General features: G+C 31.2%; 13 protein-coding genes and 2 non-coding genes across 24 annotated transcripts; 3 read left to right on the top strand and 12 right to left on the bottom strand.

Moving 5' to 3' along the window:
• Nucleotides 1-19,229: 19,229 nt before the first annotated feature.
• LOC137814980 (ACD11 homolog protein-like) lies at nucleotides 19,230-25,894 on the bottom strand. The gene is made up of 2 exons (XM_068617969.1): nucleotides 25,198-25,894; nucleotides 19,230-19,971 (listed from the first exon to the last, which is right to left on the bottom strand). Exons 1-2 carry the CDS (start codon nucleotides 25,746-25,748, stop codon nucleotides 19,890-19,892), a joined length of 633 nt encoding a protein of 210 aa, XP_068474070.1. The 5' UTR covers nucleotides 25,749-25,894; the 3' UTR covers nucleotides 19,230-19,889.
• LOC137814979 (expansin-A6-like) lies at nucleotides 19,379-20,745 on the top strand. Its single transcript, XM_068617967.1, has 3 exons — nucleotides 19,379-19,526; nucleotides 19,620-19,938; nucleotides 20,215-20,745. Exons 1-3 carry the CDS (start codon nucleotides 19,379-19,381, stop codon nucleotides 20,522-20,524), a joined length of 777 nt encoding a protein of 258 aa, XP_068474068.1. The 3' UTR covers nucleotides 20,525-20,745.
• Nucleotides 25,895-28,096: 2,202 nt separating the features above from the next.
• Nucleotides 28,097-34,595, bottom strand: LOC137814976 (protein INVOLVED IN DE NOVO 2-like). Of its 8 annotated transcripts, none has more exons than XM_068617962.1 (10): nucleotides 34,151-34,386; nucleotides 33,851-33,959; nucleotides 33,453-33,540; nucleotides 32,174-33,136; nucleotides 31,779-31,960; nucleotides 30,880-30,969; nucleotides 30,498-30,785; nucleotides 29,913-30,125; nucleotides 28,615-28,853; nucleotides 28,097-28,398 (listed from the first exon to the last, which is right to left on the bottom strand). In XM_068617962.1, exons 4-9 carry the CDS (start codon nucleotides 33,087-33,089, stop codon nucleotides 28,617-28,619), a joined length of 1,926 nt encoding a protein of 641 aa, XP_068474063.1. In that variant the 5' UTR covers nucleotides 33,090-33,136; nucleotides 33,453-33,540; nucleotides 33,851-33,959; nucleotides 34,151-34,386; the 3' UTR covers nucleotides 28,097-28,398; nucleotides 28,615-28,616. The 8 variants fall into 8 exon arrangements, with proteins under 8 accessions (XP_068474063.1, XP_068474061.1, XP_068474062.1 ...); XM_068617960.1 differs by having other exon boundaries at nucleotides 28,097-28,376; nucleotides 34,151-34,383; XM_068617961.1 differs by having other exon boundaries at nucleotides 33,851-34,018; nucleotides 34,151-34,375.
• A 62-nt stretch (nucleotides 34,596-34,657) lies between these two features.
• TRNAF-GAA (transfer RNA phenylalanine (anticodon GAA)) lies at nucleotides 34,658-34,730 on the bottom strand. Its single transcript has one exon. It is a non-coding gene; the product is annotated as a tRNA-Phe (tRNA).
• An 84-nt stretch (nucleotides 34,731-34,814) lies between these two features.
• On the bottom strand, nucleotides 34,815-34,886 carry TRNAK-UUU (transfer RNA lysine (anticodon UUU)). Its single transcript has one exon. It is a non-coding gene; the product is annotated as a tRNA-Lys (tRNA).
• Nucleotides 34,887-36,513: 1,627 nt separating this feature from the next.
• LOC137814977 (receptor-like cytoplasmic kinase 176) lies at nucleotides 36,514-40,520 on the bottom strand. Its single transcript, XM_068617963.1, has 6 exons — nucleotides 39,849-40,520; nucleotides 38,590-38,912; nucleotides 38,063-38,198; nucleotides 37,835-37,977; nucleotides 37,621-37,744; nucleotides 36,514-37,143 (listed from the first exon to the last, which is right to left on the bottom strand). The coding sequence occupies exons 1-6, from the start codon at nucleotides 39,904-39,906 to the stop codon at nucleotides 36,755-36,757; spliced, it is 1,173 nt and encodes a 390-aa protein (XP_068474064.1). The 5' UTR covers nucleotides 39,907-40,520; the 3' UTR covers nucleotides 36,514-36,754.
• Nucleotides 40,521-44,306: 3,786 nt separating this feature from the next.
• Nucleotides 44,307-51,530, bottom strand: LOC137814978 (pyridoxal kinase). Of its 3 annotated transcripts, none has more exons than XM_068617965.1 (14): nucleotides 51,397-51,530; nucleotides 51,188-51,290; nucleotides 50,973-51,075; nucleotides 50,535-50,628; nucleotides 50,270-50,374; nucleotides 49,684-49,767; nucleotides 49,140-49,213; nucleotides 48,804-48,868; nucleotides 48,025-48,088; nucleotides 46,868-46,933; nucleotides 46,103-46,159; nucleotides 45,439-45,483; nucleotides 44,830-44,883; nucleotides 44,307-44,588 (listed from the first exon to the last, which is right to left on the bottom strand). In XM_068617965.1, the coding sequence occupies exons 2-14, from the start codon at nucleotides 51,256-51,258 to the stop codon at nucleotides 44,448-44,450; spliced, it is 1,023 nt and encodes a 340-aa protein (XP_068474066.1). In that variant the 5' UTR covers nucleotides 51,259-51,290; nucleotides 51,397-51,530; the 3' UTR covers nucleotides 44,307-44,447. The 3 variants fall into 3 exon arrangements, with proteins under 3 accessions (XP_068474066.1, XP_068474067.1, XP_068474065.1); XM_068617966.1 differs by having other exon boundaries at nucleotides 51,188-51,296; nucleotides 51,397-51,498; XM_068617964.1 differs by lacking the exon at nucleotides 51,397-51,530 and having other exon boundaries at nucleotides 51,188-51,390.
• A 6,187-nt stretch (nucleotides 51,531-57,717) lies between these two features.
• Nucleotides 57,718-61,164, top strand: LOC137814975 (uncharacterized protein At1g66480-like). The gene is made up of 2 exons (XM_068617954.1): nucleotides 57,718-58,655; nucleotides 60,822-61,164. The coding sequence occupies exons 1-2, from the start codon at nucleotides 58,095-58,097 to the stop codon at nucleotides 60,915-60,917; spliced, it is 657 nt and encodes a 218-aa protein (XP_068474055.1). The 5' UTR covers nucleotides 57,718-58,094; the 3' UTR covers nucleotides 60,918-61,164.
• Nucleotides 61,165-61,509: 345 nt separating this feature from the next.
• LOC137814974 (inositol 1,3,4-trisphosphate 5/6-kinase 4) lies at nucleotides 61,510-65,573 on the bottom strand. The gene is made up of 2 exons (XM_068617953.1): nucleotides 65,329-65,573; nucleotides 61,510-63,200 (listed from the first exon to the last, which is right to left on the bottom strand). The coding sequence occupies exon 2, from the start codon at nucleotides 63,180-63,182 to the stop codon at nucleotides 61,740-61,742; it is 1,443 nt and encodes a 480-aa protein (XP_068474054.1). The 5' UTR covers nucleotides 63,183-63,200; nucleotides 65,329-65,573; the 3' UTR covers nucleotides 61,510-61,739.
• A 624-nt stretch (nucleotides 65,574-66,197) lies between these two features.
• LOC137814973 (uncharacterized) lies at nucleotides 66,198-66,652 on the bottom strand. Its single transcript, XM_068617952.1, has one exon. The coding sequence runs from the start codon at nucleotides 66,588-66,590 to the stop codon at nucleotides 66,360-66,362; it is 231 nt and encodes a 76-aa protein (XP_068474053.1). The 5' UTR covers nucleotides 66,591-66,652; the 3' UTR covers nucleotides 66,198-66,359.
• Nucleotides 66,653-72,011: 5,359 nt separating this feature from the next.
• On the bottom strand, nucleotides 72,012-88,260 carry LOC137814972 (protease Do-like 7). The gene is made up of 25 exons (XM_068617951.1): nucleotides 88,080-88,260; nucleotides 87,625-87,952; nucleotides 87,476-87,546; nucleotides 86,732-86,866; nucleotides 86,226-86,284; nucleotides 86,097-86,133; nucleotides 85,540-85,665; nucleotides 85,327-85,416; nucleotides 83,752-83,817; nucleotides 83,597-83,653; nucleotides 83,453-83,518; nucleotides 82,424-82,531; nucleotides 81,730-81,810; nucleotides 81,267-81,316; nucleotides 80,746-80,911; nucleotides 78,493-79,002; nucleotides 77,095-77,277; nucleotides 76,896-77,001; nucleotides 76,304-76,474; nucleotides 76,146-76,225; nucleotides 74,693-74,920; nucleotides 74,282-74,497; nucleotides 73,979-74,136; nucleotides 72,947-73,058; nucleotides 72,012-72,520 (listed from the first exon to the last, which is right to left on the bottom strand). The coding sequence occupies exons 2-25, from the start codon at nucleotides 87,908-87,910 to the stop codon at nucleotides 72,344-72,346; spliced, it is 3,339 nt and encodes a 1,112-aa protein (XP_068474052.1). The 5' UTR covers nucleotides 87,911-87,952; nucleotides 88,080-88,260; the 3' UTR covers nucleotides 72,012-72,343.
• Nucleotides 88,261-89,769: 1,509 nt separating this feature from the next.
• On the bottom strand, nucleotides 89,770-93,828 carry LOC137814971 (U-box domain-containing protein 4). The gene is made up of 2 exons (XM_068617950.1): nucleotides 93,338-93,828; nucleotides 89,770-90,920 (listed from the first exon to the last, which is right to left on the bottom strand). Exons 1-2 carry the CDS (start codon nucleotides 93,646-93,648, stop codon nucleotides 90,068-90,070), a joined length of 1,164 nt encoding a protein of 387 aa, XP_068474051.1. The 5' UTR covers nucleotides 93,649-93,828; the 3' UTR covers nucleotides 89,770-90,067.
• A 9,200-nt stretch (nucleotides 93,829-103,028) lies between these two features.
• LOC137816254 (putative transcription factor bHLH086) lies at nucleotides 103,029-105,200 on the bottom strand. Its single transcript, XM_068619331.1, has 5 exons — nucleotides 104,525-105,200; nucleotides 103,986-104,087; nucleotides 103,808-103,873; nucleotides 103,662-103,727; nucleotides 103,029-103,529 (listed from the first exon to the last, which is right to left on the bottom strand). Exons 1-5 carry the CDS (start codon nucleotides 105,161-105,163, stop codon nucleotides 103,413-103,415), a joined length of 990 nt encoding a protein of 329 aa, XP_068475432.1. The 5' UTR covers nucleotides 105,164-105,200; the 3' UTR covers nucleotides 103,029-103,412.
• A 4,087-nt stretch (nucleotides 105,201-109,287) lies between these two features.
• Nucleotides 109,288-111,242, bottom strand: LOC137816252 (double-stranded RNA-binding protein 4-like). Its single transcript, XM_068619330.1, has 5 exons — nucleotides 110,977-111,242; nucleotides 110,433-110,646; nucleotides 110,144-110,335; nucleotides 109,866-110,065; nucleotides 109,288-109,479 (listed from the first exon to the last, which is right to left on the bottom strand). The coding sequence occupies exons 1-5, from the start codon at nucleotides 111,166-111,168 to the stop codon at nucleotides 109,423-109,425; spliced, it is 855 nt and encodes a 284-aa protein (XP_068475431.1). The 5' UTR covers nucleotides 111,169-111,242; the 3' UTR covers nucleotides 109,288-109,422.
• A 2,996-nt stretch (nucleotides 111,243-114,238) lies between these two features.
• Nucleotides 114,239-116,058, top strand: LOC137814970 (pentatricopeptide repeat-containing protein At1g77360, mitochondrial-like). The gene has a single exon (XM_068617949.1). It carries the CDS (start codon nucleotides 114,314-114,316, stop codon nucleotides 115,781-115,783), a length of 1,470 nt encoding a protein of 489 aa, XP_068474050.1. The 5' UTR covers nucleotides 114,239-114,313; the 3' UTR covers nucleotides 115,784-116,058.
• The last annotated feature ends 5,076 nt before the right edge of the window (nucleotides 116,059-121,134 follow it).

The following is a 121,134-nucleotide window of genomic DNA, read 5'->3' as shown; positions in this document are numbered from 1 at the left end:
TAGTTATACAACCATCTACAACTCTATTGTTTCAAAATTGACTCTTTATTTCTTCATTTGAAAAAAAATACCAAGTTTCGTAACTTTCATAAATTGGAAAAGTCCTTAATAGAACACTACTTTGTACACATCTAACTAACTAACTAAATACTATATGTGGTTATTTTATAAAAAATTTGTATAGTATTTATTCGATCATATAATCCTTGTAAGACCGACTCTTTTTTATTTTTTTTATAATTATGGTGTACTTTTTTCTAATTGCTTGAATAATGGGAAGTATAAGTATATTTTAAGGAATATAATAAATGGGTAATATATCATTACTGTATTTTTTTATTTATTTTTTAATATATTTATATTATTTTAAGTAAACTTTTACTTACATAAGTCTTGTTAGTAAATTCATATAAACTTTAATTAAATTAGTTATAAAATATTCTAATTAATGATCTAAATGTTATTAGCGTGTAATTGAGATATATTAGAAACTTATAGATTTATTTTTAACATGTTTTTAATAATATGAAATGTTTTCATGTATGTATATTAATCACTTTATATTAAAGGAGGTATAGGTGATGATGAGTTTTTTGGAAAAGAAAAAATAGATATCATTGGTTGAGATCTTGTTATACCATACTATACATTATTTTTAGGTGAAAAGAGTATATTGACCCTTAAATCACTATATTTATTTTATTTTATTTTATTTAAATTTAAATTATTTTTTACAAATTGAGAATATGTGTTATTTTTTATTCTTGGTCTTGAAATCGTGAGTCTTCATCAAGTTTTGGGTCTCGGTCACTTGTATGCTCTTAGTTAAGATGGAAGAAGATATCTATAAAAGGTTCTTCAGCGTTTAAGGTAATACTTAGAAATCGAAGCATTAAATGTGGTAGGAGAACTTACTTTTCACCAGGTGACGTTCACCCATTTATAGAAATGAGACGATAACACTGATCATATTGAGTCTGAATTATCACGACTTTGTTAATTTCGTTTTAATCATGACAGATTAGTGTATTAATTGATTTTTATCACTATTTAGACTTAGTCATTTTAGGTCCTAAAGTAGTCTCAACCTAAACATGGCTAATATAGGTCATCTTGACCATGTGTCTCAACCTGAACATGGCTAATATAGGTCATCTCGACCATATGTCTCAACCATATATAGCACATTAATCTCCCTAGCTCAATAGGCATCCGCCTTGAGAACCTAAGTGTTTGGAGATGTTCTCAGAATTATATATGTGTGTGTATATATATGTATATATATATATATATCAATCTAATATAGGTCATCTCGGTCATACGTCTCAGTCATATACAACATATTAGTCTTTAGGTTCAATAGGCCTCAGTCTTGAGAGTCTAAATGAAAATATCTCCAAACACTTAAGTTAACCTATCGAACATGAGAGGCTAATGTGTTGTACATGGTCGAAATGACCTATATTAGTCATGTTCACGCAAAGACTATGTTGGGGATCCAAAACGACTATTAAATCTGAATAGTGATTAAAAACCAATTATGCATAAATCAGTTCGTACTATGAGGTTTTAAACAAGATGAACCTAAAAAATTGTGATAATGCATACCCAATATGAAAAATGTTCTCACCTCTCTTCTATAGATGGGTGAATGTCACTTGGTGCTGAAAGATATTTCTTACTCCAATTTATGAGCACGAACTTGAACATTGAAAAATATTTTGTAAGTTCATCCTCTCATGCCAACCGAGACCATACAAGTGACTGAGACTAGACATTATCAAAATTTAAGATTCAAAAATAAAAAATAAATGAGAAGACACATTTCTAATGATAAAAAAACTTACAATTAGTATAATAACGTAAAATTGGTATGAGAAATACTTTAGAATTATGAAACTAAAATCACAAATAAATTATAATTTATCCTAAATTTTGTATGAGTCTTTTTAAAGGAGTTTCTCCAATATAACTTTTTGAAAAGAAAAAATCGAAAAAACTACCTTTTATAAATTAAAATTAGTTTATGTTTAAACTAAAAATGAAAAGTTTGAAGAAATTATATACAAAATCTTCTATAAACGAATTCATATGTAAAATAATTTTAACTTATGAAAAAAATCGATTTCACTTCTTATTTATTCTTTTCTCTTTTATAAGGTCTTTATAAAGAAATTTCAAACTTCAAATATCACTATACATAAGGGTTGTAACAACATTTTTTTCTAAAATATTTTTACTATTATATACTTTACTTTTTTTATAAAAAAAATAAAATAAATCAATAATATTGTTTCGCTAAAAATACTAAACATAACCTTAGTTAAAAATATTTTTTGTTGTGATAATACAACCTTTTTTTATATATATAAATGCATACCAACATATTCTTTTTTTACGTGTAAACTTCCAGTTTTTTTTTTTATAAAAGTTTTCACGTTAGACATCACTATGCAACTTGATATCTCAGCTAAGTTGACACCTCAAGTAACAACAATCATCTGCCATCACATGAAAAAAGTATTATTAAAAAAAAAAAAAAGAAAGAAAATACAAAAATATGGGGGGACTAGACCAAAACCCACATGTTAACAAAAACGATACATAGGTAGACTATACCTATTCATAAAGAATTCTAAGAACAGACTAGATGGAAGTCTATTATACCAATGAAATGATTCTCTATGAATGAACCCTAAATTAGCCAACTTATTCGCACTTGCATTTCCCTCACGAAAAATATGAGTAACCCTAAACCTGATTGTCCTACAGAAATTAAGACAAGTATTTCATCGATTACGAAGCATCTATGGAACATTAGTCATAGCAGTAAACGCAGCACAAACCAAGACAGAATCACATTCAAGCCAACCATTAGTAAGTCTCATCTTTTGAGCTTCCTCCATAGCATGTATAACTCCATAAAACTCAGCAACCAAAGCAATTTGAACTTCAAGAAACCTTGAAAAAGCACCAATAAATTCTCCCATACTCCCACGAAAAATACCTCCACAAGTAGCAAGACCGGGATATCCCTTAGCAGCCCCATCAGTGTTAATTTTAACCCAGCCTGGTGAAGGAAATTCTCATCTAACAGGAAGAGGACGAAGAACTTTCCCACTACGAGTCTTAATACCAAAAAACTTAATCACGTTGAAATCCAACATATCATTCTTCATTGAAACTTTAGACGAATTTCCCACTAGACAAGTTAAATCTTTAATTACCGAAATAGCCTTAGAAACCTCAATCTTATCCTGAAATCTAGCATAATTCCTCATATGCCATATCATCCATATAGAAAAGGTTGTCACAGCAAGCTTAATCAATTTAACTAAAGGACTCTCATCACTCTTAATAAAAGAAAGAAGATCATCCTTATTAGAGAAATGAGAAGTAAGAAAAACTTGTCGAACCCAACTCCAAATATGTAATGCATTAGAACATTCAAAAAATAGATGTTGAATAGATTCTTCATGCTTTTCACAAAGCGTACACATAGAACATATATGCAAACCCTTATTCTTAATATGCAGATTTGTAGGAAGTCGCCCATGGAAATTTTTCCAGAGTACTAGAGTTTTGGAAGGCGGAATAGATGAAGACCAAATGAACTTACCCCAACCACATGGAATTCCTGGTTCCAAGAAAAAATTTCTAGCCGATTTAAGAGTGAAACGACCAGACTCATCTAGAATCCAATTAGGAATATCTTGTTCCTCTCTAACCATGATATGATTAAAAAAATACGGCATCTGCTGTAAAAATAAGGGAATATTCCAATCATAACCTGACCAAAATTGAGAGACTGTATCCGGAATGCTAGCCCCATCAGATAACCCTGCAATATTTGCTAAAGAAGTAGTAGAACACCATTTATCATTTCAGAAATTAATAAAAGAACCTGTACCAACAGTCCAAGAAGTATAATCAAGTATGATAGAATAAAATTGTTTAATTCCAAGCCAAAGAGAGGAGGATCTATAAACCATTCTAAACTCGTATTTTGATTTAAGAACTCTGGCTTTCAAGAGTAAAGACTAAGGTTTGTTGCTGTAAGCAAAGTTCCAAGCAAGCTTAAGAAGATATGCATTATTTTCATGATGAAGATTAATAATATTCAGGCCTCCATCCTCAAGAGGTGAACAAATTTTCGCCCAATTAACAGTAGCGATACCTTTTTTCATAATATCACCAGTCCAAATAAAATTTTGGCACCACTACTCAACTTGCTTAATAAGTGAAACAGGCCATTTATACATATTAAAACTATAAGCTAGAAATCCAGTAATCACTGTATTGACCAGTTGGATCTGACCCATCATGCTAAGAGATTTACCTTTCCAAGATGCTAGCTTCAATTTGACTTTATCAGCCAAAGGTTGAAAAAATCGACTCTTTGGAGCACCAACAAAGATAGACACCCCTAAATAATTGAAAGGCAAATAACCATGACTACAAGAAAAAATATTTTGAATTTTGGTGACAAATCTTGGAGAATTATCCATGGTGAAGAAACTACTTTTAGAGTTATTAATATATTGACCAGAAAAATCACCATATGTTTTAAGAAAAGTACTCAAATTTCGAAGAGACTTAATATCCCCCCTACAAAAAACAAAAATGTCATCAGCATACAAAATATGAGAGGGAGTGAGATAACCTTTCGGACTAGCCATATTTAAAATCTTCTTATCATTCACAAGCTTAGAGATACCTCTACTAAGAACTTCCTCTGCAAGACAAAAAAGTAAAGGAGACAATGGATCACCTTGTCTTACACCTCGACTGCAGGGAAAGAAACCCACCAAGCTACCACTTATTCTGATAGAAAGCATAGCTGAACGGAGAATTGTACTAATCCAACTGACAAACGATGGGTGAAAACCAAAGCGTTTCAAAACTAATAATAAGAACTTCCAACTCAGAGTGTCAAAAGCTTTATGAATATCAACTTTGTAAGCCACATTACCTCCTCTAACCTTTTTAGAAAGCATGTTAATAGCTTCAGAAGCAATACCAATGCAATCCTGAATCTGTCTACCCTGCACAAACTCATATTGATTAGGAGAAATGATTCTAGCAGCCACAAGAGCAAGTCTATCCGCCAATATCTTGGAAATAATTTTAAATTTGAAATTAGCAACAACAATTGGCCTGTAATCTTTAATGGAATCAACACCCTGAATCTTAGGAATAAGAGATACCACATTACTGTTCATTCCAGGGAGAACCCAATTTTGTTTAAAGAACTGTTGAACAGCATTACAAACATCTGTCCCAATAATTTCCCAGCAAGAATGATAGAAAACACCACCAAAACCATCAAGACCAGGAGCACTATTATCGTTAAGATTAAAAACAACATTCTTGATTTCAGAAAAATCAGGACATTTAATCAACATCATATTCTCCTCAGTGGAAACCATTGCAGGAACATAAGTACCAATAAAATCTTCCATATTATCAGCATCCAGAACATTAGAAATAGACTCAACATAAAGATTTTTATAAAAGTCCAAAATATGATCCTCAATGATTTTAGGATTCTCCGTAACCTCATTATCAATCCGTAGACGATGAATCCCACTAGAATTATTTCTCCTTTTGACCACAACATGGAAAAAAGCGGTATTTCGATCTCCATCTTTGAACCATAACATCTTAACCCTTTCTTTCCAAAACAAATATTAAAAATGAAGAGCATGATCAAGCTCCTCCTTAGCAATCTTTTCTTGACAGAGAAGTTCATCACTATCAGACAAACTAGCAGTCTCTAAGTTTTTTTGAATACCAAGGAGGATACCCTGCTTAAGAAGAACTGCATTGTGAACATTACCAAAAAAATTTTTATTCCAGTCTCGGAGCTCAAGTTTCAAGCTTTTTAACTTATGTTGCAAGATAAACATAGGACAACCAACAACCTTATTAGCCCAAGAATCATGAATAAGCTTCATACACGAAGTGTCCTGAAGCCACATAGAAAAGAAACGAAAATTGCTAACCTTCCGCAAAGAATTACTAGCAAGACTAGCAAGAATAGGGGAATGATCAGAACAATTTTTAACAAGAACCTGATAAGTACAAGAATCTCATTCATCCAGACACACTCCATTACATAAAGCCCTATCCAGTCTTCTGTGAATTCTAGGCAACCCTCTCCTTCCGTTACACCAAGTATAACAAGATCCAGTAAAAGGCATACAAGAAAGATCATTAGTATTAATCCAGTCCAGGAATTCATTACAAGAAACCTGATTAGGAACCACCCCTCTTTACAGTCATTCGCCGAGAGCACAACATTAAAATCTCCCAGAATACACCAAGGCCCTGTGAAGAAACTAAGATCCCTCCACAAAAATCGTCTAGACAAGTATGTGTTAACACCATAAACACCTGCAAAGCTAAAACATTTATCCTACAGAAGACAAGTTACAAAGATAAATTGATCATTAACCAAGAAATTTTGGACAAGATCAGGAACCGACAAACACCAAAGCTTAGCAACTTTATTAACAATAGGAGACGTAGCCACCAAATGCATATTAATAGATTTGAAAAGGACGTCAAAAGTATTAGTGTACCGCATCATGGGTTCAGCAAGAAAAACCAGGAGAGGTTTATGTAGGTTAAGTAGACTAAGCAACATCTCCACAGTTTTGTGGTTTCCCAATCCTCTAGCATTCCAAAAAAATGAAGAGACCTTCATTGCGACGTTGTAGAGAGAACTGCCTTAGCAGTTTTCCTGGATTTACCAGTCCCCTTAGGTGGTCTCCCTGGTTTTCTTTTAGTGCGAACTGTTTCTTCCTCATTATCACTACCATCCTCCTCCATCTCATTAGAGTGAGCCCAAAATTTTGAAACAACCTGATTTTCAATATGATCAGAATTAATTCCAACAATGGTAGGCAGAATAGTTGACGCTCCAATATGAGAATCACCTCCCACATATGTAGTTTCCAAACCATCAAGAGAGGAAAAGTGATTTTGAAGAACCAACGATATTGCTTTAACATCCCCAATATATTTAGCCTTCCGAGGGGAGGTATGAGGCGACTGAGATGGTACAGTCACAATAGTAGAGACCTCCACATTAGGATTAGTATCTGCATGTGATTTAGCCCTCCGAGGAGAGGTAGTACGCAACGGAGATGGTACAATCACAGGAGTATAGGCCTCCACCTGATGATCATCAATAAGAGTCGTTGAATGTGACTCTGAGTCCTTAGCTTGAATAACAACAAGTGAATCCAAAGTGGGAGTGGACAACCCCTGCTTGGGTAAGGACCTATCATGATCTGAAGCATCCTCAAGAGGAGGCATATCTACAAAATCATCCTCCCTTCCATCTGTTTTATCAGCAAGGTGACCCAAGGGTGACCCTACATTAACCCCACCAGTAGCATCAACTTTCAAATTATCCATGGGACCTTCTAAGAGCTTCGTCTGCAGATCTTTTTTTCGATATTCTTTACGTTGGGTTGGAATCGTGGTCCTCCCTTGTTCCTGTTCATCAGAAGGTGTCTTCTGAGAAGGTTTATGTTGAGGCCCAGGAACACGACCCTGGTCATGGATCACCCGACACTGAGCAAGCTCGTGCCCAATCATCTTACAATGAGAACAAAATTGAGAGAGCCATTCATATTCCACACCAGCTACAAAAGCAAAGTAACCAAGAGGTGATCAAGAAGAGGGGACAACAGATCAATATCCACCAGCACTCTAGCAAACATATTCTTTATACATCTAAGTAATATCAATTTGTATAGACTATCACTACATCCCTACACTAAAAGATGAGAAAAACAAAAACTTATTTCTTATTTCTCAGTAGGATTTAAACTACTTGCCTATATTACAACTCTAATAAGTTCAATTTAATTTTTATCTTGTTCCCCCCCGTAAGAAATGTAATCTAATAGTACAAATAGACAAATTATTTTTAAGGTTAGAAAAAAATTAAATAAACTAAAATATTAGAGATAACGAATGATAATAAAATAAAGAATAAAATTTTATAATCTATTTATACAATTTTTTATTCTTGATATACGTGACAAGATATAAGCAAACAATTTCTAATAAAAGATTTCACATAAATAAATAATATGAATGAAATAGAAACAGAAATTAATTACTTAAAAAATATTTAAATAAACCACAAGTTAAGGTGGCGTTTACAAATAAGGTGAGAATTATTAAAATAATTTTATCTAACAAATAACTTGATATTGTTTAAAATAAATTATGAAGTAGTTAAATAAACTTATAAATTATAAGAAAAAACATATAAAACGCCACCATAATATAACAGTGACAAGGATAGATTTAAGTTTATGTTATTTAAGGAACATAGACACCTCCAAATCATTTGCATTATTTTTCTTATCCGTTTATCGACTTAATTAAGGGACAATACGTCAGAAGCGTATACACCAAATGATACAAGACAAGAAAAGTATTCGGTAATAATAAATCTGTCACGTGCAATATTTTTTAAGGTAACATCATCAACCAGAGATAATTGGGTTGGGTTCGTTAATTTTCAACGTTTGGGTATTAATATTCTCAAAGTGTGTTCACGTCAAATTCAAATTAATCAATTTTTTATTCATTTTATTTTTTATTTACAAAGTAGATTAAATCAACCTGAATAATTAATCAAATTTATTTCAAAACAAATGTACAAAGTTTCATTTTGAAAAAAACATTCACATATTATTTGGTTTAAAAATGACTCATCAGTACAACAAAATTATTAAATAAAAAATAATTTTAGAAATCAATAATAACTAATTACTATATTAATTAAATTAAATATTATTTTTTAAAAATTATATTAATATTTTTTTAATTTATAAGTTAGTTTTTAAATTAATATTTAATTAATTATTAATATTTTAACTACTAATTAGTTTAATTATAAATGATAATTAAAATCTTAATAGCTAATAATTAATTAAATATTAATTTAAAAATTACTTTAGATATCAATAACTTTTTTTTCATAACATAATATATAATTTAGTTAGTCACTAATTATTTTTTATCTGTTGAATTGTATTAATAATTTTTTAGTAGTAATAATAATGATAATAGTAATTAATAAAAGAAGAATCGCATTATTAATTTGTTCATACTACTCATTGAATTTGTAAATTACAAATTTAATACATAATTCTAATTATTAAAATTAATTTATTTAATTTAGTTAGATCTGATTAAACGAAAGCTAAGTCAATTTTATCTGGTTTAAATTTTTTAAATAATATAAATCCAGAAACACTTAATTTTAATCTTGAGAGACCTTTGATCTTTTTATTCTTTTTAATTGATGGACATATTTGAGTTATATTCTAAGTCTTCTTCTGAAAAGGTCTGAAGAATAAAATTTTGAATAATAACGCGTTGAATGCATGTGGTGATTCCAGATTCCAGATCGCACAGCAAACCCCTTGAAATTAACAAACAGAACCCAAAATAAAATATCTACCATAGGTAGAGATCACTCTTACGTTTCCTTCTCTTCATATTAAATTAACACCTAAATACTCTATATCAAACTATATATATATATATATACATATATATATATATATATATATTTATACACACATTAAACAGGGTCAATTTCAGTTGCTGGCTACCTTCTGAGGTCTTTCGTTGCCAATTTGAGCTTGACTGGACTCTACAATTCAATGTTAAAGCAAGAATGAATATGTATTTGTCAAACGGTTTCAGATAAATCAAATTTTTAATAAGTAAAATCTATGACAAATTGAATCATTAAGATGATATTTTATCGTATATAAATGAGTCTAAATTTTAATTTTATAAGATTGAATTAGGTTTAAAGTTAAATTCTTAATATGGTATCAGAGTCATTTTAAATTTATCATAATTAAGTGAACTTATCATACCACCTATTATTGAAACCACCGTACACACTATATATTTCCACTTCTTAATAACATAATCCAATCATTATTATTCAGCTACCACTTAATTTTCAAGGCTTTTCATACCGTATTGCCAAACAGTAAATGTCCTTCTTTCAATAATTAATAGAATTATAAGTATGAATTTGTGTTAAGGAAACAAAGTAGATGAAGCAAACTAAGGAGTTTCAAGATGATAAATAATGGCATTAACAAAAACCAATGGGACAAACTCAATCCAACCTTAAATTCAGTAACTAACCTCTTTATCAACATTTATTGGTGAGATGATTGCGAGTTACTTAACAATGGCTTTGAGGGTGTTCTTGTTTGAATAAAATATAGTTGGTGAAGGAGTTGGGTTCCTTGCACAACAAAAATGGAAGTTGGCTATGTTACTTTTTCCTAAAGTGGTAGCTGGAAGGTGAAGAAAGGAATATGGTGAAATTGAAACCTTTGTGAAGAAAGTTAATTAATTTGGTGGGTTGTAATTACGAGATGGCAGAGAATAATCCCAGTATAAATAAAGAAATATATAATAAGTTATCATATTAGATGCTACGATCAAGATTAGGATAGTATGTACAAAAAGTTTTGTCTGGGAAGCTTTTTTTATTTTTGGGCTTTGAAGCAAAGAACAAAAATGCAAACTACACATAGGGAAGCCATGTGACAAACTTGTTAGAGTTAGATTTATGACTTTGTACCCAATAATTGGGAGTCTACATTGCATTCTGATTTTTTTAATCTATCAGGAATAAAACTACGCGTTTCCACAACATGTAAGAAGGAACTACAAAGATGGGTTCTTAGATTAGAAAGGCATGAAAAGCTTGCACGTTGGAAAAGTGAAGTTGTGTGTGATGAGAGAATGGGAAGCAGTTTTTTGAAGTTTGAAATGGGTGTGATTTGATATAGCATAGCATATTTTGAGCATGTGATTACTTGTGAATACAGCATGTCTCCGTTTGCTACGCCAGCTATTTGTCCCCTCGATGCATAAAATCAAAACACTAACTGCTTAACGTCATTCACAAGTTTCTCTACGTATACTGATAGAAAAAACGGACTGGAATCAACACACATAGTTACGAATCAACTGCAAAAAATAGATAATACAGAATTTAACGTGATTTGATCGTCAACTATAACCTATATTCATATAAATAACTAGTAGATTTTCTTGTACATCAATTATAACTACAATAATTTCTTTAAATAAAAATTATAAAAAATACAATGATTAAGCCCATTTACTGAACATATGTTTAGTCAGTCTTTCAATAGTCTCATCCAATAGGTATTTGGTTGGTATATAAAAATGATAATGTGGAATGTGTAAAGTGAAAAACCATTCTTCAGACTTGCGTTGCTAAATTTGACTTCCAAACAGAAGAGTTACTTGAAAAATACTCATGCTTGTAATTGAATTTGGATCACTAACCGCACATCTATGCTTAAGCTTTAAATGAAAATCTGCATGCCTCACTGTATCTTCTTTCTATGATTGCATTTATCTTTTCCATTCCAACTCATCAAATCACTGGGAAAAAGTAGCAGAACATTTTATTTAACATTGTACCAGGCCTTTGTTCACTTAATAAAATATCTGTTGTCTACATAGGAAAACAAAAAATGGTTCTGTCATTTCAATGTTCAGTTCGGTCGTTACTATTAAAATGGGATGTTAACTTTCTTGTTGAATCGGTAATCTACCATGAAGAAAACAAAAAGAAGAGAAATGTGTTGAACTGAAATGTAAAAAAAAAACAAAACAAAAAACAGTGATTTAAGACTAGAAGTTTAAAAAGAAAAGCACCGAATGATTCACAAATATTACTCCGTAATTTTGTATCTATTATTTATATGCTATTTTTAAAAGTTTAAAAATCATATTAATTAATATTTATAATTATATCTTTATTTTCGTTTAATTTTTTCATTGATTTAATACAAAAGGAAAAAGATAAAATAAAAAGAATCATACTTTTTTAATTAGGCTCAAGAATTTTTGTATTACATTTTTTTATTTCTATGAAGGAATATAAAAAGACAATGTAAGGGAATGGATATAATGAAATTATTGAAAACAATAATATACAAACCACACTGGCACTAACTTTTTTTTCTTTCAGTATAGGCCTTTATTATATTAAAAAATATTTTTAACCTTTTAAAAGAATTATTTTATTGATTAATTGATTTATTTATTTATTTACTAAACTTATTTTATACACCATTTAGCTAATAACCTTTTACTTCAATTACAATATATTAATTCAATACTTTTCTTAAATTGATCCAATTTTAATAACAGTGCATATAAAACTAAAATTAATTTATAATAGTATTATTTACTAAAATTAATTAATGTGATATTTTTTATTGTATTAAAATATTAGTCAAATGTTTAAATTATTAAATTATTTTTTTATGTAAAAAAATAGAAAGAATAAATATAAAAAAATTGAGAAATATAAAATCCATAAAGGTGACAGAAATATGAAGTAGGTGAGAAGAATAATTATTATTTGTTGAGGGAAAAGAAGGATTGGTTGACTATGATCACGTATTGGTTCCTAACTGGGCATCACCAGCTTTTTCTGCATGTGCAATCAATTTATGATATTATAAATGATGTTTTCCAAAAATGATACATTAAATTATCACATTAATGAAATTATAGAAGCTTTATAATTTGCTGTCCTCGTACTAGCTATGCCTCTTTAATTAATTGAATTCATTTTGAAAAAAAAAACATTAATTTTCCTATATTATTAAAATAGGTTAATTTTGAATTCTAATATTATTCAATTAAAAATAATAAGTATTAAAATTTTCCTTTTCCTTTTTTCTATTTTTTAATAAGTAATAAATATTGAAATAATGATTTTATCCATCTTTTTAAGAACTTATGAGGTTCAGACACTCCTCTTAAATGGTGTGTCTGTATCGAACACATGTATCGACGAAGTGTTTAATTCAAAAAATATTTAATGAATTTCTGACGATTCTAACACAATTTTAATAAAGAAAAATACATTAATTTTCTATAAATTTAAACTTATTATATAAATATTTATTATGATTATAAAAATAAAAGTAAATCATTTTGAATCAGTCATTAAAAATATTTTTCTGCTAAAAAACTGAAACATACTTAAATACAATCTTTATTGTCAATTTATATATTTCATAATTATATAATATATAAATTCATATATCGTGTCTTATATTTTAAAAATCATATGTATTTCCATATTCGTATCAACATCACTATCAATTTAGATAGTTCAAAACAACAATAATAAAGATTTATGGTGAAAACATAATTCTTAATAAAAATATTTTAATATTATCCGTATTTAAAAAAAGAGAAAAAAAATAACGAAGCTTAAAAGAAATTAATTTTTTATTAAAAAAATATCAACAATAGTAAATTCTTTTATGATAAAGAAAAAAGATATATTCAGAACGAAACATAGATGATGATGATTTAAATTTTTAATAAACAAAAAAACTATATTAGTTAATTTTAAACTTATATATGTATTTAAGAAAAACATTGCGAATCTCAGGGCCCACCTTATCCCTTTTTGTGTCAATCCATAAAGAGGTTTAGAGAAGAAGGTTCAACAATAATATGAGGTTTAAATAACAACTTATGGGTGCGAATAGATGGCTTGTTCAACAATCTCATGGTTGCTCTTTTGGGCCTCTAATCAATCCAATTCAAACTTTTCTGAATCTATTGTTTTCTTTTTTCTTTTTCTTATTTTTGTGAATAAAAATCTTTTAGACAGAGATTGTCGCATATAAAACTCTAGCTTTATTTTATTTTTATTAATATAAATTTTTTATGTCGTAATAAATTTTACTTAGACTTGTTTTATTAGTAGTTAGAATACATCAAATTTACAATTTCTTATTTTTTATTCAAATATTTTGGATTGTAGGATTATTTTATATAACAAAATATTTCACGAAAGGCTTAAAAGTAATAAGTTGATTGAAATAGGATGAGTATGGTTGGACAAGCGACTAAAATTTCAATGAAGGAGAAAATTAGAATTTATTCAAACGAAATATTATAATTTGAACCATATTAAATTTTCATAATAAATTACCCATAATAAGCGTGTTATATTAATATTAAAATGAATTAAGAATCACTAATGCTTTAACCACCAGTGGTTGTTGAGTAATGTGATCGATTAACATGTCATGCTTAAATTGCTAATGATATACCTTCAAAATAAATAAGTACGAGTTCTAGCGTTCAACATTCCGTAGCTTCAAAGATTTGTTCGTCAACAAATAATAATTTAAAATTGGTAATGACCATATTAGTATAATAATCATAGTCACTAATCCCTTTTCAGTTCAAAGGTGGATTAATTAGTCTTGCAAATTTACCATTATATCTTCTACAAACATACAGTAACTTAGGATAAGTTTTTGTTTTGTTATTTGTCGCAATCAACGAGAATGATGCTGAGGTACTTACTAGATCTCACAACCAGCTGTTTTTTTTTAAGAAATAAAGTTTAATCATTTGAAGGTTCTGCCATCCCATCTCCAAATCAAATCAATATTCTATTTAAAACAATACTAAGAAAAGGAAGGACAGATTCATTCAGATACGAAAGACCCCACAGGACCAACTATTATTTTTCATCAACTTAGAGAACATCACTAATAAATTTTGATAATTAATTTATTAAATAGACTTGATGATGGATATTTGAATGTCTTGAAATTTTATAGTTTTTAGAAAATTGTGAAGTTCAACTTAAAAAAGTTAAAAATTGTTTTTTCAAGTTATCTTGAAAAAGTAACAAAGAGTAATTATACATTATCTATTTATAATGAAGCATTTCTCTCTTTCATATAAAACAAACTTGTGAGAAAGAGAAATGTAAACAAGAGAAAAGAATAACATAGAGAGTAGATGAGAGAAAGATATCTATCACAGTGTGAGATTAGAATATATATAGGAAGATGCTAGAGAGACTTTGTATTTCATCCTTATTGGATGAAATTAGGTATTATCCTCGTAGAGTGAGACAAACAAATGTTATAATTTTACTTTCATAATGAAGACATTTTCTGAAATAGGTCTCGTGAGTTTTACTTCTCAAGTTCATGAGGTTTTCCATGCTAAAAATTATCGGTGTCATTATTCTATTTTGCTCTATTTGTTTTGTCCGCTTATTGCTTCCATGAGTGCTCATTTTGTATCTACACAAAAAAAAAAGAATTAATTTTGATTTTCCAACATATATTTGAGATTAGTGACCATCATGGTAGAAAAATAAATTATCAATTTAAGGATGTCACTATCATAATTAGTTTAGGTTTTGTTAGGTCTGAAATAAGAAAAAAATATTGGAAATCTATTTGGTTTTACACAGTGGAAGTTGAGATATTAAGGATTATCGGTTAAACAATTGATTTCTTCTCTTTAGTCGTGTTTCACTTTGTCCTTTTTTTTCCTAACTCTCAAGCTTTGGCTCTAGATCGGGTTATAACAATGACGTACTTTTGTTTTAATTGTTATGCTTATTTACATTACATTATAATGAGTCCTTTTACTGTTAAACCTAACTTAAAGTATGTATGCTATAATTAATCCTCATATTACCTAATTATCAAGGTGTATTAACTAATCATGATATCTTACGTGATTAAGTTAGTACTAACTATTAACACGTCCTAAATTATTTAATCATTAACGTCCTCGATCATTCTACCCTTAGATGTATAGAGAATAACTAACAACTTATGTTTTTATTTTTACTAGAACCTCTTCAAGTAAGTATTTCAACTTAGGAGACATGTCATGGTAAAGATTGAAATGTTCTAATATTGTTTTTAAAGATTAACCAACTTTTCAATAACAACATATATGAACAAGTAGGGTATACTAAATCATATTAAACATTATTGCCAATCTTCTAAAGTGCAAATGTGATGCACTCCTTATCATTGTTTATGATGATACTTCTTTTTATAGCATTTTTATAATAACTAGTTAACTTATAAATTTGATTCCAAAAAGATATATATATGCTTCTATTTTTATTTACTTTCTTCCATTTTTTTTTCTCTTGTGATGTCTAAACACATAAGACATGATTGAAGTATATTCTGAGTGTGGAACAGATCATTGCTCTTTTAAGAAGTTTCATTCCCATGTCTTCAATTTCAAGCTCATTCAGATCATTAAACCTTCCTCCATGCATCTTCGATTTCCATAAATATACGCATGACTCCAATCTACTTTCATATCAAAATAAATAAATTCAAATCGAATAAGACCATGCTTGCTTCTGTACCCTGTTCCTAATTTACTTCAAATCATAGCTTTGGTAACTTTCTTGTACAGTCGACAGAATGTGTTTCAATCATTGTTCCTTTGCACCAGTTTGGTGTACCCTCCAACCGTAATACCTACTATCCATACAAAACTTCCCATCAAAGAAAACGTACACAAAAAATATATGAAAGAATCTTTAAAATAATTTTACTTTTAGATGCAATGTAGAAAATTTAATTCTTACTTAATCTTTTGTTATGGCATGTGATTAATTTTTTACCAATCAAATGTTTATAAATATCTTAAAAATAATTATTTAGGAAAAAACAACGTAAAATTTTTTGACAATGTATTCAAAGTTAAAGATAATAAATACTAAACACTAAAAAATTATTAAATAAAAAAATAATAATTTATTACACTAGTTAAGCTAGATATTATTTTAAAAGTTAAAATATTATTGATATTTAAAGAAGTTTCTATTATTAAGAAAATTAGTTAGATATTAATTTATAATTTTTTTTATTAATAATATAAACTACTTTAAATATCAATAAATTTTTAAGTTTATAAAATAATATCTAACTTAATTAATATAGTTATTAATTATCTTTTATCTCTGATCTTAATTTTTTATTTAATGATTTTCTTATAGTAAAATAAATAAAATATAGTAAAAAAATATTTAAAATAAATACAATACATAAAAGTAAATATGTAAAAGAAAACAATTGAACATAAATTATTAGAATAAATTATTTAAAACATTGTAATGACATGGTGATTGTGTTCATAGTAGCTTAAGATTTAAAAAAAAATCTAATTATCTATAATTTTTAATAATATAGTTTTGATTTTGGATCTCCAATCTCAATAATGATATTCATTTCTCAAAATCTCCAATCTTTAGCACACCTTGAGTTATAAACATCTAAACTCAAACCGTTTTAATTTACATATTAATTTAAAGTGACCATAGTTGAGGTCATAACTTTTACTGGGAAGAATTATCAAGTACTGAAATAATGTCCATGATTCTGAGGTAGGTAGTGCCTTAATTAGTATCATCTCTTTGTTCATCATATCACAAATTTTGTTGATTTGGTTCAAAATATGATTGTTAAATCTAATATATATGCATGCCTTAATCAAGTCATTCGAGTGTTACTTATGGAGTAGTATGTGATATGCCAAGTCACTCAAGTGTTACTCATGGAGTAGTTATGATATACATAGTTAGTTTATAAGTTTTTCAATTTTATTCTAATATATAATTCAAAAATAAATTTATTTGAATTTTAAATATAAATTAACTTCAAATTTTTAAAAACTATTAATTTAAATTCTTAGAAAATTAAATAAATACAATATATAATAGTTCATTCTTAATTTTAGAGTTTCAAATAAAACACAATAAATGGGTATCTATTTATTAATATAACTTATACATTTCAAGTAGTCTTTTATCTTTTATATGTGCTTCCAATTATTATATAATTAATTATTTTTAATTTTGTAGCACGTTTAAATAAAAATAACTTAGTTTTTTTTTATCCATAATAGATTTAATATATAGATTTGGAACATTTAAGGGATACAACTTTTATAAAAAAAGAGTTAGTTACGTGTTGTAGCTTCCAAAAATAATTTAGTATTTTAAAATTAATTATTTAAAAAAAATTGTGTTATAAAAGAATGGTGTGTCCAAGACATGAATGATTCATATTTTGTCCTGTAACATAGTAGAACAAAAATAATAATAATTATCTTATCTAATGTCTAAGTTTTTCACGCACGGAAAAATATGTCTAATAAAAAATGTTGCACAGTCTTACTATATGTAAAATGATATATATGAATCACTTTTACCTATAAATTTTTTTATTAACACTTTTTATATTCCTTTTATATTCACCTATTATACGTTTATGATTTTTTTATTTCTTTTGCATTAGGTGTAAAATTAATTAAAATTATTTTTTATATTCGTATCCGTATCTTATTTGAAAAGTTAGATTTTCCTATACATACTTATTATGTTTATTGAATATGAATATTCCGATCAAAATTACGTAAAGTGCATGATTATTTGACATCATTAATTATGGATCATCCTAAAATAGAACTAACAAATAACTTATGTTAATATTTATCGTAAACTTTTATATAAATATACATAGGTCATATTAAATTTGATAGGAATTTCAATATAAGTTCTGTAAAAAAAAAAAACCAATTACAATTCTCAATTATAATTAAATTAACAATTTCTTTAAATGAGACATTCGGTAACTGAAAACATATTTTTAAATAGTTGATTACTAACTATAAATCAGTAGTCTAACAATCTTCCCTTTTTGTTTTATTTTATTTTATTTTATTTTTTAATAATGTATGACATGTTTGTATAAATTTAGAAATTTAGTTTTTATTATAAAACACACATCTGAATATAAATATACGATTTAAATGCATATAAGCACATATAACATATCTGATAATTCAAAATCAATTCTATGTGGCAGCTTAAAACAATATATACTGCACTATTCACTGCAAATGTAAAACTGCGTGTGGTTTCCAAATTCTGAACACAGAAATGGTTGCTTCATAGCACAACTTCCAAATGAAGCAAAGGGATTTTATGTCAGCCTTCTGCTCATTCAAATTCCTTTCTCTCATTCATTGTAACACCAACCCTTCCACGCTTTTTCTTGCATCATATGAATGCAACTTAATATATTAACAATCACCATGAAACATGCATAAAAAACAACATAGTATTATCATCTTGTAAACACATTCTCCTTTTCTTTCACCTATTGACATCATTGCTTTTATATTAGATTTCACGTCCATTAAATATACGTATACTTTATAGTATATACTTCAAGGTGTAAACTTAATTTTTAGAACTGGTTTTATAAAGTTGATTTAATTTTAAAGTTTTTTTAATATGATGTAATAAGATGAAACTAAAAATCTCTTGGTGGCTCTCTATAATAAGATTGAAGCTTTAGCCACTCTCCCTCCATAATAAATACATGCCAACCCTTCCTCCATTTCCTCATCACCAAAACAAAACCCTACTCAACACTTTCATTGCACCAGTAAAAATACAATGCCGATGCTGAACATCTTTGCCATTGTCTCCCTCTTGCCCTTTCTCACTCCCTCCCAAGCAAAAATTCCCGGCGCCTTTTCCGGTGGCCCATGGCAAACCGCTCATGCCACTTTCTACGGTGGCAGCGACGCCTCAGGCACTATGGGTACGTAAATCATCTACATATACTCTAACAGCATGAAGAGTGTTATAGATATAACAGTGAGAAAAATAAAATATAAGATGTGATGTTTTGTAGGAGGGGCATGTGGGTATGGGAACCTATACTCCCAAGGGTATGGTGTCAATACTGCGGCACTCAGCACTGCTCTGTTCAACAATGGCTTCAGTTGTGGAGCGTGTTTCCAAATTAAATGCACCCATGACCCAAAATGGTGTCTTCCCGGTAACCCTTCAATCTTCGTCACCGCCACAAACTTCTGCCCTCCTAACTACGCTCTCCCCAGCGACAATGGCGGCTGGTGCAACCCTCCCAGACCGCACTTCGACCTCGCCATGCCCATGTTCCTTAAAATCGCACAATATCGTGCCGGCATCGTCCCTGTCTCTTACCGCCGGTACTACTTCCAACAACCTCGTTTGCTTCTTTCCTGGAATCATAAAACAGAGTTTAACTAATGTACTCTACTCCTTAAAATGGTAGAAAATAGTAACAATTATGGGAATAAAACCCCACAACACGCTCACGTGAATATTAAAGAGAAACAGTAATTTGAGTTAATTATACATGTCTAGAATGAATTATGGTTAAATGGTTGGAATTATATTAATGTATGAAAGAATGAATAAATAATATGTGCATTGTGTGAATGATTGGGTGTGGTGGGATGCAGGGTGGGTTGCAGGAAAGAAGGAGGGATGAGGTTCACGATGAACGGATTCCGTTACTTCAACTTGATCTTGATCACCAACGTGGGAGGTGCAGGGGATATCGTGAGGGCGAGCTTGAAAGGGTCGAGGAGCGGGTGGATGAGCATGAGCCGCAACTGGGGGCAGAACTGGCAGTCAAACACGGTTCTGGTTGGTCAGTCACTCTCCTTCAGGGTGACAGGCAGTGACCGACGCAGCTCCACCTCTTGGAACATTGTCCCATCTAATTGGCAATTCGGCCAAACCTTCTTGGGCAAGAATTTCAGAATCTAGTTCTTCCTACATATTATACCGTGTTTGGATCCTTTATGTTTTGTTTTACCATTTTTCTTTTTGGTTGCTTATTTACACTACACTACAATTATCCTTGGAATGTGGATAAGGAGAAATGGTAGTGAAGGTTTACTTATTGCATATTTATGATTTTGGGATTTACTTATACCTTTTTGTATTATTATTATCATATTTATTTATACTCAGTATTAATATCCAAATTCATTATATGACACAATAAAAATATCTTTTTATTTTTAAATAAGAGGGGTGAACATGAGAATTCATTCCAGATTTAGTAAGAAGATTTTGGATCCAATAATGGAAAGCCCACTGATGGGTTATGACTGGGGCTCAAACTTTTAGAGGATGCTCATTGAAGTCTTTGAAAGAAGATTGGCGATTGCGATTTTGTTTGTTTATATTTTTTATTTGTTTTTTAAAACTACAAAATCCAGAAATAAAAGTTAGCGAGGGTGAAAAATGATATACAAGACTCAAAAAAATAGGAAACACTTGATATAACATTTTTCTTATCAATCTTATTAGACACGTTCAAAATACAATTATCCTCTCACACTAATGTTACTTAAAAATACGAAGTTATATTTTATTTAGAGATATTTAAAAAAATTAAAATAGACTTTATTATTACTATATGCGGTTGAAAGAAAGAATTTGACAATTGAAACAGAGTTCGTCTATCTCGCAAGCCCAGAGAGTATTATGCCCTCCTCCACAGTCTTCTATAACTATGATCTCCCTCAACAACTTCATCTCAGTCTAAGAATATGATGGGAATCAGGGTTTTCTTAAAAAAAATGGCTAAACTAGAAACAGTGTTATTAGAACTACCCTCCTCTGCCCAATAATACAATGTAAAATACCTTTAAACACCACACAAATGCTAATTCAAGATATGTAGTTAGCCAATTTTCCACAACATAACCTAATCTTCTATCTTTTTTCGAGATTCAGACTAACATCTTTCCAATACTAAATAATCTTTCAAATCTACAGGTGAAGTAGCAACTCTATAAAACAACAGAAACCTGGGCAGAGGCACTCAAGTAGCATATTAGGTATAGTAATCTAATAGAATACTAATATACGATAACTAGAAGGTTAAAAGCTATATCTAGTTTGAATCTCTTCCAAAGCAATTCATAAGTTGCACCCATTCACTGTGCACTTCATTCCCTTTTTTCCTAGTTCATATAAAGATTTCAAAATAAGATTTTCTTTTATTATCAGACTTGTACCAAGACTTAGTTTAGTTTCTAATACACAGTGACAATAATCAACTTAATTGAAATATTTAGGCTTAACCTCAATCTTGAAAATTAGATATTATCATTGGCATATTTTCAAACATTTCTCTTACACAACTAGCTAGTTCAAACACATTAGAAAAAACTATATAAGATCTGGTATTTTCAGAAGAGCATGCTCACAAGAAACCAGATTGGAGTAAAAGACATGTACCACAGTTTCTTATAAAATAAAGTTCAATGTTTGATGAAGGAATTACGTTTAATATTGTGATACCATCTCTACGATTGTGTGCCGATGCCCAGAAGAAACACACTAACTCCTCCCTAAGAACAGTTCCTTAAGCCATTAAGCAAAAGAGAGAGACGAGACAACAAGAAAACAAAATGACGCGCAGAACAAAAACTCTGCAAAAAAGTTACAAGATTGAATATAAAAGTACAAAAAATTAAAAATTACAAAAGAACAAGGCTCATATCAAGTGTAAATTAGGAAAACTGTCATTGAAGGAAAAACCCAATTCAATTTTAAGATGAGATACCAAAGCCGAAACCTTTGAACCAAAGGAGATGGCGGCACCTTCTTCAACAATGAAATTAGGGTTTTCCTTCTCAAGCCTCTCTCTTTATAATCACAGCCCCGATTAGACTTCAGCAGAAGAGCTGCACCCTAACAGAGTTGCCTGTCGAAGTTACAAGTATATATATAGCACCAATGTTTTTTTAGGGTTCACTCTCCATGAGTTTTTTGTTTTTGTTTATTGTTATTAGATTTTTTAAATACTTTTTATTATAATTTTCTCACAATGTACTTATTTTACTTATAATTTTTAAATTTAAAGATATTATATATTTTTCAATCATTCTTTTAATTAACAAATAAGTATAATTAAGTATGAGAAATATAGTAACAAGTAAAAAAAAACTAAAAATGATATAATGAATAACTAACTTAAAATTGTATTATAAAAATAGATTTTAATTTATTAGAAGTAGTATTTCAAGTTTATAAAAAATGTTTTATTTTACATGAACAAAATAATAATAATAAATAAAATATATTATAATTACAATTTAGAAAAAATTCTATTAAATTAGAATTTAATTTAAGGTTTATGATAAATAATGTGTATTATGGTATACTGCTATTTTAATAATTAATCTTTTTAAAAGTATTGAATTCAAGTTATAAATAAACATATGAAAATGATAAACTAAATGGAGTTTAATTTAAAAAGAAAATGTTGTTTGATAATTAATGATAGTAGAAAAAGGGATTCAGTATACAATAGTTCTTTTAAAGTAATAACTATTTATTAAAAAATATCATTTTGTTGTCATCATTTTTCATTTTGATATATAAGGTAATAAGGGGCAATTTTTTTTCAAAAGATATTTCTAAATTAAAAGCAACCTAATAATCAAACAGTTTTTTTTCTTATTTTATATAATTTTACAATAATTCCTGCCTTCACCTTTATACAAAACACATCTTTTTCGGTCACAACTCTATTATTCTTCTCTAACGACAGAGTTTGAAATAGTAATTTCATCATTTGATCGTGTAGCATAGGATTGACAAGAAAATAAACCTTTTAAAAAAAAATTAAATAGCCCTAAATGAAACGTGACTTCACATTTTTAAATAACCTTACCTTCACACTCCATACTTACCTCACTTTCAGTTGCAACACTTTCATTATTTTTTAACTGCATATGAAAGAGCAGTTTCATCATTTGTATGAGAGAGTTGATGAGAAGATTCGTTGTATTCAATTTCCCCAATGCGAAGATAATTTTATTTTTAGTTTTGTACTCTATTTTTTGGATCTTACTATATTTTTTTGGGTTTTGTGACTTCCAAAAAAATGAAAAAAAAAGCAAACAAAAACAGAGCCGTCACTAGTAAAGACACCATACATTCTCATGCACCTCCATATAAATTGTGAAAAGTCAATTTTTTTTTTAAAATTTAAATAGCCCTAAATAAAGTATAACTTCACATTTTTAAATAATTTCAGTTACACCTCATACCTCATACCTCCTTTCCCTTCCACTTATATAACTCCCTTTCAGCCACCAATCATAATATTTAATAGAACAATTCCATCATTTATATATCAGTTTACACAATTCGATGTTTTAATTTGAAAGCACAAATTGAATCCGACACTATATACTAAATTTCACTATTCGATATGTAAATTTAAAACACGAACGTAAACTATGAAAAAAAAAATGCACACAATTTGTATTATCTTATATATTATATTCAATTCAATACTTTTTTTTTGAAAAATTGGTATAGTTTACACTGTTTTTGCTGATTGTATCATTCATAAACAATATTAGGCATTCACACTTTTTTATACTCTAATAAACATAAATTACATAAATATAAAATTAAAATATAAATACTTTTTTTCACTGTTCAGGTAATTCGTGATTTTCTATTATGAATGAAAATACATACCCTTTTTTGAACTAAAATAATTTATTTATTTTCACATGATATTTGTTTTTTTTAAATAAATATTCTAAAAAATCATATTCGTTGAACCTTTAATCAAAGGTATCTCTTAGAACAACTGTTATAGGTATCTAAACAAATCCTATATTTAAATCCGATATCGCAAAATATTTTGTTTTTAAGTTTTTTTTTATAATTTTTTTGAATTATGATGACCACTTCTTTATTTTCAAAGTTTTTCAAAATTACTATTAAAATATTAATAATTTTTTATTATAAAATTTAAATTATCTTGATAAAATTGTATGAAGTTTACATATACAATTTTAGAACTAATATTTATATACATTTCCAATAGTTCTAAAGTTATATACAAATGTATAAATTCAAAATTAATATTTATATACATTTTTAGCTATTCTAAAATGGTATGCACAATATCAAAACTAATTTTTACATGCAATTTTAATTGAACTATTTTTTATATACACTTTTAATAATTTAATTTTAGAACTTAAAAGTGCGATAATTCCAGAAACTGTACATATAATTTTAAAACTATCCAAAATACATGTTAACATTAATTCTGAGAGTTTACTTACACATCTTTAGAATTAGAATTATTAAAAGTGTATCTAAATTTGAAACTATTAAAAATCCTATAGACATTCATTTTAAAACTGGAATAAATTAATCTTCTCACTAAAGGACAAAAAGCTGAGTAAAACTAACATAATTACATCATCATCATCATCATGTGTGTATATACAAGTGAGCCAAACACAAACACAAATGCCATTTAACTTATAACTTATTATATTTTGTCTTTCTTTTTCCTTTTGATAAACTAAACTCACCAATCCAACGTGATGTTTCGAGAAAGATAGAGTTTATCAATGTATTCTATAATGGGATGTGAGGCAGCAATGTACCTTTTCATCTTCTTCTCTGCGGATTGCTCTGTTTCATTCAGCTTCATCAAAAGTTGTTCTCTGCTTGGAAGTGTATACATCCCTGCGTACACGGCTGTTCGAACCGCCCAGGTGTGATAGGGAGCACAAACCTGTCCATAAGCCGTTGAAGCGACTTCTTTCAGAGAAGTATCGTCGCTGGATAGAAGCTGTTCGAATATAGCTCTCACAAGATCCAGACCCTGCCGAACCCTACGCAGATTACGTGAACAGCTTCCAGATGTTTTAACGGTATCACTGGCAACATCAAGCACGAGGATATCCTCTAGCGTCGGACATGTCTTTGATGCTTCCACGAGACCTTGTAGCTTCGCCATGTATTCCAATTCGGCGAATTTAAAAGCCAGGCCTAGACACCGGAAGAGAACGGAGACCAGAGAGGCGGCTTCGCAGAACGTGTCGAGACGAATGTGGTGCACCTCCTTCTTCCTCCACTTAGACAATTCCTCAAACGCCTCTGCTATGGCCGTTAGAGGTTGCTCTATATCCTCGCCCTCTTCCATCTCGGGCATCCTATTCTTCCTTCTACAGATTTCTCGATTCTTCAATCTGAATGTGTTATTATTGAAACGTCAAAAAGGAATTGAAATTGGAATTCGCAATGGTAAAAGCCAAAAAGCGCCTGTTTAGGCGGTCGGTGAAGATTGGCTACAAATGCGGCCTGCCACAGCTTCAAAATTCCCTCAAACTTCTGAAAGAAAATACCTACACAGCTGCTAGTTTAGGTATACAATCAAAATATAATTTTAGAAAATTCTTTATTATAAACTACCGGCAACACATTATCATTATTATATTTATATTTTTTATAAAAAAAAGAAGTAGTAAAAACATAAGAAAACAACTAAATCAAATTATAAGAAGAGATAATAACTAAATCAAATGATAAGAAGAGATAACAACTAAATCAAATAATAAGAAGAGATACAAATTATAATTTTTTTAATAGAGATTAAAGATGTTTGCATTGAATTATAATTTAAAAATAAAACTTAAAATGTTTGCATTCATACTATGAGTTGGACTTTAAGCTTAACTCAACCCCATAAAACAAACTCATGGGGTTGAGGTTTGCACCACTTATATACAATGAAAATACTTTAATCTCTACTCGATGTGGAATTTCTAACACACACCCATCACGCTGAACATAACAACTCGTGCGTGGGATAACATTATGGGTGGTCCAATAACGGTCCGATAGCAAGTGACATAATAAGTCCAACAACATTAGTTATGATAGGCTTTAAATAACTCTGATACCATATTACGAAGTGAACTTTAAGCCTAACTCAACCTCATAAAACGCCGAGACTGCCAATCAGACTCTGATACCATTACAAAGTGGACTTTAAGCCTAACTCAATCCCATAAAAACTGGCTCATGGAATGAGATTTGCACCCATTTATATACAATGAAATATTCTCATCTATAGTAGATGTGATCTCCATACAATTGACAATATACAATTAAAATTTAAAACTATTAAAAATGATATAATAAATTGTAATTATTAAAATAAAAATAAAAATAAATTATATTTTAATGGTTTGTTGTAGCTGGTACCATTAAATGACTAAAGAAAATTGTTTTTTAATGAGTCATTATTTATATGATTATAAATCACAATTTAACTAATCTACTTACTCTTTAGAATGATAGAAAATAATAACAATTATAAGAGAATGAAAAAAGTTGACATGCATAGTCTCTCACACACAACTGGTTCTTTTAATTTACTGTAATGACAATACTTATGAAAACATATTAAAATTTTAAAAAATATTACATAAAAATATTATTTTTTAAAATAATTCTTAAACCATTTAATATTATTAGACTGAATCAAGAAGATTTGATTGTATATAAAAATAATAAAATAAAAATCTATTATCTCGTTCAAAATATTAAGATTCTTTGTTGAAATTTTTTTCATAAGAAAAATCACTCCCTTTCAAACGTGATATTTAGAAAAATCTAAAAGACTGTTTCACTTTTTTTTATAAAATAGGTTTTTTAAATACTAGGTTTATTTAAGTTTGACATTCCTGAAAAATTTGAATATTTATAATTAAATATTTATTAATTTTTTTAAGTACTGATTTTTTTATATATTTTTCTATCGATTTTTTTCATTACCTTAACTGTCTGACCTGTTTGTTATGGCATCCTCTCTATTTATCTGCTATTAAAAAAATGTTTGCAGTTGATATAAAATGAAGAGACTTTTATTGTTTTCATTACAAGGACGTGTTTGAAAGAAACAATCCCTTAGTCATAATAATGATGTGGAAGTGAACAAGGAGTATGATGATCCAACACATTTTTAATGAGAACAATAAAAATAATGTTTTTTATTAATTACATTTAACAAAAAAAACTACATAATAATTGAAAATATAAATTCTTTTGTTAGTTTATTTTAAAATTATGAATGAATTTTTTTAAAGTATAATCTTATGTATGTGAGATTGTATATATGATTTCTAATTATGAAAATAATATTATATTCATTGTCTTTTTAGGTCAGGAGGCAATCAACCTCTCTTGATTTAGAGCATGAAGAACTAGTTAGTAATTTTGAGCATTTACCAAAGAAATGTGAAGAATTTAAGGTAGGTGTTAATTATGCTTCCTAGTTTATAATAAAATATTTTACAATAATATATGTACTAATTTTGGCCTTTTCTTTCAGAGTATAAAGAAAGAACTTGAAGCCAAAATGATTAAGCTTAGAATGAAAAACACATCTACAAGCCACCATCAAACGTAAATAATTAGGGAAAAATATTACTTTTAATAACTAACAATTAGCTGGATCATGGTGAAGAGACAGTAAAATATATTTGCACCAGAATGTGAATTACTCATAAAATTAAGATTAAAAGTGAAATGATATATAGTCATGAAGTTTAACTTATGTCTTCTCCCACACAAGATTGCAGAGTGTGCCATTATGAATGTAGTTTGCTTCCGGCAACACATAATTAAAGTGCCAAACTGAAATTACAGAGTTTGGCATTATCACAGATAACTTAGCCTACAATACACATCTGCTAGGTTTGTTGCTCTCCCAACATGGACGCATGCATGCTACCAGGCTGCTATGCATAATTCTCTTCCCGAAGCCAACATCAACCTTTCGGAAATACAATCCTTAGCTACATCACAATAATTTGAACAATAACAGTATAAAAACAGAAGAGGATGTTGTTAACTACTATTTTTTTGTGAAAATTAACCTAGGTCCATAGGTACTTTTACTTATAAGTAACCAAGCAACATACCAATAGCTTTTAAAATTATTTTTTTTCTGCAATCTGACTATAGATACAGTTAAAAAGACATGCAGTAACCTAATACAGTTATATACAAACCTTCACATCATTCCCCTCTTGCGTTTAAGAACTTTCCAATGATTCAACAGAAATTGTATTCCTTCTTTAAGAGTAGCTCTCCTTCCTTGTTTATAGTTCCATAATACCGAGGTTAAGTACCGGCCACTAGGATTATGTTCATTTATTTCTGACAATGCCTCCACCACTGCTTTATATGCACCTTCACCCAGCTCTTCTTTCAACCCGTTCAGCTTTTCATCGTCATTCTTAATAATTTCCTGAAATAATAAATCCACGATGCCAAATGACAAAATGAAAATGTTCAGCTTACAAATTCAAAGAATTTTTTAATATAATTTTAGGTTAAAATGAATTAAAAGCATCTGTATTTATCAAATTGTTAAATAAGAATGATATTTTTCATAAAGCTTTGGAGGAAGAATTGAAAGATGTACTCTTCATGGTTAAAACAAATGCTACCAAAACACTCATTATTTGGCTATGGGGGGACATCCTTATTAGCTCTTATTCTCTCAAATTAATGTCATCCTTCCCAACACCAAACCTTATGAGCTCAGTATATACGTATGTTCTACAAATATCTCATCCCCTTGTACAATAGTAATAAAGACATATCACGAGAGTACAACCAACTTACTCGTATTCATATTTGAACATAACACAGAGTGCTTTATTAGGCTGTTCAAGCTTTCCAGGTTTACAAATTCATAAAGAGAAAATGTAATTGGGGTGTTGAAATGAGTTAGGCTAGGCTAGGCTAGGCTTTACTTTCAACAGGTTTCGACAATTTACATTACTGAAGCTTTCCATTATCAGTGTGGCCAGTCTTAAAAGGTTATTTAAAACTTAAACATTCTTAGTGGTCAAGACATTTTTCTCCAATTAATCAATAACCACATACGACTCTTCTAATCAGCAGAAGCATTCCTCTATTCCGCTAAACACCAAACCTAAGGGTGTATTTGGGAGTAGGATTTCCGTGGGAGAGGGGAGAGAAAAGTTTTATTTAAAAGTTGAAAGTTACGTAAAGTTTATAATAATACATAATAGATAAAAGATCATAACATAAAGTTTATACCAATCTGTTTTTTTTTGTTCATTTTACAGGTTAATCTGTGAAAGTATTACAGGTTCAGAAAGACAAATATTTCTAATGCAGAGTACGGAAACTATCAAAACATTAATTGTATTCTTCCACAACACAATAAAGATAAATAACATAGTGAACCAAGTGTGATTAAGAGAGCCATGCAACGAAGCACATGGGCTTCAGGATAATTTCAGGAGATCTATAAATATGTTTAATAAAGAAATACCTTTTCTTTCCCATTAGCATCCATGATAACTTTGAATGGATGCCAATCTGGGTCCTTTAGATACTCTTCCCACAACGAGCACAGTTCTGAAGCTCTCTCTTCAGCATCCTCTTCATTGTACTTTTTTTTCATTGCTTCAAGGAATGGTCTACTGTCAAGTTCCCCCATTCTCTTTAAACGAACATTTCCATGAGATGGTAACTCTTTAACTCCCTGCAAGTGAGAAAAAAAAAACATTACCATTAAATCTTGAAAGAAATACTGAACACTTTGCAAATTAATTTTGAACATTAATTTTACTAAAGTCACTCTGCTACCTTGGTATGAATCATAAAAACTAACACCACACTTAACCAAATAAAAGAAAAAATTGGAATGCTTAATAAAAAAAGATATAAATCTGTAAGTCCGTGTGCGCTTCAACACATAACATTTCAAATAGGCGAGCAAGATCACCATAAAAAACACTACCAGTCCATAAGCCAAGTAAAAGCATAGTGACACTGGACTGAACCTCAGTGAGATGCCCTTGCAAATTAATTTGAAGAATTAGTAGGAAGATATATTTGAAAGATGCAGACTTACATCAACCAATGCTTGTCGGGCATCCTGCAGCTCATCATTACTCTTACGCTCTTTAATTATTAGTGTTTGATTAAGTGATTCAATGTCTTCAAGTGATTGTTCCTTGTCTCTTAAATCCTTTTGTAAATTATCTACTTTCTTCAGAATTTCAACATCTTCGTCATCTTCCATGTGCTTCAATACACTTAAAGATCCTTTTAATTGCTGAATCTCCAACTCCAGCTCTTGTTTCATATCAAGTTGTTTCTGAAGCTGAATGATTTTAGCATGGAGTTGCTCTTTTTGCCTCTGTATAAAGTATAAATAGCATTATACTAAGTCATTCTGGTGCTGACAAGGACATTTATCGACGTTAAAAAAGCTAAAAAGTGGCACCACACACCTTTTGATCTTCAGCCAGTTTCATAACATTTTCGTCTGATTTCTTTTGCTCAAGAGTAGCCATCTGAAGAGAACTATTTTTTGTTGCATTCTGCAAAAAGCAATAAATGTCGGCAGTGTTAAACAAAGCCTTCCACAAGCTTATTAAGCACTTCTTTATTTTAAATGATTTGAAAGATACAGCAATAACCGATTATATAAAAAGAATTATTGATATAGTCCTTAGGCAAACACCTTAATGGCCGTAAACAGAAAACCAATGACATGAAATTCTTTGGCATACAACTCAAGATTGATCACTCCCATTCCCTCTCACTTCCCAAATTACATCTCATTAAATGCATGGCTTTTGGCAAATGATAGCTCAATCGAGGTCATAATTTAAATTAATACTTCACAATTACTTTCAGATATCAGTGCCATCTGATCTATAGTATCTCCTATGACAAAATATGGCACAGGATCACTTCCCTTCCCAGATCAAAATCAGACAGACAAATTACATACTGTGCCACCAAGGATTGAATAGTTAAACAGTTTACTTTATAGGAAAATACACCATCAATAGAAACATAAATTTATTTTCAATTCACAGCCTCCAATAGCATATACACACCAAATCAAAACCAGTTTCATCATATTTCCAGAATTATCACAAATTTTGATCCACAAATTTAAATGAAAATAACCAATCATCACTATCATCAAACTCAATAAGTAAAAATTGGAAAAAAGATTAATCGTGGTAGCTAACACCTTCCTTTAGAGCATTGAAATACCTAAAACTCAACCATAATAATCAATCAACCTAAAATAATAATATTATTTCCCCAATCTTAATTTAACAGGAATTTCAACCACAGTACACTAGGAGATGCAGCAAAATAAGAAAAACACTACCTCCTCGATTTCTTCTGCCAACTTTTTTCTTTCACTTTCATTATGTGCCTCACGTTTTTCTAATTGAATTTTCCGTAATTCAAGCTCATTTTTCTGAGATTCCAGTTGCATTTTAAGCTTTTCGTGATCAGTAAAAATCTTGTGGCAGTGATCCCTGGCACTTGACCACATTTTCTGTATCTCTGAAGGAATCATGCCAAAAAAAAGTTGTTACAACACATAAGCACCATTTGAAAATAATAGACAACATTTTAAAATATGAAATAGAATTCCAGTACAATATTCTTAAAAAATTAATTTCGCAATGCAAAATCCTGTGATGTCAACCCCTACAGTGACTCAAGTAATATGCATTTGTAGCTAATTTGGTCCTGAGGCCCAATAAGAATAGATACCTTCATTATAAGCTTGACTGAGTTTATCTTTTTCCATCATAGCAAGGTTCATTTTGTCAGTAGTTTCATCGTATCTCACTTTAATCTCTTTTATGTGGTTGTTCTTGACCTGAATAATGTTATTCAAATTGGAGACAAGTTTATCTTGCCTTCGAGCTTCTTCTTCCATAAGCTCAGATATGGTTTTGACATCACCCATCTTCCGCAGATATTCTCCATAGATGTTGTTCATGTTGTAGTCATCGGCTCGGGCAACCCATCCATAAAGACCAGACTTCTGCCCACAATTAGAAAACCAATCTTTTTTCCCATGATGATCTAATTCATACGCTCTTTCAAATGCCATTGCATTATCTAAGCCTGGCCAGTTTTTATTGAATTCTACAAGAGCAGTTCCAGAATGACCCCGAAAATTCCACAAAGGATTGACTCGAACTGGGTTGAAACCCCTGATCCTGTACTCATCCCTCAGCCTGGAACCGCTCTCTCCAACACAGCGTCCATCTTCTGTCCGTCTAGTAGGAATATTAACTACAATTCCAACCCAAGGCCACACAAACTGATCATTAGAATTAACAGAAGAATCACTTTCATCTACCGGTTTTGAATTATTTGATGGAACATCTACATTCATGAGATCATTTTCTAAATATTTCACTAAAGCCAAATGATTAGCCTTGTCTCTAGCTTTCCTCTTTTGTGAGCTACTCTGACCCACCCCAGAAGCATGTTGAAGGAGCTCCTTGTACAAATAATCCCGTTTTCTCTTTTTAGGGCAGTACGGACAAGTGAAAGTCTCATCCGGTGTTTTCAAATTCTGACTTCCACTTTTAAGTTCTTCATAGGATTTATCTTCGTACTCACTAATTTCAGATTCACTAATATCAGTATCCTCATCAGAGCTGCTTTGAGCCATTACAGTTCCTCCAAGGCGTATTATTATTATTAGTATTATTCCACCTCCTGAAAGACAAATGTAGTATTAGAACGGACTGTTGTTCTATTGAAATGCCTACAAATTCCATTAAATATCGGATTCAGTGTCGGGGAAAAACACTAAACTAGAACAGAATTTTTACTACAATCACTTCATCTGACAAATCCTTCATTACTGGAAAAATAAGAGACTATAAGCTTCCTTCAATGTGAAACTGGAACTGCACACTGACGCAGATAGTTTAAATACAGACAATGTAATGAAAACGCAGAAGCGTGACAAACACAATCATTCAAATTAACAACCTGAAATAACTTTTTTCACACTCAAAAAGGGTCTTACAATAAATATACTCGGCAGCATCCGTATACACAGATAGTTCCAATTTCTTAGCCATGCATGAAGCAATCAGCAAACCACACACTATTCACTGAAAAATTAAAAACAGCCGATAAATCAAAAACTCCACTACTCCTTTATTGACAAGACCCTGACTCCATTTTCCCTTCCTGAACACGAGGTCCCGCCAGTCAAAATTTTACCAAACTCCAAGGTAGTTCAAAACAGATTTTAATCAAAATACTGCATAGAACTCCGAAGAAAAATAATTATATTTCCCACTAAAAATTAAGTGAAATCAAATATGCACCGATAACAGTGAAACAAAAACCGTTGAAGAACAGATGCATGACAAAAGGAAATTTTTGACGAATTGGGTAGAAATGGAGACAGAATTTAACCTCTCAGAAACGGAAGCTCCTTTAAAAATCGACGCCTTCAGCTCCACAAAAAATCGTTAAGCCCTGATCATGTTTTCCCCCTCTTTTCACTCTACCACGAAGTCCCGCACTGAGCAAAAAAAATGCAGTTCAAGACAGCAGCTTTAAATGCAAACATTACACAGAACTCTGGAAGAAAGAAATGAAACAATTCCCACAAAAAATTCAGCAAAATCAAAACATTACATAGAACATGGATAACAGTGAAAGGAGTAAAAAAAAACAGCGAGGAGCACATGCATGAAAGGAAACTGGATTAACCTGAAAAAAAATTGGAAGTTCCTTGAAAATGGATCTGTACGATCTAAGTCACTACAGGGAAGACGAAGTAATGGTTCGACAAAAATCCTAATTTGGATATTCTGATTTTGGGGTTTTGCATTCCATTGAGTGAGTAACTGACCTTCAACTCAACACTATTATTACTACCAGAGACTAGGGCTTTGTGCCTATGTAACTCTGTTGTGTTGTCAGAGTTACAAGCATACTTCTCTGCTAACTTACCCCCGAAGGAGTAATAAAATAAATATCAATTGTATTAAAATATAAATTCATTTTTATTATCAAACAATTAAATTATTCAATAAGTATATTGGAAGAAATAAAGTACTAAAGAAGATAAAATAATAATCATCATAAATATATAGGTTATTGTTTTTAATGGAAAGGATTGTGTGTTTATAAGTAATGAACATTTAATAGGCTTGCAGTGAATACTTTGATCCCCAATAAATAAAAGAAGCGCTGAAAAAAAAAAAAAAAACCCAATGCGGTGAACGTGGATCGAACACGTGACCTTCAGATCTTCAGTCTGACGCTCTCCCAACTGAGCTATCCCCGCAATTGAAAATTCTAGTGAAACTAATTAAATTATCATTTACTTCAATAAATATTAAAAAATATTAAAACAAAAAAATTTACTTTTCGCCGTCTGTGGGGATCGAACCCACGACCACGTGGTTAAAAGCCACGCGCTCTACCACTGAGCTAAGACGGCATGTTTGTTAAGTGACGAAATTGTAAATTATTAATATGGTGAATATGTTTTTGATAATCGATATGGCGAAGAAAGACATGTTATTGTAATTTATAGTCTCCGATTTAAAAACGAACGCAATCTCAACATCTAAAGGCAAAATTGTAATAGTGTCCATTATAAGTGTTGTTTGTGAATAGCTATGTATGAATGAAGTGTAGTTCACATGTCAAGCTTTGTAACACAGTTAAAAGTGAAGTTTAAGGAATATTCCTCCTACCTACGTGTCAGAAAAAAGTATTCATCAGTTATGATTACTTTTTTTTGCATCTCACTTTCACCTCATTTTTTGAGACCGTGACTTTAGTATTCCCAAAATCCAAACATACCAACCACGCTTTAGTACTGAACCAACGTAAGATACATTTGATTAAAGTTGAAGAGCATTGATGGCATGCCATAAAAAAATTAAAAAGCCATTTGAAAACAACAACTCCTTTGGTTTCAGAATCCATGAACCCAATTGCCATGTCTTTCCCACTCAGATTATAAGTCAGACAATCAAGATAAACAATCATAGATAATTGGCCCTAGTCTCACGTCACGTGGTAGGTATTTAAATTAATTACATAAAGTTAAGTTGTTGTTAGGACTTAAAAAGAACATTTTAAGAACATTGTTTATATCATAGCGGTTCAACTTTAAGCATATGCAGATTTTTCTTCTTCAACATGTAATAATGTCGAAGCTTGATGTCTCAAAAGAATTCAACAAAGGTCATTCAAAAGGGGCATCCATGTCCATGTCAGTAGAGGAGATACGTTCTGACCCAGTTTGGTCGAATTCATGTGGAATTTAATTTAAATGGTTCTAAAATAGGATTGGCTATTATTTACTTCAAGTTGCAACATGAATTAAGGTGATGTTATTTTAATGCTGTTTCTCATTTTGCCTCACCAAGGTTGTTCCATTCTAGACTGAATTTAGAAATTTGAGATCCCAGAGCCAAATGTGAAGGCATTGGCACTCATCATGATGCTCGTGGATCATTCAAGACTTTGGTTGAAAATGAAACCATTCAATCACGTCCATGGGAAGTAAAACTTAGGGTATTAGGCACACTAAAATATTTTCCACTTTTATAAATAATGAAAAATATCACTTTATTTTTACTTTATTTTTATTTATAATTTTGATATGATATAATAAATTGAAGAAAAAAAAATTCTTAACTTTCACCTATCACTTAACTTTTCAACTTTGAGCTAGGTTTTGTCTACTTTTATCAAACACATCACAATCACACTTTACACATAATTATATTAACTCTTAACATTTTAAATTGCAAAAAATAAATCAGTATAATAATATGAACAAAGGGGAAAAAAGGGTACGAGAGTTATGCCAGATTTTAAGATTAACACTTATATGGCATAGTTGTGTACACTTCAAATAAATAAAATAGTTATAGGGATTTTTTTGCTATGATGATATTAATAGGTCTAGGGATTGTTATCACCATTAGTACAATAATTGATGAGACAAGGAAAATGGAAATTTTTTACAGAGTGTTTGATAAGGAAAATGGAAGACAAAAAGAGACTCAGAAAAATAGAAAAGAAAAAGAAGAGTGTGTGCTCTAGCATAATTGTAGAATAGGATGTCAAAATATGCATCATTAGTAACGTGTTATAGCGTATTTTGTTTATGTTTCGGAGGTAACATTTTTAAGTTTTGACATGATTTTCAAAAGCTACTAGTTATATAGCATTTTTGGTAGATAAAGGAATCAAAATCTGCACAACTAAGAACCATGCATGCTACACAAAGTGGCATCTCCATGTTACTTAAAAACAATGCAAAATATGTGTAATGATGAAGTTGGTCTCCTATGTACGAAGAGGAGAAGGAGACAAACTAGAAATAGGAGTAGAATTGGTGGTAGAGCTATGACCATTTATTTGTGTGTGATTGGAATCCTGAAGATGTTCCAATGATCTCACCACATCTTCTATGTTTGGTCTAACTTTTTGTTCTGTAGATAGGCATTGAATTGCAAGGTGAGCTATTCTCTTGGCTTCTCGCTTAGAGTATTGGCCTTCTATACGTGCATCCATGACTTGAGAAATCTTGTGTTTGTTTATCAGAAGTGGTTTGGCCCATTCAACTAAATTATGCTCCCCACTTGGCCTGTTGTCGTCCAGTGCACGTTTTCCTGACATAAGTTCGAGAAGAACAACTCCAAAACTGTATATGTCACTCCTTTTGGTTAGGTGCCCTGCACAAGATACACAATTGGAAAAAGGTCAGGTTCATATTATGGATCATCTTTTGGTTCTTTGTTGTGAGACTGTGTATGCAGTGATTGCTGTGTTGGAGACCTTACTTTAGAAATCAGTAACAAATTCAACCCACATGGAAGGTTCTTGTCATAAACCACTAAAATCTTTGGTTGCTAAGAGGAGACATGTAAATGACTAAAATTTTATCTTAATATATAATATCCCTACATGCAAGTTCCCTTTAGGTTTAAACTTTAGAACTTCTGTTGATATTTTAGTATATTGTTAGAGACTGGTCAGATATGCTATGTTATTATGAGTTTGTTTGGACAAATTTTCCACAAACATTTCAAGGAGAGAAGAAAAACAGCTTCTAAAATCTTCAGGTTTATGAATAAAATCCTCAGGTTTAGATGTTAACCACTAAATGCAAGGTGTGATTAAAGAATGAAATGTGATATTATTTGAGATACCTGTGGCAATATACTCAGGAGCAGCGTAGCCAAAGGTGCCCATCACCCTTGTAGAAACATGACTCTTGTCACCTTGTGGTCCATTTTTTGCCAACCCAAAATCAGAGAGTTTTGCATTATAGTTCTGTCATTGACAAAAAGGAATTTTAGAAAGCCAGGGCTAACTAATAATACCTATCTCTTAAGCTTGTATGATCAATGTGATTTCACTTACAGAATCAAGTAAGATATTAGAAGTTTTGAAGTCCCTAAATATTACATCCACTTCATCACTGTGAAGAAATGCAAGGCCCTTAGCAGCATCAAGAGCAATCTTCATACGGATGTTCCAAGAGAGTGGTTCAATGTAAGAAGCCCCTGATCCAGAAACATTGGTAGATATGAGATTTTGAGGAGCTTAAGGTGCTAACGTATAAACAAAGCAACTCACAAACAAACTTACTCCTAAACAAGTGATTATCCAAGCTACCCTTGGCCACAAACTCATACACCAAAATCCGGTGATCATCCTCCAAGGAGTAACCAATTAGCTTCACAAGATTAGGATGACTCAGCTGCCCCAGGTAGTTGATTTCTGTCTACATATACAGGCTAATCAGTTACAGTATTCACAATGAATATCTAAACTACAAGCAAGCATCTATTATCCTATCACAAATGTTAAGAACACATCTCTAACACTCTTTCTGGACACACTTTTTACTCTTGATTGAAATTTATTAAAAATTACGAATTGTTGTTCTTACTTCTGATGTATTGAGCTCCACTAAAAACTTTATAGTTTCTAATAACTTTTTACCTAGAATGTTTAGAAGGAATATGTTACTATTATTTGCTACATACATTACAAAAAACAAGGGTCACAATAAACATGTCTTGAAACAAACTTGACAATTATGCCACTAAAAACATCCAATTGTTCAATGTTCTAAATTGTAAAAGGCCATGGCAAGTGAAAGTGACACTCACCAACCATTCAGTGTGTCCCTGGTTGCTTTCTTGGTTAAGCCTCTTCACAGCAATGACCATTCCTGTCCCTGCTTTAGTAGGGGCAAGCGTGTGCTCATCAATCCACCCTTTAAACACACTACCAAACCCCCCTTCACCTACCCTACTATCTGGACGAAAGTTCCTTGTAGCAGTTCTTAGTTCATTGAATGTAAAATTCTTCAAATTGGTGGCCTCTAATATCTCATCCTCACTCTGAGGAGTTAGAAGCATAGATGAAGAGGACACCTTGCCGCTTAAACCACTCGGATCATTCTCTTCTTTACTACCATCTATTTTCAAACCTGTCCATGTCAAAACAGAACATCGATTCACTTCAGCCACTTTACTAACATCTATTTTCTGCTTCATTCAAAAGACACATTCATCTTCTCTAATGCACACAATCTTCACTTTTTAAGAATAAGAAAAGAAGTTGAGTGACATTATAATAAGCTTATGTAATACTGCACTAAAAATCTTACATACCAAGAACATCTTAAGAAAATAAAAATGGAATAATCTCTATTATCAAATTCTCTGTCTGTTTTTCTTCTATACTTTAAACTTCTAATGGTTGGAGAGATCACGATCGCTGAGTTCTATCGTGAACTGCATAAATCAAATCCGTTAACTTTATTTTATTGCATGCCAAACTTGTAATTTTGAACTGAATTTAACAATTAAATTTTCGGATCTTTAGTTCCTTTAAATGTGCAGAGGATCCAAGTTCACTGCAAATAAAAGAAAGTCTCAACTAAGTATTTTTTATGGGTAATGGGAGACACCAGTTTAATGACAGTTTAGACCAATTTCCTCATTCAAACCAATAAACTTTTGCATTTGATATCAGATGGTTTCGATTTTTATTTAATTTCGTTAAAAATCAGGTATCTTTTAGAGAAAGCAATTCTATTTGAGTCAGGTAGGACCATCAAAAACTCAAATTTAAGACTACTATTTAAGGTAGATCAATCTGTGCCAATTGATTCAAAGTCTTTAAATTTTGCTATGGATGCACACAAACTGATCACGTATTATTCATCTGTAGCAAGTCTTCTCTGGTTTTTACGAGTCAAACATTGAACACAAACAAGCAGCAAAATTTTATTCACAAAACCACATAAAGTTGGAACTTTGAAGACTCCAATCCAAATGGTCTCCAGCATAAGCCAACACAGTTCAGAATGAAGATGTTAAAGTAAAAAAAGAAGGAGGGAAAACTAGAAAAAGAATGATACCATTACGTGGAGGACTCTCGGCTTTGATCTTTAGAGGAGCACTAAAGCAGCAACCCATGAACAGAGAGAGAAAGAGAGAGAACTAAAGAAAAAGAAACCCTCTTGTATCTTTTTCTTGGGTGTAACCAGCAGCTGCTACAAGTTGAAGTTTTGTATTTGGAAGAGAGAAAGAAAGGGTTGGAAGAGAAGAAAAGGAAGTGCACGTGTGAAAGGAAGAAAGTTTGGACGTGAAAGATATAGCTTGTACGAATTTGATAAGGCAATGTAGAAAGTTTGTGGTGTGAATAAAGTTATGTTATGGTATGTGATGTGGCTGTTTTTCTTGGAAATTTCATTGTACTTTATTGGACCATCGAGAAGGATTAATCAGAACAGGGTTGTCGGGGCCGCCACCATAGGCTATAGTTGGGAGCAAGTTGCAGGAAAAAAGGGAAGACCCAGATGCTTCATTATTCCTCTGCTTTGACTTCCTCTCACTGCTATTAAGATCTCTTCTTTTATTTAGAAAACTTCATAACATAACAGGAAATGAACAAAAAAAATAAATAGCATATAAAACAACATAAATGTAATTGCTTTATGTTATCTTAACCAGAACAAAATCGAACCACTCATTTCTGAATAAATGGAATATTAAAAATAAAAATGAAACTAAAAGTGCTTTTGTCTTTTGTTTCTAGAAAAGCTGTGGTTCTACTGTGTTTATATCTAAATTTTAGTAGGAAATAATTTTGTGCAAGACCCGCATAAATTTTTCTCGTTTTTCTTTTTGTACCGGTCGGTTTCTCTGATCGAACCAAAATTCAGATCGTTCTCTGATCGAACCAAAATTCAGATCGTGACCATTACATTTAAGCATAACGATTAATCAAAAATTAAATATTAAACAGTATATTATTAATTATAGATTAAATTTTTAATAAAGTTTAATAATAAGAGTTCATAATAATCATGTAAATAAGCACATGATCATCCAGTACTAAATACACTGAGTGTCACAAGTCAAAGTCTTAAATGTCATATCATAGTATATTTAGCAGGTATCATCCGAATCTGAATTTTACATAAAAGTAAAAGAACAAGAGGTGCAAAAAGAGTTTACTCGAGAGAAAGAAGGAAGAGCTGACCAAACGACCGACCGATAGAGAGTTCAATAGTTCTAATCCCGATAACACTTTTCCTTTATAATTAGAGAAAATGAAGGAAGGAAATTAATTAGAAAATAAGTATAAATTTAAAGACTTAATAGTTAAAAATAATTCAGGACTAATTAAAAAAGTTAACCAGTTTCGGAACATGCGGATTAATTTAAATAAATACACGTTTAGACCATTTGATTCGGTATTACTTGTCAAATTTCAATTCAATAAACACTAAGACACGTTTTGCTTTATTTTTATTTATTATCATTACATAAAAGTACGCTAAAAATACCTTGACTAGCCTTTTAATTTCAACTAAAATGTGAGAGGACAGAAAGAGTTTTTGTTTTGTTTAAGACATTGTGTTTTTAATTAAAATAATTAAATGAATGCACGTAGCCAAGCTTATCTTTTCCATTATTTTTAAAAGATTTGAAGTCAAACGAAAACATTGTTTCCCTTATATATTAATAGTGAAGAAATATCTCAACTACATGAACATCTCAAAACTTCATCAATCAAACAAATCTATACTTTGACAACCTAAAATAGTTTTTTTTTTTAAAATCTTAATACAATGAAACAACATATCATGAACCTGTGTCTTGCAACTTCCATCCAAAAACTACAGTGGGTCAACATACTTTCTAATGTCTTTTATGATAGTAACTTTCTATCAAAAACTAATTTCATGCACATCTGAGTTTATAAAAAAGTTTACTTAATTTTTTATCTTGTAAATACTTATAAAGAATAAATTTAGCAGGATTTTACATTTAATAATTAAACATATAAAATATTTCAACATTTATAATATAAAAGGATATTACAAGGGAATTTAAATTGTTTTTTAATAAAGAGTAAGATAAATAGATGAAAATAAAACAAATGATGTGACAAAAGATAAAAAAAAATATGAGAAAATTACTCTTCTTTGCATTATATTGGTATTGGTTGGTGATGGGACTTATCAAGTTATCATGATTTAGAGCATGAGATGAAGATTAGGAAAAGAAAGAAAGAAAGAAAATATTTATAAAAAAAAAACACTTTGCTTATCAGAGATCAACTGGGTCAAACCCATAATATTATAGGATGACAATTTTCTCCTTATTTTTATATTTATGAATGAGTCTATTTGTTGATATGTATACTTACTCAAAGTTGGCTTCTCGTGACCTGAACAACTAGTTGAAGATAAGGAATGAGAAAAATATTGCTGAAATGAGGCATTGAAGGATTCTCTTTCTCTGTTCTATAATTTGTAAACTTTGGTTTGCTTTAACATATTTTAAGTATCAATTATCACATCTAAATTATAAATATTGGAAAAAATAATTAAATTTTTAAAAAATATACAAAAATAAACTCATATACACTCCAATGATGAAATAATTGAGATAATGAACTTTTGATGAATAAAATGCTTTTGTACATTTTCACGGACATAATAAAGTATGAGTCGTATAATAACTTCACAAATAAAAAATAAATAAACATATATAAGTTCAGCTTGAATTTAATTATACTATTTTAAAATTAAATATATTTTTTTTACGTTAACTATGTTTAATTTATTTAACTAGATTTTAGTAATCTATATCAATTTTAATTAATTTATGGCTTACAGCCTTCATTATGTTTTTGGCTTTGTATATAATTATTTTTCAAAGATGCTTTTTATACAATTCTTTTACTAAGGGTCAAAAGTGGTAAGTTATAGTTAATAAACTTTTTCTTAAATACTTTAAGAAAAAATATATACGAATTAGAATTAGTAATGTATAAAATAAAAATAAGAGTCCGAGGAAATTAATATTAAAAATTTCAAATAAGTTCCTAAAAAATTTAGTTTACAATTTTCTTTGTAAAAATACTTGTAAAAAAAATAATCCAACATGCTGTTTACACATCCAGCGTGTGACTGTCAAAATATCAGTGTGTAATGTGCACAATCGTCTTAAGCCCAGACAATAAAAGAAATATTATTTTCTAATATCTAGTTATTAAAGACTGAGGTTCCACATGTTTCCTTCTTGTAAACTCTTATTTAATTTCTTACTAAATTTATTTACATTTAATCTAATATTATATATATATATATTATGTGTGTTATGAACTGTCAAGGATGCATGAACAAAGTAAAAAGTACTTCAAAAAAATTGAAGGTAAAGTCAATATTTTCCATCTCTTCTCCCAAATTCTACATTCATTGGTAAGAACAATTTATTTTTTTATAAACTTCTTCTCATACTGCACATATGTTGTAACTAGGAGCTGAAAATAGGAAGAAAAATAAAAGTTGCAACAAGATATAATCCCGACAATACATTCTACAATTGATATTTAATGAGCCATTAGTGCTATAAGTTATAAGAATATATATTTGTTTGCTTTTTCTCTAAATCATTTTTTTCATGAATTAAATTAATTTATAGATAAGTTTATTATAAAACTAATTATATATATATAATTACTATGTAAAAATCAATTTTATTTTGTTCTTCTAAAAATATTTAGAGAGATTTCTCTATACAAATCCAGTGTGTAATTTTTTTTTTTCAAATACTAATGATGCTAGAATGAATTTTTAGGCAGTAGGAATAGTGTCAGTTAACACAAAACAACACACACACACACATATATATATATATATATATATATATATATATATATATATACCTTTAAATTATATTTCCCTGTTTAAGGTTCAAGATGTTTGTGAGTCACTTTCCATTGTTTATCTCCAGGTGTGTGCAAAGCAGATACTAATGCATAAGAGCAGAAAGCAATTGTCACAGGCATTGTCAATTCTTCCACTTTGGTCCAGAAGTTAGCCAAATTTGGAAAACATGCAGAGATATGGAATGCACGATTCAACGGTGGTCATTACAGTAACCAAACTCAATTAATACGTAATTTCAATGTCTCTGCATATAAATTATTTCAATGCCTTTATTGGCGAAAACCACTGGAGAAGCAAATGGATTTTTAATCAGGATGTAGAAAGCAAGATTAAATCATTTTGAAGCACCATTAATTTTGGATAACGCCAATAATAGAACACAAAATTTCACCATCATGAAAATCATATATAGTCATCAATCATCTTCTATATACATAAATATAGTCTACCATACTTTGAACAATCAACATCTAGATATGTGATGGAATGATCAGACACATGGTGAATATGGATTCTAATACATACATACATATATATATATATATATATCCTTCATGTCCTAAAGATATGTATAAGAATTTTTAATAGTTAGACTCTATTTCTTCTACATTCTCACCATATTAGAAATCATTAGATTTTAATAACTTTCCATTTCTATATTTGATCAATAAAAAACAAATAAATAAACTTTCCTTCTCAATTTCTAATAATTGTCTTCATTCTTTAATAATAATACACATAATACATACATGTTCAAATTAAATCACCACTTTAGCTGTATATTTCTGCTTTAAATTTGACTTGTGGGTTGCGAATATCATCCTGACTTTGAATTAATCTGATCTCTAAACTGGTTGACTGGGAATCATGTCCAGCGCTTTTGTAGTCACTGAGCGTCCTGTGTAAGACTGCCTGCACATATTGGAGATGCTTGAACTGTTAATTATCTATTAAAAATTATGGGCTCACTCGGCAACATGAATGCTCTAATTTAAAATCTAACTTTATGTTCTCATGTTGCTAGTAAGAAGTAATATAATCAGTCAAACTATTTTGAATATAGAAGGACTTTATTAACTCAAAAGTACTAGTAGCACAATATCAGAAGAGGATAAACAATAAGATTAATGACAGACATCAAGAAAATAAATACCTGCAAGCTTGACACTGCAAGTTCTGCAGCAATCTCAAGGTTGTCTCTGTATTTCTGAAATAAATAAAGACAAATATCTTATATGAAATTACCAGTAAGACGACACAGGGTCGTAAATAGCACTCTATGGCGGTGCAGCAGCGTGTAGCGGCTCCTGCCCACTACAGGGTTGTTGCGGACCAAATAGCAGGTGCTATAACTGCTTAATTCCAAAAAATACCTTAGAACAGATACATCAGAGCTTTTCTTCAGGGTTACTTGGGGGATTTTAATTTTCAAAACGATATAAAAGACTTTAATTTGGAACATGAGGATTGATAATTCCAATCTTGAAAAGCTTGCATTTGACTTTTGCTGGTGTTTAGTCATCTTTAAAAACACCTGTCTTTTTATTGTTAATTATGAATGTTATTAATTTAGAATAATTTTTATCATTCTTGAAAGTGTATAAGTATATAATATACATTAATATAAACTATAAATTTTTTTAAAATAGAACTTATCCCCCTTTACGCTATGTCACTAAAGTTTGGAGCCTACGCACTGTATTCCGGGATTTAAAACATTGGAAAGACCAAACTATAGTAATAACCAAGTAAAGGTAAATACATTGCTCCAACCAAGAAGAAGTGCAGTCATGAGATCTCCGGTTCCCTACAAGCATAAGAACATAGTTAAGGTTCTATTCACTGAATGTTTGAATCTAAAGAGAAATTGGAAGGATCTCCAGTTAAATCGATTAAGAGCAATTAAAGTTAGATGTTATGTTGGTTGCACGTGCATTTTTGCATGAAGAACCATGTGGACAGTCAAACCAGGCTAGTTTGTTAGATGGGCAATGATGATAAAAGGGTGACATTTTTTGGTGGCTAGTTTGAAGAATTGTTTACATGGTGTTTTACGTTGAAGATGAGCTCTTAATCACTGCATTATTCTCTATTTATCCAAGGAACATATAGCTACTTCAATGAAGATATAGTTTTTCAAGATGAAATGTCATCATTGTATTTTGCACTAAGAAAGCAAGGAAAACATGATAATTGGAGCTCTACATGCTAATGAAGAAGACACGTGCAGCTCAGATATATTTACGGAAATAAATTGATACATTCTTTGATGATCCATAGATTAAGATGCAAAATCATTGGATACTTCAAGCAAAAATTATGTGTTTGACTCCAAATAAATTTTTCCCATTCACATAAAAAATATTGTAAAGATCAATATTGGTAACAACCATATATAAACAGAACTATTTACAGAATATTCATACCGTAAAATAAGCTGGTATTTTTGGAATCACGATCTTAAATTGTCTGGGAGGCTCTCCCTATCCGACAAAGATAATAAAAGTTAGGTTGTTACCATGAGAACAGTATGTAGAATAAAATCATCACCAAATTATTCGTTGTTGTAATTTAATAATATTTTATATTCAATCCAACAACTATGATTATGCATTGACACATTACATTATTACTTGAATAGTGTATTACTCAAAGTACAATACATAAGTACTTCTAACAGGTCCAATATGCATGTATATTGAGTTTTACTTCACCACATAGTTGCAAGCTGCAATGTCATAAATACGTGGTTTGTCCATCAATTGTCACCACTAACCACCATGATATGAACTATCTAATCGTTTGCTACAGAATGGCAACACTCAGCTTCATTTGGTTATAACATGAGGTACTAACTGAACCATGAAGCTACACAATTCACCATTGTTTAGTTGAACAACTAAGGTCAATTTGGTTTCCAGAAAATTATGGAATTGTGGAAGACAAATTTTTCAGATCACTGCAAATGCTCAAGCCATAAGCAAACATATTGTGCAAGATAAATATGAAAATTTAGTAAATTTGATTTCTATAACACCTTGAATATATCTGCAACAAGAAATAAAAATATGACTACCAACAAAAGCATTATAAGCAGCATTCACTTTACTTTTGTTTTATGATTACCAATTAGAAATAAGAAATAAAAATATTACCACCAATACAAGAATTACAGGCAGCAATTAATTCACCTTTTCTTTTTGATGACTGCCAATGAGAAGAAGATTCCCGTTAATAGTTATACTTGTAATTATAACCTGAAGAGCAAGTACGTCAGCTAAATGATTGAGAATAAAAGAGCCAAAACAACACCGTGGAAAATCATCAAAGAGTTATCGAGTTGTGACATCAGATGTAGACAATTTCAAGGCATTAAAAAAAACACCAAGAAAACGAACATTAAAATGCACAGATTCAGGATGGAATTCGCATGTGTAATTTACTAATCTAGATTCAAGCTGCTGCGTGTGAATTGATTTGCAGGTTGTCTGTACACTAGAGATGTGACACTATAGTACTTTGGTAAATACAAGGATCTATCCTCTCGACTAGTGTTGTGTGTACGAAGTTAAAATCCACCATTTTAGGTAGTGAAGAAAATTGCCAAATTTTATGATCAGAGTAAACAAATAGCCAGCTTGAGGGGAGGGGGAATAAGATATCTAATTTTTTCACAAAAAAGAAGAGATACAAGGATTATTCAAACCAGGATTATAACTGAAAAAATTCCAAATGAGCTTAAAAAAGGCTAAATCAATCCAATGCTAAGTGTTCATATGCCATTCAGTGAAAGAGTGAACATGATAGAAGTTGTCAAGAAATAGTATACACATTTATTTTGGTCCTCCAAGGATACACATAACGTCAGAAGCCTTGTCAAATAGGACATTTTCTTTCCACCATTTTTCAATTGTTAATATGATATATAAGGACTGCTACAACAAAGAGTATCCGATAAAAATCCTTCTTTTCCTTTTCTTTTTAATTTTTGGTTCCCAACAAATATATTCTCCTTAAATAGGCGATACTTTCAACAGAGCCAATTAGGGAATCTTTTCTTCACCATTGAAATCAAAACATCTGAGAAAATTGTTTAAAAGTTAATTGAGAAATCAATTTGCATAACATAGAAAAAAGTATAAAACATTTGTGACTAATAGGTTAAAACTCAAAACAGACGCCCTTCACTATTAAGACAACAACAACAGCAATAAACAGTTCGCACACACTGATGAAAACAGAAAAGTCTTGACCTGTACAACAAGCCTATGTTGAAAGGAGAAAATTTACACCAATAGATTATCCCAAAAAGAAGGCCGTTTTTCAACATACTACAATAGAAGCAAACCTTTGAGGGGCCAGCTGCATGGAGAAACCTACAGGCCTCCCGACCTTGCCCTTCGGACTGAATCCTATAATAAGTAGGAAATTTGAGCACTTAGAAGGCAAAACAAATAAATTGTGGAGAAGCTCAAATAGAATGCATATGAACTAAACAGAAAGAAAAATCAAAACAACTAAAAAAACACAAAATACCTTTGGTTGGAGAAACTGAGTTCTCAATCACTCACCACATTCTAAATAACAAGATAATCTGTGGGTGGATGTCGGATCTAAACCCAATCATTTCCATGAATGGCAAATTAGAAATATAACTTCCAATAATTATTTATATTCTTCAATCTGGTCCCTCTATAAAAGGTTTAATCAAGTCTTTCATTTTAAAAAAATGCAACACTGTAACCCTTTCAAGATTCAATTAAATTTCTCAATTTTTAAACAGCAACAATGTGACTCTTTTGTTGGTTAACGTCATTCGTTTTATAAATCATCACCATGACTGGTTAATTGTACGTTTTAAAATATTGAGGGACTTGATTAAACATTTTATTAACAGTGGGATCAAATTGAATAAAATAAATCAATAATGAGACCAAAAAAGTAATTAAGCCTAAAAGCTACAAAGATTTTTACCTCAACATAGGCATATCCATACCCCGCACAAACAAAAATGCATCAATATGTATGAGAAAAAAACCCATGGATAATAACAATGAGAAAGAAAACCAGGAAAGGAACGGGTGGAACTGAAAAAAAATTATGCAATATTAATTGTTATATAAATACCTGAAACCTGTCAGTAGTTCTGCCTCAAACTGGTTGGGAGTCAACATTGAAGCCACCGGAACAACCTGCCAAAATATGTGTTACTCATGCTAACACTAGGAATATACTTATCAAATTAAAAATGGGATTCGTGAAATGGAAGTATGTCTGTATCATCCATTCAAAATAGGAACCTGTTAACTAAGTAATTATATAACTTTAAATTATAAGTGAAGGAAAACAATAGTTCAATTGAATGTGTTTATGTTTTTCTAATTTGTTACACTGTTTATGACAACATAGTATAAATTATTTGCATTTCACACCTGCAGAAATATCTCTATAGAACAGTCATACCTTCTCTCGATAGACTGACACTAGCTCTTCCGGAACATAAAGCTTTCCTTCATCACCCATCACTGGATCACATACTGACAAGGAAGCACAGTTTTATTAAATGCAGATGTACATATATACATATTCTCTAAAAAGAAAAAAGAAAAAAAGCTTGAGGTTCAAGTGTCCAACACCAAAATGGAAAAAAATTGAAATCATAGTCTCCATACTTCAATTGTTAACACTTAAAAATCATGACAAAACTACATTGGCCATCTGGAACACAAACTTTAGTTAAGACTTACAAAAACATATTCCTTGTTGGCTACAACAGGATGTAAGTTTTCTCTTCAATTTCTCCATTTATGTCTAAAGACTTAAATTATGTTTTCATTGTTCCTTCTAATGATTCATAAAAGCTAGGTCAATATAACATGGCCTGAAACTGAAAGTAAAATTGAAAATGATAAAGGAAATCACAAACATTGTATAAGGCCACATAGGATAACTTATCGGCGCAACTTTATCTGAATATCAAACAATCCCATATGTTCAGTATTCTCACCATATATAAGTCCTGGGTTTACTGAGCGAAGTTTGTTAACGACTTGCAATACAGTATTTAGAAAAGACTCTGAACCAATATAACCTGAAATTGAAATAGGGAACAGAATAAAAGCGCAACAAACTGACAGGATAGTGATTAAAGACAAATGACAATATTATAGTACTTCACAAAAGTATATCATAGATATCATAACGATTAGAATATTTAATAAAGGAAATATTGCAGGATGACTCAACAATAGTAAAGAATAATGATTTTGAAAGAGAAAAACTTAAGTTTGTCACCAAAAAAATAGAAAAATAAAATAACTTACAAGAACACAAGAATTCAAACATACAAAAGAATATGACACTTAATGGACAGTCAATGAATAATTTAATCTACTTTCAACAAGAAAAATTGAAGCATTTCATCAAGAGCAACAAAAATGGTTGAAGAAACACATCGTCTAAGAAATATAGATTGCTGAATATTGTGGCAAAACTTGAATCAGCAGTCTACTTTTACCTATTTAATATAGAGTCCATGAGGTAAGTGACATACAGTTCAAGGTAAAAAATACAGAGGGTAGTACTTACAATACCTGTTAACAAGTGAGTATAGAACAATAACTCATTTCCTTCAAGGCCTTCTATTAGTTCCCAGAGTTGCTGTCCATTCAAGACCTGCCCCTTAACCGTTGGATATCCTGCATCATAATCCTCCAATTTATTAAACAATAACTGCAGTATTACTTTAACAAGTATATCCACACCTAAACTTGTTCAGATTGATAAGTGGCGTCACACCATATATCAGGCCCCAGTCTTGAGAGACTGAATGAAAAAAAAATTGAAGACTCAGCTTGCCTGTATGATTTGAAAACTGCACGGAATTAATTGGATCCACATCGTAGCCCAGTAGTTGCAGAGGGAAGACAGCCGATTTATTGCCAACGTACCCCTGAGAATAATAAACAAGCAGCCACAATGGCAAGGTAAGTACTTCACCAGCTGCATTCAACTGACAACGACATTCAATTCATTATTAATACCAATTACCAAAACCATAGTTGCATAGAATTTTACTACCAATAAAGAAGAAGCCAAGAATTCCATTTTTCTCAATCCAAAACATCATGCATGTTAAAATACATGAACCTTATCATCTTTTTCCACAACATTTGTTTTACAAGAACATCTCAATGTAATGATTTCAGTATAGGCAACAATACAGGCGTTGACATCTTCAACGAACATTCAATGTATTAAAGAAGCAATCGAGGAGTAAACGCGGAAGAGAAAAACCTGAACGGTGTGAGATTGAATGCTGAGAACTCGACCGGTGTCGGAGGGAAGAGCAAGAGAGAGGATTGGAGGCGCCATGTGAGAATTCGCGGAGTTTCTTGCCCTTGAAATTGAGAGAGAAGAAAATGGAAATCGGTGGAAGAAGATGAAAATTGAAACGGAAAGCGAGTGCGGCGAGGTTGAGAAAGTTGAGAGTGGTGTGAGAGAAGTTTTACCGGAAAATGCGAGTTTGACGGGAAAATCTGAAGTCGGATTGGTGTGTGAGCAGCGAAGGCTTTAACAGCATGGAGCAGTGTTCAACGCTAAGCCAGCCAACTCCTGCGACTACATTCATATTATAATCGAATATTACGAAATTAAAAACGAATTGAAGATCATAGATGATGATGATGACGACACTTTTCATATATTATTTTTGCATTACCGAAGTGCCTACACACGAAAACGGAGAGATTGGAAACAAAGACTCGTTATGGGTTTGTTTTTGAAATGAAAAAAATACTATAATATTGGTTACATAAAAGTGGCAAAATTGAACAACCCAATTCAATTCAACTCACATGTTAGAAAAATAACAAGTTAGGTTTAAAGGGCTCTGAGTTGATTGTGACTTGAACTAGGTTTGCTTGTGACAATTTTCAAGAAAGTATGTAGAAAAGATGAACAATATTTAGTGAAATATGTAGAATGAGAAACTGTGACTAAAATAAAATACATCTTTAATTCAATATTTAAATTAAAATGAGCAGCTCAAGCTGAACAATATTTACTATATTTGATGGATTTACACTGTTTAGAAATGTAAATCAATACATTTTAAAAATATATTATAAAGTATATAAATATTTTCAAATTTTAAAAATGTGCATGGCATCTAGAACTGGAAAAAAAAAAACAAATGGGGAGTTGGTGTCACTCACAAAAAAAAACAAACACTTCACACTAGGGTGAGCTGAAAATGCACGCCAAACTTATTCATTTAATTCTGAAAAGCAATATCTTTATTTCTCTCTTAAATATCTTCTCTTTCTTTTCTTTATTTTTCTTTCTTTATACTTTATTATTTTTAAATCTAATCATTTCCTATCATTTCTACCTATTGTTTTTAGGGTCTAATATAAGGCATATCATTATATGTACATAGTATTATAAGATCTAGAGTATTGTCTTTGGAAAAGTATTTTAAAAATAATTTTAAGAGAGAAAAATAAATTAATTTCTTTATAAGTTAAAATTAGTTTATGAATGTTATTTTTTAATAATTTCTCTAAAATATGATTGTTATGAAAAAAACAAGCAGATGATTAAAAGGCAAAATTTTATTCACAATATGCAAAAATGTATTTTGAATTGTAATACATTTCTAAATTTTGAAAATAGCCATAATTTGAAAATGTATTTTGGATTACGTATCCAAAAATGTTAATCAAATCTATAAATCCATTCCATATTGCATATTCCATAACATGTTTCTAAGTTCCATAATCCAAATATGAATATTTTAAACATTTCCAACACTAATACGAAGGTGCATGAAGAAACTATGCAAAAAGTAATTGCCAAATTGCTGTGAAGGAGGGCCATGTTACAGCTTCTTCTTCCTGCACCCCTATATTTTTCTTCCTGCACTACCACAATTTTCTAAATCCCGAAATTGGTCTTAATATTTTATTTGAAAAAGGACACCGTGGTTATCAAAAATAGTAATCTGGGAATGTGCTACGGATTCAGCAATCCAGAACATAATATTTTGTTTTTCTGGATGAGGGGGTGTTCCAGAAGCAATTTTTGCATAAATTATTGATTTCTGGATTACTGAATTCAGAAGTCTAATTCTATTACGGATTCATGGATCCGGAATGCTTTTTTTTTAAATTACGGATTTTTGAATCCAGAATGCATATTTTTGTTACGGATTAGTGGATCCAGAATGTTTTTTTGAATGATGCATATTTTGAATTACGGATTGGTGGATCCGAAATTTTACCGGAAGTGCCAATCCAAAATTTTTCTGGATTCCATAATCCATAATGCAAAAAATAAATATAGTTCAAGTGCATTTTAGGGTTTTTAAAGAATAATAGGGACAATTTGGTTTTTGCATAACATTGTGGGGGTGCAGGAAGAAAAATGTAGGGGTGCAGGAAGAAACTGCCCCATGTTACTAATCAAGCTGTGTCAACTTTAAGCCCACCCACCCATACACTCAAGTAGGCCTACGAAATCCCCTTAACCATAAGAAGGCTGCTTCTTCCTGCACCTCCATATATTCTTCTCTCACCTCCATAAATTTTCATATTTCCAAAAATATCCCTCTATAATATTTCGGATTACGTAATTTGGAAGTCTTTTTTTAAATTCGTAATTAGCTTTCGGATTACATAATCCAAAAATCTCTTTTGAGATGCATGATAATTTTCTGTATTATGTAATTTGGAAGTCTTTTTTAGTTTCCAGATTACATAATCTGAAAGTCTTTTTCAAATACATGTCCAGATTACATAATCGAAAACTATTTTATAAAAATGATAAAAAATATATAAAAAAAAGTATTTTCATGTTGTGTATGGGGTGAGAAAAAACTATGAAGATGCGGGAACATAAGAAACCATGATTTTTTTCCACCTCGTGTGATTCATAAAAAGAAAAGTTATTTCATTTCCCAAGTTAAAAATGTTAATTAGAAAACAGTCCTCTTGATTTATATGTAAAAAAAAATATACAATTTTAGTGGATGAAAATGTAAATAAAATTTAATTAATTAAATTTGATTTAATGTCACTATTTAAAAAATATTCTAAAGTGGATTAAAATGTGATGTGTGATAAATATGATTAAAAGCAGTGTAGAATAAGAAAAGGATAATGGATTTAACTAAAGTTGGAATTGGAGAAATTGTTATATAATTCTGAAATGTGATGCAACATTGGGCATGTAATACAAAACTAAAATAAAGGTCGTTTTAGGAGATGACACAACATTTATGTGAATTGAATATTGATTGTTACTTCCAATAAATTATTAATGCTATAGTCTTACTAAACTCAAGAAAAATCATCTTAGCCGTTAACTCATTCAAAGTTGAAGCAACATGAAATGAACCAACATTTTGGAATGGCCACAAATTTATTATCCATTTAATTTGGTCATTTTCATCAGCGTTGGGAACATAATTATAATAATAACAATGCCTTACTCTTCTTCGCTTCTTACTCTTTCCTAAGAACTTCAGAATCCACATCTGCTGCTGGATCTGTCATGCACCTCATTCTTCCTATCACTTGCAAAATTCTCAACATATAAATAAAAATATTTTTTTAAAGTAAAAATAATTATAAAATTGATATATTGGTTTATAAAATCAGACTTTCACAACGTATATAAACTATCTCTTATTTTTTTTCTTCTATTTTGTATCTTCCGTACGTAGTTTTGATTTATATATATATATATTATCTATTTCATCTTAAATAATAATAAAATATCATCACACTAATGAAATTTGTTTAGAATTTAAGGTTCAGTGAGTTAATATGTTAGATATTATTCCATGCAATAAATTTTAATTAATTTTTAAAAATTTACCATTGAAAGTTTTTTTTTCACTTAAATAACGTAAAAAATAATTTTAATAGATATTATATTTTTTTAAAAATAAAAATAATGCAATATAAATATTTTAAAATATACTAAAAAATATATAATTATTCGACAACTTTCGTATTGTTGTTATTTTTCGACACATTCAAAATATAAAGTTTGATCAGATGTATTTTAAAGATTGGTTCAAATAAACTTATTCTTTTTGACTAACTTGATTTAACCTTATGTTCTCTTAAAATATTTTCTTAAATTTTTTTATTAATGATATTTGTTAATTTAATAGATCGTATTTGGTATAAGACGATATCATGCTTAAAATGATATTATTTTCTTAAAATAATATCGTTTAAGGTTATATTTATGTTATTTTATAATTAAACTATGTATGATATTATAAAGTTAGATGAATTCGTTATGGTTTCATATATTTTGAGTGCCGACAGAAATATATATAGAGAGAAAATAGATTTATTTTAATTAGTTCATTGTTCACCTTTGATATATATTGTAATTGAACTTTAGTTTACTAAATCAGTTGACTTTGAGTACTTTTCAATTATGTGGGTCTGGGCTCATTTTCGGTTATTGGATTTGAGTTTATTATCAGTGGTTAACTTTAAGTTGGCTTTCAACGATTACATCTCGACTGTGTGAGTGTATCTGTAAGGTGTTTCAATGATAAAGTCAGAATCGAATTGCTTAGTTTATCTGAAAAAACACTTTACTTACATGTTAAATAAATGACCTATTTATAGTGCTCAGTATTGCACTTTAAGTTGATTGAGTTTTTACTTTTCATACCTTTTGTAGTTACTATAAATATATTTATAACATTTTGAACTCTTTTGTTGTACCTTAATGAAGTGTTATCTTATTATTTATTTATATTATATTAATTTTATTCATATTTTAATATGTTAACGTGGATCTCTTGACTTCTCGGTATAGTCAGTACATAGTATATGAAATATTTAATAATTTTTATATTCTAATGATGATAAATTTATAATTCAATAATAAATTATTCTATATTAAAGTAGAAAGAAAAATAATCTTTTAGATAAATTAGAAGATAAATAGAATTTTTTTGAAAGATGCATTGGGTTGATGTTCCTACCTATCCCATCTTACTTTCACAAATTTCGCGTTTCCCACCATGTGCTCCTCTCAAATTTTGTCTCTGACTTCACCTTTAGTAGCTTTCCCACGTAGATTTTTCTGACCTTTATGAATCACTACATACTATAAAGTGAACGTTAAAAGGTATACCATAAAGGTTAGGTTGAGGTTTGGTCCAAGCTACAAGGCTCCATGTCCCTACTCAGGTTTCGTTGGTGCATTTTTTCAGCCTTGTTGAAATCAACGTAGTGGTAGGTTTTAGTTTGTTGAAACAGTGGGATCTTCCAATATTAAAACTAAAGAACTTCATGTTTCTTCTACTGCAAACTATTTCACAAAGATTATTGCAGAAACTTTTAAGAACTTTTTTAATCACATGATTAATGCATTGGAACTTACCATGAAAACATCTTAATTAATTTAATATGGTTTCATGTGTGTCTTATTCATTCGACCTAGTTGCTTAGTAGAAGACTGGTTGTAACTACAGACATTAGAGTAGTTGTTTGGTGAGATTACTTCAGATTTGTCTCTAGACTTAGAGGAGTCAAAGGTTCAGTTTGCACTGTAGTTTTCTCAAACTTCTACATTAATTTTTAATGAATATGATTTCTTGTCGATCATTGGTTTGAAATATTTAGTTAATATATGGTTAAACCAATCAAGTTTTACAAAGCAAAAACGATTCGGTGTTGGTATCACATCAATGTTAAGTATAAAGCACCTACTCCTTAATGTTATCATAATCAAAAGACATTACTCTTTAATCGATACGACCCCAAAGATATGAAATGTGGTGACAAAAAAGTGATGAAAATTAAAGAGAGAAAAACTGTTTTTAATTTCAAAAGAACCATTAAACGTAACTGTGATTGTGTGTGAGCACCTTTACTTATGAAACCGACATGCGTATCTTAATAAAAGTTGAAAATGTAAAAAGGCCTCTAAAGCGCCTTATCCCTTTCAAAAGTTGCTTAGCATGCCACAACTCATGCACCATACGTACTTCTCTGTATTGAGTAAATTTATCTTCAAATAATAAATTCTGATCAATTAATTAATCATTGCTTGATTGCGATATCATCCATATATTTCATTGTTAAATATTATTAGAAAAACAAAAATGTAAGGCTTTATGTGAAGATCACTTGTTTCGACAATTTCATGTATGCTTTTAATACGATATATATGGTATAAACAACTTAAACTAGTTCATTTAGAAAAATATATGTTTTTTATTAAAGTTGGAATCATGAAAATTGTTGTCTTTCTTTTTATAGGTCGTCTATCTTTCCAACCTTCTACTCGAATGATCTTCTAGTCTCGCTTATTGTGAATTTCAAACTCGGATGATACATACAAAATGCACTTCAGCGTTTAAGTAAGACTTCAATGTTTGACATTTAATGTTATTAGTACTGAATGATGACGTACCTGATTCTTAAAATTTGTGTCTATTTATATGATTATATCATGGACCCTTCGTTATTGTGTTAAATTAAAATTTTGGATCATGATTAAGAGTGTATTACCTGATACTTAATCATTAGTCTCGTGAATCCTCTTTTTGACTATAATAGTTTCAGTTATATCGATTGGATCTTCACCAAGTACTGGGCCTTTGGGTGTCGTACGATTCCAATCGGTTCAGTATAAAAAATCATGTAGAGGGTTTTAATAAGGTTAAATAATAAAAGATTATCATATACAATACTTTTATTAAGTTTTTCAATAATTAACATGATTTATAATAGTTAATAGCAAACATTCTAGATTTTTGTTTCGCCTATTTTTTTCTTCCAATCTTGTTCAATTAGTATGGTATATAAAATATTAATTAGTCATAGACCATTAGATTGGTAGTTAAAGAACTATATACTGAAGTTGTTTTCTTCAGTGGTTTGGACAAAATCAGATATGCAATATAGCTTAACTTTTTTTAATGGAAAGACGAGTTGGATTAAGATTTGAAGTTTGGCTTAGCTCCCATACCTTATATATTGTTATGGAAAAAATCTTTAACGACCCAGGTTGATTATAAATAAATCATCAACTACTTATTAATACCTTTTTAAAGACTTTCAACGTTTATAGATTATACTGAGTTTTGTTCAATTTAACTTCTTTAGTATTTTTTCATTCTCACTAATAAGAAAGCTAAATTTGTAGCAATGGTTTCACACCACTAATATTATACATATATAAACCCTCTCTTCCCTTATTTGTATGGAATCTGAACCAAAATTCCACAAATTCACACACACCTCGTAATCATAATTCCCTTTTGTCAACTTGAACCTTGTATGATGGCAATATAAAGAGCAAAAGCATCAACAGCGCCACCCTTTGTCAAAATTAATCACATACAAATTGGAATCAAAGAAAAGTGAAAGAAAATCGATGGGAAACGCTATGGGGAGTAAAAAAGCAAAGGTGATGAAAATAGATGGTGAAACGTTCAAGCTCAAGACTCCAGCTACAGCAAACGACGTCGTTAAGGACTACCCCGGACACGTTCTGCTAGACTCTCACGCAGTTAAAAACTTCGGGCCTCGGGCTAAGCCCTTGGAGCCCCACCACGAGCTCAGGCCCAGGAAGCTCTATTTCTTGGTGGAGTTACCCAAGGTTCGGCCCGAACCACTAACGAGGAGGGTGCGATCCAGTGGGATCCGTGGCATGAACGCCAAGGATAGGCTTGATTTCTTGATGCTGTCGAAACGCTCCGTTTCGGACCTCGCCGTGGTGAAGAATAGGCCGGGCCCAGACAGCAGTGGGCCCACCAGGGTGAGAATGAGGGTGCCCAAGGCCCAGTTGGAGAGGCTCATGGAGGAGAGCCACGACGGGGGCGAGGTGGCGGAGAAGATCTTAAGTTTGTACATGGGGAACAATGCCGCCGCCGTGGACGGCGGCGCAACGGTGGTGGAGGCCGAAAAGGAGCTTCGCAATCGGAAATCGCAAAGGGTATGTTGTGTTGGTTTAATTTTGTTTGATTATTTTAATGTTGTGAATTGTGTTCTGAAATCTTTGACATTTTATTTGAATGTTTTGGTGATCTTCTTCGGCTCTTTCGATACTTTGCTTGCTACAACGTGCACTATAGTTTTGTTGCGTACATACATACACATGAAGATTTATCTAAACATTAATTTAAAATCATATTTTTTATTATTATATGAAGATTTATATCGTATATTTCATCAGAACAGGATAAAGATTGTGTTTGAATATCGTAAATAAAAGAATTAAAAGAAAGAAAAAGAAGGGGAGGAATAATTCCAACATGTAAAAGTTTGTTTGTTATACGTTTTTCACGGTAAAAATCTTACTATTATTTAGACTTTCTGCATTTTTCATAGTTTTTTTCCTTTTGAAGAAAGAAAAGTTTACAATGAATTCGATTAAATATTGCCCAAAATACTAATTTAAAAAAAATATACAATTTGATGATGCGAAGTTCGATTTTAGTGGTTGTTTACGTTAGTATAAATTTGATGTTTTTAATAAAAAAAATCATTCGAAATATTTTAAGATGTGGCTATAAAAGTTAATAAATTATTATGCATTATAACATGTAGTTATATTGGCAGTATATTCCAACTGACTTGTTAAATTTGTATTAAATGATGTGATATCTTCTTAGATTGAGTTGTTCTGTCTTATCTTAATATAAACACAAATTTTGTGATTCAACATCCGAAATTGCCGTTTTTCTAGTTGACCACCCGAAAGATGATATATATATGAATACAAAAATCAAATTTTAATGTTAACTTTTGACATTTTCTAACTCAAGAATCAAAATAGCGGCAAATCAAAAATCTAGACAGAGAAATCTTGTGGCTGAAAGCATAGTTGAGATAAACTATACTTAATTTTTATGCGTACAAATTATAGTTAATGATAATAGTAGCAATCACTTTAACTTGCTGATGCTAATGATAGTGTTTGGGGAAATAAAATTATATTGCAAGTTTTAACTTGTGAGGATAATGCATTGAGTCATGAGTTGGGTATTTCACGTTGTTTTCTTCTTTTTCTTCTTATTTTTGTTTGTTCTCTTTTGGTTCTTCTGTGGTTTCTTCCAAAGCTATCTAACATGGTCAGTAACATGCCCTCGCCGTATTCTTAGTTCTCATTCATTTTTTACCATTCAATCAAAAGATGCAAATTTATAGGCACAAGTCAAACGTAGGATAGCATCAAAAGTCGGTGCTCGTGTTTTAAAAGCTTTTTGAAGAGTTAAATCATAGTTGTGCGTTAAATTAAAACATGTTGCATAAATTATTCTTGAAATAATTGTTTTTACCACAAATGGTGAAATTAAAACTAAAACTCATGCCAACGTGGTGGGAGTGAAACCATGAAAAGTCGTATATTTAAGTTTTCTACATTAAAAAATTTCATTCAAATTGGCCAAACATTTTTTTTAACATTAATCATATTTCTCTCTTGTAACATTTAAAAACACAACAACTTGTTATTGATACTTATCTCGGTTTTTATCTAATTTCTGAATGATTACTTTTAATATAAAGCACCTTTCAACAATTTTATTCATAGTAATGATTATGCAAATAATAGTTTTGAAAGTAATGGGCACATACGCGCTAAACTAAAATCACACTTCATCCATTACTTTTAGAAGCAAGTTTTTTTTCTTCTTTTTATTTCTCAATCCTACCTTGAAAATTTGTGTGATAGAGGCTACTGTGATTTGGTTTTGAACACTTGGCACACTTTCTGCATCTTTGTCTGCCATAGGGTAATAGTTACCATGCCAAAACGTCAACATTGTCGGTTTGTCAGCAACTATGCTGAGAAATGTAGCACGAGGAATCATTATAAGTATTCCTAGTTTACTAGCTGTCTTTAGCAACTTCATAAACGTGTGGCCTAAGTCATTACTGAAGGTCTTTGGAAGTTGAAACCCAAGTTAGCAAGAAACAAGTGTAGAAAATTTCGTGGTCTGAATTTGCCGCCTATGATATTTGTAGTGTCCTAGTAATTTGTTTAGTTATCAATGCAAAGGATCGTTGAAATTGCAGATTGCATCTTAATTCACACATATTAATTAGTTAATATGTAACTCTTCAGGGAATAACTTATATGATTTCTTTTTTTCTTCAGAAAAGGGTGAGTTTCAGTCCAGTAGAACAAGGAGAAACTCATGAGGAATCAGCAGCAACTCAAAACTCACTAGTCTATACCAGTCCTTCCAGATAGTCATTTATGCAGAAGCAAGCCATTATTTACATGTTAGGTGCTTCTGTAGCAATTTAGTTTTGTCCTAAAATCTGTACCTTATATATATATAGACATGTTTATATATACATTTATAGATTAGAAGTGCTAATATCAGATGTAATTTCCACCCCATTGTAGTAAAGTCTGGAAATGTATTTTCTAGAGACAAGTACTTTTTTAAATGTTTTACTAGAAATATTGATCTATACCTTCTTAAATTTACAAATTTGATCCCTCCACTATTTTGATAATGTAATATTAGTCCATTTATTAATTTAAGATCCAATATTTGACGAAAATGTTCATGGTAATGGCTCTTAGCTCTTAGAAGTAAATTTCCTTCTTTAAATATTAAAATTAAATTTAACAGATGAACTATAGTTTCAGAATTAAAATTATAGGAGATCAAATTCGAAAAAAATTGAGATGTAAATTTGCAAAATTGAACAAGTAAGAAATAAATAGTGAAATCAAGTATTTTTAATATAACCCACAGAATCTAGCACATGTTAACAGTTTAAATGCCAATAATTCTACCTAAAAATTTCTTGCAAAGTTATATAACATCAAATAGCAGAAGAAATATTAGATTGCATTAGCAACAAGTGCAAGTATTCCAAACTTCAAATAAGCAGAAGAAACATTAGATTGCATTAGTAACGAGTGCAAGTATTCTAAACTTCAAATAAGCAATAACGAGTTATTCAATCCCATTTCAGCTTGATATGATCGATTGCCTATGGTGTGATGCAATCATTGACATTATTCCATGTCAAATAGTCACAAAGTTTAAACAAATCCTTATTTAGACACGCTACAGTCAAACTTATTTCTAATAGCCTCCCAGAAAGCAAGAATGGCGATGTCATCAGGAACTTCCTTAAATGATGGGAGATAGTTTACATCCACAATTACATGGTCACAAGTACCTTCCTGAATCACAACATCAAAACCAAAGATGGTAAGATGAAGCCTTCTCCTAAGCCAATTTGCTGCATCTGTAACCAACTTAAGGTCAATAGACTCATTACTTGTGATACTGTCAGCAGTGGGCAGAGATTTTAAGCTATCAAACAAAAGAGGTTTGAGCTCATCACCGTTATATGATTTCATCAAAATATCAGCATTTGGTATTGACTTCTTGACAGCATAGAAATTTTTTTCACCCAAGACATAAAATTTGTACAAAGTGGATGAGTGATCCACATATTCTTGAATAACAGCTGGAAGAGGAACACTTAAATTCTTAAAATCATCAACTCTGAAAACAATTGCCATCTTATGTGCATCACTGACACCACAAGCAACTTTAGGTTTCACTATACATGGAAGAGACAATCTAGCTTCAGATAGTCCAGTTGCAAAATCAAATTCATCAAAGTTATCAACCTTACAAAAATGGGCCCCTCGGATCAAACATTTACCTTCAGTGTTCAGTTCTACCAAGCCAAGTAGAACTTGTTGAATTTCTAACCTATCCAATAAAGGATAGATGTAACTCAGTGGATCAATCACACAGATATCCTGGTGCTGATCCAAATATTTTTGCAATGCTTGCATGTTCTGTTTAAAAGTAAGTTTATCGTCTTCAATAGATAATATTTCATCAGTGGCTTTGTGGAGAACTATGTCAACATCCTTCAGCTGAGATGATAATGACATATTGGATGTGAGAGGCACGAACATCAACCCGTGTTGAGTAGGACACAAAGGAAACGCACCCCTCTTTGCAAAATCTTCCACACGCGAAGGCTTCATTGTGTAACCCACAGTCACAGCATTGGTTCCGATTAATTTCTTATTTAAGCGGCATATGGTCAATGGCAACTCTTCTAAGCTTTCAATCTTTAGTATATTAAGATTGTGACATGAACTTTCGCCTCCAACATTCAGAACAACAATAAGCCAATTATAGCGGTTTAACTTAGGTAAGAACTCCTTCTTATTTGAAACCAGATAAATAACACTTCCATCATCAGTATTACTCCATCCAGGCTTAGCCTCAGTTGCAGAGTCATTCAGGGCAAAGCAATCAAGTGAGTACAGATTAGCAATTCCTTTAAGAATACTCACCTTGTCGTCCAGAAGACCCGAATCATAAGCAATTCCGCTATGGATTTTGGACAGGAAGAGTGTCCGGGTGAGAGACTCAGCTCCTGGACGTAGAGTAGATGTAGTTTGATCATCATCACTTTCAGCCAAGAGAACTGATTCATCCAAAATCACCCCCCTCACTATACCCATCTGAAAGAGGATGCAGCACTACCAAAAAAAATGAAACTGTAATTAATATAAGTTTAAAAACATAGAAAGTGGAAAAGTATGACGTAGTTATTTCACCAAACATGCAATATATAAATATACGTAAATTTTAGAATCAATCTATTTAATTAGGTTGATAATGACGAACACCATCAAACCACCATAAAATTTAGAAAGAGAGAAATCTAGATACAAGGTTTACTTAACTTCCATATTTAATATAATCAACTGCTTAAAAATGAATATTATGTAGTATTGGTATGCATGGGTGCATCGGTTCTATTTTGCATATCGTTCTGCATATATATACTGGTTCTGATATGGTCAAGATAGGTAACGGTACAAGTTTGTCCATTCATCATATTGTCAATGATATGTACACTCTGCCACACACTTCAACACAAGTCTCTCTTAATAAACTCTTACATGTTCCTCAGATTACCAAGAATTTAATAACGTTTCAAAGTTTGCTAAAGACAACAATGCGTTCTTTGAGTTTAATCGTAACCAACACTATGTTAAACACCAAGGAATACTCCTTCATGGAAAATTTAACGATGGCCTCTATGTCTTCTTTCTTTTCATCATTCTTGTACTTTTTCTGCAGGATCATGGTGATTCTTGCTCTACACCTTCTTCTCCAACTCATCCGAGCATTCCTTCTCCCTCACCAACCAAGAATTTTCATCCTATGATTACTAGAGCCAAAGCTGGTGTCTTCAAACCAAAGATTCTTACTACTACTACTTCTTCGTATGCTGAACCAACTACACTTCACGATGCACTCAACAATCCAGATTGGTACCTGCCATGCAACATGAGTGCAATGCTCTACTTGCCAATAATACTTGGGAAACCTCACCACTCTCCTTGCTGGTGCAACTAAGGTTGGCTGCATATGGTTTTTTAAGAACAAATTTAATGCAAATGGGAGTTTCCAGCCACACAAAACGAGGTTTTTTGTCGTCAAAGGCTTTCATCAAACCGCAGGATTGGATTACACTGATACTTTTAGTCCCGTTGTTAGGCCTACTACCATATGTCTTGTTCTCACCAAAGCTTTATAATCTCAGTGGCCAAAACATCAAATAGATTTGGATGGAACTGTGTATATGCAGCAACCTCCAGGCTTTATATCCAAGGATTCTACTCTTGTATGCAAGCTAATAAAGGCTATTTATGAGCTCAAACAAGCACCACTTTCTTGGTTTCACAAGCTAAGTCAAACTCCTCCTTTGGCTTCACTCCTAATAAAAGTGATCCCTCTTTGTTTACTATGTTTTCCAATACTTTTAACGTCACCTGTTTACTCTGTTTTCAAATAGTTTTACTACGTTTATTCTCATATATTTTGATGATATTATCATCACCGGAAGTTCTTCTCATGCCATTGCATCTCTTATTAAATTTTTAAGTAACACGTTGCCTTGAAAGACTTAGGTTCCTTACATTATTTCCTTGGAATTGAAACTTCTTGGAACAGAGATGGTAGCATTCACTTATCCTAGACAAAATACATCAAAGATATATTTTGCAGAAAGCCAACATGCTTTGGTCTAAGTCAGAACCAACACCTATGGTCTCTCCGTTAGTTTAACTCAGGATCGCACTACAACGATTCCAAATTCTTCTCTCTATGATTCAGTTGTTGGGTCTTGTCAAAATCGCGAGTATACTCGCATACTCGGACGATTCAACGATTTTGTAGAGGAGATCGAGCTGACTCGCACGGCGGATCGTCAGCTGTGAGGACCGGAGCGAGTATGCGAGGAGATTGCCCCCAGTCTCACCAGTTTTTGCAGGTCAAGCTTTTACACCATATACATAACTTTGAGCATACTCATTCCTTTACACCATCACATAACTAATTCCACAATATGTTTCATAATACTCTACATTTCAATTTAATTTCCCAACCCTTCTAAAAACTAATATCGTTTCCTCAAAAGGGTAAATGCCAAGTTTCAATTTTTGACAATTAATCCAACTTCTAGCAAAAATTCTCACAGATTTACCGTACACTATGAAACTGGGTATGTGAAATCGACCAAAAACGAAAATTTGTAAAAAAAGAAAATCCAAACATGCAGGCAAAATCGGAAGAATGAGGAAAAGAAGCATTTCAGACCTGGTACAAAGATGTTCTCCCACCCTCTGATTTGAGAGAATTGGCTTTCCAATTCCTAATAGGAAGCTTAATTGAAGGTCGAGAAGAATGGTGGGTGCATTCTCATATCAGAAACTTCCAAAGGTTAATTTGTGAATGTGTTTGGAGAAGACAAAGGAGAAAGGAAGAAGAACAAAACAAGACTGAACTCTTCAGAGTAAAAAGGAAAACGGCTTCATCACACATCACATCACTCACTCATTCCTAGTTTTAAAACAACTATCATAAACTTTTTATATTTTTTTTCATAAAAAAATTAGCCATTATTATAATCATAATGCTTAGTTTTATGTTAGAAACTTTTTGAAACTGTAAATTAATGTAAACTAATTATATTATTAATTAAAATATTTTCATAAATTTTATATAAACACTTAAAAAAATTAAAATTTCTTTATTTCTAAATTAAAATTACAAAATTAAATTAAATATTTTTTTTTATAAACTTTTACATATAAATTCTTTCAAATTTTATTTTTAAATAGTTATAAATTAATTTTAGTTTACAGATAAACTTATTTTATTTTATGGTTTTAACTTTTTCCCTTTTAACCCAATTATTTACTACTTATTTTAAAGTCGTGAGTTTTATTAGTTTGAAGAGCTTAGAAATTAATTAAATTGCTATATTTAAAAAGAGAGAACTTAAAAAAATGTTATATAAATAATTTATCATTTATTAATCGCCTATGCAAAACTGGTTATATTAATAGCACATGGTTATTAAAGTTGATTGCGCGTAGCATTGTCATTAATCACAAAGGATCTTACCAATTAAGCTATTATCATAACAAAAACACCACATAATCCTCCCATAGGTTCCACTAATATAAAATTAAGAAGCAGAAAAAAAGACTGCTTAGTTTATTATGTATACATACATACATACACGTATATACGTACATTATAAAACGTACATTAATAACACAGCCTAAAATAGCATAGTGAAAACCATATAATAAAGATTATATGAATTTATAATATATAGTTAATTAGATGGGAATGGCATTGGTGACTGAAGGGTATATGACCGAAGCTGGATGACCCATAATTTTACGACCCTTTGTGTGGCGAAAGCAATAGACAAGAGCTCCCACCGGCCACTCAACCACCGCCGCCGCCGCAAACGCCACAAACCCCAGTGTCGGCCCCACCACCTTGCACCGGCAAGGGTTGCTCCTCGTACCGCATTGCACGCAAATCGGAACCCCAATTCCAACCATTTTCGATGTCTTTTGTGTTTTGGTTTTTGCTGATGTTGATGTTGCTGTTGTTGATGAGGGAGAGTTTGGTCTGGTTTTATAGTGTAGTGTTGGGAGGAATGCGATAAGTTTGGGTTTTGTGATTGGAGGACTTCCTCTAGATTTATGAGCCACGTGTTTTACACGTGTCAGTTTCTGCTGTTTCTGCTTTGCCTGTTAGACACGTGTTTGTGTCTTTTAGTTCTTATCTTATGAGACATGTGTCCTTAGGAAGGGTCGTTAGTTGGTCGTCATTTCCAATTAATAATTTTTTATAAGGTGAATATATACACCTAGAAGAATAGTATAGACATCTCAAATCCAAAACAAGTGTATAATTTATATATATATATATATATATATTTTTTTTTTTTTTATATATATTAAATTCTATATTTTATATCCGTTGTATTTTATCTTGTTATTAACCTAAACTAATAACATATAGTACTTTTTATTTAAGACTAATTATTCAAAAAAAATTGATTTACGTTAATACGACTAACATTGAATGTTTTAAATAGCAGTATGGGTTGACCACCATTTATGTACAATATAATAGCTTGAAAATATTTAATTATAAAATTGTAAAACCTGAATTTGAAGTTTTTAAATATGTTATATTTGAGATGGATTTTGTTTTCTTGAGCTTTTTTATTTTAGTATTTAACACCCAAAAACTTGGATTCCTTATATATAGTTTTGAATTAGATTCACATTTTCATAAATGAATTAGATTCACGTTAACGGCTAATGTTGCTCCATTCCTTTGAGTCTGATGATCAATTCGAAAATAAATAATGTTTAGCTCTTTTTATATATTTACCGAAATTTACTACTATAAATGATAACCTTTTCATGAGTTTTATTTTCTACTTAATCAATTTTAATTAATAGAGAGTTTGTTAAAAAAAACACACTCTCTAAAAAAATATATAATATATTTCTTACACAATTTTTTATTAAAACTATAATTACAGATCACCATTTACAATTACAATTACAAGTACTCATAATCGACTATGGTAATGGATACTTGATTATGAATTTAAAAACACCATTATAAAATCATTATACATATAATAATTTTTACTTAAAAATAAATGTTTTTTTCTCAATAAAGACACTGGATAATAGATTATAAATGGAAAAATCATTATTATCTTAAATACATAATTACTTATTCTTTTTTCAAACACATATTTTATGCTAAAATACTCATTAGGTCATGTGTTCCATCACTCCTCACTAATAAACTTAGGTCTGTTTTCATAAAAAAAGAGCATGCACATTTTTTAAGGATGGAATATGTACCTGGAATTGGTTCATATTATTAACAAAAACCAGTAATATATTAAGATTAACAAAATTTCTATTAACCTTAAAAAGTTGTAAGAAAAAAAAGAGAGTTTGAGTTGGGCCAAAATTTAAATGAGTGAGACAAAGATGGAGTTGGAGGTGATAATCATTTCCTAATTTTTGTGGTGTTCCTCAACCGCTTGAATGTTGCACACACTCCAAGGTATATGCAAAAGAACCAAACATATGCAAAATAATGCAAGGAACATTAAACTCAGCATCTGGTGCCATCATCTTTATGATCTGTAAAATCAGAATAAATTCTGAGCGTCAACAACTCTCTCTTTGTGCAGCAATGTAAATGAAAAACCAATACACATGTATGCATATACGGAGAATTTAATGCATTATATTTTTTTATCAGAATAAATAAAATAAAAATAGACATTTCACGATCTTTATAAAAAATTGATTAAAAGTCAAATTCTGTCAAACTCTATAATCATCAAATCAAACAGAAATACATTAGGAGAACCACAACAACAAAGCACTAAATACATGGAGAACCTTCTCAGTATGATATAGTATTGATATTCTTCTATATTGTATTTTAAATTTGTATGTGATAAATCTGATGTGATGAAACCCTACAACTCATAGTTGGCATGCAACTTCATTAGGAGTGGCAAAGAATAATGAAGAGGCAAAAAAGGGATGGCTGATCCCAACCAAGAAAAAGTGTATGAGTACACTTTTTTAATTCTAAATTCCGGGCATGTGATTCCTTTCTTAATGTGCTACCCCAAACCATTTTTTTTCTTACATGCAACCTCATTTTGTTTTTCGTAGTGACCATAATTCAAAAATGTAGACGATCATATATAAAATTTGAGGAAAGGGACAACAATAACTCTGAAAGTTGTATATAGTCATATATCATATCAAAGGAACAAAATAAACCATTTTATCTTGCAGCCAACTTCAAAACAGTAAATGGAAAATGTTAACTAAAGCCTTTAGCACATTGGTATTATTCAAAACATACACATAGTAAGTAATGTGCAAGAACTAGAAAGTGTACTTTAAATGAAAAGCTGAGTTTTGCAAAAAAGTTAATCTGTCTCGGGAAATTTATGTAGAAAGGCATAACTTTAAGATAGTTCTATGGCAAGTGCAAGCTAATTAAATAAGATTCCAATAATTGGTCACATAAGGAGAAGAATAGTGACAGCTTCCCACTTTATGCAAAGTGAAGGAGGCATTCTATTCTGTTGTCAAGAGACCAACTTTGCATTTTAAGAGATAATAGTGTCTGATGCCACCCTTCTAAATCCTGAAAGAATAACTAATCGTTGAATTTCTCTTTTCCATTTATATTATAATTATGAATTATAATATGATTTGATCATGATTAAATACTATATTCTAGTTTTATTTTATAAAGGAAATGACGTGAAAGTAGAAATTCAATCTATTAAGACGTTGACTTTAAGTTTAATTAAATCTCATAAAATTGGTTTATGAGATTGAATTAGGCTTAAAGTTATTTCTTAATATAGTATCAGAATTATTTTGAGTTTATCTTAACAAGAATTTATTGGACCTATCGTATCATCCGTTATTGGGTCATTATCGGATTACCCATGTTCTATTATGCATGAGGTGTTACTCTGGACATGAGATAATGTGCCGAGATCTCAAATCGACTAGAAATGAGAACATTTCATTGGATAAAAACTTCATTTTATAACCTTTTATAAGGTTGTTTTAGAGTTAGAATCCACTTAATAGTAACTCATGCAATGACCATGAAAGCAAAGGAGTACAGAGAAAGAGTTAGAGAAAACTATGGTGCACTTGTTGCCTGAATCTGATCACCTTACCTTATGCAAAAGGCAAATATTCTTATGCACCGTCAAAAGTGTAGTGTAGGGAATAAAGAACCCACTACATTGCTCTTTGCCAGAAGGTATTTGGAACATATAATTGTACAAAGAAATTAACCCTTCTCAGTCACAGAAAAGTGAAGTTTTCTCACTAAACTGTCCAGAAAGTTCATACAAGATTTGATCATTCTCACTTCTCAACCCCAAAAGTGAGAGTCGACACAAGGTCCCCTACATTTACAACAACCACATGTAATTTGCTGTCAAACAGTGTTGAAGAACACATATAACTGAACAAACAAAGTTTGTCTTACCTCAATCTCATACTATATGCAATTTCCGAAATGACCAAAGTTACCTAATACTAATGAATGACCTTTGCTTATCACACCACTCCTGCACTCTACGCTCTATACTTATTCACCAACCCCTTCACCGCTCTATACTTATTCTCTCTCTCTCTCTCTCGCTCTCTCATTCGTTTTTATACCTTGACTTTTGAGAAGTAAATTCCAAGTCCCTACTTCGAAGTCTCAGAGAATGGCTTCTCCCACACTGAGTCTGAGGCCTCAAAACCCTACAATACTGTTGTTCCTTATATGCATTTCATTTTCATATTCGGTTCAAGAAGTCATAGTATCTTCTAAGAAGTTAGACTTAGACCAGCCACTGTTTCCGCCACCAGCGGAGACTGAAATCAAGTGTGGATCATGTCCTTGTGGAGACACCTGTGGTGAGCAACTTCCACCACCCCCGCCACCAACTCCACCTCCTTGTCCATCTCCGCCGCCACCACCACCTCCACCTCCACCACCACCGTCGCCACCTCCTCCTCCTAAGTTTCCCACATGTCCTCAGAACTGCAACCCCTTGCGACCACCACCACCACCAAGATTCGTATACGTGCCTGTGCCAGGTGTTCCAAAACCAAATACTTGGGTATATTATTACTCTGGTGCTGAAAACAGAGCTGTGGGATTGCTTGTTTTGGCTGGTTTGGGAGGACTATCATTGGCAACGCTACTTTTGGATGACATCATGAAGCTAAATCTGTACTTCTGAAAATAAGTTTAGTCTTAACGTTTGATTCTCTTCTTTATTCTTCTTCAGGTTATTTTTTTTCCATATTCAGTTTAATTCCCATGCCCTTGTTATTTCTTTCCTGGTATTAACTTACAGGAACATTGATTCTTATATGTCATGCGCAATAATTCAAAATTAATATTAGCTGCAAAGTTTTTACCAGGTTGCTATAATATGTATGATAGTCCAATCTTGGTCATATCTACTATTTTCAAGAGTCTCTTTGACGAATGCTTTGTGGATTCTCCAGTTCCTTTAAGTGTGATATTTCCCGAGATGACCCAAAGACTAGTTGCCACAGTCACATTTTCTTCCTCCCTCCTTCCTTTTCTAATTTTGTTTCCATTAATTATGTTTTTTTTTTTCACATCGTGTCAACTTCTATCCCAAAGAAAAGTAACGTTGTGTTTGGATATTTTTTGTTATAAACAAAAATTTATAGAAGTTAAAAATTAGTTTTTAAAGAAACTAATATGATAAAGTCTTATAAATTAACTTTTAATTTATGAATCTTCGTTATTCTTTAGAAATATTTTGAATTAGTTTACTGAGTTTTTTTTAGGTTATTTTGTTGTTGGGTACATATGCGAATTCGGAAAAACCAATCTTGGAAAGCTATATCACGTCTACCTCTATTACTAAGCACATAAAAAAGAAACTGGAACTTCGTCACACTGGTTTTCACGCCTTATTTAGCATAAAAGGTGAAAAATTACTATACTATTAAATTGATAGAGAGTCACTTGAACATCTTTCAAATGCAAACAAAAATTAAAATTAGAGTATGAATGAAGTTGAGAAGGAAATTTGCCTTCCCATGAAATATTAATTATACGGAAAAGTTTGTCAAATTCCAAAATATCCATCTACGGGAACTGTAGACATACTATTAAGATAAAAACTTAATTACCCATCTGGAATCTACTTTGATACAATTTTGATCCTCCAGTGAAGTTATGAATTTTATTTTCTTCGACTGATATTATCTACGACTCCATTCGATAGTGTACCAAAAAAATAAGGAAAAGGGGGGAGAGGGAAGTAAAGGGTATGAACTAAGAATCACATAGTTCTTAACTTAGCTACTTATTTACATTGTAAATGTGTAATGAAGGAGAAATTCAAGCCAAGAGGGTGATAAAAATATTCACAAATCAAATAAAAGTTATTTTTTCCCATTATACATTGAAACTGAATATTTATCTTTCATTTTTCTTTATTATCCAATATGATCCACCTACAGGTTTACACATTCCAAATAATTGCTAGCCAGAATCGAATGCCTCATAATAAACCCATTAATCATGCCAATGCAACAGAAAATCTCTGCACTAAGCATCAAATTTGCAACGAGGGCAGCAGCACCGCCAAACCATAATTTTGAACTTGAAAGATGACTTCCACAAGGTTTTTCACGAACCCGTGCAGCTGCATCCCCAGGAATAGGAACGCGTAAGAATTACGTATTCATACAGTACTGCAGTTCAATCCCTTGATTATATTGCGATGCCACATTGCAGAATTTGGATCAAATCTCAATTCCCACGTAGGCCAATAGTGCAAATCTTGCTTCAATGTTAGGACTCGTGGCTTCCCATTGAGGTGAATTGTCTTTACCCGAACAAACTCCCCATGTTCTAGTTCCTGCAAACATTCAATAAATGATTATAAGATATGAATAATTTAGGAGAACAGCGATAAAGAGCAGCTTGGCTAGTCCTAGATATAAATTAGATACTGACAAGAGAATTACAATATTCTTCATAAAATATGCAGATTTGCCAGCCATCAAAAGGAAAAAAAGCTTGTATCAGAAACATTACGGGTTTACAAATTCCATAATGTTTCATGTAAATAAGTAATAAAACAACCTTTATTAAGTGGGTAAACTCATCATGTATAATGCAACGCACACCAAATATGTTCCGCATGTACACGTGCCACGCATTTTATAGTATTCAAGACCACTCTGGACATCACATCAGATTGCATACATATAAAGCTCAAAAAAAAAAAAATGGAGGAACAGCGTGCAAGTGCAAGTTGCTTCCATGCACAGTAATTCCATACCTTTGTCACATCAACAAAAGCATCTAGATTTGAAGTTGGTTTTCCATTAATTTCGACTATCCATTGAAGAGCATACAGACCATATCTATGTACTGGACTCCCATGACACCACCTGTGAATTTGACAAATTTTGTTATAAGCAGATGGTGTAGTCATACGAGTATGCATTGCGAGAGCAGAAGCAAGTTCACAAATATACAAAATGTAGTATGTCAAGTGCAAAAAATAGTTAAGAAAAATGAAAAGGACATAATCACTTATTTATAATTTTATATAATAATATATTAGTTTTAATTTTAAATGAAAGAAACAGCATGGGTTCCAAATCACTAGATCAATAAAAAACATCATCATACAGACCACAAAGCTAATCTTCAAATTGTTCATGAATACACTCTCAAGCCTCAATCTACACATTGGAGTGCGGAGCAATGATTTGACCAATTGCAAAAACATAATACAAATGTATGGATACAATACAAATGTTCGGCTGTAATTAGGCAGGTATGTCGGTGTGGAAAAACTGACTGAAAATGTTGGGTAAATATATCATTATTATTAAAATTCAGACCATAAATCAAGCTCTATAACTCTATAGACCAAGATTCATAGTCCATCATATAAAGTTTGACACGACAACATCTATTTGTAAGCATACTCAAAGTGAGCTTTCTCACTATACACTAGGCATTCATAAAATTTTACATATAATAACACTACCATGGATATGTTTGGACGAATTTTCTCATAACAATTTCTAGGAGAAAAATAATGAAATTGACTTCTCCATAAGTTCAAATCAGCCTATACATATACTAATTTGTAGAAATTCTCTCTTATAACTTCTCAAAACTTTAGTTTTAATTTGTGCATAAACTAAATTTAGCTTATAAAGAAATCAATTTCATTTTTTTCTTAGGAGCTGTTATGGAAAAACTTGTCAAAACAGACCCCCACTATCCATTAATGAGGCCCCTTTTTTATACTTAAGCAGGCTTGAAAAAATTTGAAGGAAAAAAGTTAAAATCATACCTTGCCACATATACACCATGACCTTCTTCGGGAAGAAATCCAAGAGCACGAACTGCTGGATGTGGATCTTGTACAATACAACCACACCAATTAATTGCACGGGAAGTGCCATTTCCATCCCTAACATTTGTTCCCACAAGAAGTTCAACCTCTTGTCCCTTACAAAATATGCATATTAATCAGTAAGGCATAGTCAGTGTGCCACAAACAAAGAACACAAAAGCTACATTTAGCAGGCTCCACAAACTAAATCAAAAGAAAATATAAAATAACATCAATCAGGGAGCAAACACGGTCGCCTACCTGCCGGAAAATAGTCAAGTGAAGCTTCCCATCATTCGCATTTGATTTGTCTAAAGCTTGACAAGCATTTTCAATATCACGGAAGCATGTGACTGGTTCTTTATTGATTGCTAAGACCATGTCCCCTTGTTCTAAAAGATTTTCAGCCTTTGATCCAGCCAAACAACCTTTAACACGTAAAACCTGACGTCTCACTGGATCTTTCTTAACAAGTGCCTACAATAATTGAGACAAAAAACAACTAAAATACCAAATCAAGTTTTGAAATGTTGGATATATGGCCGAAACATTGCATTTTCTAAAATGTTAATTGCTAATGGGAAATATAATATTAGTACAGCATGGATAAGGAAAGAAAATACATATCCTACGAGTAAAAAGAAAAACTATAAAATGAAAAGATATCAATACCTGAACCCAATCATCACTTAATCCAAAACTCCGAGCCTTTGAAAGCAATGTTGGATAAACTTCAACCTCTAAAATTCTCAAAAGTGGCATGGGCCTTTTGACACCATTTATGAGAAGAGGTGGGCCATTTGCGCCAGATACAATCTTGTGAAGGACCTGACTTATTGCATAAATTGGAATACCCCTCACAAATTGATGATCTTCTGAGGTACTGCAGCCAAATTTCAGCTGGAACGGGGAATTTCCACATCCACAGAAAAAGCATGTCACAACTCAGTCAGGGTTCATCATAATAAATTTACACCTCTCCCCTTTAACAAGAAATAAAAAGTAATATATCCTGGCTCATCCTTGGCCACGACTCACACAAGCCAGTCAGCCTGACAAGCCTTTAGAAGACTTAAAAATAATAACAGTAAAAAGGTAGCAGTAATAATTCGTGAATACTATATTTCAGCGAAATATCTAGCAAAATTTGTCAAAGTTTCTCCTATGCTCGTTTTTCTAATTATAAACGAAGGTGAATAATGCCATATAGAATTCAATGACCAAATTTCCCACCCTAGGCCTTTCTCATAATTGCTAATTAGAATTCTAAATGCAAAGGAAAAATTGGCATTTTAGACTTCTAGGACCAACCCACCCTCAGGTAGCCTTTTGAAGTTTGAGTAAAATTTGTCTTCTCTCGTCTCTTTCCAGTTTTCTTCTTTCTTCTCTTGCCCTTCTTCTACGAGGACACAATTGTTTGAAGTCAGGCTTTGTTATATTAAACAAATTAATATAGCAAAAACCGTAGAATATGTACACTGTACAAAGTCTCTCGTCAGGTACTTTACTCACGACAGGATAATATAGACAAGATCTATTTTTTCTTCTTTAATTTCTATTCAGAAACTAATATGAAGGGAGCATCGGACTGCATTTGTAGTATCCTACTAGTGGTCCTTCATTAGTAAGCCATTTATAAGTGCACTTGTAAGCTGTTGCTATGCTTGTTTTATGTCCTAACCTTGAAATGGAAAAACCACATCTCCTACTGAACTTCTATTCTATTCACTAGAAGAATAGAAATTAAGGTTTATTGTCGTCAACTGTCAAGCAAGCAACCTTGCTAAAAGTTTAATTCGGTAAAAGACTGAAGAATGGTTCTATCTAAAATTCCCAACATGCTCCCCTCATGCAAAAAAGAAAATGTTTAAGGTGTGGACATTGCATACATGTGCCCAAATAAGTAACAGAAAGTTTTAACTTCTCACGATTTAGTAAAAAAGGCACTTATATTATGCCATGCCAAAGGATGAACTCTCCTGAAAGCATAAGTTCCCCAAAGAAGGTTCAAGAGAGGATTTTAGTTACATAATTCAATTTGCTTTTAGAATTTCTTTTTCGGATCTTGGCCCTAATGAAAAATGTTCAGATCCATCCCAGCATGATGAGAATAAGTTGTATAAACCTGAGTTGAGAAGCTTCCCCATATAGCTTGTACCCTTCCTTGTTCGTCTGTTAGAACACCCGAAAATGTACTTCCAAAATCTGCATTTAAACACCTGCAGAGTAAGACCCCTTATATGTACAAGTAACATGGTTACAAAAAATCTCATCCAAATTTACCCGTATCGAGCTCAATTACTTCCATATTGGTTGCTCTGTAGCGAGGAGAATCAGCAGATCCTATATTTAATGCAGCACATGGATTGGTAACAACTGATTTCCTTGAAGTTGCTTGAAGACTTCTACTCAACCCCACAAGGTAAACAGAATCTCCCCTACGTAAGGTCGGCTCTGAACAAGAAAATGTACAAAAAAAAATCCTTCAACAATATAGAAAAATAAGAGTGAAAGTAAATGTACCATTAAATCACTCACTTCTCACATCATCTACATGTAAAATGTTTACTTCGTACAAAACATTATTTAGCTTTAAAATATTCCCTCATCCAGAGTAATTTAAACCATTTTACCAGAAGCAATTAACATCAACTAGAAAATGTAAAAGTATCAAGTATAAACTACAAATATACATAGTAATAAGTTCATAGAAAGTTCAACACATCCGCAGATATCATGTTATCGATTGAAACAGTTAAAGATAAGTATTCCCATACCATTCTACCAAAGTAGTCTAGTCTTTAGTTTCAGAATCTGATAAATATGAAGTCACATTAAAACAGTACAAATTTAGCAATTACATGGTGAAACCCACCTGGAAGTAACTCTGCAGCACGAACAACTGAACCACCAACAGGTCCCAATGCAGAGGGATCATATGATATAAGAGCATAATTGTGAACAGGATGGAGAAATACAACCTGCAAATAAAGTGTGACAATAAGCTAAAGAAAGACAACCATCTTGTTTATTCATTTATTTAATAAGTGTCCCATTCTTTTAGAAAGATTTACCTCTCCTGGAATTTCAACTGGGAAGGCAGCGAAGGATAGCATTACATCAGAGGTAGATATTGCAACTGTATTCTTGTCAACTACAACTAATCCCATATCATGGGAGTGATATATTATGACACCAGTTCCAAAAAAGTGCTGTGAATGAACACCATCAAGCATACAAGATGGGGGAACATGAACCTGCATGTCCCGCAGGATTTTAGAAAAACATGTTTTGCATGACAGGAATAATTTAAAAACCACAGGGTAACCAGTAAATCAGTATTCTTACCATGCTACAACATAAAACATTGTTGTCATAACAAATAGAAGAGGTTATATAATGCAGAAAAAATTTGTTACACAAATAGAAATGCTCCAGATTAATGAAAACTAGATGCTCCCCTCATGCAAAAATAAAATGTTTCTTTTAAAAAATAAAAGATCAAGGGACACCAGAAGCCAAATTTCTGTATTTACATCAATCAAATAAAAGGATGATAGCAATTTGGACCACATATCAAAGCAATGACTAAGACAATTAGACTGACAAAGCAAAAAGGGAAACTGGATTCTATAAAGCTCCTACAAAGGAAGGATCCACAGAAGACTCAAATCCATATTGAGGCTACATATGCAGCCTTACCTCGCAAGAGGCTAATTCCACAACTTGAAATTGAAACCATATAGCACCAAATACCTCATTCACTATTAGACTAACAACAGAAACAAAATAAACAAAAGCAAACTACAATTATAAATACATCATTTTTTGTATTACAAGGAAATCCTGGGCCAGAGATGTATCACGAGATACAAAATAAAAGTAGTATGTAGTTAAGGAATTAGAAAAGAAAAACATCATGGAACTTGGGATACATAAAACTGTACTCAGAGGCTACATACATCCACTCATTGTCTACTAGGACTGTCCTAAAATCATACTCAGAGGGGGAAATAAGATATATATTGAAAAGAGAATTGCAGGTTGAAAAATATCTTTCTCGAGAAAGTTCAATGTAGTGTTTAAATTTTTTTGTCTTACATGCAGAAGTTATATGTATTGCTGGCAATCTAAGAAACACCAATACAACAATTTTAAAATTTTATCCATATCTTATCTATGTTTCCTATAAACGCTACATTGTATATTTCATCTTAACACCAATCAAATTGATATATTGATGACTTCAAAAAGGAACATACATTGTATAAATTTTACAAAAATGAATGAAATTCATCTTAAACCTATAAAAACAACTAAATTTGAAAGAGTTTTTAGCACATTTTAATGAGGACATCATGAAACTTGTGGAATACACACCATAAGGTATTATTTTAGTATGATTCAGGTATCATATGCATTCTAGTTAAGTCACTAGTAAAAAAAATCTGATAAAATTTCTACAGCAGTACCTCAAACATTACAAGAGTAGGCTCAATCACACGTTCAGCAACTGATGCATTTGCTGCAGCTGCAGTCGCACCTTGAAAATCCATTAACATGTCATCCTGTGTGACACTTGATTTTTCTAGCTTTGTTTCCCTGGTACCGTTTAGGGAAAAATCAGCAACACTTCCGTCAGCTAATAAATCTTCCTCCACTCTTCGTTTTTTCACCACAGCATCAGAGGCATTGTGATGAGTTTCACACTCAGAGGGATCTTCACAATTGGTTTCCATGTTAGTGACACCATCTACAAACTCCTGATTGTTATCTTCACACACATGACCCCCGCAAGCATGCTCACCAGTCAATGGAATTGGCTGTCGTGACATATTTTCAACATCTCTTGCACCAGATGATAGAAAGGGGGAATCGTGCTGAAGAGCTGGCTTAGCAATCCAAAGGCCAGTACTGTTATCACGAGTGTATATCTGGGGAGGTGCATACCATTCATGCCTATCAACTGTGACCAACACAGACTGCAGCCCAACAACCAGGTTAGTTAAACAAATCACCAAAAGATATAGCTTTTAAATGATTTCCATGCAAAAATGCACCAAAGGAATATAGATAAATATACCACCACTTCTAATATGGAAATATTATCATGTCAGGTCAGAAAGTCAATCTTCTTTTAAAATCTGCACTACATGTCTTGTTCAACTACCCACAAAAGCATATAATATTGAATATTGATGTAATGCTGACAATCTGCTAGATTAATGAGGCAGTAGACTCCACTGTATAATTAGAATGAAAAATTTATATCCAATAAACTTCCCAAGAAATCCACCGATGTGTCAAAATCTGTTAAAGTTATAACATTTTTCCTTACTTGAATTTTTAATAAGTTTTAAGTAATGTTCTAGACTATTTTTGCAGATTTTATCTTTTATATTTGGTTTCAATTAGATAATTTAAATTTCAAATAAATCTAATAGTAGATTAGATATTTTAGGATTCAGTTGTATGTCTATTTTATTTGGGTAACCGAGTTATTGGTATGAAATATCCATGACATCAGATGATTTGACAGACTACCTTTAATAGGGTCTCTCCTCTCAACCATATTCTTTCTATCCACAAAGTTTGAACTCAAGACTTTGCTTAAGGGACCAAGTCCGGTACTATTCAAACCCACTGGAAGAAGGTTCAATTTGTTAGGCTTCTCAAATTGAAGAGAAAATTTGAACAAATGAAGATGAAGGGTACGATGTCTCTTGCAAAGATGAAAACAATTAGCGACAAACTTTATTTGAAGTTCAAGATTCCATTGACAAAATTAATCAAAACAATATTTGGTGTTGAAGATTGGGTCGCATCAACTTGAAATTATTAAATTTCATGCAAAACAAGGCTGAGATGACAAATCATGCCGTACAATGTTTAAATGATAAGTTAAACTAAATCTCTATGATAACATCGATATAAGCCAAGAAATTGATGACCAATTTGCTGATATAACGATTGCAGAGCGCTTTTGATATAAACTTTGAAGTTCATGGAGCTTAAGTTTGGCCTTTTCACGTCAAATATCAAGGAGTGTCAAAATTTATAAGATTTTGCCTTACTCAAATTTTGAGTAGTTTTAGATATTTCTTTTATTATTATGACAGATTTATCTTTTATATTCTGTTTCAGTCTATTAATTTAAATTTCATATAAATCTAATGGTAGGTTAGATATTTTAGGGATTTCAAACTGGTTGCAAGCCTGTATATAGGGATTCTCATTTGTGAATTTCAATGGCTACTTTGCTCTAATATTCATATCTCTATTTTGGCTTAAAGTTCTACTATTTCTATTTTTTTTATTTTACAAAATACTTCAAACAAAAACACACATGTAAGCCATCCCCATCCCTGTAAAACATTAGACGTTTATCATAACAAATAATATATACAACCATAAAAGCTGACTTCTACTAATCTATGGAAAATATGTATATTAATTACATGTATAATTAATTAGAAGTACACCATACATATCCTAAACTAATAAATAGAAAAGGTCATTGTTTTCTTTGAAATATCATCAACACAATCTAATCAATGAGGGAGTGTTTTCTACTCATGAACCACTAGGACCAATTTTATTGCAAATATATAAAGGTTTCAAAAATGTCAAACAACTCAATGAATGTTACACGTCAAGAAATAATCAACAATAATTGAAAATATCACTAATTTAAAATCATGTTTTGATTGTGAAGTAACAATTACCTTCCTCCGATGACGATCCATGTAGCTTATATACTCCAATGGTACTCGAGCACCCCTAGATAACTTAGAAATAACTGTTATTAGTTCCTCAAGACAAGATATTTCTTCCCCAGCAAATTTCTTAATTATGGCATGGCGAGGAACACCTGCTCTGAAGAGCATATATCTGCAAAACATAATATTTCATTGAATAAAGCACATGTTACATATCAAAATGTAAAATAAACATAATCGGAATCCACTCCATCCAGGATCTCATGTATAAAAACATAATTGATGCTATACTTAAGCTTATTTGCTAATTTGTCATGATGAGCAATTTCAAGGAATTCTTAAATAGAACTAGAGATAAACTCACGAGATGATCATAAATTTAAAAATTAGTGTCTTCACTCACCAAGCTCTATATATAATTTTCATAAAACCAATCGATAAAGACTACAAATCTCTAATAATTTCTCTGGCCAGTAGACTGTAAATAGTTATCAAATTAGGAGAAGTTAATGCTTATGCATACATACCCTGGTTCGGCCACATAAACAAGACCACAATGGAAACGGAAGTTTCTAGCCTGCATTACAAAGAAGATAAACATAACCAAAATGAGACAGGCAGCTTAACTAGGAAGAATAACCTATTGGGAGTTTTATAGCATAATATGTTCTGATAACCAAGTTCCAGTAAGTACAATAGGAAAGAAAACGGTAGCCTACATCATAATAAAGGAAAATGGTCCAGGTAGAGGAAATGTTAATTTAATGTAAAGACAGGCCTACAGAGACACATGGATCAATAGAATGAAGGAAAAATATAACATCATAAATATAAGAAACATGATAAACATTCCAGACATATTTCTTCATTCAAACAGCCACCACCTCCACCATCTCAAAACGTAAGTCAAATCATATTCAACTAAATTGTCTCTAGACAAGAGTATAAAAAACAGTGCACATTCCAATTTCTGAGTACAGTCCAACTAACCTGCTGATAAGAAAGAGGATGTATTACTGCCCCACTCACTTCTAAGAAATAATCAGGAGTTATTGAGTGCAAATCTTGCACCTGATATAAAATATTTAAAAAAAAATGAGTACAATGGTAAGCAATAACAGGAATTTCCATAATCACTATTTGAGAGATTCCAATAATTTATTTTGAGCCAGCCTCATGTTAGCAACAATGAAACTACTTTTATGTTTTCATCTGATGCTTTTGTTTTGATTCAATTCTACTCCATGGGTAAATATTTCACTATTTCATGGATGGATGATGTGAGGCACTAGGTTGACTCTGCTGAGTTCATATTTCTTAAACCTCTGAAGTTAGGTGGTGGGACTGCACGTCAGGTTAAACCCAAAAATCAAAATTATCATGCATTTAATTACAAAGGGTTAAAGCATAACAATCTACTTAATATTGTCATCTAGCCACTGTATTGCATGCAAACAAAATTGTTAAACCAGTGTAAAATTAGTCATATTATTATCTGTATTTTCAGATCTTCGCAGCCTATGTTTTGATGAAATTAGAAGGACTTATAAAGTTAGGTTTTCTTCAGCCCCTCTCTTAATGGAGGTTGCAAGTAGATTACCATGATGCCCTTCCCATAGAATATATGCATTTGGGTGTGTTAAAATGTACTAAGTAAATAATATCCAAGAATGAAAAATCTCACCAACAAAGTTAACGTCTTTGATGTGCCACCCCTTTCAATTTGTAATTGAATATTCTTGCTCACACTGTCATCAAGTAGAGTCTCCAGTTTCAAGAATTGAGTAATGACCTGCAATGAATTTTACAGAGTCAAGTTCTACAAAACAAATTAGAAATAAGACTCCTATGTCTAAAGCCAACAACAAACAGCACACAGACAATAAAAGACCCTGTTTTTGCAACCTTTGAGTACAAGGAAATACTAACAATAACTCAGAAGAAAAGGGAAGAAACTTTGAAAACACAAATGAAGTTAATACGAAAATCGTTTTTTCAACCAATTGGTAACGCTAAAGAAATTGGAATATAAGCCTACTAAGTTAACCCTACAAAACTGGCTTAGTAAGATGAGATTTGCACCAAATTATATATTATAATTTGACCTTATTTCTAGTTAATGTGCGCTCTTGAACACACTTCTTCACACTGAGAACTAGAAATCTCAAGGGTGGGATTGGGAGAAACTCGAGAGGCTCATAAAACTTGACTAGATAGACTCTTAATGACTTTGATACCATCTCAAGAAAGTAGAATTTAAGTCAACTTAACCTCACAAAACTGACTTGGTAAAGTGAGGTTTACACTTACCTATATACTATAGTTTTGTCTTATCTCTAGTTGATGTGGGTTCTTGACAGTAACAAAAGACATGGAGATATAAAAACAATAACGCAAAGCTATTCATATTTGTTACTTTCCCAAGCAGCAGTCTCGCTGTCTTTATACCAATGGTTTGGATGTACAACAGTACACCTACTTTTCATCCAGTACAACTTTCCTTCAATGTGACACTTCCATATTCAAGTATGGCCTTTGGTATGACCACTTATAATTCTTATATTAAACATATAACCTAGTGTTTCACCAATGACTCTAAACAAACTAGATCCACATCAAACATACAATACAACAGAGAACCAAATAAACACCAAAAATGAAATGGAGAGGCTGGGCCAAGGAAGCAAAAAATTTGTCCTTGATGTAAACTTACTTCTCCATTGACACGAACAAGTACATCACCTGGTTCCAAATGTTTATAACCTGGACCACCTGGCACCTAAACAAGTCAAGGAGTAAATCCATAAATGTTGAAATGGAATATCAACTCAAAATATTAGCATTCCAATTTGCTTACCACAGATTCCACAACAAGCATTCCAGTTTCACCAGCTGGAGAATTCTGGCGTACTATCTGCATAATTTAAAAGCAGTGTCAATAATTTAGGGCATATTTGAAGGAAGAAACTGCTCCATAAAGATAACCTGAAAAAAATGATAGAATAAAACAACCTGCTCTGTCTCAGTTTTGAGACCAAGGCGACGAGTCTCGTCAAACCCTTTATGGAGAAATGTCACCTACACCAGATACAAAGAAGAAATAAAATAGGATTGGGTCATCATATGCAAGGAAAACATCCATTTTCAGAACCAAGAAAAAAAAATCTTTAAATCATCTCTCATCTCATCAAATATATAAGAACCAAAAAATAAGCAGGCAAGCAAATTAAAGATGCAAGGAACTAAAATAACTAGAAACTACAAAATGATAAGTGTGAAACCTCCAACCAAAACACGTCTGTAATGGGAAGACAAACAATAAAAGATGTGAGGATCATGAAATTACTAATTGCAACAAGTGTAAACAATCATCTCGTGATCTATAACAAGCATTTAAGAAGTAAATTCAATACGTAAGGAGTAAATATTATCTTGAGATTACTGAATGATACAACATTTGTCGGTATTTTCATGCAAACCTACTATCAAAATTTAAAAAGTTGACTGTATAACATCAATAAAATGGTAAGCAACAAGAAATCATATGGTAAGAGGTTTAAATTTTTCAAGTCCCTACAGCCTATATACGCAATAATTTCACTGACAAATTAACATGGAAATTTCAGAAAAATAAAGTGGTACAGTCTAGGCAGGTTTCTATTATAGCACTTGCAGAAATAGCTTTATTCATAAATCAATTTGGAGACAACAACAACAAAAAATATTTACCATATAACAAGTTCCTGGGAAAGAGTAAGTCTCTAAAAACGAGACATCATTAGCAGAAAGGAGAAAAAAATGAATCAAAACTATATCAAACCCAGGGTAAAAAATCAAGGGAGAAATATGGAGACAAAATCCTTCAATGATGGAGGAACAAGAATGACAAAACAGAGGTCCATTAATGATTTTACAGAGGATGAAAAACATAATATAGCACTTGAATGTCCTGGAAAAGGGCTCAGATAAAGCCTAAAGCTATACTTAATAATTTCAAGTCTTAGAAAGTGGATTTTAAGCTCAATTTAATCTCAAAAAATTGGCTTGCAAGGTGATGTTTGCACATACTTGTATATTATAATTTGGTCATATCTTTAATTGATGTAGTACCTCCAACATATCCTCACACCAATAATTGGACATCTCAAATGTGGGGATAAAGCAAAGTCGGATAGTGAGTGGTTCAATAGGTCCGACAAACCTTATTAAGAAACTTTGATATCATCTTAAAAAATGAATTTTAAGTCAAACTCAACTTTGCAAAATCAGCTTGTAAAGTGAAGTTCGCATTCACTTATATATTATAATTTAATCATATCCCGGGTAGATTTGGGATCTCCAACATCAAGTTCCTAAGATAACTAACAAATGAATGCATGCAGACATGACAAGGGCTTTATTGACAATGTTCAAAGAAAAATATTTAAATTCACAAGAAAAACTCATTGAAATGAAATTTAGTACAGTCAATATTATTCACTGCAATGCAGCACACAAAACATTCAGGATTCAGTGCCATGAAATAGTTTAATATTATATCACGAGAAAAACACAAAAGGAAGAACCTGCAAACAACAATTGACAGACCTGAAGCGTACCACGAGGTATAGAAACTGCCTGCCATTTATCAACATAAGTTTCACTTCCCTTTTGAAGAAACCTTAAGGCCCTCACAACCTGAAATGCAATTGAATTAGTTTGTCCGGGGTCTTGACAAGAGAAGCTGAACTTCTTGATATTACAGGAAGCATCAAACAAGTTCAACAAATATATATATATACACATATATCAAGAGCTCACTCGTTCTAGAGGTAGAAAGAAGGCTGATGCACTTGATGACTTGCTCCCAGCATTCAGAGCCACTGCCCTGCCTTGCCAATCTATAACTGGGGAACCACTTGACCCTCCTTTGGTCCCAGATGCTGCCTGAAATGCAACAATGAGTAGATATAAGGTCGCAAAAAAAGGATTCAGCAAATCACTCCATACAAATCACTCTATCCATGAAATAAGTTGCCCAATGCAGGCACAAAATGATCCCCTGAGGTTAATTTTCTTTTCCTACCACTTTTAGCAATAACTCCTGCTTTCAATTCTACAATATCCCACCTTTCATAGTAATTAAAAAAACTGAGAAAAGAATTTAGTATGCCATTGGATATATTGTAAGACACTTGAAATGAAACCTGGGAGGCAACTAGAAAGAGACTAACATTTCAAGGAAATTAAGAGATATACTAAAATTTCAAGGAAATTAAACCATAATAAAATTTGAAGAAAAAAGGAAATAACATAAACAAACTCACACTTTAGAATTTTTAATATATATGGTATAAATAATATTTGTTCCCACTTACTTGCATATAGAATGTGTTGAAGTCATTATACCCATCCCTGTATAAAAAAAAATAGTTCCATTATCTAAATTCAACCTGTTTAGTATACATAAAGAACACAAAAGAAGTTACAGATACTCTACAGCATACTTCTTATAATGAGGAGCATCCCTGTCCAAACGAGCAAGAGTACCAGCCAAAATGGAAACCTGAAAGCAAAAGCCAAAATAATTATACAAAGTTTATTGGAAGAAAAGGATTGAAGCATCAATACAAAACAAGTGGCAAATATGAACAGGCTGAAACATGAAAACTACCAAATGTTGATGCAAAACTTGATTTTAGAAACCAAAGGCCTTACAGAAGAAAACAAAATGGATGTAACTGGACCAGGACATATGTTGAAAACTGACTGATCATGATTAGAAACCAAAAATCTCAGCATATATATCATTATGCTTTGTCCAACAATGTTCTATTGAGTTGGTCAATTTCCCAACACTTGCTAGCCATTTCATGTGTATTTTTATAAGCATGGAAATCATGTAGCTTTGTTTTACAGGAGTCTATTAAAAAAAAACAGAAAAATGCAAGACAAGGTACAGGGAAGGGAGAGGGGGGAGAATAAGAGGATTGAGGTAAATTTAAGGTAATACCTTCTCGCCACTATCATTACCAACAACTCTGATTTCTAGTCCAACACAGGCAGCTTCAGGAGCAAGAGGTATGTCTTCGTAGTTCAAAAATTGTATAGCACCAGGATCATAACGAAAGAACCCAAAATCATGTACCTACAGATGCGTATATATTTAGTTGGTTGCATCAACAGGCATACATAGAAAGAGATAATAAATTAATTCTAGGCCAGAACTAATTATTTAAAAAAATACAAAGACACACACATACAAGAACTCCGAGGACCATAACAATAATCTACAAAAGTTAAACAAATGAACAAAGTAATTCAGTTTAAAATACGAATTTTATAACACAAATTCACAAAATAAAATAAAAATGCTAACAATAAAACACAACAGAAAGGGGAATGAGTTCGGTGTTTCACATTTTAAACACGAAAAGAGCTCAGTTAAACCACAACAGTAAAGGCGTCTTGAGTTGATAAAACAATATTCCTTTCAACTGTAATAACATCTTGATCCTCCTCAAGCAAGTAATAACAATATCAACCAAGAAGGTGTCTTTGCATTATTAAGACTAATTGAAAAGCTATAGTGGTAACAGTAACACGGTTGACATGTCTTCATAGTCCATAGTGAACAGAGGTTTATATAAATGACAAAAAATAGTTAAAGAATGAAAGACAGGATTCAGCTAGATCGTCTTTATAAACTGTTGACGACATCACATTGAGAAATCAAAACGGAACAGAACTCACTAACCGGATCTCTGTAAATCGGATGCACCGGAACCTCTTCGCGGTTCAGAAACATGGCCTCGGCAACCACAGGACCTACGCATTCGAAATAGAGAGATCGTCAACGCGAACAGAATTCAACAAAAAGCAAGAGCGGCGAAGTTAACTAACTACCTGGCTTGACCACGTGGCGATTGGTGAGAATGATGCCTCGGCGCTTGTCCACGATGAATCCGGTGGCGTAGCTGGCGGCGGCAGACTCGGTGTCGAAGGAGCGAGTGGCGGTGGTGCGGAGGACGACGACTGCGGGGACGACTCTGTTGAGCGCTTTCCGCCAGTCCTCGGCGGTAGCGGCGTTTTCTTGAAATGGCGGATCAATTTCCATGCACAAGTCATCGGTCTTGACGACGGCGCCGGAATCCAAAGCCTCCGATCCCAACCTCTCCTCTGGATCTCCCATTTCAGCGATCAATAATGAATGCTCGCTATTCTTCTACTGAAACTATATAGATGTTTCTTCACTATGAGACTATGAGCTGAGTTTGTTGTGTTGTGTGTGTGAGTGTGTATGTAGTGTTGTGTTTTGTTGAGTTGTGTGTGTCTGTGATGAGTTAGGGTTGGGCACTCACGATTGCAAAAGTGTCTAATCGTCCAAGCCAATGACTACACACTGAGGTAAGGTCTGCGCGTCGCCACGGAATTCAATGCGTACGTGTTTCCGGAAGAAGGCCCGCTCAGACCATGGCCAATGAAAAACCGAACCCTCAATTATGAATCAATCAATCAGTGCTCACAAATCAAATCATTTTTCTCCTTAGTTTTCCCTTTTTCTGCATTTTTATTCAATTGTCATTTTTTCTTCTCTTTAAGCCATAGTTACAGCAAAATTGAAATGGAAATTAGTTAGTAAAACCAAAATAAATAAAAAATATAATATAAATTAGAGGTGTTTGGTAGAAAATAGGATGGAAAATGGAAAATGAATAATGAAGGTGTTTTAATTGATAGAAAGAGAATGGAAAATAAAGAGTAAGTTTAAAATTTAAGTAATGAAATAACAAAAAACTAAATTAATTGGGATATACAATTCATACTCTTGATTAAATTTAGTAAGAACAAATACTAGTTAAAATTGAAAATTAATTAATTATGAAAAAACTATTTTATAAAATAGAAATTATATTTAAAAATTAATTAATTTCATATTATGTATAATCTTGTCTTCAAACCATTTCTAGACAATTAAAATACAATAAAATCAATTCACAAATTAATGAATTAAATTTGAAAAATCTCACAAGATTAATTACTAAATATTAAAATAAAATATTAGGGCTTGAAAGAAACTTGATACGTGCCTCTCTTACCAGAGGTTATTATAAATAAAATAAAAAACTTGTCATAATTAATATTTGTAGTGATATCATCACTTTGTAATTTATAAATATTTTTTGTTTGACGAATGCAACTTAAATTACTAAAAGATTAATGTATAAAAAATGTTTGTTTTTAAGAAAGAAAGGGGCTAAGTCAGAAAGGAACTTAGATACCTAGGTGCTATTAAAGACAAGAAGGTGAAAGAAGAGACAGTATCAAAGAAAATATTTTGGCCCTCTGTAGAAAGCCTAATCATCCACTACGTTGAGGACATTTGCATGTTCCTAGAACAATTGCTTAACTAGACTTTTGCTATAGGATTTATAATTATCGAGGTTTCCAAATTTAAAAATTTCATAAATTTGTATTTTATTTATAAAAATATTATTATTATATTATATTTGGTATAAGATGGTATTTTAAAAGAGTGTAACAGAAATAATGATTGCTTTGAAGAAATAAATCCATCTTAACAGTGTTTTGGTAAATGAAAAGGGTATGAACTTTAGGGTTTATTATTAAAATTTTGACTAAAGTTTTGCAGTCGTGTCGCACTCGCATTTGAAGTATGTGCGAAGAAAGTAGCCAAACTATAATGGGGGACATTTCATCACTTGGTCGGTTTCTCCGCCGGCCCATTTTCACACTTTTATGCAACATTTTATCTTCATTTTCTATTTCCAAAAAACATCCTTAAATATGTCTTCAAATAAATTCTCTTGGTTTTTCTAATATTAACTTGCAGATTCCAACCCACTCAGCCTCTAACATACTTTTAATTTAAGGTTTTTCATTTAAGTGAGATCCATTGTCATATACGTTGTTTCATTTTAAATTTTAAAATTCAAACTGTTCTATTTTAAAAATATATAAAATCAAAATTAATTTAAATATTAAATTTAATTTATTAAGATAAAATTGCATGATAGTAATGAAGACAAGTACAAGCAACATATATGTCATTGCATAAGTGGAGAACAACAAAATTTTATACAGCAGTTTCTTTACAAATCAACTACAAAATCATGCTCTTTACCACTGACAACTTAGTTTATTGATAATCACCAGTCACTCGATACCTCCACAATGGCCTGGACTGGCATCATACTTCACTATGTATTATTCCTTCTTTTTTTTTTGTTTTCTACTCAGGAAATTTACCTCACAAACCCCAAGTGCAGAGACAAAAAATAAAAGAAGAAAAGAACTGAAAAAAGGCAGAGTTGGGCAGCGGCAACTATCATTTTGAAGAAACCTCAGAAGCACAGCCAGCTATAGGAAGATCACTTGGGGTGCACACGAGAGCCCTTTGTTGTAAATGCCTCAGACTTTGTTCCATGCTTACTTGAACCATCTCAGCCAGCATCTTCTTTGCTTTACCAGATTGATCATCCCCATCAATCTGTGATATGATGTTGCATACTATATTCTCCAGAGTGTCAGGTTGAATTTCAGATCTCGGATAAGGAGACTCTCGCAGTAACTGCAAAAGGGTGCGTGCTTTTGACTGAGACTTGGGTGTCCCTTGAACAGTAAGCTCAAGAAGTCCTGGAATGACACCTTCTCTTAGAATTGGTTCCCGGTATTTACATCGATCGCTTTGGCACATTGTCAACAGTGCTCCAACAGCATGCTCCCTACTTTGAAGAGTGCCACTTTCAAGAACTTCCACAACTGCCAGAACCCCGCCTTCCTCAGATGTCAAGGCAGTTCTGCCCTCATCATAGTCCACCAAGGATTCTATCAAAGCGCAGCATTTTTCAGCTGTTTTTGAGGACTTTTTACATTTTTTAAGAAGATCAACCACGGAAGGGATTGGGTTTGTCTCAAGAATGGTTCTGAGATTAGTAGGGTGTGTTGATAAATTAGAGAGAGCCATTACTGCATCAGCTTTAGCTTGAGGGCTTCCGTCTCTAAGGATATCTACAAGAAGAGGAATGGCACCACAAGAACTGATAATTGGTTTGTTGGTAGAAGAGGCAGATAGTGTGAGCAATGATGCAGTTGCAGACTCCTGCAGATTTAGATTTTGAGACTTGAGGAAACTAACTATCGGTTCTAATGCACCAGCCTCCACAATACTGATTTTGTTCCTGCAATTCCAATTGAAGTAATGAATACGATTGAATTATGACTAAAAAAATTATCTAGCAACAAGTTTAAGCATCTAATACTTGTATAATGGTAACGCAACAAAATAAAATGCACAGGGTACAGAAAACAAGCCAATGTTTAGTTCACGATGAACTGCTATAACTTCATCCAGCTATATAATGTAACATCAGATCTGCCAGACAAAAGAAATTGAAATCCTGATATATTTTAGTAATTGGAGTTCACTCTTAAGTTAATGCATTATATTCAATCACAGCCTGGAACATACCCAATCTTGTCTTAGATGCAGAAGACTAATGAATGATGTCATGGTACAATGTGGAAACAATAAAACTACTAATGTAAGCAAGAGTAGAATAAGATCTGATTCCCTTTGTTGAACCCTCTTGTGGTGGTTAGATATTAGGTCATTTACTTCTTGCTATGCACATACTTGTTCATGATGCTGGCTCAAAACACCTACCTAAATGTCCCAGAAAAGAGAAAGAAACAAGAGAGAAAGGGAGGGAGGGAATGGATAAAGATAAACACAAAAGAAGTACCGGTTTCTCTTCTCAAAAGGATCTAGATTGACAATAATCGTGTAATAAAACATGAGCCAAAACAAGAAATTTTAGGTGTGCTTGTTTTGTATAGGTGGAAGATGCGAAAGTAGGAATTTGGAATGAAAATCACTTCACAATTGTTTGGTATAGCAAAAATAGAGGTAGGTTGAAAAAGGAGTGCAACTCGATTACGCTCCACCCCACAAATTTTGGTCACTCCTGGAGCATGAAAGTGATTTTTTACCCTCTATCCAAGCAACAATGGGTAAAAATAAAAACCTTCTACCCCATCCTTTGGTCCCTCTTTTACCTTCCCATTTTCAACCTCACTAGACAAAAGCAATGAGGAGAGGAGTAGGCAAAAAGTCATTTGAACATCACGTTCAATGCAGAGATCTGAACCATCTCTATGAAAATTAAGCACACAGTTGTTAAATCACTAATTTAAAAGCATTGAAGAAAAATAAGATAACAAAGAAAATAGAATTCTCCCATTTCTATATTCTAAAAGTGATTAATGCATGTTGAATAGCTTTCCCTTTTAACCCGTTTGGTAATTTAATCATTTTCCGTATATGATAAACAAATATGGCATAATTATTCATGTAGATGACCATAATCGGAGTAAGCACACCGTTCTCTAATATTTTAACCCTTTATGCAAATATTTAGTTTCCAACTAGAAGCGAAAGCAAAATAAAGGAATTAAAACTGTTCCTTTAGCTAGAAGGTGAAATTTGACTCTAAGCAACGAGCACTAAATGATATAAAGACCACTTCCGCAATAAGACATGATCGAAAAAGGAAAAGAAACAAAAGTAAAAAAGAAAGAGCACCATGTGAAACAAAGGAAATCCACCTCGCAATCGGATAAGTTTCAACAACAAAAAGCATCCAATTCTTTCTTGTGTGATATAGCATTAGCATGCATGCATTTCAGCCATCAAAAGCAATTATCATTCACAAAGCAACGTACTCGATATTCTAGAATTCGCAAGATAACACACCTCTCACCACAACACGCAAAATAAATACTAACAACATTATTATAATTAATTAATTAATAATTATATAATTATTATAATAATAATAATAATCAATAAGAATAATAATAAAAGGTAAATACCAATTTGATGGTTTATTTTCTAATTTCAAGAAACAAAATATTGTGTAGAGTCCAATCAACCAAAAAGAAATATGTAACTCTTGCATTTCAAGGCATGATAAAGTGGTTTTTGCTTATTTTCTATCAAAGATGGAAACTAACTACCCCTCCCTCCTCCCAAGAGAAAAGTGAGGTATACCATGAATCACCCATCATCATCATCTTTTCTAACAAACATCTAGGTACTATAAAAACGAAAACTCAACTATCCCGCTCAAAAAAATATAAATAAAGAAAAGGAAACTAGTACACAGAATAAAGAGCAGGCAGAATCAGAATCACCGTATATGCTATACAATACTATACTATTGTTATGATTATGAAATACATCAAATCCCAATTGACAATATTTAATTCCAAATTTTATATGGAATCCCAACTCGATGGCTTCAAGGTATCGCATATGTTTCATAAAGCGCAAATTTCCAGAATAAAAAAAAAGTGCGTCAAACAACAACCAACATAGAATTGATCATAAAACCGTATAAATTAAAGAAAAAAATTAAACCCACTACAAATAAATTAATCACACCAGAGAAAAAAAAAAGCTAATTAGTCAAGTATTTAAGGGTTTCCTTAATTTTTCATAAAAAAAAAACACAATTAGTCAGAATTTTGCACTGTTTTTAATTGTGGGGAGATTAGAAAGGGGGGAAAGGGAAATAAAGGAAGGGTAGTACGGTACTTTTCGTCTTTGACGGCGAGGTTGAGCAAGGCGAGAAGAGCGGATTCGTGTGACTCGGGCGAGTCGACTCGGAGCATAGAAACGAGTGGACCGACAGCCTGAGACAGTTGGCGTCGACAGCGCTGGGACGTCTTGGTGAGTCGGCGGATGTCACGAGCGGCCTGGAGGCAGAGATGGGGCTCGCCGGAGTTGATGAGGTGCAACGCGCGGCGTACGGCGAGCGGCGTCCGTGGCTCCTCCGTGTCGAAAGTGACACCGTCGGAGGAATAAGAGGAGGATGATGAGGGAGAGAGGGAATGGGGACTCTCCATTAAGGTGGTAGCGAGAAAAAGTAGAGAGAGAAAGAGAGAAAATATCTGTTTGGTTTGAAGGGAAGAGAGTGAGAAACGCAAAGTGTGTGGTTTTGGTGTGGAGGCTCCTGGGAGAGGCGTTAAGCAACAGTTATTTGTAACATATAGAGAGAGAGAGGTGTTGGTTTGGTAGTTTGGTAAAACATTAGAAAAACTTCCGTATATTTATTATTTGTTTTTTATTTATATTATATTATATAATTACACCATTAACTATTATTTCATGGGTTTATTTTAACAACAGGATTATATCCTTTGAAAATAGATTGAAGTTTCAATGTTATTAACTAATTTGAACAAGAAACCTTAACCGATCAACTTATTCACCTACATTAATAAAGTGATATAATAAATCACAATTTAGTTAAAAATACCGTATTATATCAACAAGTATAATAAATAAGAACATGTATATATAGAAATATTTTTATTATTATTATTATATTACTTATTATTCTTATATTGTTGTTTAGGCTCTGTTCTTATGTTGGTCTAGTCTTCAATGGACGTGTTAGACTATTTTTTGTGGGCCTTGGTTAGGGTACATTATTATTTTTTAGATTTGTGCATACTTGAAAATGGCAAAAATATCCCTTCCACATGTTTTAAATTGGTTTTTAATATTTTGAAGGGAAAATTGATTTGGGTGTGATTGAAAATTGGAAAAGGATAGGATAGGATTATTTATGAGGAGCAGAATATGTGTAATAACATAAAAGGACATAGAATATATTCTTTTATACCGTTCTCCACAGTGGTAGCTTTGTTCAATTTCAAACAAATGAATATTCAGTACATAACAAAAATGAATATTCAAGTGGGGAAATTATAAATCATACCGTTGTCCAATTTCTTTTTTTCTTCATTCTAAAACAAATAAAACTTTATTTGTTAAACCATATCGCTTTAAAAACAATTAATTTTCTTCTTCTTTTATTGATGTTTTCTTTGACTTTCAGAAGTTGGATCTTCTATATAAACTTTAGTGTATATGGGTCTAGGCTGATTCTTGATTATTGGATATGGATTATTATTAAGGTACTTGATCAAGTTACACTTTTAGATCTTACGTTTAAAATTGTTCTATAAATATAAATATGTGTATCTGTTAGATATTCCGATAATATATACACTAAAAATTTATATTTAGGGAGCATTGTTACTAGTGTGGGTGAATAGAGAACATTAGTGTGAAACATGAAAATCATGAATGTCACCTTAAAAATATGCTTAAGGTACGGAAAGAGACACCTAATTGGAGGATGGAAACTCTGTATTTCTATGCACTTTTTCCACATGCAATGGGTGAGTGAGAGTGTTCTTAGAATACAAGTTTTGTATTTACAAAAGCAAGAACATTTCAATATTAATGTTCCTTCCTTCACCTTCAAGTCATTTTTCCACAAGGTAACCATTTCTTTTTTATTTTTTTCTCCCTTTTCTTGGGTTTTTAATTAAACAATTGAAGTCTTTTTAAGGGGCTGATTAAGAGTGATTTGTTTTTGACAAAAAAATTCAGTACTATTTCTTCAAAATTCGTGTACTTGAACTAAAAGCAGAACAAAAGAGAAAGAAGAAAATAGTAGCAATCGCCATAGTTTTTGAGTAATTATTTTCCAGATCATGTCATGATGTACCTAAGTTGCAGGTTTCCGAAAATTGCGATTCTCTGCTCTAGATTATTATTCCATTATTTGTGAGGCTTTTATTGTGTCGGTGACTTTCTTTTTCTCTTTCTTTATATTGTTATGTACTTCTTTAATGGTCTTTTTCACCTATGCACCCCTGCGTATTCTTAGAGAGCTGTTAAATATTTATTTTAATTAATTCAAATTTTGAAAGTGATATTTTTATTGTAATTAGTTTATATTGAATTTAATGATATTTGTATTTATTTTCTACAATTTTTCTTTCCTTTTTTAAACTCTTCATTTTTTTATTTACTTTCTTTACAATAATTTTCTTTTCTTTTTATCCTACTACTCCCATCTCATATATATATATATATATATATATATATATATATATATATATATATATATATATATATTAAAATTCATATGAAAATTAATATCTTTTTATAATGCTCTGTGAATAATCTATATAACTATGGATGTGATAATATTAAAAACTGTAGTTATATCTTGAAAACATAAACCATAACTTTAATGGTTTAGATATTCATTTACAAAAAGTATTATTTTTATAAAAAAAATCTCTTAACTTTCTTCATATTTACTCTAGTCTTTTTAAATTTATTTTGGTCATTTTTTTCAACTAGATTCCAACGAGACGATGAAGTTACGATCATTTATAGCCAATCAAAAATTAGTTGGAAAAAAGTTTATATTTTCAAACTTTGTGTCTATTTTTCTTTTTTATTATACAAGTGAGTGTTTTGGGGTTTTGTCTCTTTTTTCTTTAATTATTATTGCTTCGCAGATAAGTAACATGAAAGAAAAATTAAGAATTTCTAAAATTTGAGTTTTTTAACCGTGGTTTACTAAATTTGAACAATTTACCCATTGAATTTTGACTATGAATGGTTGGATTTCAATTGAGTATTTTTATATATTTTTTATAGTTTGAGTGTTGATAGGACAAATTCAAAATAAGTGGCACAAAAAGCTTGTTTCCATATTGTAGTTGTGTATCAAACTATTTAAATTTGTTTTTCTTTTTATGTTTTGGATATATTGTTTAAATGTTATTTTCGTGATTCTTGCACGGTTAAGTATAAAACATAATCAGTTAAGTGTTCAATTGATTGGTTAAATAATAAGTTACTCACTCAATTTGCGAATTGAAGTTTTAATTATTTATTATTGAACTTTTATTACTAAAGTGACAAGTGTTTGGTCATGGGACGAAAAATCAATAATTTGAGATAGTTTATTTGGTATAGCAAGAAAGAGAGACTCAATGTTGATTCTTTTAATTAAAAATATATTCTTCAAACAATAGTAGTGTCTTTGAAATAATGTAAGATGTTATTGAAGTAATATAGTGATTAATTATATTTTTATTTAAATTAATTATTTAATAATTTTGTATAGTGTGATATATATATATATTAATATTATTTTTGTTTTGTTTTATTTTATATATATTTTTAACATATAAAATATGAGTTTGGAGAAATAGTATGAAGTTGTATCTTTATATTTTAGTTAAAATTATATATTTGGAAATGTTGCATGTTACCTTTAAACACTTAAAAATGCAACGGTAATACTTTTATTTTGATGTTAATTTATTTATTTGATCTCCATAATTGAATAAATATTACTTTTTAGTCATTATTTAAAAATTATTATTTTTAATCTAGACATAATATTTTAATCTGCTGTGAGTTTAAACAATAAAGGTTAAAAGAATTTTTAAATTATATTTAAATACATTTAAAATTATTTAAATAATATATATATATATATCTTAAAAATGACGATTTTTAAATATAGAAATAATTTACGAATTTAACGTGTTTAAATAAGTTTTTAATTTCTGCCAGAGTTGCTTATGAATGATTTAAAATTGAAGGTAATTTATTATATAAATAATTCTTTTAAATATACATTAAGCAAATTGAATATTGTATTTAGATTTGTGATGATGATAATGATTAGTAGAAGGTTTAACGGAAGAATTTGGAGCCTGAAAGTGCTCTCATTTTAAATTTGTCTTTATGTTGGTGCGATGTGAAGTGATGCAAATAAACGATCAGAAAAGAGACACGTCATATTTTGAGGCCAACACATCGAATGCGCATATCACGTCATATGGATTTCTTGTCTTTTTTTTTTCCTTTTTTTAAAACTAATTTTTTTTCCTTTCTCTGAAAGGATGTTTTTTGTTTTACAATTTTTTAGTGTTTTTGTTTAATTATTTTAGTTTTTTTATATATTTAAATTATAATTTTGATCAAACACTCAATTTTTTTTAATTAATTAAATTATTAGGGCATCTTAAATGGACATGCTAGAGTTGGGACTTTAAGAAGCAAATAGAAATACTAAAAAATTTAATAAAAAAATAATTATTTTTAAAAAATATAAAATTATAATTATGTAATAATATATTCAACAAATATCCAAAATTCATTTATATAATTAATCATTTTATGTCATTTTACAATCAACTAGTTTATGAACTATTTTATCAAACTCGTTTAGTCCAATAAACTAGTTTATATCAGTTTGAAAGTTATAAACTAAAAGTTTATATTTTATATTTATAACATAATAACAAATTTAATATGAAAATGAATTAAACATTTGGGTTCAGTGATTACATCGTAATCAGAACTTTCGAAGCTTTTAAAGGCAAAAAGAAAATGGTGAAGCTTTTATAAATGGAAACCAATTATTAGGTGTGAAGCTGGATCAGTGTCCATCATGGTGAAGATAAGACAGGAACAGTAGCCAATGGTGTTTGCATTTGCATCCATAAATGGAGCTATTATCCACTAATTGTTCGTGTGAATGAGGCCAATAACACTTTTCTTAGCCAATTTAGGTTCATAAAAATAAATTAATAACACCTAGAATAGAAAATTGTAACTCTATAGTTTTAACTATTAGATTTAATAATAATAAATCTAGCGGCTATTTGAACTCATTAATCATAAATTACTTAATATCCCAAACTACCTATGTCTTAATACACTTCCATTAAAATACTTCTCAATTAAAAATTTTAGGATAAAAATTTCTATATTTATCAAACTTATATAGACAGTATATAAAACATCATAATCACGTTTATATATGATACCGTTTGACTAAGTGAAGAAATAATATATAAATTATTTTTTATTTCGACTTCTAAATAATGTGGACGGTATTGGTGTACCAAAACAAATTTGAGACATATTTTCGTTTCTACTAAACAATATTACTGTTGAAAACTCAAATCTAAAAAATAATATTGTTCTTATGAATTGATCATCGATATTTATCGGAGTATCATCGTAGGAAAAAGTCTTCACATTCTCTAAAGACTAAATCACTAAAACTCAAAAGAAAAAGACTATAAAAAAACTTATCCGAATTTTAACCTAGTACTAGTCAGAAAAACAAATATTAAAAAGATGAATTACCACATTCAAATAGACAATAATAAGATTAGTATAAGGATTAATTAGTCATAGTTGGTTTTGAAGCTTTTCACTATGTATTGTTGGTCTCTCTATTAGCAATAAAGCAGTGAAGGTGTTCCATGAGAAATTTGTTTTGATTAATCTTTGATGGTTTTGACATTAATTAGTAATATTGAGATAAGATATGAAAGATGACATTCCAAATAAGCTAAAACCCTATTGTCTGAAATTATGACGCTATCTTTTTCCTCATCAATCATTGAAAGGAACGTAAAGCCACACGTGCCACCCAACTCTCAAATTGCTTCCTCCTCGATTATCGTGCCATCCCGGTAAATGGGCCACGTGTATATGTGAGATGTCCCATGAAAATTATATAAAATTATATATAATAAATTATTGTTGCACATTTAACACCAATTGTTATGCTTTTACACTTTATTTATTATCACCCCACGTTGCTGTGAATTTGAATAGTTAATTTTGTTATTTTAAATTTTAAGAGTTATAATTTCAAGCTTTAAAATTTGTGACAGAATAATGATGTTTACCAAACTATGAATTTGGAAATCTATTTGTGAACCACCGCATTACATCATAGAAAGAGAGCTATGTCTCTGAAAAATATGACATGCTCATTAATCATAATTCAGTTCTGATTTATCTTTTCACATAACAAATAAATTATAACTTAATTACCACTTTTTCTTTGCCGTTCTTCAAGTCAAGTTCAGATTTGGCACTACACATGCAAATATTATTTAAAATTTGAAGAATACACTTGCCAATTTCTTCATATTCTCCTTACAAAACTTTTGGTGATTGATTAAGTTAATTAATTAATTATTAGTATGTTATTCTAATGTTGGGGTCAACTGTGGTTAATCTACTTGTTTATTTGCTCAATTATTGAACTCTGCAGTCCTTGGCATTCCAAAACTGGAAAATTTTAAAATTATAAAAATTGAAAATAATAATTTTAGGGAAAAAAATGACTGGACAAAACCGTAGTTGTCCAACTTAAGTTGCCCCTTTCCCCCTTTGTCTAGTTTCGTATCTTCGAAGACGTGATATACTTAAACATATTCAGCAAATGACATCTACTTCTTCATTAATCTATTATAACTCAATTTTATAAAATTAATATTCTCATATTAAATTAAAACGTAAATTTTAATTTAATTTTATAAAATCAATTTATAAATTGAAATTTATACTGTCTTAATTTTTTTAGTTGATGTAGAGTCTATAAATTTTTTATATATTTTTTTAATGTTTTATCATTAAAATTAATTCATTTAATTATTTAAAAATATAATTATCAGAAGTTGTTTATTATAATATAATCAATTCTGTATTAAATTATAACTGAACACAGTGTAGAGTTAAATATTGTGATTTCAACGTAATTATTTTATTATTATCTTTGTACAGAATTGATTATATCAAAGCAATTATGTATTATATTTTTTCCAAATTATTGTTACAAAGTGTGGAAAGTTTAACCTTAAATGTCCTTTTTATTTTTTATATATATTTTTTATTTTCAATTTCTTTAAATTTGCGGAAGGTTGGGTTCTTAAAAGCACAGGTTATCGCTAATAATATTAATCAAAAGTGTGAAAGCACTGTAAAATAAAAACTCTACACTGTGTTCAGTTATAATATATAGGTAAGAAACAATTATTGTTTACAAATAAGGTTCTAGAGTTAAATCTAACTCCAAAAATATTCAGATTCAGAAGATATGAAGTTTGGCAAAATAGTTCCAAAAACCAATGCATTGAATCTCTCCTTATCTAATCACGAGGCTCTAATCTTCTTTAGACTAGGTAGATTGAACTCTTCAAACTTAAGCTTCTCTAATTAACATCACTCATTTCATGCTTCTGGAGTTTTTTTTTTTTCTATGTGGGTAAACTTTTCTTTTAGAAGGATTATCATGATTGTGATTCTTTAATTAGTGATAGAGTTTCATGATCACTTGTGTTCTAAATTATTGAATTTTGAGATTATCTGAAGGAATTAGAACCCTTCATTTTTATCAAGAAATTCATCACCTTTTTATGTTATGACATAATCACATTATTACAATTTACATGTTTAAATTTTTGACATATAAGAACAAAATACTATTATATATTTTAGAAATCTTTCATAACTTAAATATATAATTAAAATGAAGAATATAAGTAATACTTAAACCTAACCATGTGTATATATAATGAATCTTCAAAAGTATATTATTAGCTTAATTATAAGACTATATTTACTCATATTAATTTAATAATATTTTTAAGTAGAGATAAGTGAATTTTATGAATACACTATGATGAATAAATATATTTTTTTGACATTAAAAAATAGACAAAATGGAATGCCAAATGGGAATATATGAAAACACATAACTAACAATTATTTTTGTGGAGAAGAAGATGACATTTGGAAAGTAGTTATGAAGGGTGATGATGTTAGGAAAATTTGTTACAACTTACAAGTGTGTCTGATACACCAATCTCTGTCATGCCCTAACATCACTATATATGTTGATAGACTTACAAGTTTGGGATGGATTCTAAAATAAAATGTGTTTAGTTTGAGGACACTTGATGATTGCATTCGACTTTTTTATAAATAAGTTTGGTTTGCTAGAATATAGGTTTTTTTTTTTTTAATTTACATGAGTTTTTGTTCGTCTCTCCATCGCTTTTATTTTTTTAATACAATTTTATTCTGTAAAAAAATTTTATCTGAAAAATATATATATTTGTTGAAATATAAGGTATGGTATTTTCATAATAATACTTTTTAGAGTGATGTTTTTTACCAATCGGATCTGTACGACCGATTTGAAACTAAGTATCCGATCAAGACCGACTGAGACCATTACACCCAACCAGAAGGTTAACAAGACTAATTAAAGATCAAACATTAAGTAGTATATTCTTAATAATGAATTAAATCCTTAATAAGGTCCAATAACAAAGAATCCATAGTAATTATATAAATAAACACAAATTTCAAAAGTTACGTCATCATCCCGTACTAATTGCACTGAGTGTCGAACACGAAGATCTTACTTAAACGTCAGAGTGCATTTTGTAGGTACTATCCAAATCCGGAATTCATGGAGATGAGGAGTAGAGAAGTGAGAGAAATGCAAAGAGTTTTGTACCGGTCGGCCCCGAACGACCGAAGGTTGCACATTAAATAAATAAATAGACACGATACTATGTGACAAATAAGCAGTTATAACTACCGTTGAATGAGTAAAAAACACTTCGTGAAGCACTTCCTTAATATCAGGAAACCACCATACACGATCCAAATACCACTAAGCATGTCTTTAGCAATCAGTTACTTGGCCCACACGAGCCAAGACCCAAGTCAACCTACAAAAGGAACTTCTGAAAGGGGAAATGTACGTTTTTATAATATCAGATAAACTTAACTAAACACTAGCACTGACTTCAGCGTCAGAGTGTAATCGCAGGTACCCTGCCGACCGGACAAACGCGCGTATGAAGAAGAATGACTAGAAGAATCAGAGAGCTGCAGGCACGACAACAATTGTGTATCGACGTGGATCAATATTAGTTAGACCCTGACATCCACACAGGTACAAGTTAATTCGAAGGGAGAGAAGAGCAGACCGACCGACCACCAAAAAGAAAGACAATCGTTTTCTTGGTTCCAACACTTTGGAGAATAATTTTTAATAATAATAAAAAAAAAATAAGAAGAATGTAGTTACTAGTGCATGTCACTTAATTTTCTTGGCTTTCTCATTGTGACTTTTCCGAGTAATAATGTAATGATTCAATGAAGATGAAATCTAGTTTCTTTATGAAGCATTAAAGGTTTCTGCTTTATATATAGAAAGCCTGAAATTATGGAGAAGATGATAACATGAGGTGGTCCCAATATCAATGGCCGAAGCTGAATGCCACATGTTTGATATCAGACCAAGGAACGCGGCTTCTTATTTTATTTTTACTTTTCATTGCTATATCTACAAACTACACTATTTATCTGTATAAGAGACGATGACAAATCTAACGGAAAACTCAGATGGGTTCAGTAATTAAACAAAAAGTTTTGAAACTGATTAATTTGCAACACCGTGAAAAACTATTATCTAGTCCCAAATCATCATATTAGTTATGGTTCATATTTTTTCACAGATGAACAATTTATGATAATCTTAGGTAGCAGGCTAACAGTTCATTCTGATATTGTCAAATTCAGAGAAAAGTCAAAGTTCAGTTTATGATTTTATTGCATTGTTCTTGGCAGCAATTGGTATTGAGACAAATTCACGTGATTGATGTCCTCTTGAATGCTAATAAATATGCATGCAGAACGTAAGCTAATATAGTATGCATAATCGTTAATAAAGAAGGAAAATACTCTAGATCTAGTTGTACAACACTTCATTGTAACTAATACACTGTAGAGATATAGATATTTTCATTATTTTGCTAATTAAATTCTAGGGAAAGATAGAGGCACTGGCACACACTGCAAGATATTGGTTTAGAAATCTGAATTTGTAGAATGCCAAGCTAAAAACTCTCAGAGCAAGGATTTTCTTGTTCTGAAATTCTGTGCTTGAATTCTTGTGACATTAGTTTAAACTTCTCTCTCTTTGTGATGAACGAATGACATCGATGACTTCCTTTACTTGAGAAATATCAGGAGGTTTTCCACCTTGCGCAGGCCAAAATTCATCAGTTGCCAACACCTGCACCATTAACAATGAGAGAACAAAGATGTTACCATTATGTTTCAATTCAGAGCATTATATAGTTTAGAGCAAAACGAAGTTATTGTTCACATAAAAAAACTATATATCAAAAGTGTTTGAAGTACTCACTTTCACTTGAAGTTGAAGAAACTTTACATAGCTAATTGCTTTCTCCAGCATAGTAACCATATCAACCTGCAAATTTCATCATCAATATCATTCTGTTCTTGTAGTATTGCTACAAATGAAGTGAAAGAGAAAGAAAAGAAAAGCACCTTGGAACCGTTGGGCACTAGTTCTTGTAGTATCTTCAATCGTTCACTTATCCTCTCTCTTCGATTCTGCGAGACAAACATTCTATATGAACATTGAATTCTGGTTTTGCTTAGTTAGCAATCAAAACTTTGTACTTATATCTATAACATAATAAATTGACTTAGGATAGAAGCAAACCTTGGCGGCCACACTTTGAGGATCCTTGGATGGGATTGACTTATGTTTTGGCGTTTTGCTCCCACTTGAGCATTGCTTCTTGGCAGCTTTCATGCTCTCTCCCTGCAAATTCAAACCCAAATATATGACTTCCAACTCTTATATATGACACAACAGAACAATATCCATCATCGAACTCCTTTCAGTATACCTAAATCTTACTATACTAAAAAACAAACTATAAAAAGAAACTTTACAAAAACTCACTTAATTGAAAAAATACAAGTACAATGATCAATGCATCACTCAGAATAAGTAAAGCAGTCAAAAACAGATTTAGAAGTTACCCAGCACCAAATCTTTAACTGGATTAAGGTGAACAATTTTCGAATCATAATCACTCCATTTTTTAAATAGATAGTTAGTTATGAATATGTTTTTTATGTGCGATAATGACAGCAACGTTGAAACTAAAAAGCTGGTGCATGTTAAGGCTTCTATTACTAGACTGATCCTAGTAGGGATGAATATGGTTTTGGTATGATATAACAAAGGAATACCATTGAAGGGCGCTTTTGCAGCACAACCTCTCGTGCTCCTAACTCGTGGAGGCTCCTATGATTAGGGATAGTTGGTGCTGAGTAGAGCCACCCTGATGAACCTTCTCCATGTTGATTCTCTTTTGCATTATCGACTATGGAGCTATAGCCACTAGCAGTTTGAAAGCAATTGAAATCCTGCACTAGGCGCATGTCTTTAGTGCTTCTTGGACTAGTCTGATTCCAATGGTTATGGCTTTGATGCAAATTATTCTCCCAAACAGAGTACTCTTTCTGAATATTATCTTTCAAATAACAGTTGTCAGGGACCAACCTGTTGTGCTGAAAGCTAAGCAAAGATTCACCAGCTTGCATGAGATTACTGTACCCTTTGAAATTTATCAGCGATTCTTCTTCATCAAGCTGGTAATTTGTGTCCTTATGAGTATACCCTTTGTCACAATGCGTTATACCTGAATCATTGCTGAGACCATGCGTAGTTTGGGAGCCATCTTCCTCTTCTAAAGCCGATTTGTGGTACTCATTGACTCTATGAACAGTGACGGAGGTAGTCTCCACAGTCTCACTGAAAACACAGTTTGGAACCTTGGTGCTCATGTTTGAATTATGTGGAATTTTTTGGTGTTTGGCCAGTGCCATTAGAGAGATAAAGGAAGGTTTGTTTGGTCAAGAAGGAATAGTGATGGAGGCTTATTTGTAGATGTCAAACATTAAACTCAAATGTTATTTTATATAATAATGGAGATGGGAATAGTGTGTGTGTGACAGAAATATTAAGTATGGGGAAACAAGAAATCAAAATGTAATAGTATAATACTAAAGGATGCTATGAGTTTCCATGATGTGAGATTAATTGATGTTCATATTGGGATTGTTAGCTGGCAGAAGTTAATGCATTGAAATGAGAGAAGATAAAAACATTGCAAAGTAGCACAAGGGTCGCCGGTTCCTTCGCACAGATCCAACTCTCTCCTTGAACAAGAAGCTGGAGCTTCTTCAGGTTGCTTCTTACATGTTTCCTTTCACTCACCATCACCACGTGGAGTTCTGTTTTATTTTATACTTTATGTTAACATTCTGTGTTGCTGTCTACAAATACTTATTCAATAGGTAACAACACTCATTGGCATCAAGATTTTGCATTTGTTCCATTTATGTACTTTTGATTCTGAACTCTTTTTGGATGTAGTGAAATTACAAATAAAGGAGGGGATATGTATGGGTTTTTTTTAAAGATATGGATTTTTTTTTATCGGCAAAAAGAAAGTAAATGTGACCTACTTAAGGAGGGGTGGTCCATCACTTATACAACACTAACTAGAAATTTCCTTAACACACAAGGCTACCACAACAGCTAATTCTCCTCAAAGAAACTAAAAAATATCTAATCAACCTAAACCCTTCAACCGTTTTTAATCGAATGCATACCAGGAGTTCTAGACACCAATCCGAGAAAGAAAAATCCACATAAGACAACTTTGATGTGATTCAATACCAAACATTTAATTGTGCCAAAGAGAAAAATTTCAGAATGGTTAATTATTTCACCTTTAAAAATAAAATTATTCATATGTCTCCAAATCTCGCTCACCAACGCAATTCACGTAGACAAGTTTAACCATTATATTTCTCTTTCAATTTATTTTTAATGATTTACTTCTCTAATATGCCATCAAGGAGAAATTATCCTTTCACACTCATATTATTCAATTTAAATTTTAACTAAATATCTTAATTTAATACTTAGTTGTTTTTGCTTTTGTCCATTCTAAAAAGGGAGAAAAGTCAACACTGCATGTACAAATATAGAAAGTACATCTAAAGAAGAATAAAGAAAGAAATTGAAATTGAGGTCAGAAGGTTACGAGGAAGCACACATGTGACAACTAAGTAAATTGAAAGCCTGAATTAGAATAATGTTAATATTGGCTAAACAGTACATACAAAATATGCTAACTAGTTATTATGCAAAGCCATTAAAAAAAACATAAACTTCAAAGAAACAAGTCATCATTATATGAAATTTTACATGCACAAAAAATATTATATTTCTTTTAATAAATAAATTAAAAGAATACTTAATAATATTTCAACTCTTATACAAGAATCAAGAAAACCTCATCACTAATCACTAAAATACATTAGATTTAGGCTTCTTTAACATTCAACCTCATCTAAACATAACTATTCTATACCAATTACTACACAACTAAGCTCTTCTAAATTATAAAACTACTTTTTGCCTTATTTTAAAAAAAAAATCTCAAGTCCTTCTACACTTGAAAAAACAAAAAAGAAAAGGGAACCCAAGTATCTATGGTATAAGAGAAGGTGTTTACTGCAGATTTATTTACATACAGACACTCTGTTGAGTCAAACACAGAACAACTAAAACCATCTAATCTTTAAAAAAAAACAATCAATGAAGCGTGAAGGTATTTTTTTATAATTTTTTTTTAAAAAGAACATTTAAAGATGTTCCAATCTTATTAAAAAATGTTATCAAGCGTAAAGTAACATTCATTACATTCTTTTGTCAAACATGCATTCATTTAAATTTTAAGCCTTTGGTCTTGATTTAATGACAGGCTCACTTGCAAATATATAAATGCAAATAGACTGAAACATTATATATTATTAATTAATGCTAAAATGCAAAAATATATATGAAATGGCAATGACTTTTTGAGTCTAGCATGCCACAGTTTCCTACACTAACCTAATGTACTAAGTTAAGAACAATTAGTCTATGATTAACCACTCTAGTTAATTAATGATTAACTACGCGCAATGAACTATTTGGCTATCCCATCCAACTTTAATACCTTATGATAATGCAAGTTTTTCCCATATTTATAAATCATTGGTTAGAAAAGGTTTTAGAGTTTGACTTGTTCATAATTGCATGCACACTTTTAATACATGTGGAGATGTCTATAGCTTTGTCAAGAACAATTATAAGGTTGAGTTACAGCTAAGCATAAATGAAATAAAGCTTCTAAACAGATTATTCTAAGTAGTTATTAGTGTTGTATTACAGTTTTGGAGGAACTTTTGTGATAATGTTAATTGTGATAATGTTAATTTTAGGACACAAAAAGTAGTAGTTCTCTTGGATCTTGTTAGAAAAATGGAAGATCTTCTTAATTATTGAATCTTATTTTTATATAAAGTTGAAAAAAAGCAATTATTTGCAGGCATTTTAATTCTAAATAGATAGAAGTCAAAGAACTACATTAAGTGTATATATAAATTTAGGATGAGAGAGATTATACATAATTGATGAGAAAGAAAACCTTCATACCTAGAATATTTATATAAGAATTTACATTTACTTTAGAATGTTTATATAAGAATTTACATTTACTTTAAAATATTTATATAAGATTTTATATTTACTTTATCACAAGAATAAATGAGAGATAAATGACTTGATTATATAGAGGAGAGTATTTACATAAGAATTTACATTTACTTTATCATAAGAATTAATGAATTTACATTTTCTTTATCATAAGAATGATGGGGAGATAAATGACTTGAGTAGATAGAGTATAAATAGAAGTGTCATATTTTTTTTAGATTTACTAATGAGAAAGATCTAATGTGACCCAATCTTTTGAATATAAAAAATTTAAAGGAGAACTCGACCCATTTTATTTGTTGGTATTTTGCAAATGTTTCTCACAAGAATCATGGCCTCAGAGTTATCTAAAGAAATTCATAACTATTCGAAAGGAGAATATGAAATAAATGAGAAAATTCCAAACATAAAATAATATTCACGTTAACGTAAAAATGCTGAGTTTTATGAAACCACATAAAAGAAGTGTAAATATTATGATAATTTTGAAATATGCTTAATATAATAATAGAAAAGTCACCTATAAACTTTATTAAATAGTAAAGTCATACAACTTTTATTTTTAATAACCTTACAGTACCATATTGTACTACTTTCTCAATTGAAGCATCAAAACCCAAATCAAAATATTTATATAATGTGATTGATAAGAAAATTTTATATATTAATTCATTTTTATAAAGAAAACATAAAATGTTTTATTACACAATATATGAACTAAAATATACATTCATTTTCTCCTAAAAATAGAATATTACTTAATAAGATACAAATAGCTGGTAGTTATATGTAAGTATATGTAGCTAATTAAGATATATATTTTACAGATATGAAAATCTTAACTAAATACGATATGATAATTACAATCTATTTTAGCGGCGGAATAAAGAAAAATCCTACACTTCGTTTCGCTTCAAATATTGGTACATATAAATTCCATATATTCAACTTAACAAGGTATTTTAAGAATACTTTATTGAAAAATATCTTTCTTAGAAAATGTACTATATTCATACTTTTTTCATATCTTATCAATTTTTGATTTCATTACTAAATAAGAATAATGTTTTTTCTGAAATTTTTATTTTTTTATATAACTACTAATTATAATGATTTAAGAATGCTGATAAAAAAATAATAATAATGATTTAAGAATATGAAATCTAAATCAACACGTTAATTTTTAAATATTATATTATTATAATAAATTTGTGAAGTAATTGTAAGATTAATCAATGACCATCATCACACTAACCATAAGGGAAAATTACTTTTGACAACCCAACAAGGATGCCATAACTTAGAAACAACTTGCAAAATGAAAGTTAACAAGAACAAGATTGGCCATATCAAAATAAGTAATAAACAATACCAAAAACAACAATTTGTCGTCCAATGATTCAAATGCATAAGAGAAATTTCAAAATCCAAAGCATCTCAAATTAAACTTAATATAAAAACATGTCCAAAAGCATCTCAAAACAACTAAAAATATGTCCCAAAAGCATTCAATATAAAAGTAAAAGCCTCCCAGCTATATATCATGCTCATGATGCTCAGCCTCTGCTAAAACAAAATGCCTATTCTCAATCTGCAAATTCCAACAACAAAGCATTCATCAGTTAATAAGAATTAATAAGTCTACAACTAAACCTAAAGTTTACATACATATATAGCTTCATATCTTTAGTTACATATATAGCCACTAAAGCAAGCATATCCACCTCACTCCAATATATTTACAAACTTATTTTACACAGAAATACCAACAATGGCTCATCTTAAACATGCATGGTTGAATTAAGGTATATTTAGAATAATGAGAAGCATCCACGAACCAGAACAAAATCAAATGACACCATGACTCCTTCTCTTTTACTATTCATGGGCTCATTTCAAAATTATAGGACACATAAGGAATGCATTGAGAATATAGTATGAAATTTTGTAAAAAAATGAGAAATGAATAAACTTAACTGATTCCAATCGCGTCCTCTTGCTACGCTTGGACCTGATATTTGTCCTCCTTTTTGAACCTGAACTACCATCACCAGTAGACAGTTCCCATGAACCAGAAGTAGCAGTAGACTGTTCTTGACTTGGAAGGAGATTCAGTTGTGGAATCTCAGCGACAGTGGTTTGAACGGGTGACATATTTTCAGGCACCTGAGATGGAACTGCAACAACAAATGGTACATTTTTAGACATCATAGACTGTGGAGAAGTCGCAGGAAGTGAAATTTTTGGTCCATTACCATGAGCAGCTACAACAACTGCAGCCTCCTTATTCTTATGACTCAGTGAAACATAGGTATTTTCCCTACTTGTCATGGCGGCTGAAATGGAATTGGTTGCACCAATTCCAAGGGGTTCAATTGGTTTGATTGCACCAGGAAGTCTGTATTTTGCCTTCATTGTCTCGTAAAGTAATCCTGAGGTACAACCATCTGCTATAAACATTCAATTCAATTAGTCATTCACTAACAAAAGGGAAAAAAAAGCTAAAATGATTTAATAAAGCACTGTTAGTAAAGAATACAGTACCTAGCATTGTCACTATAGCATGATATGCTGCCAACTGCTCAGCAGTTTTTTTGTTTTTGGCAGTAGTGCCAGTGTAGTGTGTACCATTGAACCTCACAGATGATACAAAATGAAGAGGATGTGGTCCTTCTAGTTGAACAATGTTGTATTCAGGCTTTTCCAAATTCAGTTTACCAGCATAATCATGCAAGATAGCTTTGGAAAATGTGATATTCTGGAAAACAAAAATAAAAAAAAGGTAGAATTGTTTCCACATTAGCAACACATTCATTTTTTAATATGGTAATTTGATAAAAAAAATTGTCACTATTCAACATCTTTTGTGTAAAAACAAACAGTTGCTAATACAGAAAACAATATCCATAATGCATGGTACAATTCAATTTCAAATGCCTGAATCAAATAGCACCAAACAAATTACTCAAGGAAAACCATTGTATAACACATGTAGTAAAAGATGAGGTATTATGAACACTTAATCTATCTTTGCTTAAAATTAGTTATCAATTCTGAAACTTGACATAAAAATTAAATTATAGAATACCTCATGAACCACAGGGGGCTCATCATCTTCACGATGTTCTTGCAGGCTTAAGAGTGCAATTCTAGCTGCATCCTGCTCAGCAGGCTTTCGTTGAGAGAAAAGGTTGGGGGAAGTGTAGCTCATTCCGTCCACCGTCACTGTTGACCTAAACCTCGGATCATGCTGAGCCCACTCATTCACAGTCACATACATGGGAAGTTGTTTGTTTGACCTTTGAGTGAATGTTTGCAAACGATTCTTGTAGGTCTCTTCCAATTTCAAAGGCATGTTTGCTGAGATCAAATCACAAGAATACAAATCTTTTGTATCAATTTACATTCAGACCAAAAAGACTACAAAACAACCCTAGTAAGCATGCAATAAAAGTAGACCACAGAAAACCAGTTTACTGAACATAATCTAACTACAGAATGTGCTCAAAGTATAATGAACGTTTCAAGCTCTATTAACTTTTCTAAACAATATTTTTAAGAAACTCCGAAAGGATAAACACCATCAGTTGCTTAGGCCACACTACAGTTTACTCACAGTTCGCAACATTGGCTTTGAAAGGATTTTCTTTAAGATATCAAAATTAAATCTCTCACAATGAAACACGTTCCACTGGCCAAATACATCAACTTCTTCACATTGGACTAATTTTTGACTTTTAAAAGGAACTCATATGATCATACATGAGGTCCATAAAAAAACTACATGTAAACTCATGAAAAGTCCATTTTATTCATACAACAAACACACAAAGCTGCAAGAAGTTTCATTCACACACAGATCTTAACAAAATTGAAAAGCTAGAATAAAAGACGATCCAATGAAAAAAAAAGGTACAAACTTTGGTGTTGTGTTCTTGAGAATGTAGAGAAATGGTATGCTTACTCTGTGAGAAAAGAGAAGAAGATGATGAGGGAGAAGGAGAATGAGGTTGTGGGGGTAGCAAAGATGGGAAATGATAGTTGGTGAGGTAAAGATGAAGGCAAATGAACGTTAGGAGTTTCCATGAAATGACGGAAAAAATTTAAGTTTGAAGTGAAGACAAAGATTTGAGTCAACTAAAGAAACAGTTTCACATAAACGTTTCACTGGTAAAATGATGATTTTTTTTTCTTCATTATTATTAATCTATACCAATTAATGAAAACTGCCACTTCCTTTTTAATATTTTATTTCAAAATTAATATTTTTCATTAATTACCTTTAGTAAACTTACACCGTTTTAGTTGAACTTTTATTTAAAAATAAAAATTTAATATTTCATTTCTTATTTCCTTCCGTTATAGATTAACTCTTATTCACAAATAAATGTATTATGTAAAATATTTAATTTTTAATTATAAAGTCTTAATATTCCTATACTATATTTTTTTTATATCATGTTTAGACATTATTATGAAACTTGACATCTCAGCAACTTGACATCTCACTTAGGCTGATCACTCAAATAACAACTACATAAAAAAATTATTATTAAAGAAAAAAGAAAAGAAATACAAGTAAATATGGAGAATTATACCAAAACTCATATACTAACAAAATTGATACATAGGTAGCATATATTTATAAAGAACTTTAAGAAAAGATTTGATGGAAACCTATTATACCGATGAAATTGTTTTCTATAAATAAATCCTAAGTTAGTAAACTTATCAGCACAGACATTTCCTTCACGGAAGATATTATAAATCTTAAACCTGGTTTTTCCATCATAATTAAGACAACATATTTCACCTATTACAAAACATCAAAGGAACATTAGTTTTAACAGTAAAAATACAAACCAATGTAGAATGACATTCAAGTCATAAATTAGTAAGACAAATCTTTTAAATTTTTTCAATAATATATATAATTTCATAAAACTCAACCACCAAAGCAATTTGAACATCAAGAAAAATAATATTTTACCAAAAATAAAAGTTTAAAAATGATGATTTTTTTATTTTAAAAATAATTCTTTTAATTTTAGGTGAAACAAATTGATTAACTTACTAATTGGCGGTGAGGCAGAACATATCAATTATGATTAAATTTCCATAGCACACATGACTATAAAGTTTCTTTGAGAATGGAAGTTTCGTGACAATCTAATCACAAATAAAAAGTTAGAGAATATTATGTACTAAGCTTTCAATATGTTGTTTCGTCAAATGAGAAACTGAAGAAGTGCTTAAACAAAATGATGACTTGTTTGTTTATGTTATCACATCTAAAACATAGAAGCCTAAGTGCTTAAACAAGATGTCTAAAGTAAAAATTAAAGACAAATAAATAAATAAAATCTATTAAATTTAAGAAAAAATAAATTAAATAAAACACAAATTTATTAATTTAAACCCTGAAATTATTTTTAATTTTTATATTTTTTTTACAAACGATACAAATTTATCGAAAGTGTTAATACTTTAATTTTCAACTTGTATTTTTCTACAATTTTAAAAGAAAGAAAAGTTTTGTTTACATTATATAAACAATAAAAAAACACACATTTGATACTATGTAAAATAATATAATAATATTTTTAATTAAAATAAAATATTAATTTATTAAGGTGTAAAGTATATGTAACATCATTTCAAATAATTAGTTCATATTTTATTTGAATTTTTTTAATATAAATAAAGAATATATGAATTATTTTTAAAAATTTACGAAACTTTACTATTAAAAAATTAAGTGTTAATGTTTAAGAGAATATAAAATATAAAAATTGAATCCAAAACGTGTAAAATGAAAATGTTGAATTACAAATGTTAGTGTGTAAATAAAACTAAATTAAATTTTTTAGAGGATAAATAATCAAACTGAATAAAATTATAAAAGATAAATAATTTTTTAATTACTTAATTAATAATAATATATAAAGTAATTAATTTGTTTTTTTATATTATTTCTTGATTTTGTTAAATTAATCTTGATGAAAGTTTTAATCAAATTCTTCAGTTTTAAAAAACTACCTAAACAGTTAATCTTATACAAAATCAAATTTTAATTATCATTATTATCATCCATGAAAATACTGAAAAACAAGAAAAATAACATTGTAATTTTCGTGGAACAGAAACTCGTTCTTTTAGGACCATTTCGACATTAATAATTTTTTTAAAGATAAAACATTCATAATCTTAAACTTTGAAAACACTAAATAAATAAAAATCAAAATTCAACACTTCAAAGGAATTTCAAAGGAAAAGAGTATAAAGCAAAAAGAAAACAAAAAATTAATTATAATAATAATACCATAAACAAAACTCAGAAAAATACAATAAAGAAGAAAGAACATTAGAATTTTGTTCTTAACCGTGGAAGTGTGTTGGTTGATTTTTCTTTTTAGGGTTTCGCCATGGAAGAAAGCCCTCGAGCTCGAAGAAAGCGAAGGCACCCTTTTTCTTCTTCTCCCCCTTCTCCTCCACTTTCCAAGCGCCCCAATTTCCCTTCCTTCCAAGACATTCCCAACCTTCCTTCCAACGTCAAATCTCTCTGTCACCTCATCGCCACCACCTCCGCCGCTGCCATCGAGCACGCCCTCCAATGCGCCGATGCCGCCATTACCCCTCAAGACGTCGAGGAAGTCCTCAAACTCTCCTACGGCTTTCCAGGCCAGGCCGTCAAATTCTTCCGGTGGAGCGGCCGCCACCTCCGCGACAACCACACGCCCTATTCCTGGAACCTCGTGGTCGACATCTTGGGCAAGAATCGCTTCTTCGACGCGATGTGGGATGCTATTAAGTCAATGCAGAAAGAAGGGTTACTCTCACTGGCCACTTTCGCCTCTGTCTTCGGGAGCTATGTCATCGCCAACAGAACCCGGGAAGCGATTGTGGCGTTTGAGGTTATGGAGAATTACGGTTGTGTGAGGGACGTGATTGCTTTGAACTCATTGTTCAGTGCAATTTGTAGGGATGGTAGGACAGTTGATGCTTGTGATTACTTGCAGATTGCTAAGAAATTTGTCCGGCCGGATGCCGATTCTTACGCGATTTTGATGGAAGGATGGGAGGGAGAAGGAGACAAGGGTGTGGTTGGTGCGAAGGAGACTTTTGCTGAGATGGTGATTGAGATTGGATGGGATCCTGCCAATGTGCCTGCTTATGAATCATTCCTGTGTGCCCTTGTTAGAGGGCCTGATGGATTGCTTGAAGCTATTAAGTTTGTTGATTCCATGAGGGACAGGAGGTGTTACCCTGGTGTGAGGTTCTTGAAGGTTGCATTAGATGAGTGTATCAAGTATCATGATGTTAGGACTGCTCAGTTTTTCTGGGAGGTGTTGGTGGAGGTGGGGAGGGTGTTGCAGCCCTCCACGGAGATGTACAATTTGATGATTGCTTTGCTTTGTTATTGTGGTGATACTGATGCTGCGAGGAGGATGCTTGATGAGATGGTTTACCGAGGGGCATTTCCTGATGTGGTGACTTATAATTTGCTGTTCAAGTTCTTGATCAAGGGGAGGAAGTTGAGGGAGGCATCTGCAGTGTTTTCTGAGATGGTGAAGAACGAGTTTGTACCGGATCAGGATAACTGTGATGCGGCGGTTAAGGCTTATGTGGATGGTGGGGAGCCTCTTTTGGCGATGAAGGTTTGGAAGTGTTTGGTTGAGAATTATCAGAATGATTTGGAACGGACAGCGAATTTTCTGGTTGTGGGGCTTTGTGATTTGAATAGGGTTCCGGAGGCGGTTAAGTACGCTGAGGATATGATTGGAAGAGGAATCAGGTTGTCCTCTTCAGCCCTGTCAAAACTGAGACAAACCCTTGTCAAGGAAAGAAAGGAATTTGTGTATGAAGAACTTTTGAGAAAGTGCAAATCTCAATAAGTGGTTTGGAATTTGCTAAACTTGTGTAGCTTAATATTAGTATCAAAGTTGACTGTTTAGCTTTATCTGCTAGAGAGGGGGAAATTTTGAAGTAGTTATTGTTTAAGGTGATGCTATGATTATGCTGAGCAAGTTGTAGGCTATGGCATGTATCATCTTTGTATATTGTTACTGCAAAAGATCCTTGTAGAATTGCTTTATAAGGTTAAAGTGGATGAAGTTCATATAGATTTATTGTTTCTGGTAAATATTATAAAAGAAAAAGGATTTATCTATTTTTACCGATCTCAATTTCTTATTTAATTTGTTTCTGATTTGATCTAAATAAAAAAAAAATATTACTTGATATACAGTGGATTAGCATTTTATTCCAAAATTTTATAGACCTTTAGTTTCTATACATGATTCTATCTAGAGGTTTCAACGAGCACTCCTTAAGTCTGAGTTCTGGTCTATGGAGGTATCTGGTGTCTGCACTTGTTTGTAAGCAAGGGTAAGGGTCATCAATTATTCAGTGTATTTAGAATTAGCCGAGTTTGAAAGATCTTTAACTCGCTAAGAAGTAGTTTATTTTTAGATTTAACTCAAGTTTCTTCTTAGCAATCCTGCTTGAAAACTTGAGATCTACCCGTTGTTAATTATTAGACAATTGGTGTAATTTTGTTTACTATTTTATCTCAGATTATAATCACAGCATCTATATGCCAAAGCTGATAGTAGTAAATTGGAAGTGATATGTGGTCTAATGGTACCTTTAGTTCGATCGTTTATATGAAATCAAGCTAGTTGAAGGCTACATACCAAAATTGATGGTAGTAAATTGGAAGTGATATGTGGTCTAATCGCACATTTACTTTGTTAAGAGGTGTTTGGTATCTAAGTACCATTATTTTGAATAGATATGAGTACATGCTTTGGCCTTATTTTGATTAGACATCTCACTACATGACTAGGCCTTAAAGCCTTGAGGTTCTTGTATTTAATAAACTAGTTTGTTTGGTTGAATTCTCTTCTATGCTTAAATTCCAACAATTTAATTTAAGTTTTTCATTGAAAGTTGAGTTACAAGAAAGAGTTGTAGGTTGTATTAAGTTGCAAATAGAATACTGATAGAGGAGTGAAAAAAGTATTATCAGTATATTAGTGTTGATAAAGTAAAGTAGCAGGGGGAAGTCGAGGCTAACAATGTTTGGAATCTCATATTGAGTATGAATTACTTGATATGATATACTTTGAAGCTTTCCTACCTAATAGACTAGTCTTTTGAATTACACTTTTCTCAAGTACTGACAATTGGTGTTTTCTCTGAGATTTGAGTTAAGTAAGGTGCAATTGAATTAAGGAGCAAACCAAATACTGATATATGAGTGAGTTATGTCAATGAACCCTAAACAAAGTGAAATCATTTTGCACGTTTGTGTTTAAAAAGGTTTCAATACTAAGAATATTACATTCAATAAAATGAAGTAGCTGATATAATATTTCAACCATGATATTCTGCTATATAATAGACTAGGTTTTGGGTTGAGGAGTTAAACCCCTTGTATTAATTTTAACAAAAAAATTAGAGTATGATTTTTGCAGTAGCATTATATCTACATATCATTTACCACATTCTCGTCCTCGAGGCATGAATATACCATACATAAGACATTTCTTCTCTAACAATTTGTCCAACATCTCCCTTCATCTTACAAGCTCGTGAATTCTAAATGCAATTGTAGAATGAATGTGTAAAATTACCCCAATAACTCACATTATCATCTCAATACATTCTTAATTAATTGATGGTACTATTTTATCTCAATTTAATAAATTAAAATTTTAATTTCATTGATAAAGGTTTAAAAGTAAACTGTGACATAATCTAGCAACTTACTGGATATTTTTTACTACTAAAATATTTGAATGGTTCTTAAGAATCATTTTAACTATTAGATACAACTTTTTAGACGTAATTGACCATTTTATGGAAGAAACCTGTTAATTAATTAAGAATTTTGGAGCACGTTAGAGCCCAGAATATTACAACAATTAAAACCTTTAACAACATTTTTAAACGAGGGGATTTTCATGGTTGAGAACAGGTTTTAATGAATGGTTGCTGATCTATCTTTTCTGCAGAAATATTATGTTAGGTTGGCTAAAGCTAAAGCCTAACACCAGCTAAAATATGACCTCAAATATAACTATATGTAAGTGTATACAGCTTGGAGTCTCTTAGCAGAGATTAGGGGTTGATTTGACTCTTCACCATATAACTGCAACTCCCTCACAAACAGACTTTCATAAGAAATAACAATTAAGTTTTAGTTAAGATTTGCATTTCAATTTTAGACATCATTTCAAATTCATATCACTGAATCACATAGAAGAATAGACTTCATCTACATTATATTCACTGAATCAAAAGTTGGATACACAATGTAAAATTGGTGAAAAACACAAAGTCTAATCTCACAAATTTTCTAGAGTTCACTTGCAGCATGAACATGAGGTTGAAAATGAATATTCTAAGAAACATTGTTGAGATGGTTTGACATGATAATGTTAATGGAATTCCAGCTAATTCCGGCTCATAAACACTGTATTGGATTGGATATATGGGGTTGTGTATTATTGAAAACCTTCTTTAGGCAACATTATTGCATAACAGCAAAAGCCTGGTTCAACATGACATTTTTTTACTATGACCACCTAATCAATGTCCAAATGTTACACCTAATAAATTTAATTGATGGTTTTGGATGCACTTTTAAAAGCATTTATAAAGGGATTTAAGTTTTATAGGACTGAGTTGGAAATATTGTTACTGTACCTAAAATCGAAAAACAAATTTAAATTTCATTATTTTTTATTATATTTAGATAGACTATTTTGTCTTCTGTTTTCGGTCTTCACGACCTCCAGGCGCGATGGTCTCTGCTTGGTTCTTCCTTTCGCCGAATGAGTGGGGGGAATCTACAAAGACACTCCGACGATCAAGTTAGTCATAGTACAATGTGCAAGTGAGTCTAGAGAAAAAAATTACCTCTATCGCTTGACTTTCTCTGTTATTTATACCTTTTGAATGGACCTCAGCCGTCATGAACCTACTCGTGGGTCCAAAAAAGATTCCAATCGTGTCTTGATCACCATTTACAACTAAACTGGTTTAATTATGGTTAATTGTGAATTTACAAACGGTGTTTGGATTAAGAAAGTCATTCTGCCTTCTCGACCATTCAACCATATCGACTTTCTCAGTTATCCTGTAGTACAATAGTCATCTTACTCATACCCGGTTTATGTTGGTATAATTTTGTATTTTCATAATTTATTTTTAGGGGAGGGGTTGTTGTAGTAATTTGTACTAATTAGTTTGTTGAAACATCTAAAATTATGTTTGTATACGGTAGTACACATTGACATTATATTTACAAGATTTTCTTAACCTCAGAAGAGTAAGGAAAATGAAACATTACCAAACCTAAATTGTTTGCTTCGTAAGATATATAATATAAGTGTCCTTCACAAAATAAACCCCGACAATAAGAAAGATAATAACTAACTTACTTTCATTGTAAGAAGACAAAGAGAACCAAAATGACTCGGTCACTGTAGTGCTTGCATATCATTTCATAAACATCTGTTTCCAAATTATTCAAACTTTCATGAATTTGGCTATACTGTGATTAACAATTATTGGTTCTTAAAAACATGTTGAAGGTCAAATGCACATTACATTTTCTTAAAAAAGGGGAAAGAAATATAAAAATAGTTCGCAGAGTTTTTTTCTTTTTCCTTTTTTAAATTTATTTATTTTTATAACTTTATTAGGAATAAAGTGATATTTTTCTTCAGATTGTTTTTTCTTTTATATACTTTTGACTACGAAGATGTATTTTCTAGATAAAATATGCAAGTGTAATCTGTTTTTTATTTCATATTTTATTTCCCTTTCTATTTTTTATTACTATTTAAATGTTATAATATTGATTTAATTTTTTTGAAAATTAAGATTTTTTACTAACTTTTATCAATTAAATATATTATATATATGATATATAATTAAACATTTTAATGCTATAGTTTTTTTAAAAATTATATATTTTGATTTAGTGAATTTTCCACATTCATTTCTTTGGATAGATGTGGTGAATTTTTGGAACATAATTGATATAGGTCTTTCGTAACAAATTATGATTATCATAATATAGTTACGAATATTAGTAACAAATGAAACTAATGTAATCTTATTTTAAAAGAATACTGTTCAATTTATCCCCTATAATATATAATTATGAAAATATTAATTTATTGTATGTATAATAATTAGATAAATTTTATTTTTTTCTGGTTCTGTCCCTGTTCACTTGTACACTACTAATAGAATTAATGCTCTTTTTTAGATGATAAATTATAGTATGCAAAAATTGAGAGAGTATACACAAAAATGTGCTATGATCTTATTTATGTGAAAGCTATGAACTATATGCAATGTGACAAACGCATTAATAACAAAAAAAATGGTGCGTGCCACTAATAAGAGTAAACTAAAATTTAGATTAGTGTTAACAAAACTCTTTATGTATCTACGTCTATCAAACAAACCTGATATAATGTTTTAGGAAAGACATTTTAAGTTGATTGTTTGTGAATTCTACAATGTAGGCATTTTTTTAATGAGTTTATTCATAAATACTTACAAATAAAAAAGTGAAAATAAATAATAATAATTTTGTATTGCTTAAGATTATTTTATGCATAAGTTAGTTTATAGTATTTTTTTTATATAATTTCTTTAAATTTTTATTTTCAAATTATGTATAAGATAGTTTTAGTTTAAAAAAAAAATATGACATTTCCTTCTATCTTGTATTTTTTTTATCAATAAAAAATAATAAATAAATATGAATCACTTAAGGGGTGATCCAATCTTTATATATAATAGAAAAAGAAAGAGGTAGGATCGCATACCTTTACCTATCCCAAACATCCAGTATATGCAACCTGCTATGTTCCAAAAAGAGACCAAAAAACCAACACCTACAATCCCTTACCCAAAATCAGAAGAGCCAATGAAGTCCACCCTTAACATAAGTTGAAGGGAATATATACACCAAAAAACATATAAAACCACCTGATTGAGGACAACTTTAAAAACCCCCTTTACATTTATCTCTAGACATGAATTCACCACATACTCAATTATGCATAAGAATCACTTTGTCACTTAGCTCTTACCGTTTGCATTCCCTCTAACAATATGCCTAAGCTTTAGACGCTGTTTCTCCTTAGATCCACTTTATTCTAAAGTATGTACATATGCTCCTGCCTGCTTACATCCCTAACCTGCAAATCACACAACT

Source organism: Phaseolus vulgaris, chromosome 1 (genome assembly GCF_000499845.2).
Source record: "Phaseolus vulgaris cultivar G19833 chromosome 1, P. vulgaris v2.0, whole genome shotgun sequence".
NCBI lineage: Eukaryota > Viridiplantae > Streptophyta > Magnoliopsida > Fabales > Fabaceae > Phaseolus > Phaseolus vulgaris.
The sequence above is the reverse complement of the archived record's forward strand: the minus strand, read 5'-3'. Positions and strand labels throughout refer to the sequence as shown.

Bases quoted from the DNA above. Each gene is read 5' to 3' on its own strand.
- LOC137814974 (XM_068617953.1), bottom strand. From the start codon at position 63,182: ATGGGTATAGTGAGGGGGGTGATTTTGGATGAATCAGTTCTCTTGGCT.
- LOC137814976 (XM_068617958.1), bottom strand. From the start codon at position 33,089: ATGGCTCAAAGCAGCTCTGATGAGGATACTGATATTAGTGAATCTGAA. The intron at 30,126-30,497 runs GTAAGTCTGCAT...TCTCACTTGCAG, and splicing joins CCCGACAAGCATTGGTTGAT to GGAGTTAAAGAGTTACCATC. The intron at 28,854-29,912 runs GTATTTCTTTAT...TTATTATTTCAG, and splicing joins ATGCTAATGGGAAAGAAAAG to GAAATTATTAAGAATGACGA.
- LOC137814970 (XM_068617949.1), top strand. From the start codon at position 114,314: ATGGAAGAAAGCCCTCGAGCTCGAAGAAAGCGAAGGCACCCTTTTTCT.
- LOC137814975 (XM_068617954.1), top strand. From the start codon at position 58,095: ATGGGAAACGCTATGGGGAGTAAAAAAGCAAAGGTGATGAAAATAGAT. The intron at 58,656-60,821 runs GTATGTTGTGTT...TTTTTTCTTCAG, and splicing joins GCAATCGGAAATCGCAAAGG to AAAAGGGTGAGTTTCAGTCC.
- LOC137814977 (XM_068617963.1), bottom strand. From the start codon at position 39,906: ATGGGTTGCTGCTTTAGTGCTCCTCTAAAGATCAAAGCCGAGAGTCCT. The intron at 38,913-39,848 runs GTATCATTCTTT...TGACATGGACAG, and splicing joins CGAGAGTCCTCCACGTAATG to GTTTGAAAATAGATGGTAGT. The intron at 37,745-37,834 runs GTAAGTGAAATC...TGTCAATGACAG, and splicing joins CTAATATCTTACTTGATTCT to AACTATAATGCAAAACTCTC.
- LOC137814973 (XM_068617952.1), bottom strand. From the start codon at position 66,590: ATGGTTGGAATTGGGGTTCCGATTTGCGTGCAATGCGGTACGAGGAGC.
- LOC137814979 (XM_068617967.1), top strand. From the start codon at position 19,379: ATGCCGATGCTGAACATCTTTGCCATTGTCTCCCTCTTGCCCTTTCTC. The intron at 19,527-19,619 runs GTACGTAAATCA...GATGTTTTGTAG, and splicing joins CGACGCCTCAGGCACTATGG to GAGGGGCATGTGGGTATGGG. The intron at 19,939-20,214 runs GTACTACTTCCA...GGTGGGATGCAG, and splicing joins GTCCCTGTCTCTTACCGCCG to GGTGGGTTGCAGGAAAGAAG.
- LOC137814978 (XM_068617964.1), bottom strand. From the start codon at position 51,378: ATGAAAAGTGTCGTCATCATCATCATCTATGATCTTCAATTCGTTTTT. The intron at 50,375-50,534 runs GCAAGCTGAGTC...ATTATGATGCAG, and splicing joins GCAGTTTTCAAATCATACAG to GATATCCAACGGTTAAGGGG. The intron at 45,484-46,102 runs GTATGAATATTC...TTATGCTTGTAG, and splicing joins AAATACCAGCTTATTTTACG to GGAACCGGAGATCTCATGAC.
- LOC137814972 (XM_068617951.1), bottom strand. From the start codon at position 87,910: ATGGGAGATCCAGAGGAGAGGTTGGGATCGGAGGCTTTGGATTCCGGC. The intron at 86,134-86,225 runs GTATGCTGTAGA...TTTTTTATACAG, and splicing joins GATGCTCCTCATTATAAGAA to GGATGGGTATAATGACTTCA. The intron at 79,003-80,745 runs GTAATTGTTACT...GTTGGGCTGCAG, and splicing joins TGGATCGTCATCGGAGGAAG to TCTGTGTTGGTCACAGTTGA.
- LOC137814980 (XM_068617969.1), bottom strand. From the start codon at position 25,748: ATGCCCGAGATGGAAGAGGGCGAGGATATAGAGCAACCTCTAACGGCC. The intron at 19,972-25,197 runs GTACATTGCTGC...TTATGATTCCAG, and splicing joins GCAGAGAAGAAGATGAAAAG to GAAAGAAGCAAACGAGGTTG.
- LOC137816254 (XM_068619331.1), bottom strand. From the start codon at position 105,163: ATGGCACTGGCCAAACACCAAAAAATTCCACATAATTCAAACATGAGC. The intron at 104,088-104,524 runs GTATTCCTTTGT...TTGAATTTGCAG, and splicing joins TGCAAAAGCGCCCTTCAATG to GGAGAGAGCATGAAAGCTGC. The intron at 103,530-103,661 runs GTGAGTACTTCA...TTAATGGTGCAG, and splicing joins TTCTTCAACTTCAAGTGAAA to GTGTTGGCAACTGATGAATT.
- LOC137816252 (XM_068619330.1), bottom strand. From the start codon at position 111,168: ATGTATGTGACTGTGAATGAGTGGGCTCAGCATGATCCGAGGTTTAGG. The intron at 110,066-110,143 runs GTAATGGACCAA...TTGTTGTTGCAG, and splicing joins AGTTGTTGTAGCTGCTCATG to TTCCATCTCAGGTGCCTGAA. The intron at 109,480-109,865 runs GTTAAGTTTATT...TGGAATTTGCAG, and splicing joins AGAGGACGCGATTGGAATCA to ATTGAGAATAGGCATTTTGT.
- LOC137814971 (XM_068617950.1), bottom strand. From the start codon at position 93,648: ATGGAGAGTCCCCATTCCCTCTCTCCCTCATCATCCTCCTCTTATTCC. The intron at 90,921-93,337 runs GTACCGTACTAC...TTGGAATTGCAG, and splicing joins CTCGCCGTCAAAGACGAAAA to GAACAAAATCAGTATTGTGG.